This window comes from Trachypithecus francoisi, unplaced genomic scaffold, assembly GCF_009764315.1.
Source record: "Trachypithecus francoisi isolate TF-2019V2 unplaced genomic scaffold, Tfra_2.0 Lachesis_group14, whole genome shotgun sequence".
NCBI classification, from domain to species: domain Eukaryota; kingdom Metazoa; phylum Chordata; class Mammalia; order Primates; family Cercopithecidae; genus Trachypithecus; species Trachypithecus francoisi.
This window is the reverse complement of record NW_022681459.1, coordinates 48,328,798-48,456,947: the sequence shown is the minus strand read 5'-3', so window position 1 is coordinate 48,456,947 and position 128,150 is coordinate 48,328,798. Positions and strand designations below refer to the sequence as shown.

Sequence of the window (128,150 nt, the reverse complement as noted above, 5' to 3'; positions counted from 1 at the left end):
ATCTGTCTTTGTCCCTGGCTCCTCTCATTTCACTTCGCAGATTGGATAACAGACCTTGGCAAAGAGTTATGAAGGTGGATTCCATGAAGGCAGCTTTGGGAAGGGAGGAGGGCAGGAGATGAGGGGTCAGCTCTCTGCAGGGAGAGGAGGGGTGGGTGGGAGACATGTTCAGGAGAAAAAGATGTCACAGATATAGTGGTGGGCAGAAAGGAACTTCAGAGAGAGAGAGGTCCTAGGACAGAGGACAGTGGCATGATCATGGCTCACTGAAGCCTTGACTTCTTGGGCTTAGGCGATACTCTGGCCTCAGCCTCCTGAGTAGCTGGGACTACAGGCATACACCACCATGCCCAGCTAATATTTTAAAATTATTTTTGTAGAGATAGGGTCTTCCTATGTTACCCAGGCTGGTCTTGAACTCTGGCCTCAAGTGATCCTCCTGCCTCAGCTTCCCAAAGTGCTGGGATTATAGGTGTGAGTTACTGTGCGCAGCCACTTTTTTATTGGTGGATTTTTTTTTTTTTTTTTTGTGACAGGGTCTGGCTCTGTCACCCAGGCTGGAGTGCAGTGATGCGATATTGGCTTACTGCAACCTCCGCCTCCTGGATTCAAGCCATCCTCCCACCTCAGCCTCCTGAATTGCTGGGACAACAGGTGTACACCACCACACCCAGTGAATTTTTGCATTTTTTGTAGAGATGGGGTTTTGTCATATTGCCCAGGTTGGTCTTGAACTCCTGAGCTCAAAGCTATCTGCCCACCTCGGCCTCCCAAAGTGGGATTACAGGCATGAGTTATTGCACCCAGCCCATTGGTGGAATTTTATCCTAACTGGTTTGCTGACTAGAATGCAGCAACTGGTGTGCTACATAGAATGAATGGTCCGTGGGGTGAGGACAGTTCCCATCAGGTGCTCAGTTAACCAGCATTGTATGTCACTGAGTGCCATAAAGAGAGCCCAGTTCCACCTCCACCCCCTTTTTTCTTTTTTCTTTTCTTTTTTTTTGAGATGGAGTTTTGCTCTTGTTGCCCAGGCTAGAGTGCAATGGCACGATCTTGGCTCACCACAACCTCTGCTTCCCAGGTTCAAGTGATTCTTCTGCCTCAGCCTCTTGAGTAGCTGGGACTATAGGCACATGCCACCATGCCTGGCTAATTTTGTATTTTTAGTAGAGACGGGGTTTCTCCACGTTGATCAGGCTGGTCTTGAACTCCTGACCTCAGGTGATCCGCCCGCCTTGGCCTCCCAAAGTACTAGAATTACAGGCATGAGCCACTGTGCCTGGCCCACCCCTTTTCTTTTAGAGTGAAGGTCTTGTTCTGTTGTCCAGGCTGGAGTGCAGTGGCACGACCATATCTCACTGCAGCCTCCAACTCCTGGGCTCAAGCAGTCCTCCCACCTCAGCCTCTGAATAGCTGGGACTAGAGGCACACACTACCATGCCCAGTTCATTGTAAAATTTTTAGTAGAGAGAAGGGTCTCACTATGTTGCCCAGGTTGGTCTTGAAATCCTGGCCTCTGGGCGCAGTGGCTCACCCCTGTAATCTCAGCACTTTGGGAGGCCGAGGCGGGCAGATCACGAGGTCAGAAGATCGAGACCATCCTGGCTAACATGGTGAAACCCCGTCTCTACTAAAAAAAAATACAAAAAATTAGCCGGGCATGGTGGCAGGCACCTGTAGTCCCAGCTACGCAAGAGGCTGAGGCAGGAGAATGGGGTGAACTCCAGAGGCAGAGCTTGCAGTGAGCAGAGATCGTGCCACTGCACTCCAGCCTGGGTGACAAAGCGAGACTCCATCTCAAAAAAAAAAAAAAAAAGAAAAGAAAAGAAATCCTGGCCTTGGGCCGGGCGCGGTGGCTCAAGCCTGTAATCCCAGCACTTTGGGAGGCCGAGACGGGCGGATCACAAGGTCAGGAGATCGAGACCATCCTGGCTAACACGGTGAAACCCCGTCTCTACTAAAAATACAAAAAAAACTAGCCGGGCGAGGTGGCGGGCGCCTGTAGTCCCAGCTACTCGGGAGGCTGAGGCAGGAGAATGGCGTAAACCCGGGAGGCGGAGCTTGCAGTGAGCTGAGATCTGGCCACTGCACTCCAGTCCCGGCGACAGAGTGAGACTCCGCCTCAAAAAAAAAAAAAAAAAAGAAATCCTGGCCTCAAGTAATCCTCCTGCCTGGGCCTCCCAGTGTGCTGTGATTACATGTGTGAGCCACCGAGCTTGGACCCCATCCCTGCTCTCTTTCTTCCTTTCCTTTCCTTTCCTTTTCCTTCCCTTTCTTTTTCCTTCCCCCCGCCTTTTTTTTTTTTTTTTTTTGACATGGAGTCTCATTCTGTTGTCCAGGCTGGAGTGCAGTGTTATGAGTTCAGCTCACTGCAACCTCCACTTCCTAGGTTCAAGCAATTCTCCTGCCTCAGCCTCCCAAGTAGCTGGGACCATAGGTACCCACCACCACGCCCAGCTGATTTTTGTATTTTTGGTAGAGATGAGGTTTCACCATGTTGTCCAGGCTGGTCTTGAACTCCTGACCTCAGGTGATCCACCCACCTCAGCCTCCCAAAGTGCTGGGATTACAGGAATGAGCTACCCGCCCAGACCCCTGCTCCCTTTCAAGAAGGGTAAATAGATTTAGTTAAGCAAGGAAAAGATTCTGGGATGGAGTGGGTATATGTCCTGGGGAGAGAACTAGGGCCGTAATTGGGGTGACCAAAGGTTCTGGCTTGTCCAGAACTGAGGGGTTTTCTGGGATGGAGGACTTTCAGTGCTAAAACTGAGAAAGTCCAGGATAAACTGGGATATGTGGTCGCCGTAGCTGGGGTGGGATGAGGGCCTTGAGGTTGCCCTTCTAGTCAGTGGCCACACTGTGGTTCATACAGGATGGGGAGGGAGGCACGTATCCCATCTCTCCCAGGCAGGGGTGGAGGCATGCTCTCAGCACCACCCTTTTTCCTGCCCTATTTGGCTGGAGAGAGATGGAAAACCCTTTTTGGAAATGCTAAAACCCACAGGAGGAGGCTGCAGGTCACTCTTCCCTCATTCTCCTCACCTGGGAGGGAGTGTGAGGCTGCCAGGAATGCCGAGGCTTTGGTGAAAGCCTCTTCCCCTAAACCAGCAAGGTCAGCTCCTCCCTGTCCATGGGTCCAGCTTGCTGTGGCCCGACTGCCAAATGCCCTCTACCACATAGCCAACGTGCTACTACTCGGCCTCTGTTGACACAATTCAATGACATGTCACCAAGGTAGCCCATTCCATTGTTAGAAAATTATTCCAGCTAGGCACAGTGGCTCATGCCTTTAATCCCAGCACTTTGGGAAGCTGAGGCAGGTGGATCATTTGAGGTCAGGAGTTCAAGACTGGCCTGGCCAATATGGTGAAACCCCATCTCTACTAAAAATACAAAAATTAGGTGGGTGTGGTAATGCAAGCCTGTAATCCCAGCTACTTGGGAGGCTGAGGCAGGAGAATTGCTTGAGCCTAGAAAGTGGAGGTGTAGCGAGCTGAGATCACGACACTGCACTGCAGCCTGGGCAACAGAGTGAGACTCTGTCTCAAAAAAAAAAAAAAAAGAAAAAAGAAAATTATTCCTTGTACTGAATGAAAGGCTGCCACCGCACAATCGCCACCTGTTTGTTATATTCAACTGTGCTTTCTTCCTGGAAGAGCCCTCACCACATCCCCTTCATTTTTTTTTTTTTTTTTTTTTTTGAGACAGTCTTGCTGTTGCCCAGGCTGAAGTGCAGTGGCACAATCTCCACTCACTGCAACCTCTGCCTCCTAGGTTCAAGCAATTCTCATACTTCAGCCTCCAGAGTAATGGGACCACAGGTGTGTGCTACCATGCCTGGCTAATTTTTTGTATTTTTGGTAGAGATCGGGTTTTGCCATGTTAGCCAGACTGGTCTCAAACTCTTGGCTTCAAGTGATCCACCTGCCTCCCAAAGTGCTAGGATTACAGGCGTGAGCCACCGCGCCCGGCCTCTGGCAGCCCCTTCACATACTGTGTACACGTTGCTTCCTCTGAGTTTCCCCTGGTCCTTCCCTCTCTCCTGGCAGACTCCTACTCATCCTTTGAAGCTCAGGTCCAAGGTCAGGCTGGCAGAGGTGGTCGCTTCCACCATTCCACAGTCAGTCTGCCACACTGGGTTCCTAAGGGAAGAGCTGTTCCCACCACATGACACCATTTACTGTGCCTCCATCAACCCACCTAGGTTTCTCCTGGGTGGCTTTGACTGGGAACTCTGCTAAGATCATACTGACTTTGATATTTTTTTTTTTTTTGAGACAGAGTCTCTCTCTGTCACCCAGGCTGGAGTGCAGTGGCACGATCTCGGCTCACTACAACCTCTGCCTCCCAGGTTTAAGCCATGTTCCTGCCTCGGTCTCTGAAGTAGCTGGGATTACAGGTGTGTGCCACCATGCCCAGCTAATTTTTGTATTTTTATTTTTTATTTTATTTATTTGTTTGTTTTTTTGAGATGGAGTTTTGCTTTTGTTGCACAGGCTGGAGTGCAATGGCACGATCTTGGCTCACTACAACCTCTGCCTCCTGGGTTCAAGTGATTCTCCTGACTCAGACTCCTGAATAGCTGGGATTACAGGCACATGCCACCACACCCGGCTAATTTTTGTATTTTTAGTAGAGATGGGGTTTCATCATATTGATCAGGCTGGTCTCGAACCCCTGGCCTCAGATGATCCCCCTGCCTCGGCCTCCCAAAGTGCTGGGATTACAGGCATGAGCCACTGCGCCCAGCCTAATTTTTGTATTTTTAGTAGAGATGGGGTTTCACCATGTTGGCCAGGCTGGTCTCTAACTCCTGACCTCAGGTGATCCACCCGCCTTGGCCTCCCAAAGTGCTGGGTTTACTGGCGTAAGCCACCACGCCCAGCCTGGTTTATTTATTTAAAAAACTCATAACTCACTACAGCCTGGACCTCCTGCCTCAAGTGATTTTCCTGCCTCATCCTCCTGAGTAGCTGGGACTACAGGCACGTGCTACCATGCTCAGCTAATTTTTTGAATTTTCGTAGATCCTCCTGCCTTGGCCTCCCAAAGTGCTGTGATTACAGGCATAAGCCACCACACCTGATCCTAATCTTATAATTTTTTTTTTTTTTTTTTTTTAATAGAGACTGGGTCTTGCTCTGTTGCCCAGACTAGAGTGCAGTGGTGCAATCATGGCCTGCCCTCCATTCCCCCATGCCAAGCATACCAGGGCAACCACTAGTCAGTGGGTGGACATTCTTTTGGGGAGCTGTCTCTGTCCCTTTGGAAGTGGATAAAACCCCTGCCCCCTGTGGGGTCTGCAAACTCTCCACCCCTGCCAATGTCTGTGATCTGGGGGATTATGGACTGAGAAGGGATTAGTTCAGAGGGCGGGTAAAAGAGCTGGACAGGGCAGAAAGAGGCCCCAGGATTTTCAGGCAGAGAAGTCAAAGGGGGATGAAAAGGGGAAAGGAGATGGTGGAGATAAAGTGTCTGCAGCTGACAGTCTTGTCCCCGTCTTCACTTGTAAGGAAGCTTGTTTCTTTGATGGTGATAAACCTGGCCTGTGAATGCCCTTCCCCAGAGAATGCACCACACAGGAGCACATAATGTTGTATACAGTTTCAGGGGGCTTACTGATGCAACCCCCTTTGCAGAAATTTTAACAGTGAGAAAATTATGACAGTGAAAGTGATCTGACCTAACTGACTTCATTTTGCTTTTAACCCCCAAACTGTCCTTGTTCATTCCTGGGCAAAGGCCAAATTTACAATCTTTTTGTTTGTTTATATGTTTGTTTTTTGAGACAGAGTTTTGCTCTTGTTGCCCAGGCTGGAGTGCAGTGGTGCAATCTCGGCTTACTGCAACCTCTGCCTCCAGGGTTCAAGAGATTCTCCTGCCTCAGCCTCCTGAGTTACTGGATTACAGGTGCCCGCCACCATGCCTGGCTGTTTTTGTATTTTTAGTAGAGACGAGGTTTCACCCTGTTGGCCAGGCTGCTCTTGAACTCCTGACCTAAACTCCTGACCCACCGGCCTCAGCCTCCCAAAGTGCTGGGATTACAGGCATGAGCCACCATGCCCGGCCGCAAATTTATAGTTTTTATAGTTTAACTTTGAAACAAAGATAATAGCGCTCTCCCAGAATAAACCCCTTTCTTGCCTGGGGACCAGACTGCCTTTGTAAGACTAACAAATTAGCCACGAGATTAGAAATTGCGGTTCAGAAGTCATGCAGGTAGTGGCCACAGATTCTAAACCTCCCCAATTGCTCCTAGGGATAACATCACTACTGTAAAACTGAAGATTGGTGCTCAAGATATTTTTCCGATCCTGCACTCAATGGATCTGCAGGCGACACACAGATTAAGAAACCGGATAGGCCGGGCGCGGTGGCTCAAGCCTGTAATCCCAGCCCTTTGGGAGGCCGAGACGGGCGGATCACGAGGTCAGGAGATCGAGACCATCCTGGCTAACACGGTGAAACCCCGTCTCTACTAAAAAATACAAAAAACTAGCCGGGCGAGGTGGCGGGCGCCTGTAGTCCCAGCTACTCGGGAGGCTGAGGCAGGAGAATGGCTGAGATCCAGCCACTGCACTCCAGCCTGGGCGGCAGAGCGAGACTCCGAGTCTCCGTCTCAAAAAAAAAAAAAAAAAGAAACCGGATCATCTGGTCTTGTGGCCCCCACCCAGAGATCCACTTAGTACAAGAGGACAGCTTCCACTCCCTATGATGGCATCTCCGACCTGACCAATCAACACTCTCCACTTTCTGGCCCCTACCCACCAAATTATCCTTAATAAAACCCAGTCTCCGAATTTTCAGGTAGACTGATTTGAGTAATAATAAAACTCCGGTCTCCCATTCAGTCGGCTCTGCATGAATTAAACTCTTATTGCAATTCCCCTGTCTTGATAAATCGCTCTGTCTGGGAAAAATGAAACGGGCAAAATGAACCCATGGGGAGGTTACACTGACCCTCTGCTGCACATCCCGGACAGCCGTGTTAAGAACCCTTGGTATTATTGTTCCACGCTCCCATTTTACCTAGGCGGATCCTGAGGCCCAGAGTGGACAAAGGGCTTGCCAAGGTCGCAGAGCGCGCAGAGGATTAGAACCCTGACTTCCGTCAAGCACCTGCGGAGTTGGAGACGCCCACGGGCAACGCCCACCTGGCCGGGTGAGTGGAGGGGGCGGGCGAGTCGGAGGGGTGGAGTTTATTCGCGCCCCGCCTCCTTCACCCAGGCTTGGGGGCGGGGCCTTCCTGCAACCTTCGCGGCTCCAACATGGCTCCGCGGCTATGCAGCATCTCTGTGGCGGCGCGGCGGCTGCTGGGGGGCCCGGGGCCCCGCGCTGGGGACGTTACGGCTGCAGCTGCGGCGCGGTGAGAGCCGGGCCAGACAGGGACAGAAGCGCGCAGGGTGGGGTGCACGGGCGGGGGCCAGGGACTGGGCCGGGGGGGAGGGGCAGAGACTCCTCGCTTGAAATCTGGGGGTTAGAGGCGGGGCAGGATCAAGGCCTAGGGAAGGGTCTGGGCAAAGAATGGGGGAGGCTAGAAAGGAATGGGTAGGGTCTTGGTCCTGGTTGGGACCGGGCTGTGATGGGGACCTGATGAAAGATGGTGAGAAGGGCAGGTACTGGGCCCTGGAGACTGGGAGAGGGCAGAAGACAGGAGGAGTGGCCCATTCCCAGGCGTAGCTTATGATTTAACACCCACTGAAGGCTTCTGGTAGAGTCAGCTCCTCCGTCGGGAAGTTCTGTGGGAAAGAGATGATGGCAGGGGAGCAGTGGGGGATCCCTAGGGGCCATGGCTGCACAGACCCTTTGTTCCCCCACCTCAAACTGTACAGGTGGGGAAACGGACGCCCGAGAGGGAATGGGAGTTGTCCAAGGTCACCCTCCCTGCTGTGCCATGGCATAACCAGATCTGGGACCCAGGTCTGCCAATGCGCCATGCACTTTGCACCCAACTGGTGGCCTCCTGGGAGTGGGAGTCTGGCTGGGCCATGTGCTCTCAGCCTGGGCTCTTGTTTGGTCCCTGCTGTGGGCTGAGCTAGGGATTGGCCTCCCTGACCGGCCCTGGGCAGCCCCTCGCTCCTTGGTCCCCACAGCCCTGTACTTCCCCCATCTGCATATATCACCAAGCACAGTTATGACTTGGTGCTTGTCTGTCTCTCGCTAGACCCTGATCTCATTTTTCTCTGTTTCCCCAGACTCCCACCCTCAGAGGGCTCAGGATTGTGTATGGTCAAGGAATATTTACCACAGAAGTGAGGCCACCTGTTCCCCTTCCCCCAACCTGTGAAAAGGAAGCAAGCATCCCTCCTGCCCTGCAGCCCAGGAATGAAGCTGCAAAGTTCTGTTAGCCTGCCATGAGATGTTACAGCACAGAGCAGTGGGGCTTTTGGACAGCTGGGAAAGGAGTGGCATAAGCTTCCCACCCAGACTGCCCAATAATTAGGAAGAAAGCTGACACCGTGGGAAGAGCCTAGAGTTTGCCTGGCACTAACAAATCTAACTGAATTTCTAGGTGGGGTGACCTCAGGACTCTAAACCTCGGGTTCCTCATCTGTAAAATGGGAGTAATCAGACAGGAAGTATCTCATAGGGTTGTTGAGGACTAAAGATGCCGTGGTTGGTCGGGTATGGTGGCTCACACCTGTAATTACAGCACTTTGGGAGGCCGAGGTGGGCGGATCACTTGAGGTCAGCAGTTCAAGACCAGCCTGGCAACACTGTGAGATCCTGTTTCTATAAAAAGTACAAAAATGGCCGTGCACGGTGGTTCATGTCTGTACTCCCAGCACTTTGGGAGGCCAAGGTGGGTGGATCACGAGGTCAGGAGATCAAGACCATCCTGGCTAACACGGTGAAACCCCGTCTCTACTAAAAATACAAAAAATTAGCCGGGCGCAGTGGCGGGTGCCTGTAGTCCCAGCTACTCAGGAGGCTGAGGCAGGAGAATGGTGTGAACCCGGGAGGCGGAGCTTGCAATGATCTGGGATCGTGCCACTGCACTCCAGCCTCCAGCCTGGGTGACAAGAAGAGAGACTCCGTCTCAAAAAAAAAAAAAAAAAAAATTCACCATGTTGGTGAAACCCTGTCTCTACTAAAAATACAAACAATTAGCTGGGCGTGATGGCTCACACCTGTAATCCCAGCTACTAGGAAGGCTGAGGCAGGAGAATCAATTGAACCCAGGAGACGGAGGTTGCAGTGAGCTGAGATCGTGCTACTGCACTCCAGCCTGGGTGACAGAGTAAGACTCTGTCTAAAACAAAAAAGATACCATGGTTGTGAAGTGTCTGGCACTTGAGGAACATGCAGCAAGTGTTGCTCTTTGCCCCTAGCCTATGTTACAAGCCATTTCTGCATGAGACCCACATAATATTGAGGCTCAAAGGGCTCTGGGAAGATCATCTTTTATGAGCCCTTTGTTTTCCAGATGAAAACATCAAGGTTGGGGAAGGGACAGAATGGATTGGTGGTAAAACCATTTGTGTGGCAAACACCCAGAGGCCATAAAAGGAGCACGGGTCTTAGAGTAAGCCTGCTGCCCCTCACTTAGTAATCCTGGATGAGTTGCTGAACCTCTGTCAGCCTCAGTTTCCTTTTCTGGAAAGTGGCAATGGTGATCCCTGCTTGGTGTTTTTGGCAGGATTGCTGTGAAGACACTTGGATTAATATTTATCAAGTCCCTCAAGGACCATCTTGCAGTTACTTATGCCTTAATTCCACATTGGATACCTGAGAACACTCCGTCCTGCTGCCCTCAGGCTGCCCCACATCTCTCTGGAGTCACTAGTAGGGCCAGCAGCAGCCTTTCTGGCCTGTGAGGTTTGGGGGCAATGAGGCTGCTGGGGTGGGGATGGAGTGTGGGTTTTTAAATCAAATGGACCTGGGCCAGGCACCATGGCTCACGCCTATAATCCCAACACTTTGGTAGGTCAGGTGGGAGAATTGCTTGAACCCAGGTGTTTGAGACCAGCCTGGGCAACATGGCAAGATCCTGTCTCTATAAAAAATACAAACGTTTGGCTGGGCACAGTGGCGTACATCTGTCACTTTGGGAGGCTGAGGTGGACGGATCACCTGAGGCCAGGAGTTCAAGACCAACCTGGCCAACATGGTGAAACCCCATCTCTACTAAAAACACAAAAATTAGCAAGGCCAGAGCTGGTGGCTCCCACCTGTAATCCCAGCACTTTGGGAGTCCCAGGCAGACAGATCACGAGGTCAGGTGTTCAAGACCAGCCTGGCCAACATGGTAAAACCCCATCTCTATTAAAAATACAAAAATTAGCTGGGCGTGGTGGTATGCATCTGTAATCCCAGCTACTCGGGAGGCTGAGGCAGGAGAATCGCTTAAACCAGGGAGGTGGAGGTTGCAGTGAGCTGAGATCACGCCACTGTACTCCAGCCTGAGTGACAGAGCAAGACTCTGTCTCGAAAAAAAAAAAAAAAGCCATGGTGGCATCTGCCTGTATTCCCAGCTACTCAGGAGGCTGAAGCAGGAGAATCGCTAGAACTGGGGAGCCGGAGGTTGCAGTGAGCCAAGATCGCGCCACTGCACTCCAGCCTGAGCAACACAGGGAGACTCCGTATCAGGGGAAAAAAAGAAAAAAAAAAAAGGCTGGGCACGGTGGCTCAAACCTGTAATGCCAGCACTTTGGGAGGCCGAGGCGGGTGGATCACCTGAGGTCAGGAATTTGAGACCAGCCTGGCCAACGTGGTGAAACCCTGTCTCTACTAAAAACACAAAAATTAGCCAGGCATGGTAGCAGATGCCTGTAATCCCAGCTACTCAGGAGGCTGAGACAGGGGAATCACTTGAACCCTGGGGGCGGAGGTTGCAGTGAGCTGAGATCGCACCATTGCACTCCAGCCTGGGGAACAAGAGCTAGACTTCGTCTCAAGAAAAAAAGGAAATTAACTGGACATGGTGACACATGCCTATCCCAACTACTCTGGAGGCTGATGCAGGAGAATTGCTTGAACCTGGGAGGGGGAGGTTGCAGTGAGCTGAGATTGTGCCATTGCACTCCAGCCTGGGCAACAGAGTAAGACTCCGTCTCAAACAACAACAAAAATTAGTCAGGCATGGTGGTGCACACCTGTGGTCTCAGCTACTTGGGAGGATCATTTGCGTCTGGGAGATAGAGGATGCAGTGAGCCTTGATTGTGTCACTGCACTCCAGCCTGGGTGACAGAGTGAGACCCTGTCTCGAAAAAAGAAAAAAAAAAATAGAAGAAAAAAGAAAGATGAAGCTAACCTAGCACCAGGACCTGGGTTTGTCCAGAGCTTGTGCTCGTAAGCACTAGTTCTGCTGTTGGTGTTAAGGATGGAAAGGACCCCCCGATCCCTGAGTGAAGTCACTCTGGGTCAAGGTCTACCATTTCTTTCATACTTTCCAGCTTTCATCATTTTCATGCAAGAATGTCTTAGCTCCTCCTTTGTTCATTTCTCAAACTTGGACTGCGTTCTCACCATGTTCCCAGCACTGCTTCAAGCATAGGGGATACAGCAGGGATGCAACAGAACAGACAAGGATTCTGTCCTGCTAGGGCTGCTTCCAGTTTAGAGATGACAATAAACAAAGCACATAATAAGCCAAAAAGTATAGTTTTTTTTAATTTTTAATAAATAAAAAATGTTTTAAAAATTTATTAAAATAGGTCTCAAACTCCTGGGTTCGGCTGGGCATGGTGGATCACGCCTGTAATCCCAGCACTTTGGGAGGCCAAGGCAGGCGGATCACTTGAGGTCAGGAGTTTGAGACCAGCCTGACCAACATGGTGAAACCCTGTCTCTACTAAAACATACAAAAGTTAGCCAGGTGTGGTAGCACGCACTTGTAGTCTCAGCTACTCGGGAGGCTGAGGCAGGAGAATCGCTTGAACCCAGGAGGTGGAGGTTGCAGTGAGCTGAGATTGTGCCACTGCACTCCAGCCTGGGCAACGGAGTGAAACTCCATCTCAAAAAAATACAACGGTGGCTCAAGCCTGTAATCCCAGCACTTTGGGAGGCCGAGACGGGCGGATCACGAGGTCAGGAGTTCGAGACCATCCTGGCTAATACGGTGAAACCCCGTCTCTACTAAAAATACAAAAACTAGCCGGGCGAGGTGGCGGGCGCCTGTAGTCCCAGCTACTCGGGAGGCTGAGGCAGGAGAATGGCGGAAACCCGGGAGGCGGAGCTTGCAGTGAGCTGAGATCTGGCCACTGCACTCCAGTCCGGGCGACAGAGCGAGACTCCGCCTCAAAAAAAAAAAAAAAAAAAAATACAAAAAACAAAAAAAAGGACAAGTGCGGTGGCTCACGCCTATAATCCCAACACTTTGGGAGGCTGAGGCAGGAGGATCACCTGAAGTCAGGAGTTCAAGACCAGCCTGGCCAACATGGTGAAAACTCATCTCTACTAAAAATAAAAATTTAACCGGGTATGGTGGCACACGCCTGTAGTCCCAGCTGCTTGGTAGGCTGAGGCTGGAGAATTGCTTGAACCTGGGAGGCGGAGGTTGCAGTGAGCCGAGATCACGCCACTGCACTCCAGCCTGGGAGACAGACTGAGACTCCATCTCAAAAAACCAAAAACAAACAACAAAAAAAAAACAACCAACTCCTGGGTTCAAGCAATCCTTCCCTCTTGCGAAAGCCTCCCAAAGTGCTGGGATTACAGGTATGAGCCACTGGGCTCATCCTAGTATAGTGTTTTAGAAAGGGCTCTAGAACAAGACGGGAGAGCAGGATGAGAGGGCTTGGGGAGGTTAAGGGTAGGAGAACATTGTAATTTCACTGAGAAAGTGAAATTTGTACTCTTGCAAGTGTGCCCTTGGGGATGCTGGCTTGGAGTTCAAATCCTTCTCTGAGATCTTTGACAAGTCCTTTCTTGGATTTTACCTATAGAAAAGACCTTTAGGGATGGGCTCCACCACCCTGCTCATTTGACAGATGCGGAAACTGAGGCCCACAGGCAGGAAGGATTAGAGAGTGGGAAGAGACGGGAGCCCATCAGAGCTCCTGAAGTTTCCAGCATTCCAGCCCATAATCTCTCTCTTCAGGGCTGGCTACTTGACTGATATTTATCTTGGTCAGTGCTGATGTTAATAAATTACTCAGTCTAGTCCTTTCTAGAGCAAAGGTCTGAGTTGATAAATAGTAGGAGCTGTTCTCACTGCCTGTCTCCCTCCAGGGGAAGCAGCTCCTCTACATTAAAACCAAAGGTCCCTCAGTGCCCAACCTGAGGTGGGGGTTGACTTTCAAGGAAAGAACACTGGGTTGGTTCTTTTTTTTTTTTTTTTTTTTGAGACGGAGTCTCACTGTGTCTCCCAGACTGGAGTGCAGTGGTGCGATCTCGGCTCACTGCAAGCTCCGCCTCCTGGGTTCATGCCATTCTCCTGCTTCAGCCTCCCGAGTAGCTGGGACTACAGGCGCCCGCCACCTCGCCCGGCTAGTTTTTTGTATTTTTAGTAGAGACGGGGTTTCACTGTTAGCCAGGATGGTCTCGATCTCCTGACCTCATGATCCACCCACCTTGGCCTCCCAAAGTGCTGGGATTACAGGCGTGAGCAACCACGCCCGGCCGCTGGGTTGGTTCTTAACTCTGCCCTCTGATTTCCTGTGTGGCCTTGGGCAAGTCCCTTAAACTCCCTGGGCTTCTTTCTGTTTTATCCTGTCGAGAATGGGAATGCCAGTAGTACCAATGCTATAAGATCATTGCATAGAGTCAGTGAGATCGTGCAGTTGAAAAGTGTATCGCAGATCCCTGGCTTAAAGCCTCCCTTATTCTGATCTAAAAACTTCACAGACCACACTACCCGTCTAATGATAATTGTCTTTTTGCTAATGAAGCAAATGCATGTACAATGACCCAGACAGTACATGAATTCAGAAATGCTTAACACACTTTTAAAAATCTTTACAAAAAATTATAATGAATAAAGAAAAATTTAGCCTCCTATTCCTCTTTCCCAGGTAAGCAGTATTAACAGTTTGGGATAAGTCATTTCTCTCTCTCTTTTTTTTTATTCTGAACATGGAGTCTCACTCTGTCACCCAGGCTGGCATGCAGTGGTGCGATCTTGGCTCACTGCAGCCTCTGCCTCAGCCTCTCGAGTAGCTGGGACTACAGGCACACATCACCACTCCTGGCTAATATTTTGTACTTTTTTTAAGTAGAAATGGGGTTTTGCCATGTTGTGCAGGCTAGTCTTGAACTCCTGAGCTCAGGCAATCCGCCTGCCTCGGCCTCCCAAAGTGCTAGGATTACTGGCATAAGCCACCATGCCCAGCCTCTTTTTTTTTGAGTCAGGGTCTGGCTCTGTTGCCCAGTCTGGAGTGCAGTGGCCCGACCTCAGCTCGCTAAAACCTCTGCCTCCTGGGTTCAAGCAATCTTCCCTCCTCAGCCTCCTGAGTAGCTGGGACTACTGGTGTACTTGACCGTACCTGGTTAAATTTTTTTTTTTTTTTTTTGAGAAAGAGTTTCACTCTTGTGTTCCCAGGCTGGACTACAGTGGCCCGATCTCAGCTCGTCGCAACCTCTGCTTCCTGGGTTCAAGTGATCTTCCCACCTCAGCCTCCTGAGTAGCTGGGATTACAGGCACGCGCTACCACGCCTAGCTAATTTTGTATTTTTAGTAGAGGTGGGGTTTCTCCATGTTGGTCAGGCTGGTCTCGAACTCCCGACCTCAGGTGATCTGCCCGCCTTGGCCCCCCAAAGTGTTGGGATTACAGGCATGAGCCACCACACCCAGCAATATTTTATTTATTGCAGAGACAGGGCTTTGGACTCCTGAGCTCAAGCAATCCGCCTGCCTCAGCCTCCCAAAGTGCTGGAATTACAGGCATGAGCCACTATGCCTGGCCCATTTCTCATTTTTCTTTCTTTTCTTTTTTTTTTTTAGAGACGGATGGAGTCTTGCTCTGTCGCCCAGGCTGGAGTGCAGTGGCGCGATCTCGGCTCACTGCAAGCTCCGCCTCCCGGGTTCACGCCATTCTTCTGCCTCAGCCTCCCAAGTAGCTGGGACTACAGGTGCCTGCTACCACGCCTGGCTCATTTTTGTATTTTTAGTAGAGACAGGGTTTCACCATGTTAGCTAGGACGGTCTCAAGTCTCCTGGCCTCATGACCTGCCCGCCTCAGCCTCCCAAAGTGCTGGGATTACAGGCTTGAGCCACTGCGCCCAGCCTCTCATTTTTGTACTTATGCAAACATATCACCACTTTGGCTGGCTGCGATGGCTCATGCTTGTAATCCCAGCACTTTGGGAGGCTGAGGCAGGTGGATCACGAGGTCAAGAGATCGAGACCATCCTGGCCAACATGGTGAAACCCTGTCTCTACTAAAAATGCAAAAATTAACTGGGCGTGGTGGTGCACGCCTGTAGTCCCAGCTACTTGGGAGGCTCAGGCAGGAGAATCACTTGAACCCAGGAGGTTGCAGTAAGTGAAGATCTTACCACTTTACTCCAGCCTGGCAACAGGGCGAGACTCCATCTCAAAAACAAACACAACAAAACAAACATATAACCACTTTAAGATTATTTTTAAAAAAATTTTTTTTTTTTTTTTTTTTTTAGACATGGTCTCTGTCACCCAGGCTGGAGTGCAGTGGCCTGATCATGGCTCATTGTAGCCTTGATTTCCTGGGCTTCATGCGATCCGCCTAAGTCTCTCAAGTGGCTGAGACTACAGGCATGTGTCACCACACCCAGCTAATTATTGTATTATTTTATTTTTTATTTTATTTATTTTTTATTTTTTTGAGACAGAGTCTCGCTCTGTTGTCCAAGCTGGAGTACAGTCGGCTTTGGGCGTGATGCAAGGTGGATTTGGGGTTGATCCTCTTGGCAAGAGGTGGCATTTGTGTGACCCAAGTAGAGGACCTCTTAGAAGGGGGATGAAGTGGAGGCAGGGAGGCTAGAGAGATAAGTGGGAGGTGGGGCTGCCTCTCCTGGCCTCCTGAGGCTCTGCAAAGCTTCAAGAAGCCAACTGGGCAGCTGGAATCTCTGTAGAAAGGAGCTGGCTCCAATAGCATTTCACACTCTGGAGCTGCCATAGGACTCCATGGCCCTGTTCCCAGAAATGTGGGTCACTGGTCTAGGGGAGCAGGTCATCCAAGCAGATGGAATTGCTGGGGCTCCCCCCACCTCCACACGTCCCCCTCAACTCCTCTGTCTTGCAGTTTCTATTCCAAGGACAATGAAGGCAGCTGGTTCCGCTCCCTCTTTGTTCACAAGGTGGATCCCCGGAAAGATGCCCACTCCACCCTGCTGTCCAAGAAGGAAACCAGCAGCCTCTACAAGATCCAGTGTGAGTGGCTGCTGAGCTGACCAAGCTCTGCCCTTTCAGGGGCTCTGGGGGCCTGTGAGGCTCCAGGATGGAGATGGGAGGGTCTGGAATGTCCTCAGCTGTCCTGGGACCCCTGGCCTTGATTTGCTCCCCTCACCCCAAGTTCTTCGCTATGTACACACCCTACCTCACTTCTTGTTCTCTGTCCTCTGTTGCAGTTCACAATGTAAAGCCCGAATACCTGGATGCCTACAACAGCCTCACGTGAGTGTCCTGCATCCATACATCCCAGCTGCTGCTTGGGTGGGGACCACACTCTCAGCAAATCCGCAGAACATCCTCCACCCTGTTCTTTTTTGTAGAAATCCAGGAGATGTAGATATCTTTTATTTCAGCCTTTTTCTTTCTTTCTTTTCTTTTCTTTTTCTTTTTTTTTTTTTTTTGAGATGGAGTTTCGTTCTTGTTGCCGGGCTGGAGTGCAATGGTGCGAGCTCGGCGTACTGCAACCTCTACCTCCCAGGTACAAGCGATTCTCCTGTCTCAGCCTCCCAAGTAGCTCGGATTACAGGTATGCGCCACTAAGCCTGGAAAATTTTTTTGTATTTAGTAGAGACAGGGTTTCACTATGTTAGGCTGGTTGCGAGCTCCTGACCTAAGGTGATCCACCTGCCTTGGCCTCCGAGTGCTGGGATTATAGGCATGAGCCACCGCGCTTGGCCCCTTTTTCTTTCTTTTATTTTTCTTAAAAGAGATGGTCTCTGGGAGGCAGAGGTTGCAGTGAGCCAATATTACGCCATTGCACTCCAGCCTGGGCAACAAGAGCAAAACTCCATCTCACACACATGAAAGAGACATGGGATCTCCCTTTGCTGCCCAGGCTGGTCTCAAACTACTGGGCTCAAACAATCCTCTTGCCTCAGCCTCCCAGTGTTGGGATTACAGGTGTGAGCCTCCATGCCCAGCCAGGATGTAAATTTCAGAGTTGGAAGTCCTGAGGGCCCCTTGCCTAGCTTCTGCATTTTAGAGATGGAGAGTCTGAGGCCCAACCCCAGCGTCTGCAATTTGAACTGAGTTTGAACCCTTATCTCAGAGGCCCTGGTGGCTATGTAAACCTTATCCCTCTCTGCACCCCTCCCACAGGGAGGCTGTGCTGCCCAAGCTGCACCTGGATGAGGACTACCCATGCTCACTCGTGGGCAACTGGAACACGTGGTATGGGGAACAGGACCAGGCAGGTAAGGCGCTCACCTCCCTAGTGCCATTGCTACCTCCCAGCCCTGGCCTCCAGCACCTTTCACACCGGGCCATTCTCCACTCCCTCTCCACAACAGCACCTGGTAGGGCTCTTACTAAAACCTCATCACCTCACTCCTCTGCTCAAATACCTGTCCTGGCTCCCCTGTGCCCTCAAGGTGACCTGTGAAGCCTGTGAGTCCTTCCCGGCCCCACCCCCAGCCTCATGGTGCCAAATCCTCCTTGCCTCGCTGTGCTGTCCCACCCAGGACTCAGTTCCTCAGATTGACAGTTTCATTCTTTAGTTCCAGACTACTGCTCATGCTCTTTCTTCTGCCTTAAATATTACTTCTTCTTTGCCTGCTTTACCTGGATCACCGTCTTTTGTTCTTTTTTTTTTTTTTGAGACTGAGTTTCACTCTTGTTGCTCAGGCTGGAGTGCAGTGGTGCGATCTTGGCTCACTGCAACCTCCGCCTCCCCAGTTTAAGCAATTCTCCTGTCTCAGCCTCCTGAGTAGCTGGGATTACAGGATTGTGCCACCATGCCCAACTAATTTTGTATTTTTAGTAGAGACAGGGTTTCACCATCTTGGTCAGGCTTGTCTTGAACTCCTGACGTCAGGTGATCCACCTGCCTCAGCCTCCCAAAGTGCTGGGATTACAGGCGTGAGCCACCGCGCCCGGCCTTTTTTTTTTTTTCTTTTTTTTTGAGACAGGGTCTCACTCTGTCACCCAGGCTGGCAGGTAGTGGCACAGTCTTGGCTGACTGCAACCTCCACCTCCTGGGTTGAAGAGATTCTCCTGTCTCAGCTTCCCGAGTAGCTGGAATTTCAGGCATGTGCCATCACTCCCAGCTAATTTTGTATTTTTAGTAGAGATGGGGTTTCACCATGTTGGTCAGGCTGGTCTCGAACTTCTGACCTCCGGTGATCCACCCGCCTTGGTCTCCCAAAGTGTTGGGATTACAGGCATAAGCCACCACTCCCGGCCTTTTGTTTTTGAGACAGGGTCTTGCTCTGTCACACAGGCTGGAGTGCAGTGGTATAATCTTGGCTCATTCGAGCTTCAATTTCCCAGGTTCAAGCAATACTCCCACCTCAGCTTCCTGAGTAGCTGGGACTATAGGTGCGCTCCACCATGCTCAGCTACTGTTTTTGTTTCTTGGTAGAGACGGGGTTTCTCCATGTTGCCCAGGCTGGTCTCTAACTCCCAAACTCAAATGATCCTGCCTCCTTGGCCTCCCATAGTGCTGGGATTGCAGACATGAGCCATCGTGCCTGGCCTTTCATTTTTATTCATTTTAAAATTTTCATTATTTATGTATTTATTTTTGAAATCAGGTCTTGTTGCCCAGTAGGGAGTGCAGTGGTGTGATCACAGCTTACATAGCCTTAACCTCCTGAGCTCAAGCAATCCTCCTACCTCAGCCTCCCGAGTAGCTGGGACCACAGGTGCATGCTACAATGTCCAACTAATCTATTTTAAATTTTTTGTAGAGACAGGGTCTCCCTATGTTACCCAGGTTGGTCTCAAACTCCCAGGCTCAAGCAATCTTTCCATCTTGGCCTCCCAAAGTTCTGGGAGTACAGGCATGAGCCACAGTGCCTGGACTATTCACTTTTCTATTTTGGCATAGATGTCACCTCCTCCTGGAAGGCTGCCGAGATTTCCTCCACCTGGGCTGGGTCAGGCACCTTTGCTAGCTCTCCAGGCCTCAGTAATTACCTCCTCATGCCCTGATCATGTACCCCTATAGCTGCCTGTTTAGTTGTCTGTCTCCATATATAGGTGAATCCCCAATATGCAGTACATATTTGTGGAATAAATAGAGGTTCTTCTTGTCTAAGCTGGTGTCTTACAGTCCCAGGGGCACCCCTAGCATGCCCCATCCCACCCTAATAGACACACCAAAGTTGGCACCAGCTATAAGAACCCACACATGAATTTGGCTGACTCACAGCATCTCAGCCACTCAAAGGGACCTCAAATTTAGACCTACACTGTCCAAAATGATAGCCACTAACCACATTTAGCTATTTATTTATTTATTTATTTTGAGATGGAATCTCGCTCTGTACTGTTGCCAAAGCTGGAGTTCAGTGGCACAATCTTGGCTCACTGCAACCTCAAGTTGTTCTTGAACCTCAAGGGTTCAAGTGATTCTCCTGCCTCAGCATCCTGAATAGCTGAGATTACAGGCGCATGTCACCACACCCAGCTAATTTTTGTTTTTTGTTTTTTGTTTTTTTTTGAGACGGAGTCTTGCTCTGTCGCCCAGGCTGGAGTGCAGTGGCATGATCTTGGCTCACTGCAAGCTCCACCTCCTGGGTTCACGCCATTCTCCTGCCTCAGCCTCCCAAGTAGCTGGGACTATAGGCACCCACCACCACGACCGGCTCATTTTTTTGTATTTTTAGTAGAGACGAGGTTTCACTATGTTGGTCAGGCTGGTCTTGAACTCTTGACCTCGTGATCCTCCCACCTCAGCCTCCCAAAGTGCTGGGATTACAGGTGTCAGCCACCGTGCCTGGCCTATTTATTTATTTTTTTGAGACAGCGTATCACTCTGGTTGCCCAGGCTGGAGTGCAGTGGTGTGATCACGGCTCACTGTAGCCTTGACCACCCAGGCTCAGATGATTCTCTCACCTCAGCCTCCCAAGTAGCTGGAACTACAGGTGTGTGCCACCACAGCCAGCTAATTTTTTGTATTTTTAGTAGAGACAGGGTTTCGCTATGTTGCCCAGGCTGGTGTTGAACTCCTGGACTCAAGCAATCCATCAGCCTTGGCCTCCTGGACTACTGGGATTACAGGTGTGAGCCACTGCACTCTGGCCTCACATGTAGCTGTTGAAATTTATATTAGTTAAAATTACATAAAAGTTAAAATTCAATGTGTGCCAAGGTGCTCACCTGTAGTCCTAGCTACTTGGGAGGCTGAAGTGGGAGGATTGCTTGAGCCCAGGAGTTCGAGGCTGTGATTCAATACCATCACACCTGTGAATAGCCACTGCACTCCAGCCTGGGCAACACAGTGAGACCCTGTCTCTAAAGGAGAAAAAATTCAGTACTGAGTATGGTGGCTTATGCTTATAATCCCAGCAGTTTAGGAGGCTGAGGTGAGAAGAACACTTGAGGCCAGGAGTTTGAAACCAGCCTGAGCAACATAATGAGACTTTGCTTCTATAAAAAATATATATATATATTTAAAAAAAAGAAGAAAATATTTTTAAAAAGAAAAAATTCAGTTTCTTTCTTTCTTTCTTTTTTTTTTTTTTGAGAGAGAGTCTCGCTCTGTCGCCGGACTAGAGTGCAGTGGCCGGATCTCAGCTCACTGCAAGCTCCGCCTCCTGGGTTTACGCCATTCTCCTGCCTCAGCCTCCCGAGTAGCTGGGACTACAGGCGCCCGCCACCTCGCCCGGCTGGTTTTTTGTATTCTTTAGTAGAGACGGGGTGTTAGCCAGGATGGTCTCGATCTCCTGACCTTGTGATTCGCCCGTCTCGGCCTCCCAAAGTGCTGGGATTACAGGCTTGAGCCACTGCGCCTGGCCGAAAAAATTCAGTTTCTTAGTCATACTAGCTACATTTCTTTTTTTTTTGAGACGGAGTCTCGCTCTGCCGCCCAGTCTGGAGTGCAGTGGCTGGATCTCAGCTCACTGCAAGCTCTGCCTCCTGGGTTTACGCCATTCTCCTGCCTCAGCCTCCAGAGTAGCTGGGACTACAGGCGCCCGCCACGTCGCCTGGCTAGTTTTTGTATTTTTTATTTTATTTTATTTTATTTTTTATTTTTTTTATTTATTTATTTTTTTTTTTTTTTGAGGCGGAGTCTCGCTCTGTCGCCCGGACTAGAGTGCAGTGGCCGGATCTCAGCTCACTGCAAGCTCCGCCTCCAGGTTTACGCCATTCTCCTGCTCAGCCTCCCGAGTAGCTGGGACTACAGGCGCCCGCCATCTCGCCCGGCTAGTTTTTGTATTTTTAGTAGAGACGGGGTTTCACCGTTTTAGCCAGGATGGTCTCGATCTCCTGACCTCGCGATCCGCCGTCTCGGCCTCCAAAGTGCTGGGATTACAGGCTTGAGCCACCGCGCCCGGCCTGTATTTTTAGTAGAGACGGGGTTTCACCATGTTAGCCAGGATGGTCTCAATCTCCTGACCTCATGATCGCCCGTCTCGGCCTCCCAAAGTTCTGGGATTACAGGCTTAAGCCACCGCACTCGGCCACTAGCTACATTTCAAATGCTTACTCACACACACAGGGCTCATGCAGAAAGTACTTTTGGACAGTACTGGTTTAGACTGTCTGCATAGCACAGCTATAACAGATGGTCCTCTAAACTTCCCTTGAATTCTCCCAACCATGAAGAGCTCACTTGTAAGCCAACCTGTTTCATCCTTTGACAGCCCCGATAATCGTGTGTCTTTGAAAATAATCTGTGACCTACAGATACATAGGTGTATCTCCTTAATCAATTATTTGGTTTTAGTAACAGACATTAACATATTATTTATGTTTTATTTTTATTATTTCTATTTAGAAACAGGGTCTCGCTATATTGCCCAAGCTGGACTTAAACTTCTGGGCTCAAGCAATCCTCCTGAGTAGCTGGGACTATAGGCGTGTGCTATCATGCCCGGCTAGACACTGATATGTGGCTAAGGGAATAAGAGAAAACCAAATTGCCTTCAGTTTCAGCCACTACAGCTTTCCCATTTTAAGCTTGACTTGATCAGCTCCAGCAGTATTCCTTGAATTCTCTTAAGCATTTGCTAGTTGTGAAATGAACTTTGAGGGATGGGATCCTGACTTTTTCTTTTTTTTCTTTTTTGAGACCGAGTCTCACTCTGTTTCCCAGGCTGGAGTGCAGTGGCGTGATCTCAGCTCACTGCAACCTCCACCACCTGGATTCAAGCAAGTTCTTGTGCCTCAGCCTCCCAAGTAGCTGGGACTACAGGCATGAACCACTATGCCTGGCTAATTTTTGTATTTTTAGTAGAGATAGGGTTTCACCATTTTGGCCAGGCTGGTCTTGAGCTCCTGGCCACAGGTGATCGACCCGCCTCAGCCTCCCAAAGTACTGGGATTACAGGCTTAAGCCACTGCCCCTGGCCTATTTTAATTTTTTTTTTATTTTTCTGTTTGGGACAGGGTCTCGCTCCGTCACCCAGTTTGGAGTGCAGTGGCATGATCATAGCTCACTGCAACCTCGAACTTCTGGGCTCAGGCGATCCTCTCACCTCAACTTCTCGAGTAGCTGGGACTACAGACATGCACCACCATGTTGGGCTAGTTGTTTTGTTTTTTGTTTGTTTGTTTTGTAGAGGTGAGGTCTTGCTATGTTGCCCAGGCTGGTCTCAAACTCCTGAGCTCAAGTGACCCTCTCCTGCCTCAACCTCCCAGAGTGTTGGGATTACAGGTCTGAGCCACTGCGCCTGGCTGATCCTGACTTTTTAAAGCATACCCTACATTTTTTGTACCTTGAAGTTCAGTCCCTCACATAGAGTCAGCCAAATCATGTTGAGCTGTACCCTGGGAGTAGGGTTCAGGAATCTACATTTTAATAACTTGTAAGAACCGGCCGGGCGCGGTGGCTCAAGCCTGTAATCCCAGCACTTTGGGAGGCCGAGACGGGCGGATCACGAGGTCAGGAGATCGAGACCATCCTGGCTAACATGGTGAAACCCCGTCTCTACTAAAAAATACAAAAAAACTAGCCGGGCGAGGTGACGAGCGCCTGTAGTCCCAGCTACTCGGGAGGCTGAGGCAGGAGAATGGTATAAACCCGGGAGGCAGAGCTTGCAGTGAGCTGAGATCCGGCCACTGCACTCCAGCCCGGGTGACAGAGCGAAGAAAAAAAAAAAAAAAAAAAAAATCTTGTAAGAACCATTGATCCATCTCCTACAGGGAGCACCATAATTGTTAGACAATTCCTTCTCCTTGGCTGGGTGCGGTGGCTCATGCCTGTGTCCCAGCACTTTGGGAGGCTGAGGCGGGTGAATCATCTGAGGTCAGGAGTTCAAGACCAGCCTGGCTAACATGGTGAAACCCTGTCTCTACTAAAAATACAAAAATTGGCCGGGTGTGGTGGCGGGTGCCTGTAGTCCCAGCTACTCGGGAGGCTGAGGCAAGAGATTGGCTTGAACCTGGGAGGTGGAGCTTGCAGTGAGTTGAGATCGTGCCGCTGCATTCCAGCCTGGGCGACAGAGTGAGACTCTGTCTCAAAACAAAAACAAAAACAAAACAAAACAAAAATACAAAAATTAGCTGGGTGTAGTGGCATGCGCCTGTAATCTCAGCTACTTGGGAGGCCTAGGCAGGACAATCTCTTGAATCCGGGAGGTGGAGGTTGCAGTGAGCTGAGATCGTGTCACTGCACTCCAGCCTGGGCAAAAGAGAAAAAGAAAATCCTTCTTCTTGCCAGCGATATTGTCCTTGTAACTTTTCTCCGTTAATCCATTTTCCACAGGTCAGCATTCCTGGTTTTGGTAGATTTCCATCCATACAGTACTTTTGCCATTTCCTTTGAGAAAGAGGCTTTTAAACCATAGGGTCAGGCCATTTTGCAGATGGGAAAATCAAGGCACAGATGGAATCAAAAAGCAGGTGAAGGTCAGGCTGGGGATGGGGATGGGAAGTTAACAGAGTCTGAGCTTCCAGACCGATGGCAGCCAGCCGCCCTTAGCTTTAGTCTGCCCGTGTGATCCTCTGGGGACCTTCTTCCACTGATTCGCCCAGCCATGCTCACAGGATGGCAAAACTGTTTCCTTTCTTCTCCTCCACAATTAATTAGGTTTCTTTGTTATTGGGAGTTAATTAGTTTCCCAGGGCGGCCAACATACCACAAACTGGGTGGCTTAAAATAACAGAGGTTTATCCTGCCACAGTTCGGAGGCCGGAAGTCACAAATCAAGGTGTTGACAGGGCAGGGCTGTCCTTCTTTCTAAGGCCTTAGGGGAGAACCCTTCCTTGCCTCTTCCAGTTTCTGGGGATTGCTGGAAACTCTTAGTGTTTCTTGGCTTGTAGACTTGTCATTCTAATCTCTGCCTCCCTCGTCACATGCTGTTCTCTCCATGTGTCTCTGTCTTCACACAGTGTTCTTCTGTGTCCAGATCTCCTACTTATAAGGACACTAGTCACTGGACTCAGGGTCCACCCAGTATAATCTCATCTTAGGTTGATTATAGCTACAGAGACCTATTTCCAAATAAGGTCACGTTCTGAGGTTTTGGGTGGACATAAATTTTGAGGGGATGTTGTTCAATTCAGGGCAGATAATATGATTTTCATTTATTTTTATATTTATTTATTTATTTATTTATTTTTTGAGACGGAGTCTTGCTCTGTCACCCAGGCTGGTACAATGGCCCGATCTCGGCTCACTGCAAGCTCCACCTGGCGTGTTCATGCCATTCTCCTGCCTCAGCCTCCCCAGCAGCTGGGACTACAGGTGCCCGCCACCGCGCCTGGCTAATTTTTTTGTATTTTTTGTAGAGACGGGGTTACACCATGTTAGCCAGGATGGTCTTGATCTCCTGACCTAATGATCCACCCGCCCCGGCCTCCCAAAATGTTGGGATTACAGGCATGAGCTACTGCACCCAGCTCCTAATTTTTGTATTTTCAGTAGAGACAGGGTTTCTACTGTTGTTGGCCAGGCTGGTCTTGAATTCCTAACCTCAAGTGATCTGCCTGCCTTGGCCTCCCAAAGTGCTTATGGGCGTGAGTCACTGCACCTAGCCAATAATAGGATTTTTATAAATTCTTTTTTTTTTTTTTTTGAGACACAGAGTCTCGCTCTGTCATCCAGGCTAGAGCGCAATGGCACAATCTTGGCTCACTGCAACCTCTGCCTCCCAGGTTCGAGCGATTGTCCTACCTCAGCCTCCTGAGTAGCTGGGACTACCAGCACGTGCCACTATGCCCAGCTAATTTTTTTGTATTTTTAGTAGAGATGGGGGTTTCACTGTGTTAGCCAGGATGATCTCGATCTCCTGACCTCGTGATCCGCCCTCCTCAGCTTCCCAAAGTGCTGGGATTTCAGGCATGAGCCACCGCGCCAGCCTAGGATTTTTATAAATTCTAACAGTACAAAGAGTTTTCCATGCAAAGTAGGCTTCCCTCCTGCCCGAGGCCCCACAGGCCTCCATGCTGTGTCACCGGGGCATCTACTTCAATCTCTTTTTTTTTGTTGTTGAGATGGAGTCTCGCTCTGTCTCCCAGGCTGGAGTGCAGTGGCCAGATCTCAGCTCACTGCAAGCTCCGCCTCCCGGGTTTACGCCATTCTCCTGCCTCAGCCTCCCAAGTAGCTGGGACTACAGGCGCCCGCCACCTCGCCCAGCTAGTTTGTTGCATTTTTTTTTTTTTTTTGAGACGGAGTCTCGCTCTGTCACCCAGGCTGGAGTGCAGTGGCCGGATCTCAGCTCACTGCAAGCTCCGCCTCCTGGGTTCACGCCATTCTCCTGCCTCAGCCTCCCGAGTAGCTGGGACTACAGGTGCCCGCCACCTCGCCCGGCTAGTTTTTTGTATTTTTTTTTTTTTTTAGTAGAGACGGGGTTTCACTGTGTTAGCCAGGATGGTCTCGATCTCCTGACCTCGTGATCTGCCTGTCTCGGCCTCCCAAAGTGCTGGGATTACAGGCTTGAGCCACCGCGCCCGGCCTGCATTTTTTTTTTTTTTTAGTAGAGATGGGGTTTCACTGTGTTAGGATGGTCTCGATCTCCTGACCTCGTGATCCGCCCGTCTCGGCCTCCCAAAGTGCTGGGATTACAGGCTTGAGTCACTGCGCCCGGCCAATCTCTTTTTTTTTGAGACGGAGTTTCGCTCTTGTTGCCCAGGCTGGAGTGTAATGTTGTGGTCTTGGCTCACCACCACCTCTGCCTCCTGGGTTCAAGTGATTCTCCTGCCTCAGCCTCCCAAGTAGCTGGGATTCCAGGCATGCACCACCACACTCTGCTAATTTTATATTTTTAGTAGAGACGGGGTTTCTCCATGTTGGTCAGGCTGGTCTCAAACTCCTGACCTCAGGTGATCCAGCTGCCCGGGCCTCCCAAAATGCTGGGATTACAGGCGTGAGCCACTGCCCTGGTCTACTGTTAATCTCTTAAATCGCCATTAAGAGATGATGCATAAATTAGCATCTCTGGATGTCCTTGCCCCCTCAACACATGAGGTAGCATACCACACAAGCTCTTCTGTTCCTTGGTTCCTTTTTTCAATTCACTGTCTTGAAATGCTCCATATCAGCCCATCAGTTCTCCCTGTCCTTTTGTCCAGTTGCCCCTCCAAGGCCTGGTGGTCTTCCTTATGCATGCCACTGCTTCCAGGGTACAGGACACATCTGATCTTGTTGCTATTTAAGGAAGGTGGGGTGGGAATATTATTCCCATTTTCAAGATGAGAACATGGAGGCGTAGAGCCGTCCAAGGCTACTGGGCAGAGCTGGAGCTCAAATCCAGGTCTCCTAGACTTGTGTCTGGGATCATCCTCTCCCCAGCATGGTCTTCCACCAAGGCAGAGGGAACTCAGAGAGTCTTGCTGCTACAGGGAAGTAGGCCACCTGCCTCCCCCGTCCCCAACACATATACACTTAGCCAACCTTGGGGAGGTCATCTGCTGGGGGTCCCAGCAGCCCACTGACCTAAACCTCTCACCCCCAACAGTGCATCTGTGGCGATTCTCAGGTGGCTACCCAGCCCTCATGGACTGCATGAACAAGCTCAAAAACAATAAGGTATGTTAGTGTCCACTCAGCACACCTCTCTGGATGTTGGATGCAGCCCAGCCCTGTGCTGGGCTCTCCTCTGCCACCCCATGAGGCACACTGTCAGGATGGAGGACACTTCCTGGTAGCCATGCCTTTACCACTATGCCCACAGGAGTACCTGGAGTTCCGAAGGGAGCGGAGCCAGATGCTGCTGTCCAGGAGAAACCAGTTGCTCCTCGAGTTCAGCTTCTGGAATGAGCCACAGCCCAGATTGGGTCCCAACATCTATGAGCTGAGGACATACAAGCTCAAGGTGCCTCCCTCCGACGGACCCCCTCCTGCCCCCCAACTTCCCTGCTGCAATGCTGCTTTCAGCTGTCCCAATACCTAGACTGGGGCTTCTGGCTTCTCCCTCCCTATGGGCTCAGAGCAGAGTTGTGTGCACATGTGTGCAAACATGCATACCAGGCGTGAGTCAGGGCCTGCAAATGAGGCCAAATGGCCGCTGGAGCTTAGGAGGTGGGGAGACAGGGTAGTTTCCCTTCCTTGCCTGGCTGCGATGCTATGAATCTGAGGTGGGGGCTCATTCCTATCATCCCTTTGGTTCTCTTTCAGCCAGGAACCATGATTGAGTGGGGGAACAACTGGTAAGTGGCAGCACCAGGACTGGGGTTGGGGGGTGGTACCCTGCTCACCTGCCCCACCAAGGCCTCTGGTGGGCCACCTTTTCCAGGGCCGTATCACAGGGAACTCAGTACCCTCTGCCCCTCATGGATCTGGGAGAAGGATCCAACCAGGAGGTGAGGATCTCCTAGAAGATTGTGAGCCCTCTGTTGGTAGAACACCCCGCCATCAGCACTTTCCCTCAGCATCCCGGAGAACCGTGGGTTCCACCTAGGCCCCTACTGTGGGATGTGGCCAAGAAATCAGCCTCAGTACCCTCTGCACCAGCCCTGGCTTCTGCCCCATATTATTCTGCCTTCTCCAGGGCTCGGGCCATCAAGTACCGGCAGGAGAACCAGGAGGCAGTGGGCGGCTTCTTCTCACAGATAGGAGAGCTCTACGTGGTGCACCATCTCTGGGGTAGGTTGAAGACCTTCCAGGAGCCTTTTGTTAGTTCTCTTTCTCTGTCATCATTCTCTGTAGCCAATGGGGTTGCATTAGTGTCCTCATAGAACTTAATGTTCTAGCAGGAGACACTATCTTAGATGTAAAGTCCCAAAAAGATCAATTTCAGATTATTACAAATAATATTTATAGAAAACAGGCAAGGAGGCCAGGTGCAGTGGCTCATGCATGTAATCACAACACTTTGGGAGGCTGAGGCGGGCGGATCACAAGGTCAGGAGATCGAGACCACGGTGAAACCCTGTCTCTACTAAAAATACAAAAAATTAGCCGGGCACGGTGGCAGGCACCTGTAGTCCCAGCTACTCGGGAGGCTGAGGCAGGAGAATGGCCTGAACCCGGGAGGCGGAGCTTGCAGTGAGCCGAGATCGCGCCACTGCACTCCAGCCTGGGCGACAGAGCGAGACTCCCTCTCAAAAAAAAAAAAAAAAAAAACCACAGGGGATCTACATTGGTCTACATAGACAAAGAATGCCTCTCTGAGGGAGTAAAATGTAAGCTGAGAGGTAAAACGTGAGCTGAGAGCTGCAGGATGAGAAGAAGCTCGCTGTGAATTGCTAGGCAAAACCATTCCAAGTGGACAGAGCAGCACGTGCAAAGGCCCTGTGGTAGGGAAAGGCCTTCGGGGTTTTGAGGTATGGCAAGGAGGCCAGTGTGGAGTGAGTAAGGAAGAATGTGGGGAGATGGATCAGGAGAGGGGGAATGAGTTGGGATTTATTGTAAATGCAATGAGAGACTGTTTCAAACAGCAGTGATATGACCTGATTTTTGTTCTAGTATGATTTCTCTGGCTGCTGGCTGCTTTGTTAAGGGTGCTTGGTAGGGGAGCAAGAGAGAAAGCAGACCTTCAGGAGGCCATTACTCTAGTTCAGGCAGGAGGGGATGGGGCAGTGGGATGCTGAGAAGTCCACAGATTCGTTAGTCTAGAGGTGGAACCAACAGGACTTGTGGATGAATTGCCTGTGTGGGGCAAGAGAAGGAGAAGGGCATTCCAGAAGAGCTCCCAGGTTCGTGCTTGACCTACTGTGTGTTGTTTACTGAGTCTGGGAGGTCTAGGGAAGGAGCAAGTCAGTGGAGTCAGGAACGTAATCTTGGCCCTTGGAATTCTTACTTTTTTTTTTTTTGAGACGGAGTCTCACTCTGTCACCTAGGCTGGAGTGCAGTGGTGCAATCTCAGCTCACTGCAACCTCCGCCTCCCAAATTCAAATGATTCTCGTGCCTCATGCTCCTGAGTAGCTGGGATTACAGGCGTGCAGTACCATGCCTGACTAATTTTTGTATTTTTAGTACAGACAGAGTTTCGCCATGTTGGCCAGACTGGCCTTGAACTCCTGGCCTCAAGCAGTCCACCAGCCTTGGCCTCCCAAAGTGCTGGGATTACAGGCGTGAGCCACCACACCCAGCCAGAAGTGTTACATTAAAAATGCTGACACACAAAAGTAGAGATGTTAAGTAGGCAGTAGATGGATATAGGAGTCTGGAGCCCTTGGGAGTGTTTGCGACTAGAAATATAAATGTAGGCAATATTAACATATGTACTGATTGGATGGATTATTAAAGCAGATAGTGTTTGCTAACAGTCCGAGGGAGGCATCTAGGGATGAGGAGACAGCAGGGCAGGGTTTGGGGGGCAGTGGGAAGAGGGCCCTGTGCTGGGTAAGGGATCTAATCCTCTGTGCCTGAGGAATGAGTCTGTGCCTTTCTCACAGCCTATAAAGACCTGCAGTCTCGGGAGGAGACTCGAAACGCTGCCTGGAGGAAGAGAGGCTGGGATGAAAATGTCTACTATACAGGTGAGTGAAGACTTTGGAGGTCTTCTGCTGAGAACCCTGTCTGAGGATGGAATCCCCTCTGCAAGGATATCTAGCCTTTCTTGATTACCTCCAGTGATGGGGAACTCACTTTTAAGACAGTGAGTTAGTGGGTTTCTATCCCAGTGGCACACTCCATAGGATACCAGCAGGCCTAGGTGAGTGCTCTAGGGGATGATAACACAGCCAGGGCCACACCTCTGCCTAGGAGATGTGGATTAGCGAACGCCCAATGTGACCTTGGGCATGGTTCTTCACTTTGCTGAAGTTGTTCCCTCGTCTATAAGATGGTGATAGTGATAGTGCTTCCATCAGAGGGCTGTGAGGGAAGATTCTACAAACTGTTATTTTATATTTTATTTAATTAATTAATTTATTTATTTTTATTTTTTATTTTTTATTTTTGAGACGGAGTCTCGCTCTGTCGCCCAGGCTGGAGTGCAGTGGCGGGATCTCGGCTCACTGCAAGCTCCGCCTCCCGGGTTTACACCATTCTCCTGCCTCAGCCTCCCGAGTAGCTGGGACTACAGGCGCCCGCCATCTCGCCCGGCTAGTTTTTGTATTTTTTAGTAGAGACGGGGTTTCACCGTGTAGACCAGGATGGTCTCGATCTCCTGACCTCGTGATCCACCCATCTCGGCCTCCCAAAGTGCTGGGATTACAGGCTTGAGCCACCGCGCCCGGCCTATTTTATTTATTTTTGAGACAGAGTCTCGCTCTGTCACCCATGCTGGAGTGCAGTCGTGTGATCTTGGCTCACTGTAACCTCCGCCTCCCAGGTTCAAGCCATTCTCCTGCTTTAGCCTCCCAAGTAGCTAGGATTACAGGCATGTGCCACCATGTCCAGCTAATTTTGTCTTTTTAGTAGTGATGGCGTTTTACCATGTTGGCCAAGCTGGTCTTGAACTCCTGACCTCAGGTGATCTGCCTGCCTCGGCCTCCCAAAGTGCTGTGAGTATAGGCATGAGCCACCACACCTGGCCCACAAACTCATTTATGAAAACTGCTTTCCCCAGTGTTTGTCACAAAGGAAGCATGCAGGAAATGTTTTTGAACAAGGTTTTTGTTTTTGTAGAGATGCAGTCTTACCATGTCGTCCAGGCTGGTCTCAAACTCCTAGGCTAAGCAGTCCTCCCACCTCAGCCTTCCAAAGTGCTGGAATTATAGGCATGAGCTACTGTGCCCAGGTTCGAACAAGTTTTTTGCTCAAGGTATTTGCCACTTTGCTAGGAACGCTGAAACCACCTAGAGTCAGTGGGTGTTAATTGAGCCCTCACCGTGTGCTGGGAACTGTGGTAGGAGGTGATTGAGGGGCACATAAATGAACAAGAGCCTGTTCCTGCCACTGAGGAGCTTATAGTGATCACTTACCAAGTGGTATGAGGGAGAATGTGTCTGCTGAAGGAGGTAGCAGGAGCCTTGCTATTCAGTGTGGTCCCAGCTGGGTATGGTGGGAACTGAATCCCACACATTGAAAATTCAGTGGGAACTGAATCCCTCACAACTGAAATCCCAGCACATTGGGAGGCCAAGGCAAGAGGATCACTTGAGGCCAGTAGTTTAAGACCAGCCTGGGCAACATAGGGAGACCCCATCTCTACAAAACATTTTTTAAAAATTAGCAGGACATGATGGTTCCCACCTGTAGTCCCAGCTACTTGGAAGGCTGAGGTGGGAGGATCACTTGAGCCCAGGAGTTTGAGGCTACAGTGAGCCATGATTGTGGCATAGCACTCCAGCGTGGGCAACAGTGAGACCCTATGTCAAAAATAAAAAATAAATAAAAAAAAACCAACAGTGAGACCCTATGTCAAAAATAAAAAATAAAAAAATAAAAAACAGGACAGGCACACTGGCTTACACCTGTAATCCCAGCACCATGTGAGGTCGAGGTGCGTGGATCAGTTGAGGCCAGGAGTTGGAGACTAGTCTGGGCAACATAGTGAAACCCCATCTCTACTAAAAATACAAAAATTAACCAGGCGTGGTAACTCAAGCCTGTAATCCTGGCTACTCCGGAGGCTGAGGCACAAGAATCGCTTGAACCCAGGAGGTGGAGGTCGCATTGAGCTGAGAACCTGCCACTGCACTCTAGCCTGGAAGACAGAGTGAGACCCTGCCTCAAAAAAAAAAAAACAAAAATAAAAAAAAAAACAAAATCAAGTGTGGTCCCAACTGTCAATATTGGCATCCCCTGGGAGCTTGTTAAGAATGAGAAATCTCAGCCGGGTGCAGTGGCTCACGCCTGCATCCCAGCACTTTGGGAGGCCGAGGCGGGCAGATCACCTAAGGTCAGGAGTTCTACACCAGCCTGACCAACATGGAGAAACCCCATCTATACTAAAAATACAAAATTAGCTGGGCATGGTGGCATATGCCTGCAATCCCAGCTACTTGGGAGGCTGAGGCAGGAGAATCGCTTGAACCTGGAAGGTGGAGGTTGCAGTGAGCCGAGATAGTGCCATTACACTCCAGCCTGGCAACAAGGGTGAAATTCCGTCTCAAACAAACGAACAAACAAAGAAGAATGACAAATCTCAGGCTTCCTGCAACCTACCGAATCAGAATCTGCACGTTAACAAGAACTGCCTAGTGATTTGGATGCACATTAAAGTTTGAAAAGCTCTGAGCTGGAGGAAAGAGTCTAACCTCCTGGATGACCTTGAGCTGACCTTCTCTAGGCTGCACCCTCCCCATCTGTAAAACAAGGCAGTTGGGCTAAATCAGTGTTTTTCTTTTTTCTTTTTTTGAGATGGGGTTTCGCTCTCGTTGCCCAGGCTGGACTGCAATGGCCTGATCTTGGCTCACAGCAACCTCTGACTCCCAGGTTCAAGCGATTCTTCTGCCTCAGCCTCCCCAGTAGCTGGGATTACAGGCATGTGCCACTATGCCCGGCTAATTTTGTATTTTTAGTAGAGAGAGGGTTTCTCCATGTTGGTCAGGCTGGTCTCGAACTCCTGACCTCAGGTGATCGGCTTGTCTCAGCCTCCCTAAGTGCTGGGATTATAGGCATGAGCCACCATGCCTGGCCAACAGATAACTATTAAAATTTAAGAAAATGTTATTCTCATCACCACCAAAGTCCTATCTTATCCCATAATTTGAGGGATCTGGTGCTCTTCATGGGCCCTTTCAGGAGGGCAATAGGACATTCCTGTCGCAGCATTTGGGACCTCCTTCTGCCCAAAGGCCAGCATGTTTGGGTGAGGCCAGGGGAGGTTGTTGGCTTGCTTGAGCCCCCTGTGTGACCTCTGCCTTTCTCTCTCCTCAGTCCCCCTGGTGCGACACATGGAGTCTAGGATCATGATCCCCTTGAAGATCTCGCCTCTCCAGTGATGCTGCCTACACCTCCACCTCCTTCCCCTTCTCCCTCAGGCAACCCCGACAGACAGTGGCACTCCCAGTCCTGCTGTCTTGGTTTTGTCTTGGCTCTGGGAGGACTCTGAGGGGCAGTACTCAACTCAGACAAGGGGGAACTGAAGGCTGACAAGTTCTGAGGATTACAGCTCTGCCCGGGCCCTTTCCGCTTTCCCTGCCTGCCTCCTTCTCCCTGCTAGAAGTAGTTTCTAATTTCCCTGAATGAAAGATAGCGCTCTTTTAGGCCTTCTTATATCTTCTAGAATTCCTCATCTCAAGGCCACCAGTCCCCAGTTATCACCCTTGGAAATCCTCCGTTTAGCTTAGTTGCACAAAAGGTAACATGTCCAGTGGCTAGAGGTGGGGTGGGAAGACAGGAGCCCAGGCCAGGCCCTAAGGAATTCCCTGGTCTCCACTGGGCCACCCACTTGCTGGACACCCTGAGCCAAGTCCCTCCTGTTGGAGAAAAGCCTGGAACTGCCAAAAACAAAACAAAACAAAACAAAAACCTCATCACCATGGTCAGGAGGAGGTCCAGACATTCCACCCAGAGAGGCTGGGGAAAGGGATGGAAGCCAGGAAGGATTTAAGGGCAGGAGACAGACACGTAACAGGAACTCAGAAGATAGAACTTAGAATTCAGAACTTGGGTTTCAATTGTAGAATTTGGAATCTGGAATACAGAATTGGGAAGAAGAACAGAGATGACAAAAGACCATTTGAAGAAAGGTTCCTAATACTAGACAGATGGAGAGTGGCTTGGCTGTTTCCCCCTACATATTGGGGTTGAAAACTTAAATGTGTAGTTCCAGTCTTTCTATGCAGAAAGTCTCTCCTGCCCTCCCTCCTTCCTGCAGGCAAATGTACCACCTAGGGCCTGTTCCCTCACCCTGTATTCTGTTTCCCCAGATTGACATTCTGTCAGCTCAACCCTCATTCTGCAGGGCCACCTGGTGTGTGGAGGGGGGGTCAGTGATTCGGGGGGGTCTCCTCAGTGACCCCCATACCTCATCATGAACCCTTGGGTAGCTTGATTCTGCCTCCCAGCCAGGAAAACTTGTGCTGGAGTTGCTGATGGAACCAAGTAAATATTTACTATAAATCGCAGTGTCCTTTCTTCATCTGCAAGGAACTTTAGCAGGTGCCTGAGGCAGGGCACAGTAGAGCTGGTGGGCTTAGTCCCACATGGCAGATCTACCCTCCTGGAGGGTACTGTGTTCTTGAGCTATTCTCAACAGTCAGTACTGGCTGGGCATGGTGGCTCATGCCTATAATCCCAGCACTTTGGGAGTCCGAGGTGGACAGATCACTTGAGTGAGGTCAGGAGTTCAAGACCAGCCTGGGCAACATGGTGAAACCGTGTCTCTACTAAAAATACAAAAATTAGCTGGGCATGGTGGTGCATGCCTGTAATCCCAGCTACTTGGGAGGCTGAGGCAGGACAATTGTTTAAGCCCTGGAGTCAGAGGTTGCAGTGAGCCGAGACTGCACCACTGCACTTCAGCCTGGGCGACAGAGCAAAACTCTGTCTCAAAAAAAAAAAAGCCAGTATTTTCCTTCTTGCTCCAGGGAAGAAGGAACTGGCCCTGTACAACCAGGGATTCAGGACACATGTTACTAGCTCCAGATAAGTAGGATTTACACGAAAAAATCGACCCTATTTGTACCAGGGGGTAGGAAACACTTGAAGCTTTCAAATACTGCATTAGAAGCTTTCAAATATTGCGTTAGAGTTGTGACTCTCTGTCCTGGGCAAGTCAGGTCTAAAATGGAGAAACTGGTGACGCACTCCTCAAAAACCCAAGTGTAAAATGAGGTTAATGCCCTCCCTGACTTGTTGCCTTCACTTGTGTGGCATATTGTGCTGAAAATAATAATTAAGAAGCAACGTTATAGATGCAAATCCTCTAGGGCCCAAATCTTTCCGGCCGCTGCCAAGTTCTTTCGTGTTATCTTGGACATAACACAACATTAATTCAACTACTTCGCGGAGCGCCCACTAGTTGCTGGGCACTGCCTTAGGCCCTCGGACAGTGAACGAAAAACGGATATCTTTGTCTCTTCTTTACCGCCTCACCACGCCCCCACCTCCCTCGGGGGCCTCCGCACTCAGTTTCCGGCCTCCACGCCTCGCTTCCGGTCTGCCGCCCTTTCCTTACTTCCTCTTCTCTATGGTGCGCGGGGCGCCTTTGCTCCGCCTCCGGAAGTGGCTTGCTCCCGGTTCCAGGTTCGCGGAGCTGTGAGGTGAGGAGGGGACTAGGGCAGCGGGGCTGGGATATGGGGCGGGGCCGGGCGCTCCGGGACTGAGGTGCTGATCGCCCAAAGGGCACCCCTGGGCTGGGTCTGACCCGGGTTCTCCTCCCTCACTACCGGCGGTCCCCGGCCCCTCGGCGCTGCGCTGTTACCTCATCCGAAAAGTGTTCCCTGCAGCATCCTCAGGCTTCACGTTGGAGCCTCTTGGTCGTGATAATGTAGCCTGATGGGGGCGGAGGGGGGGGTGGTGGTGATGGTAACAGCTCACGTATAATGTGCTCTTCTGTGTGCCAGGCACTCTACTGTGTTGCCAAAGTCAGGATTTCTCACACTTAAGCCTTTCAGTTCCCATCTTTGTAGGCTTTGCCAGATCAACTTACCGCCTGTACTACCGTTTACTAAAATTTTTAATCCAGTCCAAATTTTTTTTTTTTTTTTTTTTTGCAACGGGGTCTCTGTTGTCAAGACTGAGCGATCATAGCTCACTGCAGCCTGGAACTTTTGGGTTCAAGCCATCCTCCCACCCCAGCCTCCAGAGTAGCTTGGGACCACAGGTGTGCGCCACCACACTAGGCTAATTTTTAAATTTTTTCTGAAAATGGGGTCTCGCTCTGTTTCCCACTCTGGTCTTGAACTCCTGGGCTCAAGCGATTCTTTCGCCTCTGCTTGCCTTGGCTTCCCAAAGTGTTGAGATTACAGGTGTGAGCCCAGTCACTTTTTTTGTTGTTGTTGAGACTGAATCTCGCTCTGTCTCCCAGGCGGGAGTGAAGTGGCCGCGATCTCGGCTCATTGCAACCTCTGCCTCCCGGGTTCAGGTGGTTCTCCTACCTCAGCCTCCTGAGTAGCTGAGCTTACAGGCGCACGCCTCCACACTCGGCTAATTTTTGTATTTTTGGTAGAGACGGGGTTTCACCATTTTGGCCAGGCTGGTCTTGAACTCCTGACCTCAGGTAATCCACCTGCCTCAGCCTCCCAAAGTGCTGGGATTACAGGTGTGAGCCACTGCGCCCAGCCAAGTCACTTTTGAAACTAAAAATTGACTTTGAGAGAAAACTTGAAATCTCTCCACCAGAAATGGAAAGCTGCTTTCTCTTGTTTTATGTAGAAGGTAAAAATTAATATAGTTAATATAATGAAAATAGATCATTATTAAATTCTGGCTAGATTTTGTTGTTTAAGGCTGTGGGATAGAGTTCTTTTGTTACAAAGGAACATTGGTATTCATAGATGTTAAAGACAAACTAGGGAACTTAGATGTTCTCCTTGAAGCAATCAGAAGTTTCAAAAAAGAATTGAAAAGGGATTAACTTTCTCCTTAGGTGTTCAGCATTATTTAAGATCACCTATGCATCATCTGAAACCACAGTCCCAGGTCATCTTCATCACCTTCCCCAGTGGAATGCCTCCTGTGTTAAAATCCACAACAGGCTGGGCGCGGTGGCTCAAGCCTGTAATCCCAGCACTTTGGGAGGCCGAGACGGGCGGATCACGAGGTCAGGAGATCGAGACCATCCTGGCTAACACGGTGAAACCTCGTCTCTACTAAAAAATGCAAAAAACTAGCCGGGCGAGGTGGTGGGCGCCTGTAGTCCCAGCTACTCCGGAGGCTGAGGCAGGAGAATGGCGTGAACCTGGAGGCGGAGCTTGCAGTGAGCAGAGATCCGGCCACTGCACTCCAGCCTGGGCGACAGAGCAAGACTCCGTCTCAAAAAAAAAAAAAAAAAAAGTCCACAACAACCCCTGTGGTAGGGACTGTTATTCTCATTTGATGTGTGAGGAAGCAGACCCAGAGAAAAGTGAAGTGACTTGTCCGGGGACTCATGGCCGTGAAAGAGTAGAATGGAGATTCCAGTTCAGGGCTCTCTGATTTTTACCATGACAAACTATTGGCTGCCTCAAGTCAGGGAGGTGGAAGCTTCAGTGAGTATGATTGTGCCACTGCACTCCAGCTTGGGTGACAGACCAAGATAGATTAAGGTAAAGGGGACAGTGCTGCCCACTTCAGGAGGCTGTGGTGAGGCAACAAGGGAGGATGCTTTGTGACCCTAGAGCCCCATGAAATGTAAGTTCGATACTTTAAATTCTAGAATCAACCTGGGAGTCGATGGCATCACTAGATGAGATGCTGGCAGGACTAGGAGGCGTAACAGTGTAGTTAAGAGCACCAGTATGGCATTGATTGGATAGATCCAGATTTTAGCATAGTAGTCATGTGACCTTGGGCAAGTAATTCCCCTTGAGAGCCTCAGTTTTGTCATCTGTAAAATGGTGGTAGTTCTTATCTGAAAAGTTTGTTATAAGGAGCAAATGAGAACGTACCCATACAGTGCTTAGATCAAGGCCCAGCACACAGTGATCCCAGTAGTACTGGGAGTGCGTTTAAATGCCAGACTGAAGAGTTTGGATACTAATTTATGGAGCACTCTGCAAGACTCGGGGGAAGAGGGTAGAGCTCACAATCTACATGGGAAGACAGGTGAACGATTCATAGAGATAAATTCCCTAACAGTGTACCCAAAGTAGCCAAAAGAGTGCTTTGGGGAGACCTGACAGGCTTCCTAGAGCAGATCAGCTTTGCTTAGTCTTGAAGGATATAGGGAGGAAGATCTTTGCAAGCAGGGGAAAGGACGTGGAGTGTTTGGAGAACTGGGATTGCAGGGTGCAGTTGCAGCCAGGAGCAGAGGTTGGGGACAGTGGGAAGGTCGGTAAGAATGGGAATGCAAGAAATGAAGTTGGGAAGATGGGTTGGGGACAAACCATCAAGGGTCTTTATAACAGGTCAGGGAATATGGATATTCAGTGCATTATGAAGAGCCAGCAAAAGTTTTGAAACAGGAGAGTCATTAATTAGGTTGGTCTTTTTTAAGAAAGAGAATTTAGACAGTATTGTTGGGCAAGACTGTTGAGAGTAGTCCTGTTGAGAGAGAGTAATGTGGAGGGCCTGGAATAGAGTGTTGAGATGGAGAGACACATGGTGCCTGGATAGTTGGGCGAACCCTTGAATGCAGGTCTCTTCTGTGGAGGGTGTGGAGCAGGATTGTGGGTGAAGGCAGGGAAGGGAGAGGTTGAAGAGGATGATTCCGAGATCAGTGGGGGTGGGTGGTGATGCCTTTTTATAAAAGGCGGTGGAGTTTGTTTTGGATGGGCTGAGGGATGTTTCCCTGTTGTATTATAGAGGGTTAAATTGAGGCTTTGAGGGGTTAAATGACTTTCTTGAGTTACCAAGTCTATAAGTGGCCAGAACTGCTAGTTCGGCTTCAGTGTTATGACTCCAGAAGAATCTCAAAAGCTTTCTCTTCTTAACAGGTCTCTGCTGTTTCCTCCTGACATCAAGGAACAACCATGTCATCAGAATCCAGCAAAAAACGGAAGCCCAAAGTCATCCGAAGTGATGGAGCCCCAGCTGAAGGAAAGCGGAATCGATCTGACACTGAGCAGGTGAGATCAGTCAGGGTTGCCATGGCGCTGAGAAATTACATCTCATGGCCAAGCACCTGGCTATGTGTTTACAGCAGCTCGGGGTCGCATCTACCAGGTACAACTTTTTGGTGGCTTCCACTTGATCAGGTGACTGGGATTCCCGTTTCTTCACAAAACCTGAGTGTCCACATCTGGTTTAGCTGCAGCATCTCCAAAACCAACAAGCCTGTATTAGACATGATTAGCACCTGCACAGAGAATGTTTTCCAGTATGATATATGTCTCCAGTTTTCCTGATGGTCAGAAGAAGGCAGTCTATCTGCAGCATGGCACTGGAGCTTCAGATATGTTGAAACCCAGGGTGCGCTGCTGAGACAATACCTGCAAATTCTGTCTCCAAAAAAAAAAGAGTGACTCCACTATGGTATAGCCACACTATGGGATATTATGGAACAGTTAAAAAGAAGGAAGTCAGTATGTGTGGTATGTGTGTAAGGACAAGGAAAGATCTCCAAGAGAAAGTGTTAAGTGTAAGAAGAAAGCCAGAGCATAGCATGTGTGATGTGAACCCTTTATGTTAAAAAATAGAAAAGACTCACCCAAAAGGAGAACTATAAATTTCTATGGGTACCTGTATATGTAAGTAAATAGGAAAGATCTGGAAAGATACACATCAAACTGGTAACAGTGCCTAAATCTTGGGAGGAAGTAGGTGTGGAGGCAGGTGGTCAAGGAGATTTTAAACTTTGAATTTCTTACAAGAATATATTCATGGTCGGGCACGGTGGCTCACACCTGTAATCTCAGCACTTTGGGAGGCTGAGGCAGGCGGATCACGAGGTCAGGAGATCGAGACCATCCTGGCTAACACAGTGAAACCCAGTCTCTACTAAAAATACAAAAAAAAAATTAGCCAGGCGTCATGGTGGGAGCCTGTAGTCCCAGCTACTCAGGAGGCTGAGGCAGGAGACTAGCGTAAACCTGGGAGGTGCAGCTTGCAGTGAGCCGAGATTACACCACTGCACTCCAGCCTAGGGGGGCAGAGCGAGACTCTCTCTCAAAAAAAAAAAAAAAAAGAATATATTCATATATTTTGGCCAGCCGTGGTGGTGCACTCCTGTAATCCCAGCTACTTGGGAGGCTGAAGCAGGAGAATCACTTGAGCCCAGTAGGCAGAGGTTGCCATGAGCCGAGATGACGTCACTGCATTCCAGCCTGGGCAATAGAGCGAGACTTTTGTCTCCAAAAAATATATATATGTATATTCATATATTTCTAATTCGATTCAAAATAATGTTACTGTTACGGCCTGAGAGCTCGTGGTCAGCAGGTTCTTTTCTTCATTTTGTCTGTTTCTCTGTCCTTGAATCTGTCAACTTCCTTTGTGACTTAGCTATTTAAAAAAAAATTTTTTTGAGACAGGGTCTCACTCTGTCACTCATGCCAGAGTACAGTGGCACGATTTTGGCTGACTGCTGACTCCCTCTCCTGGGCTTAAGCGATCCTCCCACCTCAGTCTTCCAAGTAGCTGGGACCACAGCTGTGTGCCACCATGCCCAGCTAATTTTGTATTTTTTGTAAATATGGGGCTTTGCCACGTTGCCCAGGGTGGTCTCAAATGCCTGAGCTTAAGTGGTCTGCCTGCCTTGGCCTCCCAAGGTATTAGGATTATAGGTGTGAGTCACCCCGCACCCAGCTGGAATTCCTCTCTATAGTAGACTGCCATGCAGCCATTTTGATTGAGATCTGTATTTATTGGGATGGTCATATGGTTTGGCCATGTCCCCACTCAAATCTCATCTTGAATTGTATCTCCCAGAATTGCCACGTGTTGTGGGAGGGACATATGAGGAGGTAATTGAGTCATGGGGGCCGGTCTTTCCCATGCTGTTCTTATAGTGAATAAGCCTCACAAGATCTGATGGGCTTATCAGGGGTTTCTGCTTTTGCTTCCTCCTTATTTTTCTCTTGCCGCCGTCATGTAAAAAGTGCTTTTTACCTCTTGCCATGTTTCTGAGGCCTCCCCAGCCATGTGGAACTGTAAGTCCAATTAAACCTCTTTTTGTTCCCAATTTCAGGTGTGTCTATCAGCAGCATGAAAACGAACTAATACAGTAGATTCATACCAGTAGAGTTGGGGGGTTGCTGAAAAGATACCTGAAAATGTGAAAGCAACTTTGGCCCTAAGTAACAGGCAGAGGTTGGAACAGTTTAGAGGGCTCAGAAGAAGACAGGAAAATGTGGGAAAGTTTGGAACCTTCTAGAGACTTGTTGAATGGCTTTGACAAAAATACTGATAATGGACTGGACATGGTGGCTAACGCCTGTAATCCCAGTACTTTGGGACGCTGAGGCAGGTGGATCATGAGGTCAGGAGTTCAAGACCAGCCTGGCTAAGATGGTGAAACCCTGTCTCTATTAAAAATACGAAAAAATTAGCCGGGCATGGTAGTGGGCGCCTGTAATCCCAGCTACTCGGGAGGTTGAGGCAGAGAATTGCTTGAACCAAGGAAGTGGAGGTTGCAGTGAGCCAAGATCATGCCACTGCGCTCCAACCTGAGCGACACGGTGAGACTCCATCCCAAAAAAAAAAAAAAAAGATTGATGATAATATGAACAATAAGGTCCAGCCTGAGGTGATCTCAGATGGAGAGAAGGAACTTGTTGGGAACTGGAGCAAAGGTGACTCTTGTTGTGTTTTAGCAAAGAGACTGGAGACATTTGCCCCTGCTCTAGAGATTTGTGGAACTTTGAACTTGAGAGAGATGATTTAGGGTATCCGGTGGAAGAAATTTCTAAGCAGCAAATCATTCAAAAGGTGACCGGGTTATGCGCAGTGGCTCACGCCTGTAATCCCAGCACTTTGGGAGGCTGAGGTGGGCAGATCACTTGGGGTCAGGAGTTCAAGACTGGCCTGGGCAACATGGTGAAACCCCATCTCTACTAGAAATACAGAAATTAGCCGGGCCTGGTGGCAGGTGCCTGTAATCCCAGCTACCCATGAGCCTGAAGCAGGAGAATTGCCTGAACCTGGAAGGCGGAGGTTGCAGTTAACTGAGATCACGCCGCTGCACTCCAGCGTGGGCGACAAGACTGAGACTCTGTCTCAAAAAAAAATAAAAAATAAAAAAAAAGAAAGAAAAGAAAAACCCGTTCTTTGAGGAGAAATTCAAGTTGGTTTCAGAAATTTGCATAAGTAGCAGGAAGCCTAATGTTAATTTCCAACACCATGGGGAAAATGTCTCTAGGCCTTGTCAGAGACCTTCATGGCAGCCCCTCCCATCGCAGGCCCAGGAGGAAAAAGTGGTTTTGTGGGCCAGTCCCAGGGTCCCTGTGCTGTATGCAGCCTAGGGACTTGGTGCCCTGTGTCCCAGCCACTCTAGGCATGGCTGAAAGGAGCCAATGTAGAGCTTGGGCTATAGCTTCAGAGGGTGGAAGCCCCAAGCTTTGGCAGCTTCCGCGTGGTGTTGAGCCTGTGGGTACACAGAAGTCAAGAATGGAGGTTTGCTCCACCTGGATTTCAGATGTATGGAGACGCCCGGATTCCCAGGCAAAAGTTTGCTGCCGGCACGCTCATGGAGAACCTCTGCTAGGGCAGTGTGGAAGGGAAATGTGGGGTTAGAGCCCACACACAGCGTCCCTACTGAGGCACTGCCTAGTGGAATTGTGAGAAGAGGGCCACCGTCCCTCCAGATCCTAGAATGGTAGATCCACCAACGGCTTGCACCATGCACCTGGAAAAGCTGCAGACACTCAACGCCAGCCCATGAAAGCAGCCAGGAGGGAGGGAGAATGTATCCTGCAAAGCCACAGGGGCAGAGCTGCCCAAGACCATGGGAACCCACCTTTTACATCAGCATGACCTGGATATGAGACTTGGAGTCAAAGGAGATCATTTTGGAGCTTTAAAATTTGACTGCCCCACTGGATTTTGGACTTGCATGGGCCCTGTAACCCCTTTGTTTTGGCCAATTTCTCCCATTTGGAATGGCTGTATTTACCCCCATTGTACCCCCATTGTGTCTAGGAAGTAACTAACTTGCTTTTGATTTTATAGGCTCATAGGTGGAAGGGGCTTGCCTTGTCTCAGATGAGATTTTGGACTGTGGACTTTTGGGTTAATGCTGAAATGAGTTAAGACTTTGGGCGACTGTTGGGAAGGCATGATTGGTTTTGAAATGTGAGGACATGAGATTTGGAGGGGCCAGGGGCGGAATGATATGGTTTGGGATTCAAATCTCAACTTTAATTGTATCTGCCCAGAATTGGCACATGTTGTGGGAGGGACCCAGAGGGAGGTAATTGAATCATGAGAGCCAGTCCTTCTCGTGCTATTCTCATGATAGTGAATAAGTCTCGCGACATCTGATGGGTTTATAAGGGGTTTCTGCTTTTGCTTCCTCCTCATTTTTCTCTTGCTGCCACCACGTAAGAAGTGCCTTTCACCTCCCACCATGATTCTGAGGCCTTCTCAGCTATGTGGAACTGTAAGTCCAATTAAACCTTTTTTTGTTCCCAGTTTCAGGTGTGTCTTTATTGGCAGCATGAAAGTGGACTAATACAGATGGGAAGTTGCACTTAACAGCACAGATGATATGATCCCGTTTTGTTTACAAATAAAATGTTTATTTATCCACAGTCTTCACAGTGGTGTTGTTTCGGACTGAGAGGTGAAATTATAGGCAATTTTTCCGTTTTCTTTTTGATACTACTCTGTATATTCTGAATCTTTGACATCAGGCATGCATTACTCTGCAATCAGAAAGCAAAAGAGGTTTCTATTTTGAAGAGAAGAAAAGCATTTGATTTAAGGACCAGATCTTTTAGAGACTTGATTGGGGCTTCATTGTTACTGTTTTTATCTAACCAGAGATGTCAGCCAAGTGTCCCTGATCCCAACAGGGAGACTTTTACCTCTTGCACACAGAGCCTTTATCCTTACCTCTACAGGAAGGTAAATACTACAGTGAGGAGGCCGAGGTGGATCTGCGGGACCCTGGCAGAGACTATGAGTTATACAAGTACACCTGCCAGGAGCTACAGAGGCTGATGGCCGAGATCCAAGACTTGAAGAGCAGGGGTGGCAAGGATGTGGTAAGAAGGGGGACCACGTGGCCGTGAACCTGGTGGGTATGCATAGATGAGGCTGTTTTTGCACCTACCAGGGCCCTTCCTGATCTTGGTCTTCTGTCCTAGCCATGATCAGGTGACTGGAGCCTCAGGGCTCTCAAAACCTATTAATTTATTGGAACTTCTCATTACCACTCAGTACCAATTACAGTACTGAAAGTACAGGATAATTAATTTTTTCCCTAATTTGATCATTTATCCAATTAATATTTATTAAGTGCCAGGCATTTTGCTAGGTGTTGAGAAATGATGGTACTTATACATTTGCTTGATACAAAGATTTATATGTATAAGTAAATTATAGATACCAAAAATGAAATTATCATTAATAGTAAGTGAATAAATGAGGTTTTAGGGGCAGATAAATTAAACAATGTGACTAAAAACTTGATAGATAAGTTTTTAAAAATCCATTTTTTTTCCAGGAATTGCACATATTCATGCCTATGCTGACAAGTTTTGTTACGATTATTGCATTCAATCTATTGTAGCCAAGCTTTATGGCTATAATTCTGTTATTTTCCATTTAAGTTATCCTGTAATGTTATTTATAGAGGTCAAATTTTATGGCAAGATGTTACTATTGCCGGGATCTCTGCTTAGAATCTGTAGAGACAGATTGTGCCTTCGCTGCCTTTATTCCATCTTCAATTCCTGTTACTGTAGTCCAAGCAGAAATTGCTTTTTTTTTTTGCCTGAGATTCTTAAGCGTTTTCCTTATATAACCATCCCTCTTATTTTCTTCATGACTTTTCTCATGGTTCTGGGCTCCCTCCATTGCCTGTGTTTGGCCCCAGATGAGGATGGGTCAGTGGTGAGGGACGGAAGGAAGCTGAGCGAGCCCCTGTCATCAGTGGGCTTTACTGTTTTCTTTGCTCACAGGCAATCGAAATCGAAGAACGGAGGATTCAGAGCTGTGTGCATTTCATGACTCTAAAGAAGCTTAACCGATTAGCCCACATCAGGTTGAAGAAAGGAAGAGATCAGACCCACGAGGTAGGAGTTAAAAGGTTTAATTAACCTTCCTCCTTTCTCCTCCTCATCCCTTTCTTTTTTTTTGGAGACAGTCTCGTTCTGTCCCCCAGGCTAGAGTCCATTGGCACAATCTCGATCTTGGCTCACCGCATCCTCTGCCTCCCAGCTTCAAGCAGTTCTCCTGCCTCAGCCTCCCAAGTAGCTGGGATTACAGGCGCCTGCCACCACCACCATGCCCGGCTCATTTTTGTAGTTTTTAGTAGAGATGGGGTTTCACCTTGTTGGCCAGGCTTGTCTTGAACTCCTGAGCTCAGGTGATCCACCCGCCTCAGCCTCCCAAAGTGCTGGGATTACAGATGTGAGCCACTGCACCCAGCCCCATCCCCTTCTTTATTCCCTTTACACCTTCTCTTAGTTTGCTGACCCTCTTCTCTGCCCCATCCTGACTTGCCCTGCTCACCTCTGATCTTATCCTCCTTTCAGGCTAAGCAGAAAGTAGATGCCTATCACCTGCAGCTCCAGAACCTGTTGTATGAGGTGATGCATCTACAGAAGGAGATCACCAAATGTTTGGAGTTTAAGTGAGTTCGGGAGGACAGGGCTTTGGCACATGTGGTCTCTCGGTAATTGCTTTTTCCCATGTAGCTCGCTGTAAGTCTGTTTCTTTTTTTTGTTTGTTTTTGAGATGGAGTCTTGCTCTGTCACCCAGTCTGGAGTGCAGTGGCAGAATCTCAGCTCACTGCAACCTCCACCTCCTGGGTTTAAGCGATTCTCCTGCCTCAGCCTCCCACTACAGGCGCCCACCACTACACTTGGCTAATTTTTGTATTTTTAGTAGAGATGGGGTTTTGCCATGTTTGCCAGGCTGGTCTCGAACTCCTGACCTCAGGTGATCCTCCTGCCTTGGCCTCCCAAAGTGCTGGGATTACAGGCATGAGCCACCACGCCTGGCCTAAGTCTCTCTTTAAAAAGAAATCTGATGAGCTTAGAAAACTGTAGGATCAGGCCGGGCGCGGTGGCTCAAGCCTGTAATCCCAGCACTTTGGGAGGCCGAGACGGGTGGATCACAAGGTCAGGAGATCGAGACCATCCTGGCTAACATGGTGAAACTCCGTCTCTACTAAAAAATACAAAAAAAACTAGCCGAGCGAGGTGGCGGGCGCCTGTAGTTCCAGCTACTTGGAAGGCTGAGGCGAGAGAATGGCGTGAACCCGGGAGGCAGTGGAGCTTGCAGTGAGCTGAGATCTGGCCACTGCACTCCAGCCCAGGCGATACAGCGAGACTCCGTCTCAAAAAAAAAAAAAAAAAAAGACAACTATAGGATCTGGGAGAAGGGCAAATTGCAAGGGTGAATGTGGGAGAATTGCAAGCCGTGGTTTCAGGCTGCATAAAGAATCTCAAAAGTCTGACCTTTTTGAGTTTTGAGCTCTGCACTTGGTAAAAAGCAGGTCTCTCTATCAGGGGTCTTTACATTACCAGTTTGATTCCAGGGTACATTGTATGGGAGCAACTCACTTCCAGTCATATGCTTTTAACCTTTTGGCCCAGTTTTCCTTTCTGTAGTCCCAGCATTCATTTTTGCAAATGGATTTTATTCTTTGGAACCTGAATTTCTTGCTGCTTAGCTGCCTTCAGGTGAAGAAACTACAATTTGTCCATGTCCTTCCTCAAAACCAAGCTGAGAAATGAGAAGGGGGAAGGAGTAAACGGGAAGAGAAGGGAAAGTGTTCTCACTTGATCAGACCTGTTTATGCAAACTGAAAGCAGCTTTTATCTCAAACTTGACATGTGCAGGGGTCCCATTAGACATTGGGTCCGGAATATTTTTAATAATCATGATGCTGATTGTTTTGTTTTTGTTTTGTTTTTTTTTTGAGACAGGATCTCACTCCTGTCACCCAGGCTGGTGCAGTGGCATAGTCCTGGCTCACTGCAGCCTTGACTTCCAGCCTCCTGAGTAGCTGGGACTACTGGCGTGCGCCACCACGCCTGGGTAATTTTTTGTATTTTTAGTAGTGATAGGGTTTTGCCATGTTGGGCTAGTCTCAAACTCCTGGTTGCAAATGATCCACCCACCTTGGCCTCCCAAGATGCTAAGATTATAGGTATGAGCCACCACGCCTGGCCTGATGCTGATTTTTTTTTTCTTTTTTTTTTTGTTTTCTAAGACAGAGTCTCGCTCTGTTGCCCAGGTTGGAGTGTGGTGGCGTGATCTTGGCTCGTTGCAACCTCTGCCTCCCGGGTTCAAGCGATTACAGACGTGAGCCACCACAGCTGGCTAATTTTTAGTAAAGACAGGGTTTCACCATGTTGGCCAGGCTGGTCTCAAACTCCTGACCTCAGGTGATCCACCCGTCTTGACCTCCCACAGTGCTGGGATTACAGGCATGAGCTACCGTGCCCATCCCTGATGCTGATTTTTGAGAGGCATCTTTATCTGTTCCACAAAATCATTACCTAGTAAAAGTTAAATATGAATAAAGGTGAAATCTGCATCAGGTCTGTACTTGAGTTAATAATACTGTACCATTGTCAGTTCCTGGTTTTGACAATGTATAATGTGGTTAGATAAGATAGTATCATTAGGGGAACTTGGGTGAAGGATACAGGGAGGAAATAAATTATCAGTATTATTTTTGAAACTTCTTGGAGTCTTAAACTATTTCCAAATTAAAAAGGTATCAAAAACAAAATAATGTGATGCACTGGTCTGTAATCATCATGCAAATGGAAACTGACAAACCCAGAATATAGTGGAACTTACGCCTGTTGGGAGGCAGGCGGCCACATGGAAGGAGCATAGGCCCTGAAGTTACACATCCTGGGTTCAAATCCCAGCTTGGCCACTCCGTAACTGTGGACCTTGGGCAAGCTGCTTACTGATAGAAGCCTCCATCTCAGTCAAATAATGGAGACTAAAACTCCCCGCCTCTTAAGAGTTGTTGTGAGGCTTGAATGAGGTGAGGATGACATATAGTGGGTGCTTATTAATATATGATAGCTGCTATTATTATTACTGTCATCTGACCATAACCTGAGCACTCAACTATGTTAATGCAGCAAAGAGGGTTAGATTTTTTTGAGACGGAGTCTCACTCTGTCACCCAGGCTGGAGTGCAATGGTGCAATCTTGGTTCACTGCGACCTCTGCCTCCTGGGTTCAAGCGATTCTCCTGCCTCACCCTCCCAAGTAGCTGGGATTACAGGCATGCACCACCACGCCTGGCTAATTTTTAGTAGAGATGGGGTTTCACCTTGTTGGTCAGGCTGGTCTCAAACTCCCAACCTTAGGTAATCCACCTGCCTCAGTTTCCCAAAGTGCTGGGATTACAGGAGTGAGCTACTGCGCCTGGCAGAATTTCTTTTCTTTTATAACATGTAAATCACTATGCATGCAACGGTTTAAGCCTCTAGATGTTTTTCCATCCAGTTCGCCCGTGCTGGGTCTTCCTCGTTCCATTCTTACATAGCTAATGTCTTGAACTTAAGTGCAGACCCTTATATTTATTCCTGTTAAATGACATATCTTGGTTTCAACCTGACAGCCTAGGCCCAGGCTGTAGTGTTTTTTTTTTGACTTTTTAGCTATTATCTCTGCTGCTCAGCTTGGAGACATTTGTAAATTTGATAAGAATCCCTTCCAAGACTTTAGCTAATTCCTGGGTAAAAAGGTTGGACAGCATGGGTAAGGATCCTATGGCATGTCAACTACCTTTCTCCACACTGAAACATCTGCTAATGAGCATTTGTGGAGAAGATTGGATTCCAGGATCCTAAGTAGTTGTAGACCAGGGCTAAGCAGGCATATGTTGGGGGTAACTTTGGGCCTGCTTAAACTACAGTTTGGTTTCCTGAGAACGGCAGCATGATGTCATGTTTTTGTCTGTAGGTCAAAGCACGAAGAAATTGATCTGGTCAGTTTAGAGGAGTTTTATAAGGAGGCTCCACCAGATATCAGCAAGGCCGAAGTCACCATGGGAGACCCTCACCAGCAAACACTGGCACGTCTGGACTGGGAGCTGGAGCAGCGGAAAAGGTAGCATTTCCTCCTTCCTGACGTTTTAACCATAAAGTGTCAGTGCTTTGTCATGACCCAGGATAAGGCAGCAAAGCACTGTGGAACTCTCAGAATAGCTTCTTTTTTTGTTGAGACGGAGTCTCGCTCTGTCGCCCAGGCTGGAGTGCAGTGGCCAGATCTCAGCTCACTGCAAGCTCCGCCTCCCGGGTTTACGCCATTCTCTCGCCTCAGCCTCCCCAGTAGCTGGGATTACAGGTGCCCGCCATCTCGCCCGGCTAATTTTTTGTATTTTTTTAGTAGAGACGGGGTTTCACCGTGCTAGCCAGGATGGTCTCGATCTCCTGACCTCGTGATCCGCCCGTCTCGGCCTCCCAAAGTGCTGGGATTACAGGGTTGAGCCACCGCGCCCGGCCTCTCAGAATAGTTTCTAAGACCAAATCCATTTTATGATTAATTCACACTGAATATTTTAAACTTTACCAACTTCATCATGGATGGGGTTGGGGTTATAATTGCTTAAGGGCTTTTTTTTTTTGAGATGGAGTCTCACTCTGTCTCCCAGGCTGGAGTGCAGTGGCGTGACCTCAGTTCACTGCAACCACCACCTCCCGGGTTCAAGTGATTCTCAGTCCTCCACCTCCCAAGGAGCTGGGTGGTAGGTGCACACCACCACGCCCATCTATTTTTTTTTTTTTTTTTGAGACGGAGTCTCGCTCTGTCACCCAGGCTGGAGTGCAGTGGCCGGATCTCAGCTCACTGTAAGCTCCGCCTCCCGGGTTTATGCCATTCTCCTGCCTCAGCCTCCCGAGTAGCTGGGACTACAGGCGCCCACCACCTTGCCTGGCTAGTTTTTGTATTTTTTAGTAGAGATGGGGTTTCACCGGGTTAGTGAGGATAGTCTCGATCTCCTGACCTCGTGATCCGCCCGTCTCAGCCTCCCAAAGTGCTGGGATTACAGGCTTGAGCCACCGCACCCGGCCAATGCCCATCTATTATTTGTATTTTTTTGTAGAGACGGGGTTTTACCATGTTGGCTAGGCTGATCTCGAACTCCTGACCTCAACTGATCTGCCTGCCTTGGCCTCCCAAAGTGCTGGGATTACAGGTGTGAGCCACTGTGCCTGGCCCCCTTTTTTATTTTATTTTTTTAAAGAGATGGCATTTCACTCTTGCTCAGGATGGAGTGCTGTGGCATGATCACGACTCACTTCAGCCTTGACCTCCTGGGCTCAAGCGATCCTTCTGCCTCAGCCTCCCAAGTAGCCAGGACTATGGGTGCCTGCCACCATGCCTGGCTAATATTTTTATTTTTGTAGAGCAGGGGTCTCACTCTGTTACCCAAGCTGGTCTTGAACTCCTGGCTTCAAGTGATTCTCCCACCTTGGCCTCCCCAAGTGCTGGGATTATAGGTGTGAGTTACCATGCCTGATCTCTCTTTGAAATTTTAATGCCGAAGACCTTATCTTTTGTACCATAAATCTAATTCTGTGTTTTGCCTTCCCCCCCTTATCTATAAGTGTATGCCTGTGGCATAAAGCTTTGTAAACATTATTTCAGGAGGTTGTGCAACATTCTAGTGTATATCCTAGTGTATAGAAAAATTCCCAAAATTATTCCCCTATTGGATTTTTGGTTGTTTCCATTTTTTTTTGCTGTCATAAATAATACTTCAAGTCACACTTTCGGTATAAATTTTTCTATACTAATAAAGAGTTTTATTTATTTATTTTTTTGACATGGAGTTTCACTCTTGTCGCCCAGGCTAGAATGCAATGGCGTAATCTCGGCTCACTGCAATCTTTGCTTCCCTGGTTCAACCAATTCTCCTGCCTCTCAGCCTCCCGAGTAGCTGGGAGTACAGGCATGTTCCACCATGCCCAGCTAATTTTTGTATTTTTAGTGGAAGCGGGGTTTCACCATGTTGGCCAAGATGGTCTCTATCTCTTGACCTCATGATTCGCCCGGCCTCCCAAAGTGTTGGGATTACAGGTGTGAGCCATCACGCCCAGCCAATTTTTGTATTTTTAATAAAGACAGGGGTTTCACCATGTTGGCCAGGCTGGTCTCAAACTCCTGACCTCAGGTGATCCACCCGCCTTGGGCTCCCAAAGTGCTGGGATTTTAGGCATGAGCCACTGTGTCTGGCCAGTACTGTGTGTTTTAATCTAAGTCATTCTAAAAATACAGTGGTTTTGTTTTTTTGTTTTTTTTTTCCGTAATGAACTTTTCATGGTTGTATCCTTACCATTCATGGTAACTTTTTCCCCTTTCATATTTGTACAAGAATACTAGGGCTTTTGATTGGCACATTTGTTCTGGTTTTTTGTTGGTGAAGTAGCTGTATACTTGCCTTTTTCTGTTATGGAATGTATTCTCTGTTTTTGGTTCATATTATGAATTTAATAAGCACCAAATCTGGTTCTTTTTTTCTTTTTTTTTTTTGAGATGGAGTCTTGCTCTGTTGCCCAGGCTGGAATGCAGTGGTGTTATCTTGGCTCACTGAAACATCTGCCTCCTGGCTTTAGGCAGTTCTCCTGCCTCAGCCTCCCGAGTAGCTGGGATTACAGGCACATGCCACTGTGCCCGGCTAATTTTTTTAGTAGAGACGGGGTTTCACCATGTTGGCCGGGCTGGTCTCGAACTCTTGACCTCAGGTGATCCGCCTGTCTGGACCTGCAAAGTGTTGGGATTACAGGCGTGAGCCACCGTGCCCGACCGAGTCTGGTTCTTAGGGAATTTGTGTCAGTGTCTTAGCAAATGGGGCTGGCCTATCACTCCGTTGTCCAGTCTACTGATTGTGCTGGGCACAGACTCAGCTGTCACTGCTGCATTCTTGTGGCACTGGTCCAGAATCTATTCCCACCCTGTCCCAACCAGGCCAGTCCATGGGCCTCTTTTGGGTTATATAGCTGCTAAGTCCATGTTTATGAAAGTTTTAGGTCTTACCTTTCAAGCAAGAAAAGGAACAGAAAATGGTATGTGTATCCCCTAGTGGTCTCCAGAGCAGACAGAGCCTCTGGAGAGCAAGAGACATGAATCCAAAGCCCAGCACAGTGTTTGTTCTTGGCTGGATGCCCTTGGGCAAGTTATCTACTTGCCTGAGCCTTGGTTTCCTCCTTTGGGGATAAGAAAAGTCCCCGTCTTCCAGGGTCTTTATAAGGATTAAATGTGATTGTGCTTGTAAAGAACTCACCAAAGTACCTGGCACACATTGAGTGCTGGATAAACATTAGCAGTTAATCATGGCTGCTACCATTAGGTGGAGTCGGACAGTGAACAGGCATGTTGAGGTATCACAGGGGACATCAGGTGACAATGCTCTTTCCTCCCCCAACAGGCTGGCAGAGAAGTACCGAGAGTGCCTATCCAACAAGGAGAAGATTCTCAAGGAGATTGAGGTGAAGAAGGAGTACTTGAGCAGCCTCCAGCCCCGCCTCAATAGCATCATGCAGGTGGGGCCCGCTGGCCTTTTGCTTTGCCTTCACCACTGACCAGGCACTGCCAGACGCCATGTCACCCTTTGAGATTTGCCAGGTCTATTACCCTAAATTAGAATATAGTATAAGGATGGCCTTGTCTGCATCCCTACCCGGTTGGTGTGATAAGCTTGTGTCTGGGAGGAAGAAGTGCTGGCCTCAGGAATATATACACACATTGACCTGGGTGTTTTCATCCAAAGCCTCTTCTGGGTAGCATACTTTCTCAGACTGTGTAAATTTGGTTTGCCCCCTGCATGGCCCCCACTGGCCTCACAGTCTCCAGGCATCTAAACTTGCTTCTTGTGGATGTCTGTTTGATCCCCCTGACTACACTTCAGGGTCAGACTGCTCAACAGATCTTCTTACTCTGAAAAAAACTTTACTCATGAGGAAGAGTCCACACTTTACCTGTAAAATATAATGTCTTTCTGTATAGGTGGCCCACTTTTTGTTTGCTTTGTGAAGCCAGATTTGGTCTAAATCCTTATAATTTTGTGAAGCAAGGTAGATGGCTAATATGAAAGAACTTTGTAAAAGGATCCTAGAGATAAATTTGCTTATTTTCTTAGGATTTGGCAATCTCTATATTTCCTTTCTTAGCTCTAAGTGTGGAAGGAGAGTTGTTGACTGCTTGTGGTGCCTCATGCCTGTAATCCTAGCACTTCGGGTGGCTGAGAGGGGAGGATCACTTGAGCCCAGGAGTTTGAGACCAGCCTGGGCAATATCGGGAGACCTCACCTCTACAAAAAAAAATTAACTGGTCATGGTGGCACGTGCCTGTCGTCCCAGCTACTTGGAAGGCTGAGGCAGGAGGGTCGCTCCAGCCTGGGTGACAGAGCAGAAATTAAAAGTTTTGGTTGTACTTAACCAAAGCTTCTGCATGGTTAAATTTTCTCTTGTTACCTGGAAACTTTCTAAATGGATACGGGTTAAATAATTTCTTGTATGGTACAGCCTTAGAGCTATGATGAAAGTACGGAATCAAACCACTGATACCGAACCACTGACAGAATAACTGAAATATAAAAGAAGATCTGTCATATTATTAAACAAAAAAATGCAAGTTGTAGAACATATAGTATAAGCTCATTTCTATATCTTGGTTTACAAAGTATCTGTAGGGATGTATACATGTAGGAGTTGGGTATATACTTGGAAAAGTCTATATTCATACCGAACCATTAGCAGCTACCTTGAGGACTGGGAACTGGGAGCTTTTGTTTTACAAACTTGAATACCACTTTTTTTTCCCTTTTCCTTACCCACCTTTGCTGCCGCCCCCCATGACTTTAAGATGCTTTTTTTTTTTTTTTGATACAGAGTTGCTTTGTTGCCTAGGCTGGAGTGGAGTGGCGCCATCTCGGCTCACCGCAACTTCTGCCTCCCAGGTTCAAGCGATTCTCCTGCCTCAGCCTCCCGAGTAGCTGGGTTTACAGGTGCCTGCCACCACACCTGGCAAATTTTGTATTTTTAGTAGAGATGGGGTTTCACCATGTTGGCCAGTAGTCTTGAACTCCTGATGTCAGGTGATCCACCTGCCTCGGCCTCCCAAAGTACTGGGATTACAGGCATGAGCCCCCACGTCCGGCCTAAAATGCTTTTTTTTTTTTTTTTTTGAGACAGAGTCTCACTCTGTTGCCTAGGCTGGAGTGCAGTGGTACAGTCTCGGCTCACTGCAAGCTCTGCCTCCGGGGTTCATGCCATTCTTCTGCCTCAGCCTCCCAAGTAGCTGGGACTACAAGTGCCTGCCACCACGCCCAACTAATTTTTTGTTTTGTATTTTTAGTAGATACGGGGTTTCACTATGTTAGCCAGGATGGTCTCGATCTCCTGACCTCGTGATCCGCCTGCCTCAGCCTCTCAAAGTGCTGGGATAACAGGCGTGAGCCACCATGCCCGGCCTAAAATGCTTTTCATTTTACTTTATGTATTGCGCAATTGATCCTCATGCACTGCGCAGAGTCTGCAAACTTGAAACTCAAAGCGATCTAGTTCAGTCTTTCCTGAGTCAAGAAAAAAAAGAAAAAAAAAAAAACAGAAGAAAAGCACACAAATAAAATCTCTGAAACAAAACCTGAATTCATTGCCTAAGGTCTTGAATACAACTTTTAAAAACAATGTACAATGTATTACTTTAAAACAGAATTTTATATACAGAAAAGCATATAACTCGCAAGTATATGGCTCAGTGAATATTCACTAAGAAACACATCTGTGTAACCAGCACCCAAAATCCAAGAGAAAGAATGTTAACAATTTCCTGGAAGCTCCTTTATTCCCCCTCCCAGTCCCTATCTTCCCCCACACCCCAGTAACCATAATCTTGACATGTAACATCATAGGTTCGTTTTGCCTGTTTTTGAACTCTATACAAAGAGAATCATAGTATATACTCCTATATCTGGCTTCTTTTATTCAGCAGTATGTTTTTAAGATTCATCTGAGCTATTATGAGTGCAGGAGTTTGTTTTCACTGATGTTTAGTATTTGGTTGTTTCCAGCTTAGGGCCGTTTGAATAATGCTGCTATGAGCATTCTTATACGTGTGCTTTGGCATACATGTGTACATCTGTCTGTTGAATATATACCCAGGAATGAAATTGCCAGGTCATACAGTATGTTACACATATATTTAGCTTTTGTAGACACTGAAACAGTTTTTTAAAGTGATTGTACCGATTTACAGGAATTCCCACCAGCACCATATGTAAGTTCTAATTGTTCTACATCCTTGTCAACACTTGATACTCTCAGTCTCCTTAATTTTGGCTACTCTGGAGGATCTCATTATAGTTTTAATTTTTATTTCCCTGAGGACTAGTGATGTTGAACACAGCACGTTTTGCCTTTTGGATAACCTCTTGGGATGGGCCTAGGCAAGTCTCTTGCCTGTTTTTCTGTTAGGTTGCCTGGAGATGAGTGTTTTCCCAGATCTTTCCCATTCTGTAACCTCCTGCCTTTTCACTTTGCTAATGGTATCTTTTAATGAGTGCATGTTCCTAATTTTACTAATTATTCTTTTCCTTTATAGTTAGTACTTTTTTTGTGTCTTGTTTAAGAAATCTGTCTATTTAAATCTGTAGTAATCCTAGAAGTGATTTTGTATGTAGTGTAAGTTAAGGGTAAAGAGTCATTTTTTTCTTTCCACATAGGTATTTAGCTGACCATTTATTGAAGACATTCTCTTTGCACTGCTCTGTAGTGCCACTTTTGTCACAAATCAAATATCTTTGTACATGTGGATATGTGTGTAATCTCTGTGTCCATCCTTGCACAGTATCACACCGTCTTATTTACTGTGGCTTTATCAGAAGTCTCGATGCACAGTTGCAACCTAATTCTTCAGGATTGTCTTGGTTATTCTTAGCCCTTTGCATTTACGTATAAGTTTCAGAATGAGGTTGTCTGTTCTTACCTGCTGGGATTTTGATTGGGATTGCACTGAATCAGCAGACCACTTTAGAATAAATTGTTACCTGGACAGTATTTGAGTCTTCCAGGCCACTGACATTCATATGTATCCACTTATTTTAGACTTTTCATGTCTCAGGTTTTTGTGTAGAGGCTTATATGCCTTTCATTTGTTTATTTTTATTTTATTTTATTTTAAGGCAGAATCTTGCTCTCTTGCCCAGGCTGGAGTACAGTGGTACAATCTTGGCTCACTGCAACCTCTGTCTCCCAGGTTCAAGCAATTCTTCTGCCTCAGTCTCCCGAGTAGCTGGGATTACAGGTGCGTGCCACCACACTTGGCCAATTTTTGTATTTTTAGCAGAGATTGGGTTTTACCATGTTGGCCAGGCTGGTCTCAAACTCCTGACCTCAGGTGATCCACCTGCCTTGGCCTCCCAAAGTGCTGGGATTACAGGCATAAGCCACTGTGCCCAACCTGCTTGTTTATTGTTTTTTGTTTGTTTGTTTGTTTGTTTTTTGAGACAGAGTTTTGTTCTTGTTGCCCAGGCTAGAGTGCAATGGCACGATCTCGGCTCACCGCAACCTCTACTTCCTGGGTTTAAGTGATTCTCCTGCCTCAGCCTCCCAAGTAGCTGGGATTACAGGCATATGCTACTACGCCCAGCTAATTTTGTATTTTTTTTAGTAGAGACAGGGTTCTCCATGTCAGTCAGGCTGGTCTCGATCTCCCGACCTCAGGTGATCCTCCTGCCTCAGCCTCCCAAAGTGCTGGGATTATAGGCGTGAGCCACTATGCCCGGCCTGTTTATTCTTATTTGACGTTTTATTGATGGTATTGAAATGGCATCATTTTATAATTTCTTTTTTTTAATTGATTTTTATTTTTTATGGAAATGGCATCTCGTTAAGTTACCCAGGCTGCTCTTGAACTCCTAGCCTCAAGTGATCCTCCTGCCTCAGCCTCCCAAAGTGCTGGGACTATGGGCATGAGCCCTGGTACCCTGACAGTAAGTAAAATAAAACAATTTTATTTTCTTACTGTTTGTTGCTAGTATAAAGAAATATAATTTTGTTTATATTGAGCTTTTATCCACCTATTAGTTCTATTAGTTTATCATGTATCACTTTTATAGACAATGATTTATAGTCACTCAGTAGCCACTTGTTCCTGTGTGGACTGGCTAAAAAAGGAAGAACAAAAATCTGTCTCTTGTGTGCAGGCTTCCCTTCCGGTGCAGGAGTACCTGTTTATGCCATTCGACCAGGCTCATAAGCAGTATGAGACAGCCAGGCACCTGCCGCCTCCCCTCTATGTCCTCTTTGTTCAGGCCACTGCGTATGGGCAGGCCTGTGGTGAGTATGGGGGCTGGGTGAGGACGAGGGGCTGTGGGAGCAGCAGCTGTGGCCAAGTGAATCAGTTGGAAGCAGTACCTGCTAAGGAAATTTCTCAGTCCTGCCCCGAAGCCCTCAGGTGACAGACGCTTTCTTCCCTCTGCATTACCCAGCATGGCTGCTCTGACCAGCTGGCCTAAGGCTGAATTAATACCTGATGGGTATTTCACAATGGGTGGCTTTGAGTCATTCGTGAGCCTGGCTGGACAGCTGTTGGGTGCAGAGCCCAGGCAGCCTATCTGGGCTCCCAGGTGCTCACACCATCAAGGCACGCTTGGCAGTTAGATCAGTGCCTCTTGCTCTGCTTCAGGGTGGGGGTGCCTGGTGAATACAGGTCTCAACCAGCTCTCCCAGGCTTTCACCATGCCTTGAATCAGGCTGCATGTCTTTGTTGTGAATTTCCAGGTTAGATATGTCCTCATTAAGCTTGAGGGCAGCCTATGACTCAGCTAGGGTTTTGAGAAAATTTTGGAGACCCTGCCTTTTGCCCTAATGCAGCTTTCACCCAGCACCTAAATTTTCTCCCCCACCCCACCCCACCACATCAGACAGACATATACTGCACCAGTGCTTGCTTCTCCTCCCACCGTGGGCACCAACACATTACTGTCTCTCTTCTTGTGTCTTCCTCGTCCTTCTGGTCCTCCCCTCCCCTTTGTTCTCCCTCCTGTTTCCATCATCAGCTCATATGAAATCCTCCCAGCCCCCTAGACAGGGTGAGTAATTTTCTTTTCTTTTACGTTTAAAATCGGCCTGTTCCATTCTGATGTTCGTATAGAATGCTAATATTAAATGGCTGAAAAAAATAGTCTGGCGTTTGCCAGTGACTGATGGGAGCAACTAGTTGTTTGGGGTGAAGGGTGGTGATTCACATAGGGTTGCCATAGATAAGGCAGTGGTCAGCCACTTGGGGGAAATTTGCCATCCCTCTTTTGTGTGGCTAGGCAAACCATTTCAGGTTCTTGGGACTATCTGTACCCTTAAAAGTAGAGTTGGAAGGTGGTGGGCTGTCTGACCTCACAGCAGTAGACCCTCAGAGGGGGGTCCCAAGACATCACTCAATAAGGTGTCACAGTCACACCTGGTGTATGCAACAGGCTGTTAGCTCATGTGCTGGAGAGGCCAAGCTTAAATTGAACAGACCTACTCTTGAATCCTGGTTTATCAGCCTTGTGGCTGTGATGTCTAGCTTCTCTGAACCTTAAGTTTCCCATCTAAAAATGGCTATAATAATGTATTACTCCTGTAGGGTTGTTGTGAGGAATAAATTTTTTTTTTTTTCTCTGAGACGGAGTCTCACTCTGTTGCGCAGGCTGGAGTGCAGTGGCATGATCTCGGCTCACTGCAACCTCTGCCTCCCGGGTTCAAGCAGTTCTCCCTGCCTCAGCCTCCCAAGTAGTTGGGGTTACAGGCGCCCACCATTGTTCCCGGCTAATTTTTATATAGTTAGTAGAGACGGATTTCACCATGTTGGCCAGGCTGGTCTCGAACTCCTGACCTCGGGTGATCCACTCTCCTTGGCCTCCCAACCAGGCATGAGCCACCACGCCCAGCCTAAAAATTAATTTTTAATAATTTTATAATTAAAATTACAAGCATCAGCTCATTCAGTCCCCACCACTAATGGGGCAGCTACTATTTTTCTTTTTTTTTTTTTTTTGAGACGGCGTCTCACTCTGTTGCCCAGGCTGCAATGCAGTGGCATGATCTCAGTTCACAGTAACCTCCTGGATTCAAGCAGTTCTCCTCTCTCAGCCTCCCAAGTAGCTGGGATTACAGGCACGTGCCGCCACACACAGCTAATTTTTTATTTTTGGTATAAACGGGATTTTGCCATCTTAGCCAGGCTGGTCTCAAACTCCTGACCTCAGGTGATCCACCTGCCTCAGCCTCCCAAAGTGGTGGGATTACAGGCGTGAGCCGCCGCGCCCGGCAGCTACTATTTTTCAAGTCCCCATTTCATAGATACAGAAACTGAGGCTCAGACAGTGACATAACTTTCCAGGTCATGTGTTTGGGAATTGGTTAGGTGGGGACTCAGGTCTGGGACTAGACTGCAAGATCCAAGTTCCTATTCACTGTCCTACTGCTTCCCGGTTAAGTGAGACAGTGGCAGCCATGTGCTTGGTATAGTGTAGAACGAAGAAAAAACACTTATGTGAGAGTCATTGTTTCTGGGATGTGGACAGGTGTGGATTTCTGGATGAGAACCTCTAAGACAATTGGCAGAGGAGTTCCATGTGGCTTTAGGCCCTCAGTGAATTTCTGTGCTTTGGTGTGCACCAAAAAGGAGAGGCATTCCCTGCTAGTTTCAGGTAATGCTGGTTTAGGAATTTGTACTTAAGTTGTTTGTTCTCAGTAAATGACAGAAAAAAAGACTTAAGTGTCCCACCTTGTTTCCCTTCATCTGGAGCAAGGATTTTTGCCGTTCCACCCTTAGTCAGCAAGGAGCTGGGCAGAAATGGGAGAAATGCAGCCCCAGAGCTGGCCTACTCATGCTGCTTAGCACCTTTCCTCAGCAGCTTTCCTACCAGACTCTTTCTTGCCCCCCAGATAAGACGTTATCTGTGGCAATCGAAGGCAGTGTGGACGAAGCCAAGGCTCTTTTCAAGCCTCCAGACGACTCCCAAGGTAATGTCGTGGTTGGGATTCCTCCCCCAGCGACACCAAGTCACCATCCAAGGGCAGTCCTGGTCTTTGGACCAGCTGGACTGGTTCTGTGTAGTGGGAAGCTTGACTTGAATGTCCTAGCACCTGGGGTAGACAGGAAAGAGAGCTCACTTCCCGGAGTCACAAGGTGCTGCCCGTGGATTTCAGCCCTGCCACTCACTAGCTGACTGACCCTGAGGAAGGTATTTAACATTTCAGAGCCTCAGCTTATTCCTTTGTGAAAACAGATAGTAACACCTCATGTAGGATTGTTATGTGGATTAAATAAGGTAAAGCAAGTAAGGCCTTTAGCATAATTCTCAGCACATAGTACCCCTTCATGCTTCTACTACTATTATTATTATTGTTTATGTTACTATTATTACCACAACCACCACCACCATCACAAGGAGGGGCTTGTGTTCCATCTAAATGACATCAAAAAGCCCTTTGAAAAAAACGGGTTGTACGTCATTCTTGTTTTTTCTTTTTTCTTCACCATGTTTTCTATACTGAATAAGAAGCAGCAAGTTAATTTATTATTTGTTATAGAGAAACTCATTTACAAAAGATAGAGTCAGGGCCCCTTTATGCCATGTGGGTTGGAGTGCTTCAGGGAGCATTTGGAGCCCCCTCACCTCTAGCTGCCTTCTCTCTGGCTGCAGATGACGAGAGTGACTCGGATGCCGAGGAGGAGCAGACCACGGTGAGAACCATTTTCTCTTATGGGGGCATCAAGCAACTGCATGCACTGGGGCATGCTTGTTTGCAGGTGACATCCTCCCTAGAAGCAGAAGAAAGAGGTTTGAAAGAAAAGGCTGCTGGGAGGGGAGTCTGGCAACCCAGCTAGCTGAAGCAGCAGGTGCCAGGCAGTAGGGTTGAGGCCTGGATGGTTGGGAGAGGGAAGGGGAGATTGGTATGACCGATGCTCATCAGCTTGGCACTTTCCTTTGTCCAGAAACGCCGGAGACCCACGCTGGGCGTTCAGTTGGACGACAAACGCAAAGAGATGCTGAAGAGGCACCCACTGTCCGTCATGCTCGACCTGAAGTGCAAAGGTCTGGCTGCACTCACCTTGTTTAGGGGATCTGTAGCACCTAAGAGTTCACCCAGCTGCACATGCAGAGGGTCCAGGAGCCAGACGCCTATTTGCCCAACAAAGGATTCCCATTTCATGTTGCTTTGTCTTTCCTTATTGTTTTGCATGGAATTTGTTTCTTTTTGTTGTTAAGTCATAACCGTAACAACATAGCAACAAAACTCCAGTCACATAAGGCAGAAGCTTGAGAAAACCACACCTCTTTCTGAATCTGGCAAGTCAAATATCTAGAACAAGTTGCAAAAGCATACAGGTTTTGAGTAATAAGACCAACATGTTTAATTTAGTAAATATAAGTAGAACTTTGTATTCTGCAGAGTATATGTTTTGAAGTTGGTTTGTATGAAAAACTATCACATAATAAAATGTTCTAGCAGTATAAGAGCTAACAGTAAAATTTAAGTTTCCCTCTCACCCCAGGTTCCTAGATACTAGTCCTAGGTTTCACCTCCAAGGGCAACCATTATTACAGACTTCTTATATATTTTCCAGAAAGATTCTTTGCACCTAGAAGCTTTTATAGAAACGTATATTTATCCACTTCCCACTTTATTTTTTACACAAATGGAAATAGGCTCTACACACTGGTTGTCTTTTTGCTGGTTGTTTGTTTGTTTGTTTGTTTTTAGAGATAGGGTCTCTTGTCATCCAGGCTGGAGTGCAGTGACATGATCATGGCTCACTACAGCCTCAACCTCCTGGGCTCAATCGATCTTCCCACCTCAGCCTCCCAGGTGGCGGGGGCTACAGGCACGTGCCATCATGCCAGTTAATTTTTGTATTTTTTTTTTTTTTTTTTGAGACGGAGTCTCGCTCTGTCGCCCAGGCTGGAGTGCAGTGGCCAGATCTCAGCTCACTGCAAGCTCCGCCTCCCGGGTTTACGCCATTCTCTCGCCTCAGCCTCCCGAGTAGCTGGGACTACAGGCGCCCGCCATCTCGCCCGGCTAATTTTGTATTTTTTTAGTAGAGACGGGGTTTCACCGTGTTAGCCAGGATGGTCTCGATCTCCTGACCTCGTGATCCGCCCGTCTCGGCCTCCCAAAGTGCTGGGATTACAGGCTTGAGCCACCGCGCCCGGCCAATTTTTGTATTTTTTTTAGAGATAGGGTTTTATCACGTTACCCAGGCTGGTCTTGAACTCCTGGGCTCAAACGATCTTCCTGCCTCAGCCTCCTAAGTAGCTGGGACTGAAGCATGCACCACCGTGGCTGACTTTGAGATAATTTTAGACTCATAGAAGACTTACCAAAATAATATGAGTTCCTATATACTCTTCATTCAGCTTCCCTTAAAGTTACATCTTAATTGTAGATGCTATGATTACCAGTGATCCACACCACTCTTAATTCATTGGTCCAATACTGTTAACTAAATGACAGAATTTTTTTAGTTTCTTCCTTTTTCTTTTTTTTTTTTTTTTTTGAGACGGAGTCTCACTGTGTCGCCCAGGCTGGAGTGCAGTGGCCGGATCTCAGCTCACTGCAAGCTCCGCCTCCCGGGTTTACGCCATTCTCCTGCCTCAGCCTCCCGAGTAGCTGGGACTACAGGCGCCCGCCATCTCGCCCGGCTAGTTTTTTGTATTTTTTAGTAGAGACGGGGTTTCACCGTATTCGCCAGGATGGTCTCGATCTCCTGACCTCGTGATCCGCCCGTCTCGGCCTCCCAAAGTGCTGGGATTACAGGCTTGAGCCACCGCGCCCGGCCTCTTCCTTTTTCAATTAATGTCCTTTTTATGTTCAGGATCCAAGCCAGGGTCTCAAAGTGCATTTAGTTGCCATGCTTCTAAGTCTCCTCCAGGCAGTGACAGTTTCTCAGTCTTTCCTTGTGTTTCATGACCTTGATTAGACTGAGATTATGGATTTTGGGGGAGAATAGCATAGATGAGATCGCTGCTATCATGTCATATCAGGGCTACCTGATATCACTGTCTTATTTCTGCTGATATTGACCTTGATCGCTTGGTTCCCTTTCTATCTTGTATTTGTTAGAAGCTGTGTCACTAAGTCCAGCCCATGCTCAAGGGCAGAGAAATTAAGCCCTACCTCTTGGTGGGAAGAGTAGCAAAGAATTTGTAGGTGCTCTCTTTGCTTCTTTTTATTCACTATATTACTGTCGTGATTTTTTTTTTTTTTCCTTCTTGAGACGGAGTCTTGCTCTGTCGCCCAGGCTGGAGTGCAGTGGCGTCATCTCAGCTCACTGCAAGCTCCGCCTCCTGGGTTCACGCCATTCTCCTGCCTCAGCCTCCTGGGTGGCTGGGACTACAGGCGCCCATCACCATGCCCGGCTAATTTTTTTGTATTTTTAGTAAAGACGGGGTTTCACCTTGTTAGCCAGGATGGTCTCGATCTCCTGACCTCCTGATTCACCCGCCTCAGCCTCCCAAAGTGTTGGAATTACAGGCGTGAGCCACCACACCCGGCCAATTTTGTTTTTATAGCAAATGATTGTGAAAGTCTGTTTGAATTTTTCTGTGATTCTGATTTTCTTTTTTTATTATAATTTCAACTTTTGTTTTCGATTCTGGGGGTACATGTGCCGGTTTGTTGCAGTATTTTGCGTGGTCCTGAGGTTTGGGGTATGAATGATCCGTCACCCAGGTAGTGGGCATAATACCTAGTGGTTAGGTTTTCAACGCGTGACCCCGCTCCCTTGCTACTCCCTATGACTCTGTTGATTCTGCTCTGAGTGTTTGACTCATAAATTCTCTAATCTTCCTCCCCTCCAGATGACAGCGTGCTTCACCTGACTTTCTACTACCTCATGAACCTCAACATCATGACAGTAAAAGCCAAAGTGACAACTGCCACGGAGCTGATCACCCCCATCAGTGCAGGGTACTGGGCAGGCGCTCTGGGCAGTGACATACGGGATGGGGAGGTGGTGAGAGCCTCATTGCAGGGCTGCTCTGGGTTCCTCCCTCTGGCTCTGGAGAGGTCCACGGCTGTGTTGTCTTGTATCCAGATGGACCAGAAGTCCTGACACATTGCTGGTATCTTAGAAAGCATTCTTTAATTTGTGAAGTCCTCTTGCTACACAGAAGATGATAGAAGTGACAACAGCATATTTGCAAATTGAGTAGGTGGGGCAGAGCACCAGCTTTTTGCTACCAGTAAAAAGTGTGTGAATAGAAAATGAGATTTGGCAGAGATTATCAGGTTGACAAAATTTAGGCCACTCTTTCCCTTTACTCTTTCTATCCCAAGGTGCTGGGATTTTTGCTCCCCAGCGCAGCCCAAGCCCATGTCCTTATCTGGGTGGTGGGAGGGCTGTGGCGGGTCCCTGTGAGAGTTTTGAGAAGAGTGAGCAGAAGCACAGTAATGACAGCCATCATCGCCTCCCCAGGAAGGCCCTGATTACGGTGTTCTTTTTTTTTATTTATATTTTTGTTGATACACAGTCTCACTATGTTGCCCAGACTGGAGGACCATGGCATGATCATAGTTCACTGTGGCCTCAAACGTCTGGGCTGTAGTGATCCTCCTACCTCAGCCTCCTGAGTAACTAGGACTACAGGTGCATGCCACCATGCCTGGCTGACTTTCTATTTTTATAGAAATGGGGTCTTGCTGTGTTGCCCAGGGTGGTGTTGAACTCCTGGCCTCGAGCAATCCTCCTGTGTCTGCCTCTCACAGTGCTGGAATTCCAGGCATGAGTCACCGTACCCAGCCCAATCATGACATTCTTCTTCTGCAAACATGGGTGGGAAGAAGGGTCAAGGGGTCCTGAGGGTGAAATCGCTTCCATTCACAAGAGCACTGCCCTGACCTAGTCCTACTGTCAGCCATTGAGGCTTAGGGAGGTATAGCTCTGGTGCCTGGTGGATGGAGCAGGGCTCTTTCCACCCCTTCCAGTTCTCCATGATGATGATGGTGTCTCTTGGGTTTTAGACTCTGCTCTTAGAGTCCACATCCCCTTCAGGCCACAGCAGCTTTGGTTGCTGTGCCTGAGAATGTTGTTGGACACCCCCAGGGGTGCTCTGGATGAAATTGACCCTATTCCCATCTGACCCCAGCAGAGGGAGCCCAGGGCTTGCTTCTGAGCACCCAGTTACACTGTCCAGGGCTCTCAGTTCAGTGAGGAGCTCTAGGGCCCCCAGATCGTGGTAGAGCTCATCATGAACATTCTGCTTGTTCATTTCTCAGGTGCCCTACATGCTAATAACAGGGCTGCAGCCTGGCTTTATTGCATGCTCACCTCCAGCTCTTCACTAAGCTGTTTACCTGGCCTCAGAATCTGTTTCCTCGCTGTGTGGTTGTTAATTGTAATATCCCCTGCCAGGGTGCTTATGAAGAGTCAGGTCAAGTGGTTAGCATAGATGAAGCACTTGGTAAAGGACAGCTGATTTATCATCATTGACTCTTATAACTTTCACAATAACTCTACAAAGTGAGTTAACTGAGGCTCTGGACAGTTAAGGGGTTGCCTCAAGGTCACAGGTAGAGAGTGGAGAATTATGATTCGAAGTCAGCGAGACCTGTGTACCACTGCTGTCATTGGCAGGTGGGCTCTGACCCCCAAACAGGGAGGAGACATAAAAGGAAATGCCACTGAAACTGGGATTAGGTCTTTTAGGCCTTCAGATGTTGTCTAGCTCATCCTTCTATTTTACAAATAGAGAAACTGAGGTCCAGGGAGCATACAACCACTTATTGCAGCATTGGACTTAAAGCCCGAGACTCTGGACTGCCAGCCCAGAAGCCTTTGCTCAAATCCAGGCTGTCTTTGGCCACATGAAGACACCAACCTGGCATACAGTTTTATTGATTTATCTATTAAAACATAAGGATATATTCTCATACTAATTCCTGAATATTGTGTACTATCGTTGTAATTTCCCCGATTTTTTCATACATTTTTTTGGGGAGGGAGGTTTCAGATAAACAATTTTTTTTTTTTTTTTAATAGTTTTGTGTTTTGAGTCTGGATCACGATAAGGCCCATACATTGCCAACGAGCAAAGCTTCTCTCAAGTGTCTTCTAATCAGAATGTCCTGCCATCTTTTTTGTTTTCTCCTAAGATTCACTGTCTTGGGCTTTCCACCATCTTTTTATCTGTTGGAGAAAATGGGTCGTTTGCTCTGTAGGTTCTACCTAGTCTGGATTTTGAGGACTGTGTCCCTGTGGTATCGTTAAATGTGTTCGTCTTTCTCCCTGTATGTTCTTGTGAACAGGAAGTTGGCTTAAAGACGTGATCGGATTATATTTTCGAATTTTTTTTGCGGTGGTGGGTTGGGTAGAGGACAGGACTATATCATAGTTGTTGAATACTTGCATCAAGAAGCAGACGCTCTTTCAATTTTTGTGATGTTACTGTCATTGACAACTGTTGCCTAGATTTGTTAATTCATTAGAGAATTTTAAAAAATTCTACCTGACAGAGTTAATGTTTTTATTTCATTTTATTTATTTATTTATTTATTTATTTAGAGAAGGAATCTCTCTCTGTCGCCCAGGCTGGAGTGCAGTGGTGTGATCTTGGCTCACTACAACCTCCACCTCCCGGGTTCAAATGATTCTCCTGCCTTAGCCTCTCAAGTAGCTGAGATTACAGGCATGCGCCACCATGCCCAGCTGATTTTTGTGTTTTTAGTGGAGATGAGGTTTTGCCATGTTGGCCAGGCTAGTCTTAAGAGTTCATGTTTTGTTTTTTGGTTTTTGTTTTTTTGAGGCGGAGTCTCGCTCTGTCGCCCAGGCCGGAGTGCAGTGGTGCGATCTCAGCTCACTGTAATCTCCACCTCCCGGGTTCAAGCAGTTCTCCTGCCTCAGCCTCCCAAGTAGCTGGAACTACAGGCGTGTGCCACCATGCTGGGCTAATTTTTGTATTTTCAGTAGAGACGGGGTTTCACCATTTTGGCCAGGACGGTCTTGATCTCTTGACCTCGTGATCTCCCCTCCTCGGCCTCCCAAAGTGCTGGAATTACAGGCGTGAGCCACTGCACCCGACCACTAAGGTTTTTGTAATCCCTTATTTTTTATCAAAATTTTATAAGATTTGACTGGTTGAGAAATTTTTTTGTTTTGGTGTTATATTTTTATGACTATAAATAGCCTTTCCTTTTATGTTCATTTTTACCAAGTGCAGTTGTCTTGAGCCACATGTTGCAGATATAAATTTTGCCAAGAAGGTTTGATTCCTTCTTCAGGTTTTGTCAATTAATAACCTTCATCGTGGGCAGTTTTAGTTCTGTTTTATTTATTTACTAATAGATTGATTCAGTCTGTTAGTAATAGACTGAAACGTTTTATTTGTTTTGTAGTCAGTTCTCCATTTGAGGCGGTGAAGGGGGCGAAGACCTTGGGGAACAGGGATACTCAGTGAGACAGAGTAGGGAAGAGCTGGAAGCCTCCACTGCCCCAGCGTGGAGTTCCTGAAGGCATGCTGGGGCCAAAACGCAGGATAGGCACGTGCTGCCCAAGTTGCTCCTGATGGTATTCATGCAAAGATGAGGGAGACCCCCTTTGGTTCAGGGAAAGAATGGGCCTTGTCATCCTTTGTGATAAAATTACTACATTACCCTCCCACATTATCTCTTCTTTGCTTGTCACGTTTAATGACAAACTGTGCCCGAACCATCCCAGGTGGGTGGTAGTAGCATCACTATTTCTGTCCGCTCATAGCGCTGGGTCACCTTGTCTCCAGTGTATGTGATTGTATCTTTTTCTGGGAACGTACAAGGGACCTTTTTCTGTGATTAGCATAAGATGTGGTCAAAGTGAGATAGACATAGCACCAAAGCTGCACACTTGTTCTTTCTGTAGCAGAAAGGAGTCTGTTCTGCTTTTATGAAAATTGAAATGATTTCTATTGCTGGTGTCATGGGACTTTGCTCCCCTGAGGTAAGGCCTTGGGCACCGTATAAATCTTGAAGGGATGAGTTTTTAAAAATTAATGATTAAGAGTACTAGTCTGTTTGATCAGGCAGTATAAACCCACCTCTAGCACTTACTAGCAGTGTGATCTTGAACAAGCCATATCTTTTAGAGCCTTGAGTTTTTCCTCTATAAAATGGAAATGATAATCCTCCCTATAGGGTTGTAAGGATGCAATGACCTCAAGCATATAAAGGGTCTGGCCTGCAGAAAGCTTTCAATAAATGCTGGCATCAGTGAGATGTGGCATTACCATCCTGAAATGCCCAAGCTTATGTTGAAGAAAGATGTTGGCTGCATTCTCACTGTGGACTGTTTTCCCTTTTCTAGTGACTTGCTGTCTCCTGACTCAGTCCTGAGTTGCTTGTATCCTGGGGATCATGGAAAGAAAACTCCGAATCCAGCCAATCAGTATCAGTTTGATAAAGTTGGGTGAGTCAGCAGTTTCCTCTTCTCCTAGCTCTCTACCTCTGAGTTTCTCTGGTGGCTCAAGCTAAATGCTAGAGACCTGTTAGGGCCAGAGGTGACCCAGAGGATAGGAAGGGAATGCTTGTTCTTTCTTGCTTACAAGGCAAAGGGAGATCACAGAAAAGGGTGGAAGGATAAAAACTCGGAAACATGCTAGGTGTGGTGGCTCATGCCTATAATGCCAGCACTTTGAAAGGCCAAGGCGGGTGGATTCCTTGAGCTAAGGAGTTCGAGACCAGCCTGGGCAACATGGCAAAACCCTGTCTCTGCAAGAAATACAAAAATTAGCCAGGCGTGGTGGCAGGCATTTGTAGTCCCAGCTGCTGGGGAGGCTGAGGTAGGAGAATTGCATGAGCCCAGGAGGTTGAGGCTGCAGTGAGCCATGGTCATGCCACTGCGCTCCAGCCTGGGGGCAACAGAGCCAGACCCTGTCTCAAAACAAAAACAAAAAGAAAAACAGAAAACCCCTCTGGAAGCATAATAATACGTGATACAATAAAAATATCTGACGTTTTGATTATCCGAGGATTAATTTTTAAAATATTTTCTAAATTGGTAGACCAATAAAGATATTAGTACACTGCCTTTGTATTTGATATTTGCTTATGAGTTGAGGCTGCAAGAAGAAAAGGAAAAAAGAGGAAAGTGAATATGAGAGAGATGAAATTCACAGTAGGGAACTGACAGAGTGGAAGGGCTCTGCCAGCAGCCTGGCTATAAACATGGGCAAACCTGCAGGACTGGCTGGTCTGTGGGGCATGGGAGGATTGGAGGAGGGCTGTATCCTGGGACCACAGCAGAAATGACTTACAGCACAATTTTGTTTATTTTCTTTTCTGCAGCATCCTGACTTTGAGCGACTATGTACTTGAGCTAGGTCACCCCTACTTGTGGGTACAGAAGCTTGGTGGCCTCCACTTCCCCAAAGAGCAGCCCCAGGTCTGTACACTGATCTCATCTGCTTGGCTGAGGAGCTTACCGCCTCTCTTCCTGTATAGACTCTAGAAAGGCCAGGCCAGGCATGGTGGCTCACACCTATAATCCCTGTACTTTGGGAGGCCGAGGCAGGTGGATCACCTGAGGTCAGGAGTTCAAGACCAGCCTGGCCAACATGATGAAACCGCGTCTCTACTAAAAATACAAAAAAGCTGGGTGTGGTGGCACGTGCCTGTAATCCCAGCTGTTCAGGAGGCTGAGGCAGGAGAATCACTTGAACCAGGGAGGCAGAGGTTGCAGTGAGCCAAGATCAAGCCACTGCACTCCAGCCTGGGCAACAAGAGCAAAACTCTGTCTCAAAAAAAAAAAAAGGCCTGTCATGGCCTTTGGAGTTTTGAACTGGCAGAACATGTCCCATCAGAGCTGTGACCTGTCTTCTGTCCACTCAGGACACTAAAATGTCTTAGACTTATAAGAGTTTAGGTACCTTTTGCCTTTTCTGTGAGCCTAGTAGCCTTCTAGACCCAGGTAGCCTGAGTCCTTGCTCTGGGACTCATGGCTGCAGGCTCTGCTGCCCTTGTTCTTGTGTGCAGGTGCCAAATACGAGGCATGAGCAGAAATCCAGGGGGCCTGGCCCCTTCGCAGAAGCCTGCCTTTCCTCTGGAGTTGGACACAGCTTCTCAAGAATCCAGCATATTGTGTTTTTTCTGCCAGGACTCAGCATCTGGCCTGTCATAACAGATAAACCCTGCCATGTCTAAAGTACCCATCTTGGGGCATGGATAAATCAGGCTGCCGCAGGCAGGCAGGTCCCAGGAGAGAGATGGTGCCCAGAGGAAGGGGTGGGGGAGCACTCGTGTGTGTGTCTCATTGTCACTCACCTCACAGCAAACAGTGATTGCTGACCACTCGCTGAGCGCCAGCCACATGGAGACCACCATGAAACTTCTGAAGACCAGGGTGCAGTCCCGCCTGGCCCTCCACAAACAGTTTGCATCGCTAGGTAAGCTGATGATGGGGCAGTGGTTTAAGAGTCACTCAGATAACACACGGACAACAACTTAGCCTTTCACTTAAAACTTGAATCCTGATGACAAATACAAGACCTGGATTCCTGGATTTACAGAGTGGGCATCTTGGCAGAGCCACTGGGGAGAGCTCCAGGCCTGTCCAAGCAGAGGGCTGAGCTCCCCCTTAGAGCCATCAGTGCTGTCCTGCCTCACAGCGGAGGCACAGAGCCACTGGGTAGCACAGGTTTGTGGATTGGTCAGGGACAACTCATCCTAGGCCATGCATTGCAGATTTTGATGTGCATTCGACACATATTTAATGAGATCCTGATTCATACCTGGCACGGAGCATAGTGCTGGGAGAAGAACTGAGCACAGTGAACCCCTGCCCCTGGCTCTGGCTCACAGCCAGCTTTCTTGAATATGGCTGTCCAGGGAGCGACTCGCATATCCCTTCCCCAAGGCCTACTGACCTGGTGTTCTCCAGGGTGAGGCTGAGCCTATGTTTTCTTCTAAGCTCCCAAGTGATAATGATGAGCCACTGACTTAGGTGGTGGCATTTGGGGGTTTCTTTTAGTTTATTCACTCAGTAAATGGTTGTCACATGCTTACCATGTTCAAGGTACTTACAGTGGCAGGGGGCTGGGGTCAAGATTTTTCTGATCTAAAAGAGTCTCTGGGCCAGGCACGGTGACTCTTGCCTGTAATCACAGCACTTTGGGAGGCCAAGGCAGACAGATCTTTTGAGATCAGGAGTTCAAGACCAGCCTGCCAACATGGTAAAACCCCGTCTCTACTAAAAATACAAAAATTAGCTGGGCATGGTGGCGTGCACCTGTATTCCAGCTACTCAGGAGGCTGAAGCAGGAGAACTGCTTGAACCTGAGAGGTGGAGGCTGCAGTGAGCCAAGATTCCAGCCTGGGCAACAAAGCGAGACTCTGTCTCAAAATAAAAAGTAAAAAAATAAATTAAAAAAACAGTCTCTGTCAGGAAAGGCATTGGGTTTCCAGGACACATCTGGAGACCACTCCTCACCAGTTCTTGGACTCCACATGGCTGCTGATCTCTCCAGAGCACCGAGGTTTGTCCATCAGGCCTCGCTCCCCATCAGCATTGCTGAGTTTGTTTTGTCCCAAGGTTGGGAGCTTGTCATTCTGGACAGCGCTTACTCTGTTGGTGTATTTGCTTATTGAAATGCCAGCAGGAATTTACCCTGGAGCAGGCTCTCTGGCTCTTCTCCCTGACACACAACACTTCAGTTGTTTCCTGCATCAAGGTCAGCTATGAAAATGCAGGCCTCTAGGCTGTTTGATCTAATTAACAGTCAACTGCTGCAGGGTCATCCTCCCTAGTTCTGACTGCAGGGGTTTTTCTTTGGCAGGCTATCATTTGCATTAAAGAGAAAGCACCGTAAGTGCTGGCACTGGATCTGGCCACAAGCACATAGCACTGGGTGAAGGTCAGGTTGACATGCTTGCATTCCTGGCACATGTTGACCTGGGTACTTGAGTGCCAGGTGTACCAGGATAGCTGGCCAGGCCATCTGAGCCCTTCAGAGAGCCCCAGGAGGATGCTAGTTACCCATCTGTGGCACCTGATTTCTACCTGTGACGTCACCTGTCTTGCTCTCTTTTAGAACATGGCATTGTGCCAGTTACCAGTGATTGCCAGTACCTCTTCCCTGCCAAGGTTGTGTCTCGCCTGGTGAAATGGGTGACAATTGCCCATGAGGATTACATGGTAGGTGAAGGAGTGAAAAGTTACTGTCCTGAGGACTACAGGACCATGTCACCTTCCAGCTCCTGCCACCTCGTTGGAAGGGCAGGGGATTTAACTAGAGGAGCCAGCAGTTCACTTCTTGTCTGTGGTACCTCTTCTAGGAGCTGCATTTCACCAAAGACATTGTGGATGCGGGACTGGCTGGGGACACCAATCTCTACTACATGGCACTCATCGAAAGGGGCACAGGTAATTGCTCTGCTTATTACAAGGGTTCTAGACAAAGGGCGCTGCCAAGAATCAGACACTCTCGGGGGTTGCCCAAAGAAAGCAGAAGATCCTGGAGTCCTGCTGCAAGGACTTAACAGATAATCATGATCGTGAGAGCCTGTTCAGCAAGGACTCATTCTGCAACACAGTCACACACATGCTCTGTCTCACTGAACCCTCACTACAGTCCTAGGGGTGGGGCTGTCATTTCCATTCTACTCGGGAGGAAATTCGGGCTTAGTTGCAAGCCCAGTCTGAGCGCTGAGCCTGAGCTCTTTGCTCTTTCCCTCACCGCTCTCGACACCAGACATCTCCTCTTTCTCCCTCTTCATAGCAGGGCTGAGGGGTCACCCTCAGGTTGTAAAGGGCAGGGTCACAGGGCCTCCCTCCCTCTTCTGCAGTCCTTGTTCTCACTTCAGAGGCATCGAAAGCTCTGATTCTTCATACCTCTTATGGCGTCCGACTCTGCCAGGGTTCCCTGCTGAAGTCCTGGGATGCTGTGTTTTGGCTGTTGTGCTGTTGTTCCACCCAAGGTGCAGCAAGTCTGGCACTGCCCGTGGGATCTGACACCCCCAAGACTTGGTGCTGAGCTGAGGAAGTTGTCTGTAGTTCTAAGACAGTTCCAGAACTGTAAGGAAAGTTGAACTCTTTGGTATCAGAGTTTCTGTCCTCACTACCCCACTTGCTTCTCTTTCTATTCTTCATGTCTTCTAAAAAAACATTCTGAAGAAACTGAATTATTTCAGATACGGTTGAGGCCTCCCTATCCCACTTTATTCCCTTTCTCCTAATAGGTGACCACTATTTGGATTTTATGCATTTGCTTTCCATCCTTTCCCCACCACACACTTTTTTTTTTTTTTTTTTGAGACAGAGTCTCGCTCTGTCTGTCGCCCAGGCTGGAGTGCAGTGGCGCAATCTCAGCTCACTGTAAGCTCCACCCTCCGGGTTCACGCCATTCTCCTGCCTCAGCCTCCTGAGTAACTGGGACTACAGTCACCTGCCACCACACTTGGCTAATTTTTTGTATTTTTAGTAGAGACAGGGTTTCACCATGTTAGCCAGGATGGTCTCGATCTCCTGACCTTGTGATCCACCCGCCTCGGCCTCCCACAGTGCTGTGATTATAGGTGTGAGCCACCACGCCTGGCCACAACTTTTTAGTTAATGTTCTGACTGTTAGGGAAGAATTATGTTAACCTCCCCTCTCCTGTCCTCTGTTACTTGAATAACTAGTGGTCAGAGAGTTAAACTCTCCCCTGCAAAAAATAACTAAAAAGAAGTGGCAAACCTATTCCACTTGAGAACATAAATGTCCTCCTGTTGAAAAAGGCAAAGGCTTTCACCAGAGAAAAAATGAATATGTTCAAAAACACAGATATTTTGTTTAATGATTATGAACACAGCTTTGATATCAGCCAGTTCTGGTTAAACTCAGCACTGCTACTTTCCAACTATTTGATGGTAGAGAAGTTTCTGTCAGAGCCCGTTTCTTTATATGTAAAATGGGGATGATGATAATAGTACCTAACTCATAGAATTATTGTTAGGATGAATTAAAAGGTGTCTAGAGGGTTTACCACAGTGCCTGGGATACAGTAAGGACTCTCTACATGTTGGCTAGTATAAAGACTTGTGGGCCGGGCGTGGTGGCTCAAGCCTGTAATCCCAGCACTTTGGGAGGCTGAGATGGGCGGATCACGAGGTCAGGAGATCGAGACCATCCTGGCTAACACTGTGAAACCCCGTCTTTACTAAAAAAACACAAAAAACTAGCCGGGCGTGGTGGTGGGTGCCTGTAGTCCCAGCTACTCGGGAGGCTGAGGCAGGAGAATGGCTTAAACCTGGGAGGCGGAGCTTGCAGTGAGCTGAGATCCAGCCACTGCACTCCAGCCTGGGTGACAGAGCGAGACTCCGTCTCAAAAAAAAAAAAAAAAAAAAAGAATTTTGTGTAACAAAGTATGTAAAAATCAAATGAAAATAGAGAAAATATATTTGATGTAACAGTTGATACACAATATTGTTGAAAAATTAGATAGTAAGCTTTCACATGGAGAATTCCTTAGCTTGCTGGCAAATAAAGAAATGACAATTAAACTTCTATCAAAGTAGCAAATAGAACACATGGTGAAAGCTAAGGTGGACCAGACTCTGGGGAGTCCACAGCTTTGTGGCACAGTAAATATGTCAAAGTCCTTGGAGAGACCAATTATAGGACCTCACATTCTGCAAGCTGGCAATTCTACTTAGGACATTCTAGAACAGTTGGTACCAGAATGTGCTCTGCAGCATTCAGATTAATAGGAGACATCTGAGCTGGCCTCAGGGGTGCAGTGGGGAGGCTGCCATGGCTGGTAAGCTGGGTCTTAGAACTGAGCTTTCCTCCTCTCTCCTCTCTTCCCAGCCAAACTGCAGGCCGCTGTGGTGTTGAACCCTGGCTACTCCTCCATCCCACCTGTTTTCCAGCTCTGTTTGAACTGGAAAGGGGAGAAAACCAACAGCAACGATGACAACATTCGGGTAAGACCCAGCTGGGGATGACGGGAGGAGCAGGTAAAGCTCCCGGGGGAGGTGGCTGTGGCAGAACCCACTGCAGCTGAAGGCTTGGGCACTGCCTTAATTCCCATTACAGAAGGTTGTGCCAGGATTTGCAGAATTTGCTGGAGCTTGTGTGGTGTAATAGAGGAAAGAGCCCAGACCTACTTGCTTACCTTGGGGTTCACAGGTTTCCCCATTTAGAGAGTAAGAACAAATACCTACTTGAAAGGTTATTGGCTTGGGCTCCTATAAAAAAATGTGAATAAGCTGTGAAGCATTATAGAAGCACTGGAATGACATGAGGAATGACATCGTTGCAGCTGTTAATCAGCATTGTAGCTGTTAATCAGCGTTGCAGCTGTTAAGTAGCAGCCTGTGGCAGCTACTAAATCAAATGTGCCATGGAACACGTTTTTAACCAACATCTTCTGATTTAGGTCTTATTTTGAGACTCCTTCCCTACACACCTCTGTTTTCCTGGCTGTGGGCATACGAGGCAGGGAAAGTTATGGGTCAAAATCAGGAAGACCTCATTGCCTTGATGAGGGGGCCTCAGGACAAGCCAGTCTAGCTTGATCTGATGGCCCAGCTCCTGCAGAGGCATCAGCGCTCAGGCCCATCCAGGAATGGAAGGCCGGCCATTGTGGTCTCCCAAACGCAGGAAGGTAGTGCTGAGATGCTGGCTTTCCCACCGCACAGGCCATGGAGGGTGAAGTCAATGTGTGCTACAAGGAGCTGTGTGGCCCTTGGCCCAGCCACCAGCTGTTGACCAACCAGCTGCAGCGGCTGTGTGTGCTGCTGGATGTTTACCTGGAGACCGAGAGCCATGACGACAGTGTGGAGGGGCCCAAGGAATTTCCCCAGGAGAAGATGTGTCTGCGACTCTTCAGGTGAGGGGAGGTCTGAGGCTCTGGTGACTTCTCACAGTGATGTGGGGCAGAGATCAGAGCCACATTTTCTGGGGAGAGCTTGCTTCTTCCTGAAACTTCCCCTTCAAGCCCATGCCTGTCACCCTGGTCTACCTGTTTTTCACCAACACCTCCTGAAGGGGGGTCACCCAACCACATAAACAATGCCAGGTGTAGGCCAAGAGGATTTGGCTGAACTTTATTTTCTGTACTTTCTGTGGAAAACAATAGAGTTTGTTTGCTTTTTGCTGTCCAAATAAGCTTTTTAAACTGTGTGCATGCTCGCCTGTCCCCAGGGAGTCTGCTGTGGTCTTTCTAGGGTACTGTCCTTTCAGTGAGAACCGCAGCTTAGGCAGTCAGGTGGCACAGAAGGAACCAGCCTCGAAGTAAGACAGAGGAGTGCAGATCTGTTTTGCTGCTAACCTTAAAAGGGTCACTTCTGCTTAGCTCTGAGCCCTCCCCCCACTTTTTTTTTCTTTTCTTTTCTTTGAGGCAGGGTCTTACTCTCTTGCCCAGACTGGAGTGCAGCAGCACGATCATAGCCCACTGCAGCCTTGCAGTCTTGACCTCCAGGGCTCAAACGATCCTCCCGCCTCAGCCTCCCTAGTAGCTGGGACCACAGGCATGCACTGCCACACCCAACTAATTTTTAAATGTTTTTATAGAGATGAGGTTTCACCATATTAGCCAGGCTGGTCTCAAACTCCTAGGTTCAAGTGATCAGCTTGCCTCAGCCTCCCAAAGTGCTGGGATTACAGGCGTGAGCCATTGCGCCCGACTGCCATTTTCTGAAGAGTGAAGTGGTGGAAGTAATACCTTTTAGCTCATGATGATTCAGAAGTAATTCATGTAAAGCTTCCTGGCACAAGACTGGGACTTGGAAAATGCCAGCAGTTCCTGACAGCTTGGTACTCAGAGGGTCTGGGCTCATGGCACTTCCAGCTACTTTTCCTTTCTCTTTCGTTTTGGGTCCTTTATTTTCCTTTCATTCCCTAACTCATGTTCTTTTAAGAGTCAGTTTCAAAACTGCAGATTTCACTGGTCAGGCATCCCTTCCCTTCTGAGCGAGGCTGGGGAGGAGCAGTGTTTGGGAAGAAGAGTGATAATCTGTTTCTAATCAGTTTCTAATCAGGACATCCCTCCTTGTTCCCTGTCAGTCTAAACAGTGCCTTACCTCTCCCTCACCTTGTTCTCGGACAGCCAGTTCCAGCCCCTAGAAGCAGTCCCAGCATCCTCTCACCTCATCTGACACCTCCACTGGCCTGGTTCATTGTGTTGTCTCATAATAACGAGTTCCAGCTCTGAGTGGCTGCTGGGAGGTGGAGCTGGTGGCCACCTTCTAGGGCTTGCTCTCCCTAGAGCGCTTGTGTGAGACCTCAGCTCTTCCTACCTGCCCAGCCCACTTTAACACATTTCCAGGGTGGGAACTCACATAGCCGGCATTTATTTCCTCTTCTCCAGTGGTTCCCAAAGGACCCATTTCTTTTTCTTTTTTCTTTTTTTTTTTTTTTTTTTTTTTTTGAGAGGGAGTCTCGCTCTGTCACCCAGGCTGGAGTGCAGTGGCCGGATCTCAGCTCACTGCAAGCTCCGCCTCCCGGGTTTACGCCATTCTCCTGCCTCAGCCTCCCGAGTAGCTGGGACTACAGGCGCCCGCCACCTCGCCCGGCTAGTTTTTTGTATTTTTTTAGTAGAGACGGGGTTTCACCGTGTTCGCCAGGATGGTCTCGATCTCCTGACCTTGTGATCCGCCCGTCTCGGCCTCCCAAAGTGCTTGGATTACAGGCTTGAGCCACCGCGCCCGGCCTTTTCTTTTTTTTTTTTGAGACGGAGTCTCACTCTGTCGCCCAGGCTGGAGTGTAGTAGCATGATCTTGGCTCATTGGAACCTCCGCCTCCCAGCCAAAGGACCCCATTCTTGAAGGGCTTTATTGTGTCTCCAGGCTGAGCTCCTCTGTCCAAATTTCTGGGAAGGTGCTCCTTCAGTGACTCAGATCCAGTTAACTCTATGGCTGGTAGATGTGAGAGGCAAGGCTCTCCGGCCAGGATGCTGAGTGCTGGCATGGGCAGCAAGAGACCTGAGACCAGGAGTTCCACCAGCCTGGCCAACATGGCGAAACCTAAACTAAACCTCAACCTAAAACCAGGCGTGGTGGTGCGTGCCTGTAATCCCAGCTACTTGGGAGGCTGAGGCACGAAAATCCCTTGAACCCAGGAGGCAGGGGTTGCAGTGAGCTGAGATCGTGCCAGTGCACTCCAGCCTGGGCGATACAGAGACTCCGTCTCAAAAAAAAAAAAAAAAAAAGGAACAATCCTAAAAAGTGAGGGTGCCCAAAGCTATGTCCCTGAAGTGCCACTGTCAGTGAGGGCCTTTCCAAGTTTGTGTTCACTCATTAGCAAGCACAAGAAGACATTTTTACGAAAATAGTATCGCACCTTATATGTTGTTCTGCTGTACGCTTTTCTCATAACATTCTGTGTCATATAACTCTGCCTCTTTTTTTTTTTTTTCCCTTGTGTGAATGAACCATAATTTATTTTATCAGCCTGGAAGATGTGTTATTAACTACTCCATTCTCCTATTTCTCTAGGGGTCCCAGCAGGATGAAGCCATTTAAATACAACCATCCTCAGGGATTCTTCAGCCATCGCTGACCTCCCGCCCAGCCTGTTGTTTCCCCCAAGGCCTCACCCTGAGTACTGGGCTTCTGCTTTCTGCTGTGGCCCACATGTGACTCTTGATATTCTCTAAAGACACCAGCCGATTAAAAAGCGTCACCTGACCAGTGGCTTTTGTCTGTGGTTCCTTGCTGGGTGGCTTTGCAGTCTGGAAGGGCAGGTGGGAGCTGTGGCACAGTGTGAAAAAGCATTTGTAGAGAGACTTTTTCTCAGCAGCCAAGAAAAGCAGAGTGGAAAAAGATTCCAGTTCTGCAGAGAGATGCTCACCTCTTGTCTACGCACACCCTATTTCTGCTTTGGGGAGTGAGGTCCTCATGATCTTGGTATTTATTATCCCAGGTTCCTGCTGTTAAGAGGTGGTAGAAGAAGCCAAAGGCAGCAGAGCACAAAAAGCAAAAGCTCTTCCCTCCCCACCCGCTCTTCCCATTATCCCTGTCAGGGTTGCCGATGGACAAATTGTCTCTGATTGTTGGATGTTATAAATGCCTGACAGTGCAGTGTAAACAGAAGACAAATTCAGTTGATCCTTGAACAACTCAGGGGTGAGGGGCACCAACACCCCCTGCCCTGCACATTTGAAAAATCTGTGTATAACTTTTGACTCCCTAAAAACTACTAATAGCCTGCTGTTGACCAGTAATATGCTATTAGTAGTTATTTACTGCTAACATAGTCAGTACATATTTTCAATATATATTTTGTATTTTGTACACTGTATTCTTACAATAGCGTAAACTAGAGGAAAGAAAATGTTATTAGGAAAGTCATAAGGGGGCCTGGGCACAGTGACTCATGTCTGTAATCCCAGCGCTTTGGGAGGCCAAGGCGGGTGGATCACTTGAGGTCAGGAGTTTGAGACCAGCCTGGCCAACATGGTGAAACCCTGTCTCTGCTAAAAACATGAAAATTAGCCAAGCGTGGTGGTGCATGCCTGTAGTCCCAGCTACTCAAGAGGCTGAAGCAGAATTACTTGAACCTTTGAGGCAGAGGTTGCAGTAAGCCAAGATCACGCTACTGTACTTGAGCTTGGGCAACAGAGTAAGACTCCGTCTCAAAAATAAAAAAATAAGAAAGCCATAAGGAAAGAAATATATATCTACTAGTAAGTGGAAGTGGATCACCATAAAGGTCTTCACATCCTGTCTCAGGGTTGAATAGTCTAAGGAAGAGGAGGGGTTGGTCTTGGTGTCTCCAGGATGGCAGAGGCAGAAAAGGTGGAGGAGGAGGAGGGAGAGGCAGGCACCACTGTTATTTTATTGAACAAAATCTGTGTGCAGGGGCTCATGACTGTAATCCTAGTACTTTGGGAGGCTAAGGCGGGAGGATCCCTTGAGGCCAGGAGTTCAGGTCCAGCCTGAACAACGTAGTGAGACCCTGTGTCTACAAAAAATTTAAAAATTAGCCAGGTGTGGTGGTATCCACCAATAGTCCCAGTTACTCAGAAGGCTGAGGTGGGCAGATGACTCGAGTCCAGGAGTTCAAGGTCACAGTGAACTATTCATTGTGCTTGTACTGTACTCTAGCCTGGGAAACAATGCGAGACCCTATCTCTAAAACATTTTTAAAAAAAGAAATCTGCATATAATAGACCCACAGAGTCCAAACTGTTGTTCAGAGATCAACTGTACTTCACAGAGAGTAATTCTAAGTCTTACAGGATTTCATGGAGTTGGCGAGAGTGGTGTTGGAGAATCAGTCACATACAGAGATACAGGACAGTGAGACCAGGTAACATTTGAGGAGAATATATATATTTTTAAATTGAGACAAGGTCTTGCTCTGTTGTCCAGGCTGGAGTGCAGTGGCATGAACACAGCTCACTGCAGCCTCAACCTCTCCTGGACTCAAGTGATCCTCCTGCCTCAGCCTCCCAAGTAGCTGGGACCACAGGCATGTCCATGCCTGGCTAATTTTTAAATTTTTTGTAGAGGCAGGATCCCACTATTTTTCTCAGGCTGGTCTCAAAACTCCTGGGCTCAAATGATCCTCCCACCTAGGCCTGCCAAAGTGCTAGAATTATAGGCATGAGCCACCACGCCTGGCCTGAGTAGAGTCTTCATGGTAATGACAAAAGTGCCTCAAAATATAATGGTTTGATTCTCAAAGGATTAAGAGAAGTCTTGGGAAGATAGGTAACAACCTTTAAAATGTTCATAAAATTACCTCCTTTGTGATACTCCTGCAAGTCAAAGTAAAGGATGGCATAGACTATTCTTGGACAGTTTTGTCAAAAAGTGTATCTTGACCCCCACCATCAGTACTCCATTCTTTTTTCGTTTTAAAAAATAAGATGGGCCGGGCGCAGTGGCTCACACCTGTAATATCAGCACTTTGGGATGCCAGTGGGCAGATCACCTGAGGTCAGGAGTTCAAGACCAGCCTGATCAACATGGTGAAACCCCGTCTACTAAAAATACAAAAATTAGCTGGGCATGGTGGTGCATGCCTGTAATCCCAACTACTCGGGAGGCTGAGGCAGGGGAATTGCTTGAATCCCCAAAGTGGAGGTTGCACTTAGCTGAGATTGTGCCACTGCATTCCAGCCTGGACAACAGAGCAAGACTCCGTCTTGGGGGAAAAAAAAAAGATGTAGAAATGTAAAAATTTTTGAGAATTAGTACGTAGTTGCAGAGATAAAGTTTGCTAACTCCAAGAGGAAACACATTTTATTTTTTGTGATTGTCCTGATGAAACTTTTTATCCCTCCACAACATGCTGTTAAGCTTGGTCCCCATCATAAGCATATTCCCCCAAGTGGACTTTTACTTTTTTTCTTTGGATAATGCAGACCTCCAGTATAAAAGCTATTCCTCCAGGTCTCTCTGCCGATCACTGAGTATCCCAGGGATAAGGATTTGCAGAGGAAGAGCTAAGTAATAAATTGGTACCCCTACCAGGGCCCTTCATTTTACGGATGAAAACCTAAGCCTTGCTGGGCATGGTGGCTCGTGCCTATAATCCAAGCCATTCAGAAAGCTGAGGCAGGAGAATTGCTTGAGCCCAGGAGTTCAAGACCAGCCTGGGTAATATAGTGAGTCCCCATTTGGAAAAAGAAAAGAAACCTGAGCCTAGCAAGGAGAAGAGAATGGTACCTTCAATGGCTGTTAAATCACCACCACTACCGTCAGTCCACATCAGTCGTTTGAATTCCAAAGGCAGGTACTCTCTAGCTCAGAGGTCCTCGAACTTCAGCCCATGTGGGAGTCACCCATCCCAGCACCTGATTAGAAACACAGACACCCAAGTCTCATTCCAAATATTCTGACTCAGTTGACCTGAGATGCGCCAAGGAAGTGTATTTTTTTATTTTTATTTTTTGAGCCTTGCTCTGTCGCCCAGGCTGGAGTGCAATGGCACGACCTCAGCTCACTGCAGCCTCCACCTCCTGGGTTCAAGTGATTCTCCTGCCTCAGCCTCCCAAGAGCTGGGATTACAAGTATGTGGCTAATTTTGTATTTTTAGTAGAGACAGGGTTTCACCGTGTTGGCTAGGCTGGTCTCAAACTCCTGACCTCAGGTGATCCACCTACCTTGGCCTCCCAAAGTGCTGGGATTACAGGCGTGAGCCACCCCACCCAACCAAGAAGTGTATTTTTAACCAAGATCCCCAGGTATAGACTGCCCTGGTCTCTTTATGGAAGACACTGTACTTTCTTCCCTTCCCTTCCCTTCGCTTTCCTCATTTTTCTTGATGACTCTACAGGGCCAGATTCTCTGGGCAGCTCTCTTTCTTCTCCAGTCTTCTGCACCTTGGATAGCAGCATGAGCATCTGGGTGCTTTTTTTTTTTGAGATGGAGTCTCGCTCTGTTGCCCAGGCTGGAGTGCAGTGGCACGATATTGGCTCACTGCAACCTCCGCCTCCCGGGTTCACGCAATTCTCCTGCCTCAGCCTTCTGAGTAGCTGAGATTACAGGCGCCCACCACCATGCCTGGCTAAGTTTTTATATTTTTGGTAGAGATGGGGTTTCACCATGGATGGTCTCAATCTCCTGAGCTCGTGATTCACCTGCCTCGGCCTCCCAAAGTGCTGGGATTACAGGTGTGAGCCACCGCGCCCAGCAAGGTGCTGCTTTCTCTCCACATAGCGAGATCTCCTTGTCTTTTCCCTGACCTACTTGCCTGGGACTTTGTCCCAGGTGGCATCCCCCTGGTCTGTCCACCTTCAGGCCTTGTGTCTCACCGCCTGTGCTGAATAAGATTGAAATAGAGCCTAAAAATAGTTGCTTTAATGGCCCCCGCATGGCAGCCTGCACTTCTTTGTTCTTGGCTGGAAGGCAGCCAAACTGAGTCAGCACAAAAGCTCATCTCCAGAAGCCAGGACAAGATTTCAAAGAGGGCTTGTGAGGGCTGGGAAGAGGCTTTGCTTCTTAGGGGATATCAGAGCCTGTCACCCTCCAGAAGAGATTTTCCCTTTCCAGAGAAGCAGGCTGAACAAAAGAATCCCTTGGCTTTAAGGAGGATTTTCAAACAAGCGAGAAGCCCGGTCAGTCCCTCCCCTGTGGGCTACTTAGCCATTCATGCCAAGGGTGGGCAGATTAGGGGGAGAGGGACTGGCTTGGGAAGACCTAGAAGCTTCCTCCTCAGCTGGAATTGTCCATGGACTTTTGGCAGATTATATTCTGGGGCATATCGCAGACCGCAGCCCATCTGTTGCTCTCTTGTACCTGGGACTCAGCCTGTGTTGCTCGCCTTTGTTTCTTTTTTCTTTTTTTTCCTTGACAATGTTTTTAAAACTTTTTTTTTTCTTTTGTAGAGACAAGGTCTCACTATGCTGCTCAGGCTAGTCTTGAACTCCTGGCCTCAAGCAATCTTCCCACCTCGGCCTCCCAAAGTGCTAGGATTACAGGCGTGAACCCACCATGTCAGGCCTGTTCCTTGCCTTTTTAAAGCTGCCATCCACATTCCTGATTTATCGGCGTCTTCTAGTCTCTCCCTTATTTTCTTCCCAGCTTACCCCTTACTATTTTCTTTGCAAATAACTCCACAGACCCTTTTCATGAACTTAAGGGTGTTCTTGCTGATCACTCCGCAAAGCTAAGCAAAACCCTATCCCTAGGAGGGAGCAGGGCTGCCAGACTTCCAAAGGAACTTCGTCCCTGTCAGTGTAGCCGACTCTCCTTTCTATGGCGTTCAGTGGTGTCTCTGATGAGAATAGGCATTAAGCATCTATTTTGGGTCAGGCCCTGTACTAATCACACTTTTACATTCACTGTCCTATTTAAATGCAACTTAGTGTGTAAGTATTTTGCCTCCTTGGTTAAATTTATCCCTAGGTATTTTATTCTTTTTGATACTATTATAAATAGAATTGTTTGTTTAATTTCCTTTTTCTGATTGTTCATTGGTGAGTAGACGTACAATTGTTCTTTGTGTGCTGACTTTGCCCCCTGCTGCTTTACTGAATTCATTTATTAACTCTAGTAATTAAAAAAAACTTTTCTGCCAGTCTGGGCAATATAGTGAAGCCCTGTCTATACAAAAATAAGATTTAAAAACTAGCCAGGTGTAGTGGCACATAATTGTAGTCCCAGCTACTCAAGAGGCTAAGGCAGGAAGTTCACATGAGCCCAGAAGTTAGAGGCTACAGTGAGCTATGATCACACAACTTCACTCCAGTCTTGGGGACAAAGTGAGACCTTGTCTCAAAATAAATAAATAAATAAATAAATAGTTTATTGTGGATTATTTGGGATTTTCTATATATGTGATAATGTCATCTGCAAATAGACATAGTTCTATTTCTTCCTTTCCAATTTGGATGCCTTTTCTTTTTCTTGCCTAATTTCTCTGGCTAGGACTGCCAGTACTGTGTTGAATACAATTGTGAAAGTGGGCATCTCTGTCTTGTTCCTGATCTTAGGGGAAAAGCTTTCAGCCTTTCACCATTGGTTTTTTGTTTTTTGTTTTAGATACAGGGTTTTGCTCTGTCACCCAGGCTGGAGTGCAGTGGTGCAATCAGAGCTTACTGCAGCCTTGAACTCCAGGGCTCAAGAGATTCTCCTACCTCAGCCTCCCACATACCTGGGAATACAGGTGCGAGCCACTGTGCCCAGCTCCCCTTCATTCTTTAAGGTAGTGTATTACATTAATCGATTTTCTTTTCTTTTCCTTTTTCTTTTTTTTTTTTTTTTGAGACAGACTCTCACTCTGTCACTCAAGCTGGAGTGCAATGGTGCAGTCTTGGCTCACTGCAACCTCTGCCTCCCAGGTTCAAGTGATTCTCCTGCTTCAGCCTCCTGAGTAACTGGGACTACAAGTACTCGCCCCACCATGCCTGGCAAATTTTTGCTTTTTTTTTTTTAAGTAGAGATGGGGTTTTACCATGCTGCCCAGGCTGGTCTCAAACTCCTAATCTCAAGTGAACCTCTCGCCTCGGCCTCCCAAGGTGCGGGGATTACAGGCATGAGCCACCATGTCCAGCCTGTATTTATTTATTTATTTATTTTTGAGACAGAGTTTCTCTCTTGTTGTCCAGGCTGGAGTGTAATGGTGTGACCTCGGCTCACTGCAACCTCCACCTCCTGGGTTCAAGCGATTCTCCTGCCTCAGCCTCCCAAGTAGCTGGGATTACAGGCACGTGCCACCACACTTGGCTAATTTTTGTATTTTTAATAGAGACAGGGTTTCACCATGTTGGCCAGGCTGGTCTCGAACTCCTGAGCTTGTGATCTGCCTACCTCGGCCTCCCAAAGTGCTGAGATTACAGGCATGAGCCACCGCCCCTGCTCTGATCTTTTAAATATGGTGTTGGATCAGATTTACCTAGTACTTTGTTGGCGATTTTTGCATCTGTATTTATAAAATATATTGATCTATAGTTTTCTTGTGATGTCTTTTTCTGGCTCTGGTATTCGGGTAACACACAGGCCTCATAGAATGAGTTAAGGAAGTGTTTCCTCCAAGTTTTTGGAAGCCTTTGAGAAGGACTGGTATAAATTTTCCTCTAAATGTTTGGTAGATTTCACCAGTGAAGCCATCTGGACCTGAACTTTTCTTTGTGGGTAGTTTTAAAATTAGTACCTTAATCTCTTTATTTATGATAGATCTATTCAGATTTTATTATTTTTCTTTTATTTATTTATTTATTTTGAGACAGAGTCTCGCTCTGTCACCCAGGCTGGAGCGCAGTGGTGCAATCTCGGTTCACTGGAAGCTCCACCTCCCAGGTTCATGCCATTCTCCTGCCTCAGCCTCCCAAGTAGCTGGGACTACAGGGGCCCACCACCACACCCAGCTATTTTTTTTTTGTATTTTTAGTAGAGACGGGGTTTCACCATGTTAGCCAGGATGGTCTCAGTCTCCTGACCTCGTGATCCACCCACCTCGGCCTCCCAAAGTGCTAGGATTACAGGTGTAAGCCACTGTGCCCGGCCTATTTATTTATTTTTGAGATGGAGTCTTGCTCTGTCACCCAGACTGGAAGAAGGCAGTGGTGTGTTCTCGGCTCACTGCAACCTCCGCCTCCCGGGTTCAAGCAATTCTCCTGCCTCAGCCTCCTGAGTAGCTGGGATTACAGACGTGTGCCACCACGCCTGGGTAATTTTTGTATTTTTTTAGTAGAGACAAGGGTTTCACCACGTTAGCCAGGCTGGTCTCGAACTCCCGACCTGAGGTGATCCACCTGCTTCGGCCTCTCAAAGTTCTGGGATTACAGGCATGAGCCACCGCACCTGGCCAGATTTTCTCACTTGTCTTGAGTCAGTTTCAGTAGTTTTTATATTTCTAGGAATGTATGCATTTAATCTAAATTATTGAATCAGTAGACATACAGTTGTTCACAGTATTGCCTTATAATTCCTTTTATTTCTGTAAGGTTGGCATTAATGCCTTCTCTTTTATTCTTGATTTTAGTAATTTGAGTCTTCTTTTATCTTAGTCAGTCTAGCTAAAGGTTTGTCAATTTTGTTGGTCTTTTTTTTTTTTTTGAGACGGAGTCTCACTCTGTCCCCCAGGCTGGAGTGCAGTGGCGCAATCTCGGCTCACTGCAAGCTCCGCCTCCCGGTTCAAGCAATTCTCCTGCCTCAGCCTCCAGAGTAGCTGGGACTACAGGCGCCCACCACCACGCCCGGCTAAGTTTTCGTATTTTTAGTAGAGACGGGGTTTCACCGTGTTAGCCAGGATGGTCTCGATCTCCTGACCTCGTGATCCGTCCACCTCGGCCTCCAAAGTGCTAGGATTACAGGTGTAAGCCACTGTGCCCGGCCTATTTATTTATTTTTGAGATGGAGTCTTGCTCTGTCACCCAGACTGGAAGAAGGCAGTGGTGTGTTCTCGGCTCACTGCAACCTCCGCCTCCCGGGTTCAAGCAATTCTCCTGCCTCAGCCTCCTGAGTAGCTGGGATTACAGACGTGTGCCACCACGCCTGGGTAATTTTTGTATTTTTTTAGTAGAGACAAGGGTTTCACCACGTTAGCCAGGCTGGTCTCGAACTCCCGACCTGAGGTGATCCACCTGCTTCGGCCTCTCAAAGTTCTGGGATTACAGGCATGAGCCACCGCACCTGGCCAGATTTTCTCACTTGTCTTGAGTCAGTTTCAGTAGTTTTTATATTTCTAGGAATGTATGCATTTAATCTAAATTATTGAATCAGTAGACATACAGTTGTTCACAGTATTGCCTTATAATTCCTTTTATTTCTGTAAGGTTGGCATTAATGCCTTCTCTTTTATTCTTGATTTTAGTAATTTGAGTCTTCTTTTATCTTAGTCAGTCTAGCTAAAGGTTTGTCAATTTTGTTGGTCTTTTTTTTTTTTTTGAGACGGAGTCTCACTCTGTCCCCCAGGCTGGAGTGCAGTGGCGCAATCTCGGCTCACTGCAAGCTCCGCCTCCCGGGTTCATGCCATTCTCCTGCCTCAGCCTCCAGAGTAGCTGGGACTACAGGCGCCCACCACCACGCCCGGCTAAGTTTTCGTATTTTTAGTAGAGACGGGTTTCACCGTGTTAGCCAGGATGGTCTCGATCTCCTGACCTCGTGATCCGTCCACCTCGGCCTCCCAAAGTGCTGGGATTACAGGCGTGAGCCACCACCCCCGGCCCTTTGTTGGTCTTTTTAAGACCTTTTATTTTCATTATTGTTATTTTTTTTGAGACAGAGTTTCACACTTGTCGTCCAGGCTGGAGTGCAATGGCGCAATCTTGGCTCACTGCAACCTCCGCCTCCCGGGTTCAAACAATTCTCTTGCCTCAGCCTCCCAAGTAGCTGGGATTACAGGTGCTTGTCACCATGATTGGCTAATTTTTGTATTTTTAGTAGAGGTGGAGTTTCAGCATGTTGACCAGGCTGGTCTCAAACTCCTGACCTCAGGTGATCCGCCCTCCTCGGCCTCCCAAAGTGCTGGGATTACAGGTGTGAGCCACCATGTCCGCCAAGACCTAACTTTTAATTTCACTGATTTTCTCTGTCATTTTTATATTCTCTATTTCATTAATTTCCACTCTAATCTTTCTTTGGGTTTACTTTGCTCTTCTTTTTTCAATGTCTTAAGGTAGAAATTTAGGTTACTGATTTGAGGTCATTCTTCTTTTTCTTTCTTTCTTTCTTTAGAGACAGGATCTTGCTCTGTCACCCAGGTTGGAGTGCAGTGGTACAATCATAGCTCACTGCAGTCTTGAACTCCTGGGCTCAGGCAACCCTCCTGCCTCAGCCTCCCAAGTAGCTGGGACTACAGGCACACGCCACTGTTCCTGGTTAATTTTTTAATTTTTGTTTTGTAGTGACGGGGTCTCACTATGTTCCCCAAGCTGGTCTAGAACTCCTGGGCTGAAGTGATCCTCCAGCCTCAGCCTCCCAAAGTGCTGGGATTACAGGCATGAGCCACAGTGCCTGGCCTCATTCATCTTTTTAAATGTAGACATTTGCAACTTTAAATTTCCCTCTAAGCATTGTTTTAGTTGCATACCATAAGTTTTCATATGTTATGTCTTGATTTTCATTCATCTAAAAATATTCTGATTTCCCATCTGATTTCATCTTTGACCCATTGGTTATTTAGGAATGTTTGGTTTTCAACATATTTGTGACTTTCCCAGATTAGTTATTAACTTTTAGTTTTACTCTAGTGTAAGAGAAGCTTAGTTACATCTATTTCTGTGTAACAAATTACCCAAGAACTTGGTGACTTCAAACAACAAACATTTATTATTATCCAGGCACAGCTTAGCTGGGTGGCTGTTCCTTAAAGCCTCTCATAAGGCTTCAATCAGGGTGTTGGATGGGGCTGCAGTCTCATTTGATGGCTCAACTGGGGAAGATCTGCTTCCATTCTCATTCGTGTGGTTATTAGTAGAATTCAGTTTCTTCTTGAATTTAGGACCTCAGTTCCTTACTGGCTATTGGCCAAAGGGTTCCTTCAGTTTCTTACCATGTAGGCCTCTCCTTAGGGCAACTCACAACATGGTAGCTGGCTTCCATCAGAGTGAGAGCAAACAAAACAGAAGCCAGAATCTTCTTGTAAACTACTCATGGAAATGACATTCTACCACTTTGCCATATACTAGTCATTAGAACGAATTACTAAATCAGGCCTACATTGAAGGGGAGGGTATTACAAAAGAGCAAAAATAACAGGAGGTGGGAATTGTTGGGAACCATTTTATGTTATTAATTTTTTTTTTTTTTTTTTAAGACAGAGTCTTGCTCTGTCGCCCAGGTTGGAGTGCAGTGGCCAGATCTCAGCTCACTACAAGCTCCACTTCCCGGGTTTATGCCGTTCTCCTGCCTCAGCCTCCCAAGTAGCTGGGACTACAGGCGCCCGCCACCTTGCCCGGCTAGTTTTTTGTATTTTTAGTAGAGACGGGGTTTCACTGTGTTAGCCAGGATGGTCTCGATCTCCTGACCTCGTGATCCACCTCTCTTGGCCTCCCAAAGTGCTGGGATTACAGGCTTGAGCCACCACGCCCGGCCTATTTAATTTTTAATTTATCTCTTAGAGACAGAGTTTTACTGTCACTCAGGCTGGAGTACAGTGGTAGCAATCATAGCTCACTGTAACCTTGAACTCCTGGGCTCAAGCAATCCTTCTGCCTCAGCCTCCCAAGTAGCTACAACTACAGGCTTGCACCACTATGCCCAGTAGTTAGTTTTTGTTTTGTTTTGTTTTGGTTAAATTTTTGGTAGACAGGGGCTTTGGTGTCCAGGCTGGATTCAAACTCCTGGCCTCACACAATCCTCCTGCCTCAGCTTCCCAAAGTGCTTGGATTACAGGCACTTGGCCATTGGAGCCATTATAGAGGAAGCCTATCACAAAAGCCAATATTGAGGAAAACAGACCTGACAGCCAAGAAGTGACTGAGTCCAGTGACTTCACTTCAGCCCTTGAATGTTGCCATTAGGTTTTGTCACATGCAATATTCTGACATGTGCTAGAATGGCTGCCCAAACATTAGGGGGAACAATTCGTCCCCATTTGCCCAGGACTTCCCTAGTTTTAACACTAAAAGTCCTATACCTTGGGAAATTCCTATATCCCAGGTGAATTGGAACAGCTGACACCTGACATAGCAGTCATTTGATGACCAAAATTAAACCAATGCAGCTTGCTCCGGACTCTGTGGCATGGTACTACAGAAAACATGGACTCTGGAGTTAAGGTTTGGGTTCAAATTCTAGCACTATCATTTACTAGCTGTGTGGCTCTGGGCAACTCACCTCACCTGTTTTCTCACCATTAAAATAGGCATCAGAATCTCTGGGTTGAAAAATGCCCATATGGATTGGAGAGAATTTATGTAAAAACATGATTATCTCTGCCATGCTTCATGGCTCACACCTGTAATCCCAGCACTTTGGGAGGCTGAGGTGGGTGGATCACCTGAGGTCAGCCTGGCCAACATGGTGAAACCCCATCTCTACTAAAAATACAAAAATTAGCCAGGCATGGTGGCAGGCACCTGTAGTCCCAGCTACTTGGGAGGCTGAGGCAGGAGAACTGCTTGATCCCAGGAGGCGGAGGTTGCAGTGAGCCAAGATCGTGCCACTGCATTCCAGCCTGGGTGACAGAGCAAGACCATCTCAAAACAAAAACAAAAACAAAGCATGGTTATCTCAACAAATGGTACTTGTCATCATTATAAGTATTTTGAGGTTCTCAACCAACTGTAACTTTTTTCAGATAAGACACATGGGAATTTCCTGGGTCTTAGATCCCAGTTGGATATTCAGATGCCGTACTATGTGCCAGGCAGGGCCTGTGGAGGTCTGTCTGATTTCCCTAGGGAAGAGATGCTCAGAAAATTAATGCTTAGGTTTTCATAGAGTCCTTGGGCATGTTTGATAATGAAGAGCCAATCAATCAAAGCCATTTCTCTCTCTCTTTCTTTGTTTTTTGGAGAAAAGTTCTCACCCTTTCACACAGACTGGAGTGCAGTGTGATCATAGTTCACTACAGCCTTGAACTCCTGGGTTAAAACAATCCTCCCACCTCAGCCCCCTAGTAGCTGGGACCACAGGCGTGTGCTCCATACCCAGCTAATTTTATTATTATTTTATTTTTTCTCTATCACCCCAGCTAGAGGGCACTGGCGCAATCTCAGCTCACCGCAACCTCTTCCTCCCAGGTTCAAGTGATTCTCGTACCTCAGCCTCCTGAGTAGCTGGGATTACAGGCGCCCGCCACCACACCCAATTAGTTTGTTTTTTTTGTTTTGTTTTGTTTTTTGAGATGGAGTCTTTCTCTACCACCCAGGCTGGAGTGCAGGTGACACAATCTTGGCTCACTGTAATCTCTGCCCTTCTCGGTTCAAGCGATTCTCCTGCCTCAGCCTCCCAAGTAGCTGGGATTACAGACGTGCACCACCACATCCAGCTAATTTTTTTTTTTTTTTTTTTTTAGTAGAGATGGGGTTTCACCATGTTGGCCAGGCTGGTCTCAAACTCCTGACCTCAAGTGATCCGCCTGCCTTGGCCTCCCAAAGTGCTGGGATTATAGGCGTGAGCCACCACAACTAGCCAATTTTTGTATTTTCAGTAAAGATGGGGTTTCACCATGTTGGCCAGGCTGGTTTCGAACTCCTAACCTCAAGTGATTCGCCCGCCTTGTTCTCCCAAAGTGCTGGGATTACAGAACAAAGCCACCATGCCCAGCCCCAGCTAATTAAAAAAAAAAAAAAAACTTTTAAGATGTGGGGTCTACGTTGCCTAGGCTGATCTCAAACTCCTGGGCTCAAGTGATCCTCCCACTTTGGCCTCCTAAAGTGTTGGGCTCATTGGCATGAGCCATCATGTCCTGCTGGAGTGTTTTTTTTTTTGTTTTTTGTTTTTTGTTTTGAGACAGAGTCTTGCTGTGTCGCCAGGCTGGAGTGCAGTGGCACGATCTTAGCTCACTGCAAGCTCCACCTCCAGGGTTTAAGCAATTCTCCTGCCTCAGCCTCCCGAGTAGCTGGGACTACAGGCATGTGCTATCATGTCCAGCTAATTTTTGTATTTTCAGTAGAGATAGGGTTTCACCATGTTGGCCAGGCTGGTCTTGAACTCCTGACCTTGTGATCTGCCCGCCCTGGCCTCCCAAAGTGCTGGGATTACAGGTGTGAGCCACCACACCTAGGTAAGTGTGCATTTTTTAATTATTATTTTTTGAGACGGAGTCTTGCTCTCTCGCCCAGGCTGGAGTGCAGTGGCACGATCTCCCCTCACTGCAAGCTCCGCCTCCCAGGCTCACACCATTCTCCTGCCTCAGCCTTCCAAGTAGCTGGGACTACAGGTGCCCTCCACCACGCCCGGCTAATTTTTTGTATTTTTAGTAGAGACGGGGTTTCACCGTGTTACCAGGATCGCTCCTGACCTCGTGATCCACTCGCCTCAGCCTCCCAAAGTGCTGGAATTACAGACATGAGCCACCGCGCCCGGCCAAGCTTGCATTTTCATAATGCTCCCAGGTGATGCTGCTGAAGGCAGTCCACAGTCCACACCAAGAACCCACATACCAGGTCACCTGTACAGGTCATAAAAATGAAGCCCATAGCACACTGCCTGGCACATGGTTTGTGCCCAGGAAACAGCACTAGAGAGACCATGCAAGTCGCTCTAGACCCACGAGGGAACTGATGCTTGCTCAGTCCCATGCAGTCTTAGGTGTCCCATCCAGACCTCCCCTTCCCTGCCCCCAGCCTTCCCATGGGAAGAGAGTAAGTAACAGCGGCAACATTTTCATTTTATAAGCACTTGGTTTTATTGCACAGAAGCAATTGAAAGTGGACTCCAGTGGAAAGTGCGCCCTGGCATAATTCAGTGGCCAGTGCCCGGCCCCACCTGGACCGCTCTTCCAGAATAGAGAGCTCTGGGCAAGGGCTTGACCACTCCTTTGGAAAACAGAAGGCATTTGGGAATAGGTTAAGACATCTCAAGCATAATATGTTTCTAACTGCTCATTCATTATTGCGGTCATCTGTCAGTTGCACATAGAGGCAATAAATGCACTTATTTGGAAAGGAGGGGGCAGTTTTATAGTCAAGTGTTTACGTGTGGCATTCGGCATGTATCACATTCAGCTACATAAGCTATCATAACATAATTGTCCATCGCCTGGGGAGGGCGTGGGGGCAGGGGCCTGGGAGTGCCCTCTCTTGCTAACATATTGCTAACAAATTCCTGTTTGAAGGAGGCCCCGTCATCAAAGCAGTTTCTTCTTACATAAAGAGAAAAAGTGAAAATTGTGTTAATCCGATCCTTGAGCTCTGGGACTCTTCTGAGTTTCTTTGGCTGTTCCGGATGTTCCTTTCTCCCTGCCTTACTTCCCCTTGGCGGCCTTGTCTTCTGTGGCCTTCTCCGGAGGCCTGCTATCTTTTTGGTCTGTGCTGGAGGATTTTTCAGCCTTTCCCGCCTTAGGCTTGCTAGGCTCCTTTGAGAGGGTCTTGTCATCCTCCTTGGCTTTGGCCTCTGTCTTGGGTTTCTCCTCAGGCTTCTTGGCCTTCTCCTCCTTGGTGTCTTTTTTCTCCGGTGCTGCTGCTGCCTCCTCCTTCTCTGCTGGTTTGCTGGGTTCCTTGGCCTTGGCATCATCTGGTTCCTTCTTGGGCACCTCTGTCTTCTCTTTGGGTTTAGCATCTTCCTTCACCTCCACCTTGGCAGGAGCCTCCTTCTCTGGGGTGGCGGCTTTTTTCTTATCTTCAGCCTCTTCCTTCTTGGCTTCAACTTTGGATTCTTTGGGCTTTTCGACAGCAGGTTCCTTCTTCTCCACCTTGGGCTTTGGAGCCTCCTTCTTGGGTGCCTCCTCTTTCTTGCTGTCCTTCTTCTCCTCCGTTTTTGGCGTGGCAGGGGCTTTCTCTTCCTCCGCCTTCTTTGGGGACTCTTTGACTTTCACCTCCTGGGGCTTCTCCTCCTTCACTGGGGACTTCACCTCTTCCTTCTTTGGGATCTCTTTCTCAGGGGCCTTGGCATCCTCCTTCAGGGGAGACTTTGCCTTCCCTGGGGACTTGACCTCCTCCTTGACAGGGCTTTTGGCCTTTTCAGGGGATTTGTCTGCAGGGGACCTTGCTTCCTCCTTCGCTGGCGTCTTGGCTTCTGGAGATTTCACATCAAGAGTCTTGGCCTTCTCGGGGGACTTCGCTTCCTCCTTCACTGGGGACTTGGCCTTCTCAGGGGACTTGGCCTTCTCGGGGGACTTCGCTTCCTCCTTCACTGGGGACTTGGCCTTCTCGGGGGACTTCGCTTCCTCCTTCACTGGGGACTTGGCCTTCTCTGGGGACTTCGCTTCTTCCTTCTCTGGGGACTTGGCCTTCTCGGGGGACTTCGCTTCCTCCTTCACTGGGGACTTGGCCTTCTCGGGGGACTTCGCTTCCTCCTTCGTTGGGGACTTGGCCTTCTCGGGGGACTTCGCTTCCTCCTTCGTTGGGGACTTGGCCTTCTCGGGGGACTTCGCTTCCTCCTTCGTTGGGGACTTGGCCTTCTCGGGGGACTTCGCTTCCTCCTTCGTTGGGGACTTGGCCTTCTCGGGGGACTTCGCTTCCTCCTTCATTGGGGACTTGGCCTTCTCAGGGGACTTGGCCTCAGCCGGTGACTTTGCTTCTTCCTTCACTGGGGACTTGGCCTTCTCTGGAGACTTGGCCTCAGCCGGTGACTTTGCCTCTTCCTTTGCTGGGGACTTGGCCTTCTCAGGGGACTTGACCTCAGCTGGAGATTTTGCTTCCTCCTTCTCTGGAGACTTGGCCTCAGCCGGTGACTTTGCCTCTTCCTTTGCTGGAGACTTGGCCTTCTCGGGGGACTTGACCTCGGCTGGGGATTTTGCTTCCTCCTTCTCTGGGGACTTGGCCTCAGCCGGTGACTTTGTCTCTTCCTTTACTGGTGACTTGACTTCCTTCTCTGGGGATGCAGCCTCTTCTGCTGGGGGAGACTTTGCTTCTTCTTCTCCCCCTTCTGCCTCCTCCTCTTCACCCCCTTCTTCCTCCTTGCCCTCCTCCTCTTTGGCCTCTTTCTCCTCTTCTTCAGTCACTTCTTCAGTTACTTGGGTCTCCTCTGTCTGTTCCTCCACAATCACAGTTTCTTTCTCAGACTTCTCCACCACTTTGACCTTCTCTTCGCTTTTGACCTTTATGTGAGTGGACACAGCAGGAATTTTGGGGAGTCCTTCAGGAAGCGAGAAAGGAATTGGGCCAAAGCCAATCCGACACTCTTCACCTTCCAGGAGTTTTCTGCAGGATGGATAATGGAACACATTACTATACACTCAGAGCAAATTCAGTATTTGGGTTCTTCCTAGACTATCCTGAAGGTCACTGACACTGAATGATACGGATTTTGGTGGAACAGGAATGTGAAGGGTGGACATTATGAGCCTGGAGAAAGTCACTTGGCAAATCATTCCAGTGACCACCCAGAATATGTAACCCAGTGGACTGGGTTTTTTTTCTTTTGTGAGACAGGGTCTCGCTCTATTGCCCAGGCTTAAGCAACTGGTCTTCTTCAATACAGCTAAGCCTGAAACTTTTGAAATAAAACAACTTTTGCCCCATAAAAAAGGCCCTCAAGAGAAAGCTCCTGAATAAATTTAACAAAGGTTAAATTTATTGTACCTCAAACTAAAATATTATTCAAGAGAATCCTGGGAGCCTGAGCAAACAATTCCACTTTTTTCTCTTTTTGAGATGGAGTCTCGCTCTGTCGCCTAGGCTGGAGTCCAGTGGCACAATCTTAGCTCACTACAACCTCTGCCTCCAAGATTCAAGCAATTCTCCTGTCTCAGCCTCCTGAATAGCTGGGAGTAGAGGCACACGCCACCACGCCCAGTTAATTTTTGTATTTTTAGTAGAGACGGGGTTTCACAATATTGGTCAGGCTGGTCTCAAACTCCTGACCTCAGGTGATCCACCCGCCTCAGCCTCCCAAAGTGCTGGGATTACAGGTGTGAGCCACCACGCCTAACCACAATTCCACTTTCATAAATTTGGGTTTAAGAGGTCTTAGAATGCTCCCATTTGAATTGCAAGTGTCTCTCGTCACCCTGTATTACCATATTTTGAGTGTCAGGAATAGGGTAGAGGCTGCAGTTTCCCCTCTTGGCTTTGCTCCTCACTAGATGGGTGACCTTGGCCAAGACACACAAACTCTTTGAGCCTCAATTTCCTCATTGGAAAAAGAGGGTCATTAGAGTCCCTACATCAGAGGGTTGTTTCAGTGAGACAACGAACGGAAAAGACTTGGCAGAGTGCCTGTCTCAGAGTAAGTGTGGGGGTTACCCCTCAGACTAGTGCTTCCCAAATTTAGCAGCACACAGATGACTGGGGATCTTATCAAAATGCAGATTCTGATTCAGCAGGTCTGGGGAGGGGCTGAGAGTCTGTCTTTTGTTGTTGTTGTTGTTTTTGAGACAGTGTCTCATTCTGTGATGACAGGCTGGAGTGCAGTGGCATGATCATAGCTCACTGAAACCTCCAACTCCCGGGCTCAGGTGATCCTCCCACGTCAGCCTCCCGAGCAGCTGAGACTAAAGGCATGTGCCACCATGCCCAACTATCTTTTTTTTTTTTGTATTTTTTGTAGAAATGGGGTTTTGCCATGCTGCCCAGCTTGGCCTCAAACTCCTGAACTGAAACAATCTGTCTGCCTTGGCCTTCCAAAGTGCTGGATTACAGACATGAGCCACCACACTCGACTGACAGACTACCTTTCTGATAAGCTCTTGAATGACGCCAGTTCCGCTGGTTCATGTGCCATGCTTTGAGTAGCAAGATTACAGACTACAGCCAAGAAGTAGGAAGCCACGGGTCACCAGTCAGAACTGGGACAAGTCCTTGGGGATCAGTCCTGCTCCTTAGCCCTGGCTCCCCCAGGTCTTATTCCTGAGACTGGCTTTCTCAAGACTGCCATTGACTAAGGATTCCCTCTGTGGCAGCCCAGTGGTACCTGTGCTTCCTGGATTAGCTTGGGAATGGGATTAGCTCATCTTCCTGACAACCCTATGACATGGGTGGTCTTATTATCATCTCCATTTTATTTCCCCAAGAAGTGAATGCTTGCAGAGCTAAGAAACTCTCAAGGACAGAGTTTTAAAGCTCCTTGACAACTCAAGCACCTCTTTTCCCTCCAAAGCAGGCCTCTGGCTGGCTGGATTTGGGGAGGGGATAAGGAACTTCCACCTTCTAAATCATTTCAGAATGAAAGTAAGTCACTCTCAAGACTCATTGGCTGGGCGCAGTGGCTCACGCCTGTAATCCCAGCACTTTGGGAGGCCAAGGTGGGCAGATCACCTGAGATCAGGAGTTTGAGACCAGCCTGGCCAACACAGTGAAACCCGGTCTCTACTAAAGGATACAAAAAATAGCTGGGTGTGTTGGCGGGTGCCTGTAATCCCAGCTACTTGGGAGGCTGAGGCAGGAGAATCACTTGAACCCAGGAGACAGAGGTTGCAGTGAGCTGAGCTAATGCTGCTGCACTCCAGCCTGGGCAACAGAGTGAGATTCCATCTCAAAAAAAAAAAAGACTCATGTATCTCACAAAGTAAGAGTGGCTGCCAGGGGCTGAAGGAAGGAGAGAATGATAATGATGGCTTCTTGGATATGGAGTTTCAGCTTGGGATGATGAAAACAGTTCTTGAGACAGTGGTTATGGCTGCACAGTAATGTGAAAGTACTTAATATCACTGAACTGTCTACTTAACATGGTTAAATGGGGCTGTGCATAGTGGCTCACACCTATAATCCCAGGACTTTGGGAGGCTGAGGTGGGCAGATGGCTTGAGTCCAGGAGTTCAAGACCAGCCTGGCTAACATGGTGAAACCCCTTTTCTACTAAAAAAAAAAACAAAAATTAGCTAGGTGTGGTGGCAGGCACCTGTAATCCCAGCTACTTGGGAGGCTGAGGCAGGAGAATCACTTGAACCCAGGAGACAGAGGTTGCAGTGAGCTGAGCTAATGCTGCTGCACTCCAGCCTGGGCAACAGAGTGAGATTCCATCTCAAAAAAAAAAAAGACTCATGTATCTCACAAAGTAAGAGTGGCTGCCAGGGGCTGAAGGAAGGAGAGAATGATAATGATGGCTTCTTGGATATGGAGTTTCAGCTTGGAATGATGAAAACAGTTCTTGAGACAGTGGTTATGGCTGCACAGTAATGTGAAAGTACTTAATATCACTGAACTGTCTACTTAACATGGTTAAATGGGGCTGTGCATAGTGGCTCACACCTATAATCCCAGGACTTTGGGAGGCTGAGGTGGGCAGATGGCTTGAGTCCAGGAGTTCAAGACCAGCCTGGCTAACATGGTGAAACCCCTTTTCTACTAAAAAAAAAAACAAAAATTAGCTAGGTGTGGTGGCAGGCACCTGTAATCCCAGCTACTCAGGAGGCTGAGGCACAGGAATCGCTTGAACCCAGGAGGGAGAGGTTGCAGTGGGCAGAGATCGCACCACTGTACTCCAGCCTGGGCAACACAGTAAGTCTGTCTCAAAAAAATAAATAAAATATAAAATAAATAAATTGGTTCAATGGTAAATTGTATGTTTTATCTATTTTGCCACAATTTAAAAAGAGTCTTGTCCCTAAGACAGGTAGGCTGCCTAAATGGGGTCTTGCAACCCAAGGCTTAGCGTCTCATAGGAACACAAGGTTTCTCCACCATGTGACGGCCCCTGTGCGTCTCACCTGTAAGCGGCTATCTCTATATCCAGAGCCATCTTGACATTGAGCAGGTCTTGGTATTCTCGCAGCTGGGCTGCCATCTCCCACTTGGTGTTCCTCAGCTCAGTGTCCAGCTGCTGAATGGCTTCCTGGAAAGGAGAGGTGACACACATCACATGCCAGCCAGTGTCTGGTCCTCAGTACCAGGGAAGCTGCAGCGGGCTGTGCAACCCCAGAGTAGGCCCATCCAGCCAGGCTCACTGGGGCCAGGGCCAACCCCAACCCTGCTGGAGCTGTTGGGTCCTCATTAGTGGACATGGAACAATCTGGAGCAAAAATTCTGCTGTATAATGACCTCAGCCTGGGGAAGGTCTGAAATGAAATTCATCAGACGTCAACAGTTGTTCCTGTTTGTTTGGCTGATAGGATAATGGGAGAACTTTTAGAGATCTTGAGCTTAGAAAGTGCTCAGTGAGGACAGGAGGGGTGGCTCATGCCTGCATTCTCAACACTTTGGGAAGCCGAGGAGGGCGGATCACTTGAGGTCAGGAGTTCAAGACTAGCCTGGCCAACATGGTGAAACCCTGTCTCTACTGAAAATACAAAAATTAGCCGGATGTGGTGGCATACGTCTGTAGTCCCAGCTACTTGGGAGGCTGAGACAGAAGAATCGCTTGAACCCAGGAGGCGGAGGTTACAGTGAGCCGAGATCGCACCACTGTACTCCAGCCTGGAAGACATAGCGAGACTCTGGTGGTTCACGCCTGTAATTCCAGCATTTTGGTAGGCTGAGGCAGGAGGATCGCTTCAGCTCAGGAGTTTGAGACCAGCCTGGGCAACACAGTGAGACCTCATTTCTACAAAACAATTAAATAATTAGCTGGACATGGTGATGTGCACCTGTAGTCCCAGCTACTCAGGAGGCTGAGGCTCGAGAATCTCGAGTCCAGGAGGCAGAGGTTGCAGTGAGCTGAGATCATGCCACTGCCCTCCAGCCTGGGCAACAGAGTGAGACTCCATCTCAAAACAAATACATAAAGAAATAAAAGTCTATCTCTTTAATCTTTCCAGCTCTGCAAAACAGGCTTTTTTTTTTTTTTTTCATTGCTGGAAAGGAATTCAGATTCAGAGAATTAGATAACTTTCCTAGGGTCACGCAGCTGGAAAGTGCTGGTATGTCTGACTCCAAGGGCCACAATCTTAACCACTACAATCCTACTCAGTGAGGGACAGTAACTTGTCCAGGGTTACCCAATCAAGTAAGGCAGTCTGGCTGTCTGCCTTGCCCCTGCCCACCTGGTAGGATGCTATGTCGGCCTGATGACGGTCCTCCAGCTCAGAGCGCTGCCTCTCCAGTGAGTCCTTGGTGCTTTTCAGTGCCTCCAGCTCTGTGGTCCTGGCCTGCAGCTGACGCCGGTACTCAGTTATCTCCTCCTGCGCTGAGCGCATGGCGTCTGTGTTCACCTTGGCTGCCTCCGACAGTCGGTCCAGCCTCACTGGGGGAGAAGGTAGCAGGGCACAGGGTTAGACACACCTGGATTTGGGTTCTAATGCCCAGATTTTTGTTTTTTGAGACGGAGTCTGTTGCTCAGGCCAGAGTGCAGTGGTGCAATCTCGGCTCACTGCCAGCTCCGCCTCCTGGGTTCAAGCGATTCTCCTGCCTCAGTCTCCCGAGTAACGGGATTACAGGCACCCGCCACTATGCCCAGCTAATTTTTTGTATTTTTAGTAGACATGGGGTTTTGCCACGTTGGCCAGGCTAGTCTTGAACTCCTGACCTCATGATTCACCTGCCTCGGCCTCCCAAAGTGCTGGGATTACAGGCGTGAGCCACCGCGCCCGGCCTAATGCCCAGATTTTGAAGGTGATACACGTGGATATACCTACTGCGTGTGCCAGGCACCATCGTGGATGCTTGACTCACTCTGTCCTGTGAGGTAAAGGCAAGTGACTACTCCCCAAGGCCACCCAGCTAGTGAGTGGCAGAGCTGGGACTCAAATCCCCAAAGATCAGGCTCTGTCTCCCGCAATGTGGGATCCAAAAACCCTGCAGGACAGAGGAAACCCTGGTCCAGCTCCCTGGCAAGGGCCTGGCAGTGCTGGGGGTTCAGATGTTATACCTGGCCCATGGGGCTTAACACTGAGCTGGAGGCTGGAGGCTGGAGGCTTGTGGCGAGAGGCAGAAGGGTACCGTGAGCAATCAGGTCACCTTGTAGCCATGGTCCCTTCCTTACAGGTTTCTGCGCAGAGTCCAAGGTCATTGCAGAGCCCGTGGCCTGGGTGCCAACCCCCCTGTCCCTTTCTCCACCTAGTTGCACACTGTCCCTGAGCATTGGTAGCCACACCCCAGCCTCTGCCAGCAACCAGTTCCTGGTTCCCAGGAAACCTTCCAGGGGCAGTGGAGGTCTGGAGACTGGTCTTTAGCTCATGAAAGTGAACGTCCTGAATCCCCAGATAGTGGCACCCAGGATATGAGTCTTGGGGAGGGAGGAAGGAAGGAAGCCAGCTGAGTGGGCCAGTAAAATTCTGGGACGTCTGTCCCTATGACTGGCAAACCCAAAAGAGGTTTGCGCAGGGAGGGGCCTTGCTGCGGAGATGGAGGAGGGGATGGTTCTGCTCTGCAGAGGAGTGGAAAAGGAACAGAAAAAGCTATGCATCCAAATCCCAGTTTTCCTGGCTTTCCCTGCTAGTGCTGGCAAAGACTTAGAAACCATCCAGGTGGTTGGGGATTCTCAATTATTGTCAATCACAGATGCTTTTGGAAAATCACTGAAGCCTCTGCCCTCTCTCCCAAAAACGACGCAAAGTTTTTAGACAGTTTCGTGAGAGATCACGAAACTCCCCGAATTAAGCAGCCCAGCTGATCTACCTCCCTCTTTCAACTCAAAAATAAAACCAGAGAGAGCAAGTGTTGGTCAAGGTCACCCTGCAGCTGCTGGGCACAGCTTCAAGGCAGCGCAATCTAGCTGACTCAGGGCTGCAAGGAGTTGGGGGAGGGGCAGACTTGGGAGGCTCCCAGCTCTCCTAAAGGAGAAAGGGGACATTAAAACATGAACGGGTCCACGAGCCACCTCGGCCACAGGCAGCAATTGATTGTGGTAATGGTTCCCCCTAGGAAGAAAAGACGCGAAAAGGCCCTGCCACACCCCACGTGGAAGATTAAGGTAGGGACGTTAAGCACTGAGCACGGAGTGGGGAGGAGCCTGGTAGGGGAGAGAGGAATAGGGTTCCTTGCAGGGTGCAGGAGAAGGGGTGGCAGCATTGGCGGGGAAGCCTTGCTACTTAGAAGGGCTAAGAGTCTCCAGCACGTGCAGACCAGAATCCTGCATTACTTTTTCCCTATAGATGACATTTGTTTTGTTCTCGACTGGGGAGCGACATCACAGTGGGGTTGCCTAAGCTTGGGGTAGAGAGCAGCGGGGGGCCCAGAGTTTAAGTACAGCTCTGAAGAACCTGGAAAGGGGGAACCGAAGGACAATCCAGAGTTGAGTACGTCCCACAAGAGACCCAGAGTAAAACCGCGATTTAACTAGGGGCATGCACTTTGCAGAGGGAAGGTGAGCAGCACCCCCTTGGGTCACACCGCCCAGAAGCTCGCTGCGGGGTCAGCGGGGGCGCCCCTCCCCCCCACCCGCGGGCCTGCGCACCTCGGAACCACTCCTCGGACTGTAGCGTGCTCTGCACCGCGTGGCCTTCAAGTTGCGCGCGGATCTCGCGCAGCGCCGACGTCACGTCGCACTTGAGGGCGTCGCGCGTCTCGGCCTGCACCTGCGCCTGCGCGGCGCTGGAGCCCTGGATCTGGCCAAGCAGCTCTCCCACCTCCTCCTGGTGGTGGCGCCGCAGGTAGCCGCACTCCTCCTGCAGCGCCTGCGCCTTCTTCTGCAGTTCCACGCGCGCCGCCTCGGCCTCCTGCGCGAAGCGCGCGAGCGCGCGGGCCGCCGCCTCGGCCTCCTCTCGCTGCCGGGCCTCGTCGTCGAGGCGCTGGCGCACGTGCGCGATATCCTCGAGCAGGTGCTCCTGCTCCAGGCGTAGTTGACCGCGCGCTGCGCCCAGACGCAGCACCGCGCCGCGCATCTCGCGGACCTCGCGCTCATACAGCTCGCCCATAGCAGAGCGGCCCGCCTGCTGCTGCCGCAACGCCGCCGCCTCGCCCTCCAGGCTGCGGTTGTGCGCCTCCAGCTGCCGCACCTTGTCGATGTACCCCGCGAAGCGGTCGTTCAGCACCTGCAGCTGCTCCTTCTCACTGCGCGCTGTGGCCGCCGCCACCACGCAGCCCTCCGGCCCGTTGCTCAGCGTGTCCAGCGAGTCGGTGCTCGAGGCGGCGCCTGCGCCGCGGAAGCGGCTGGGCGAGGCGGATACGGAGCTCACGGACGTCCGTGTCCACGAGTGGAAGCCGCTGGAGGAGCCGGCGGCGGAGCGCGTCCCGCCTGCGCCGCCCTTTCGGGCCAGCGCGTAGTGGAGGCTGCCGCCGCCGTGCAGCGGCGCGAACGGGGCGCCCAGCAGCGCGTCCGCGCCGCCGAAGCTCATCATGACCGGAGCAGGTGCGCGGGGCCGGGACGGGGCTGGAGGCACTGCGGCAGCACCAGGGCGCCGGCCCTTTTATAGCCGCCGCGGCCGGGTCCAACCCCTTGGCAGTGAGGGGGTGGGGAGGAGGGCCCCGCCCTCTCCGCTTCCTCCCCTGCGGCCCCCGGCTGACCGGCTCAGCCGCAGTGAGAGGGGCGGGGCAGGGGACCGAGGAGGGAAGGGGAATCGACGCTGCGTCAGCGGAGACCCCGGAGTTCGGGGAAGCGGGCAGAGGACTCCCGGAGTGGGCCAGTGAGGACCCCCGGGTATGAGTCGGAAGAGCCTGAGAGTGTGTTCGGAATAACAAAGGGGACTTGAAACAGGGAGAGGACAAGGAGAAACCTGATGGGAATAGGGGCAGGATGCCCTCGGGATGGAGCACTGGAAGATTGCAGTCATTAGGATGACGGGATCCCTGTATGAGAGAGGACACGAGGCTTTCCAAGTAGTTAAGAGAGGCTCTCAGGATAGGGGGTGCAGAGACTGTGCAGCCAGCCCCGGAATAGAGGAGGGAGCAAGACAGTACTGAATGGGAGCGTGGACGCTCCATAGAACGGAGACAGGAGACCCCTGACCCGGGGAAGTACAGTGTTCTCCTAACATCTAGAGGACCCACTTGGAGAGCGCTCAGGAAACTCCGCGGCCAGCCCTGGAATCGATGAAGGGGGACCTGGAGTTGGGGAGAATACCAAGACTACCCTCAATGGGGGTATGGGAGACACTGCAGAGGATGGAGAGAGGGAACCCCAGATGGGTGAGGTTGGGAGGGGGCAAAGCATTCTATAAAATGTCTGCAGTGGCCCCCGAGAGAGGAGACAGGACACCCTGCTGCCAGCCCCAGTAAAGGGGACGGACCTTCAGTGAAGCAGGCAGAGGGTCCCCTGAATAGGCAGGAGGAAGCTGGGCTGAGTTTGAGGGGCAGATAACCCACAGTGGGGGTACCGTAGCGGGGCTTGGGCATGAAATTGAGAGAGCTGGCGCCTGTGTGGGGTGGGGGGAAATGATGGGTGTCACCCGAGCCAGGTTCTGCACACTGGGGTCAGCTAAGCGGTTTGCTAGTCGAGTGACCTTGGACCAGCTGTATTCTCCCACCCTTGTTTTTCCATCTGTACAACGAAGGGGTCTTGCCCAGAGACAAGCTCCAACTCCTGACCCCCGACTGCCCCAGGAAGTTCCACTTTGAAGGGTCTCTGGCTGAATCTGGGGAACCCACATCTTGCTGTTCTCTCACCACTATGAAGTCCTCTTTTCTCCCTCCCCCTCCCCATCTTCTCAGCCTCAACTTGTTCTCTGTTCCCCTGCCCCCGTAACAGACAAGCAGGCGCCTGAGTCGGCATCCCTTCTCGCTTCCAGGGAAGTGGTGGGATGCTTTCCGGGTACAAAAATCCCTCACCCCAATAGGATGTCAGGTAGAAAAAGGGGTCCCCAGGATTTAGGGGCCTCTGCAACGGCTGTGACATTTGGTTCTTTATTGGTTTTGGCTCATGTGTTATGCCTTGGGAATGGGGGTGGCGCTGCGGCTGGCGCTTCAGCACCGGGGACAGGGCCTGCTCTTTGTTGGGCGTGGGGGGGGAAGAGATTAACCTCTGCTTTTACTTTAGGGGAGGGAAGGGAGGCACGGAGTGCTCAGGGGACCCGAGAGGGGAGGCGAGTGATCCAGCAGGGTCACACAGTGAGCCAGGGACCCCTCCTTGGACTTCCTGTCAGGGGTCCAGTTCCCTGTTTTCTGGGCTGTTCCCCTCCTGCATAGGGACCCCTGCGAAAGGACCCCTGGGGATGCCGGGAGCCCTGAGGCCCCCTTGAGAGTTTGTAGACTCTTACTTCCACTCTGAATCTCCCCCAGACGGTTATCTCAGCCCCCACTACACCCCCACTTTACCCGAGTTCTCCTGCTCCAGGATCCCCAGGACAGAACAGACAGATCCCCCAGGAAAGACCTCTGCCAGTTCCTTTCTCTTTGCTCTCTGTCTCCTTCCAAGGCCCCTGGTTCTAAGCAGACCCTCAGAGCTGGGAAAGTGATGGCGCTGTCCCTTTAACCATGTTTTACTGGAAGGAGAGTGCGCTGGGAGGAGGGAAGAGGGGGAGGGAGTTTCTGGTTTTGCATGAAGAAGCAGAAGATGATGAAGCATTTTTTTCCCCCATCTAAAGATCCAGTCATGCTCCAGTTTGCAGGGGGCAACGGGCTGGTTGCAGGTGGTTCTGGGAGAATGGAGGTGAGTAGCTGGTCTGAGGTCCCTGAGAAAGGCATGGGGAGGGGGTGTTGGGCAGGACTCCCTTGCTCTCAGATGGCTCCCCATTTATTTGTCATTCTACTTGGAATTTTGCCATTGGAGCCTTGTTCCTCTGGGTCTTTTCGGTCTGCAGAATGCTGATACATTCTCTGGATGTGAGAAGGCTCACAAGCAGCTGACAGCAAGGAGGACTAGGGATTTGGGATAAAAAGGGGGCTCCAAGAGGGATTGTTTTGAGGCCAGGGGGCTACAACCGTCAGATTGAAGCTGCCTATGTAGTCCAAGAAGCCCCAAGCATGACTCTTGTGGCTGGAAAAAATGGCATGAGGGCTCGAGCCCTGAGGTCAGTTCCCCCAAAGGACCCTTCAGTCTCACCTCCAGAAAGCCATCCCTGGCTGCCTTCACCCCCACATTTAGTTAATTGTGCCCTCCTGGTTGTTCACGTGGTTCCCGGGGCTCATCTCTGACGCTGCTTTCACCGCTGTGTGTTGTGTGAATGAATCAATGAATGAATAAGTTCCGTCTATTCTCTAGCCAAACTTGTGGTCTAGAGGGGCTGTGAATGGTTCTGCCCTGAGTTCTTGGGGCTTGAATTGCTTTCACCTTCCTCCCTGGGATTCTTACCATTTGGAAGTGAGTAGAATAATATATTCATCTATCTATCCGTCTGTCCGTCCATCCATCCACAGTTCTTGGAGTATATCTTCCCAGAGCCTGGACTTGGCAGTGAGCATTGTGAATCTCCCAAAGGCAAGTAGAGTGTGCTGAGTTTTGCAAAATTCCTGCCCTTGGGCCCTTCTTGTCCCCATGTGTCTCCCAGACAAGGGTCCAGTGGCTCACAGTGAAGGACACACTGAGATTTGGGTCTCAGCCCCTGCTGTCCCTGGGCTTTTGTGGACCCCAAGGCTGGTGCTCTTCAGGAACATACATGCAGGGTGAAGGATAAAGCAGTAAGCGTTGAAACAGCCACCAGCCTCGCTGTTACTCACTGTTCACTAGGCAGGGATCGTTGTCCCTATTTTATAGGCAAGTAGACTGAGGCCCTAGTGAGGAAGTGGGTTGCCTGAGTTGACTCAGTGGCACAGCAGAGGCCAGTGTCTCAACTCGTCCAGACCTGAGCTGGCACAGGACGCACAGGGTGGGGACTTGTTTCTCTTGCACAGTAGCGGCCAACATGGTCTGAGGGTAGAGGATTGAGAGACCATCAGAGAGGGGATGAGCAGCTTTCTGGGGCTGGGGTTGGGGTCTGGCCTCTGACCGATCACCCATCTGTGAGTCTCTGTGGCCCATAACCCAACACCAGCATAGCCTGCATGTGAGAACCCGCTTCCCGGCCCGGGTACCCTCTGACACTGTGTCACCTCTGTGGGAGCTACATGTGACCACTGTTTGGGATGCAGATGCTAAATTCCTCGTTCTCTTTTGCTGCTTGTTTTTTCTCCATAGGACTTGACCTTTTCTGACAGGCTACTATGTGTCTTACCTTCTCCACTAAAATAGAACTTCATCGGGACAGGGATTTTTGTTTGTTTTATTCACTGCTGACTTCTCCAGTGCTTGGAATATTGTCTGGCCTACGGTGGGTGCATAGCAAATAGTTTCAGGATGTCTGCGAGGCTCTACCTGAGAGGCCCATGATCACCCAGACATTTTAGCACTAGGCATCTGGACAGTTCCAGGCCCAGGGAGGCTGCCCACAGGGTGACTGGAGAAGGAGGTCTTGAAAGTGTGGCCCCCATCCTGGGGCCTGAAGCCTCCCAGCCCGAGCTGTGTGGTCCACTTTGCTGAGGCTCAAACGTTGCCGGCTCTATTGCCTGCAGACTCACGCTGCTCCTGCACTGCCTGTTCCTTTTTATGTTCAGCAATTCCTTTTAGAAAGCACTGAGCCTTTCTTCCTGTTTCCTTTGCCCATGAATGTCCATCATGCCCCACATTCTCCGTCTCTCCTCTTGCCCCTCCTTTCTCCACTGCATTCCCTTCCCCCTCTTCCTTCTCCCTCTGTTATATCCCTCCCTCTTTCCCCCCAATTTCTCCTCTTTATTCCCTTCCTTTTCCTTTTTCTTCCTCTCCCTCGTTTTTTTTCCTGTCCCTCCTTAGAGATGCTCTCTTTTTGCTGCGTTTGAATCTGATTTATAATAAAAGGGCGTCAGTCTCCCCACGCCTACTCCCTTTAGGACACAGAAAACAAAAAACTAAACTGTGTGCAATTTTGCATAAGCCTCCGCCTCCTGGCTTCCACCCACAGCCTTAACCCCCAGGGACCAGCCGCCGCTGACGCAGGCCTGCAGCAGGTCTGCCTGCCCGCCTGCCCATCTGCCACCCTCGGAGTGTACCAGGTGGGAAGCTGGATTCTACCCAAAGGCCAGGAACTGGTGGATGGGGTCACAGGTCGGCCCTATCTCCCCTGCTCTAGTTCCTGTTGTGGGAGACTATGGATGAATGATTCTTGGGCTGTGATTCCCAAGACGGAGAGTGAGATGGTTCGTTGCACTTTCATCTAGTAACTGAGTGGGGCTTGCCAAGTTACAAGTGCCCCAGGGCTGTCATTACTCTTCTTACCTAGAGCAAGAGGCTAAGTAGCAATGGGAATGAAGGCTGTCATCTCAGGAAAGAAGGAGATGCCTGGCCTCTCTTATTCTTGCAATCCTATGAAATAGATACCATTACTATCCCCATGTCATGGTTTGAGAAATGAAGGCTCAGAGAGGCTGGTCATGGTAGCTTATGCCTGTAATCCCAGCACTTTGGAAGGCCAAGGTGGGAGGATCACTTGAGCCCAGGAGCTTGAGACCAGCTTAGGCAACATAGCAAGACTCTATCTCAATTAATAATAAATAAATAAGTTTGTAAGAAAATGATGGCTCAGATTGAATAACTTGCCCCAGGTTATACATCTGAAAAGTGGTGGAGCTGGGATTTGAACTCAGGTCTTATGGGCTGTGCAGCAGGAATACTGAACTACAAGACTGTACATCTCGCATTCAAGGCAGGCCCAACTGGACCCGGCACTTTCCTGATTCCATCACAGCTGGCCAGGGGCTTGCTCTTGGGGTTTCTTCTGCTGCCTTGGTGGAAGCAAGGGGGCTTGAAAATGGGCTCAATCAAAACTTGTTTCTTTTCCCCCAGGGTTTTATATTCTCTCTGGGTTGTCTTGAGGGAAGGAGGTTTCCCAGGCAGCATAGTCAGGAAGTTAAAATAATGACCAGCTCAGCTTTCTGAATGATCCTGACTGAGGAGATAGATGAGTAGAAAGAAGCGATGAAGGCCGGGCGCGGTGGCTCAAGCCTGTAATCCCAGCTCTTTGGGAGGCCGAGACGGGCGGATCACGAGGTCAGGAGATCGAGACCATCCTGGCTAACATGGTGAAACCCCATCTCTACTAAAAAATACAAAAAACTAGCCGGGCGAGGTGGCAGCGCCTGTAGTCCCAGCTACTCGGGAGGCTGAGGCAGGAGAATGGCAGGAACCCGGGAGGCGGAGCTTGCAGTGAGCTGAGATCCGGCCACTGCACTCCAGCCTGGGCGACAGAGCGAGACTCCGTCTCAAAAAAAAAAAAAAAAAAAAAGAAGCGATGGGACAGTGATTGGTGTTCACAATGTAAATCTTTTTTTTTTTTTTTTCAAAGTCTTGCTCTGTCGCCCAGGCTGGAGTGCAGTGGCGCAATCTCAGCTCACTGCAACCTCCACCTCCCAAGTTCAAGTGATTCTCGTGCCTCAGTCTCCTGAGTAGCTGGAATTACAGGCATGCACCACATGCCTGGCTAATTTTTGCATTTTTAGTAGAGATGGGGTTTTGCCATCTTGGCCAGCCTGGTCTGGTCTTGAACTCCTGGCCTCAAGTGATCCACTCGCCTCAGCCTCCCAAAGTGCTGGGATGACTAATGTGAGCTACTGCACCTGGGTTCACAGTGTAAATCTTGAGTGATGGAGAAAACAGCTTTGTCATCCTTTACATGGTGGGCACGTGCCTGCTGTGCTCCACGTACATACGTGGCGTCTGCAACAACGCTGTCAGCTGTGCAAGGTCACTGTCCTCTACAGAGTAGAACATCAACACTGAGAAAGAACGTGACCTGCCAAGGCCACAGAGCAAGGTGGTGGAGGGGCTGTGGGTCACTTCTAGGCTTTGTCCAGCACCTTGCACCTCCTCCCAGTATCCATATTGGCTCTCAGGAAAAAAATAAAAAAAGGTTTCAGTGTTGTTTCATCTCTTTATTCTGGGGGAGAAGGAGGAGGGGCCCATACTACATTTTAGAGAAAGATTCATCCCAGAGTTTAAATTGGGATGTTGGGGGCCAAGCGCGGTGGCTCACGCCTGTAATCCCAGCACTTTGGGAGGCCAAGGCAGGTGGATCACCTGAGGTCGTGAGTTCAAGACACCTGGACGACATAGTGAAAGCCCATCTCTACTAAAACTACAAACATGAGCCGGCTGTGGTGGAGCGCGCCTGGAATCCCAGCTACTTGGGAGGCTGAGGCAGGAGAATCACTTGAACTGAGGAGGCGGAGGTTGCAGTGAGCTGAGATCGTGCCATTGTGCTCCAGCCTGGGTGACAGAGCAAGACTGTCTCGGGAAAAAAAACAAACAAAAATGGGATTTTGGGACTTGAGGAAGAATTAACAGTTGGATAAAAGTTCATTCCTGATGGCCAATGTTGGCATTACTGAGCCCTAAAAGAGGCGCCCCCGCAGGCTGGGCACAGTGGCTCTAGCCTGTAATCCCAGCACATTGGGAGGCCAAGGTGGGAGGATCGCTTGAGCCCAGGAGTTTAAGACCAGCGTGGGCAACAAAGTGAGACCCTGTTTCTATAAAACAATTTAAAAATTAGCTGGATGTGGTTGTGTGCATCTGTAGATCCAGCTACCTGGGAGGTTGAACTGGGAGGATCATTGAGCCCAGGAGTTCAAGGCTTCTGTGAACTATAATTGTGCCGTTGCACTCCAGTCTAGGTGACAGAGTGAGACCCTGTCTCTTAAAAAAAAAAAAGAAGAAAAAGAAGCCCCTGCAAGTAGGTACAGCCCCAGGCTTGGTGGACATGAAGCTTGCCCTGCCCAGGGGCAGCTGCACCCTGGCTTCTCTCTCTGCAGTCAGCTGTGTGGGGACATGGAGGACTCGGGGGCAGCCTGGCACTGCCAAAGACAGCAGATGCCAGCATGGGAGAGACATGCCAAGAAAGTTTCTGAAACCTCTGCCTCAGCCCCGAGCCAGGCACTCCCTGTGCATGGAAAACTGCAGGGACCCAGAGTGGACCTGAACCAGGGACATGGCCATACACAGCAGGGAAAGCTCTGCTGGGCACCTGAACTACCTTCTGGCATCTGGGGAGGTTAGCGGCTGCGGGAAGAGGAAGCAGAACTTGAGGTCTTTGCTGTCTGTTAGTGGGAGTTAGTGGAGAAAATGTACTTTCTATTAAACATTTTGCTTCTTTGGTGGTCACCACAGAATTTCATTGCAAATTCCTGGACTCGTCCAGATCATCCAAGTCAGAATCTCTTACAGAGGAGCCTGGGGATGTGCATTCTGAGCCAGTGTCCCTAGAGCAGGAGAACTGACTCTGGATCTGGCCTCGGCGAACTTTCCAGGCTCATTGTTCGAGCTCCTGCTGAGTCTTTCACACAGACTTTTACAAACATAATCTCATTTAGGCTCCACAACTCTATCTGTTTAGTATTTTGAGATGGAGTCTCGCTGGAGTACAGTGGCGCAATCTCGGCTCACTGCAACCTCTGCCTCCCAGGTTCAAGAGATCCTCCTGCCTCAGCTTTCTGAGTAGCTGGGACTACAGGCACGTGCCAGCATGCCCAGATAATTTTTTTTTTTTTTTTTTTTGTATTTTCAGTAGAGGCAGGGTTTCACCGTGTTAACCAGGAATGTCTCGATCTCCTGACCTTGTGATCCACCCGCCTCGGCCTCCCAATGTGCCAGGATTACAGGTGTGAGCCACCGTGCACGGCCCTAGGCTCTGCAACTCTAAGAAGCTTTGGCGAGTAAACAGGCCTGAAGAGTTGAAATAATTTGCCAAGCACAGAACCAGGATTCAAAACTTTGCAGTCTGGCTCTAGAATGCCACCCTGTCCCACCTCAAGACTGGCCCTCTCCTGGGAATGCCTTTCTCCCTCATCCTTCATGTCCTTTTCTCTGTGGAGCCATGTGCCCTGCCCATAAGTGCCTGTCCTGGGATCCAGGGGATGACATGTACTGGAGTCCCTGGTGCCCATGCCTTCTGACCCCTCCTAGACCATGAGCTGAGGGGACAGAGAGTGGCTCTTGCACCTGGGTGGCTCAGGATGTGTACAGTGGGTGAACAAATGGGGGGACATTTGAGGCCCAGACAGAAGGACACAGAATGCTCCCTGGTGGCAGCTTAGGAGGGGGCAGGGCTGGACAGAGGGGGCAGTTGTGTCCTTCACTACCTTAACCTCTTCTGTCTGGGCCCACCTCCATGAAATTATTCATTCTGCAACATTCTCTTGCACCCTGGCTTTCTCTCTGAAATCCTTTCTCCGCCCCAATATTCACTCCCCGGCTCTTCAGGTCACTCCTCTTAATCCTCGAGACATTCCAGGTTACCTGCTTCCTCAGGAGCTTTGCTAACCCCAAGGTTGTGATAACTGCTTCCTTTAGGCTCCCACAGTTGCTCGTTCTAACCCCAACACGGCATTTGAAGGGCTATCTATTTCTCTCCTAACTGGACTGGTAGGAGCTTTATAAGGGCAAGAGCCATCTCTTACTTAATGTTGTATTCCTAGGGTATGGTACCAGATTATTAGTAAAGCTTGTTGAATGAATAAATGCCATTCAGCGGTAACTTCCCATAGATGTTACTCCATGTTATTCATGTCATTATAATCCATCTTGGGCTGCATTTCACAAGCCAGCATTGAAGAAAGCTGGGCTCAGAGGGCCTTAGAGACCATCAGAGGTACAGATGAGGAAACTGAGGCCCAAGAGGTCAGTGGCAGGCCTGACTCTCACTGCCTCGCCTCTGGTTCTGCAGCTGGAGGTCCGTGAGGACAGGAACTGGGACTTGGACGTCATTTTCTGGCTTGGCAGGGCGCTTTGCCCGTGATCAGAGACATTGCCCTTTATTAGGTGCTTATAAGGTGCCAGGCCCTTTGTGGTTTTCCACGTTTGCATATCCACAGGGAAGGAAGGTGCAATTATCCCCATTTACAGATCAACAAACAGGTGTAGGGAGGTTAAGTAATTTGATTATTTATCAGTGTCTTCTGGTTCCTTTCACAAATTTATCTGGGTCCTACTGTAGCCTCACAAGATTTGTCATCAACCCGACTTTTGGCGGCACAGTGGCTCACACCTCTAATCCCAGCACTTTGGGAGGCCAAGAGAGAGGATCGCTTGAGCCCAAGAGCTTGAGACCAGCCCAGGCAACACAGAGAAACATCATTTCTACAAAAAAAAAAATTAACCGGGTGTGGTGGCGCCCCTGTGGCCCCAGCTACTCAGGAGGCTGAGGTGGGAGGAGCGCTTAATCCCGGGAAGGCGGAGGTTGCAGTGAGCCGAGATCACGTCACTGCACTCCAGCCTCGGCAACAGAGGGAGACCCTGTCACAAACAAACACTTTCCAGAGGGGGAAACCGAGGCTCTGGGACTAGAGAACCGGTTTCTCTGCCTGGGCATACTAGGCTGGCTCTGCACTTGATAGAATCGCGCCAGCAACAGCGCCCCCTGCAGGCGGCTGCGGGCACGCCTGCGTCACCGCCATCCCCGCCCCTCCGCAGTGGGAACGCCCGAATGCTTCATCCGGCCTCCGAAAATTGACGAGCGCTCCTCCAAAGGCCGTGGCTCAGGGAAGCAGGGCGCGCCGCCTTCAGCCCCGCCTTGGTCGCCGCGGCGTCGCATCATTGGCATCCCCAGGGGCTGCGGAAAGGTACCCGTGGCGTTGGCCGCCGTGGCTTCCCTCGTCGTAACAGCCTGGGGGCAGCAGTGCTCAAAGAACTCAAGGGGTGGGGCTCAGGTAGGGGCATGGCAGGTGCTCTTCCTAGGGGCGAGATCCTGGGACGGGATCATCCCAGAAGGACCCAGCCACAAGCAAGGACACCGGTGCATCAAGTCCTGGCGCCTGTGTGTCCGTGGGCAGCGCCCTTCTCCTCCTCCCCAGACATTGGTCCTGGCACCTGTGTGTCCCTGCGCAGCAGCCTCTTCCTCCTCCCCAGACCTCAATTTCTGCGCGAGTAAAATGGGGACCCTTCCAAGACACTTATATGAATGCAAAAATCGGGATTTCGTCCAGCATGCTCAGAATTCTCGCCCCTACACCGGCACCTGAGAAATCAGAGCTAGGTCAGACGAGCCGGTGTGGATGTACTGGGAGCTCCTTCCCTTGCTGCGTCAGCACTCTTGAGACTGGAGAGCCCTGGAGGTTGGGGACCGGTCACTTCCTGGTGGACCAGACTCCCTGCAGTCTGGGATGGTGACAGACATGAGATATGGCTGTGGAAGTAACTGGTAACCGTAGTAGCCCACATTTATTGAGCACTGACTATGTGCCTGGCTTTGTGTGAAGGCCAGTCACATGCGTTATTTCCCCCTCCCACAGCCCTGTGTGGTAAGTACTGTTATTCTGTCCCCAATTTACTGATGAGGCATTTGAGGCCCAGAGTTGCTGGGCAGTAACCAATCCAAAGTCACCCTGCTGACAAGTGGCTGAAGCAGTAGTCCCCAGTCTTATCCACTATACTGTACTGAGAAAGGTCTGACCTGGAAGGCAGAATGGCAGAGGGGGAAATGGCAAGGCTCTAGCAGTATTAATAATAGATACCATGCATTGAGCACCCACTGAGTGCTGGGTGCTGGCCCAAGGGCATTTCATGTATCGTTTCTCCTCCTGACAGTGAACCCTATTCTGTAGATTTTATTTCCATTTCAAAGGTGAAGCTCAGAGAAGTCACTTTATATGCCTTAGGACATATATAGTGAAAACTAACTTTGGGATTCATGGATGGTGCATTCTGCCTGCCTGTATGTCACTCTTAGGCATATTCCTTTCCTCTCTGGGTCAAGCTTCCTCCTACTGTGAAATGAGAGGCTTGGACTGGGAGACTTGGAATGTTCTTTCCCGAGCCGATGTTGTTTGATTTTAGGGAGTTTTGACAGGAATGTCAGGAGAACGGGATTTGAGGATTACATTTGTTCCTAATTAACTATAATTTAGGCACACTTTAGCCAAGTCCCTGCATCTCTGGGCTTCAGTTTCCCCATTAGTAAAAGGTGGAGACTAGACCAGGCATGGTGGCTCATGCCTGTAATCCCAGAACTTTGGGAGGCGGAGGAGGGAGGATTGCTTGAAGCCAGGAGTTTGAGTCCAGCCTGGGCAACAAAGCAAGACCCTGTCTCTACAATAAAAAATTTTAAAAGTTCAAATTAGCCCGGTGCAGTGGCTCACGCTTACAGTCCCAGCTACTTGGGGAGCTGAGGTGGGAGAATCACTTAAGCCCAGGAGTTTGAGGCTGCAGTGAGCTATAATCATGCCACTGCGTTCCAGCCTGGGCAACAGAGCGAGGCCCCATCTCTAAAAAGAAAATGGGCTGGGCACAGTGACTCACACCTGTAATCCTAACACTTTGGGTGGCTGAGGTGGGAGGATCACTTGATCCCAGGAGTTTGAGGCCAGTCTGGGCAACATGGCAAAACCCTGTCTCTACAAAAAATACAAAAAACTGGCTAGGCATGGTGACATGTACCTGTGGTCCCAGCTATCTGGGAGGTGGAGGCAGAAGGATCACCTGAGCCCAGGAGGTTAAGACTGCAATGATCTGTGATCACGCCACAGCCTTGGCAACAGAGTAAGACCCTGTCTCAAAAAAAAAAAAAAAATTACAGAGACTAGACATTTCCAATCATCAGAGTGCCTTCTGGCTTGAATATTTTATGACTGCAGATGAAGAGACAACCCGAGGGTCAGCAAACTGCATCCTCTGAGAAAGTCTAATGAACATAACTCTTCTACCTTACTCAGAACGTCCCTGGCACAAGTTTCCAAGGATAGACCCCCTGCATGGGTGAAGGGGAGCAGCTGCTTTCGAGCAATCAGCAGTAACTGCCTGGGGAGGCTTACTCCCCTAATAGTTCAGAAGTCACCTCCGAGGTGAGACGGACCCACAGCTGAACGCCAACACTTCCAATTCTCAGTAAGGCATCTCAGGCAAGTGACCTTTCCTTTCTGTATCTCAGTTTCCCCTGTATAAGATGGGGTGCTGGCTGGGCATGGTGGCTCACACCTGTAATCCCAGCACTTTGGGAGGCTGAGGCGGGCAGATCACCTGAGGTCAGGAGTTAAAGACCAGCCTAGCCAACATGGTAAAACCCCATGTCTACTAAAAATACAAAAATTAGTTGGGTGTGGTGGCAGGCATCTGTAGTCCCAGCTACTCAGGAGGCTAAGGCAGGAATCGCTTGGACCGGGGAGGCGGAGTTGCAGTGAGCCGAGATTGCTCCACTGCGCTCCAGCCTGGGCGACAGAGCAAGACTGTCTCAAAACAAAAACAAACAAAAGGATGCTAATGGTACCAGCTTCATCTGGGATTTGGTGAGAAAACATGAGGTAGGGGAGGGGAGAAACTAATACCATTTTTTTGGCCTTGAAAATTCTCGGTAAACACAACTTTTACTAGTTGTGTCTGCAGCAGCAGTCTGGGCACTGGGAGAGTTCCTAAGCCTTGGACCCTGCCCATCCTCTGTGCCCTAAGATGGTTTTAGGGGAGGAGAGGTAGGATCCTGCTGAGTCAGCGGAGGATCCAGAGTTAGGACTCAGGCAGCCCCCACCCCTGAGGCTGCTGGCACCAGCTGCTGGCCTAAAGTGGCATTAATGGACATTCTAGCATGTCCCTAGCTGGCAGCAGCTCCTGGGGAGGGGCAGCAACCGCTGAGAATAGGGGAGGCAGAGGAATGGTGTTGGGACTCCTGCAGGGTGTGCCGGGGACTATGGCTAAGTGCATCCTCATGGCTCCAGATGAGTTAACTGAAGTGTGTGCCATGCTTTGGACTTTTACAGGTGCATTTGCATGAGTCGTGTCCTCAGGACAGGGTTGAGTGGCATGGCACAGGGTTCTCAACGTGCAGTACAGGGATTTGACTCCTGCGGACCTGTACAAGGGATCAGGAACCCCCCAAACTGTGCAGGATTGTGTGGGTGATTCTCCAGAAGCATAAGACCCCAAAATGTCGAAAGAGTTCTTGATTTAGGAGTCAGAAGACCTAACTAGACCCCATCCCCATTTCTCCCTTCCACCCTTCTTTTCTTTCTTTCTTTCCTTTCCCTTTCCCTTTCCTTTCCCTTTTTTGTTTTAGAGACAGAGACTTGCTGTGTTGCCCAGGCTGGAGTGCAGTGGTACAATCTCAGCTCACTACAGCCTTGACCTCCTGGGCTCAAGCGATCCACCCACTTCATCCTCAGCCTCCCGAGTAGCTGGGACTACAGGTGCACACCACTATGCCTGGCTAATTTTGTTGTTTTATACGTATATATATATATTTTTTTTTTTATTTTTTTGTGGAGACACCCCATCTCACCATGTTGCCTGGCTGGTCTCGAACTCCCAGGCTCATGCAGTTCTCCTACCTTGGTCTCTCAAAGTGCTGAGATTCCAGTTGTGAGCCACTGCACCTGGCCCCTCCCTCCTTCTGTCTCATCCATTCAGCAGACGTTTCCTAAGATGTGCTTCAGGCTCCACCCTCCATTGGGAATACAGCCATGAAGAAGACAGGCTCCCAGCACCCTAGCAAGTTTGGGGCCAATTTTGTGAGAACTGATAGAGGCGGCAAGTCCAGTGGTTGTGAGAGCTTCAGACTGGGGTTCCTGACCCAGCATGTGGCGGAGGGCAAGTTGGGAGTCAGCAGGGGAGTCCTGGCTCCATGCCTGGCGCCTTGGGTAGGCCACTAGCCTTGCTGAGCCTCAGTTTAACCCCCTGTCCCTGATGGGACCACTTCACAGGATGGGGTGAGTGTGGAGGAGATGAGGTCCTGGTGGAGCCTCCTCAAAAGGGGTGTGGCCGTGTGTCGGCTACCGTGGAGCCAGGACTCCACCCTGGCACCCAGGCTCACAGCACAGTGCTCCCTGTGCGTCCTTGGAGTTGGAGCGTTTCCCGTTTGAAACAGGCCGGGGGAAGAGCAGTGGTGAGGAAGTCAGAGATGTGGCCCTGGGCCCCAGGGCTCCACCTGGTCTCGCTGGCCAACCCCAGACACCTTACCCAGGGCCTTAGGTTCCCACCTGCACACACAGGAGGCCAGGCTGCCCGATCTGTGGGCAAATGTGTATGAGCATCAGGGGTACCGAGAAAGGTGAGCCACCAGGGAGAGCCTCCCAAAGGAGGTGACATAGCTGCAGCCTGAAGGATTGAGAGCAGGAGCAGGGTAAGAACTGGATGGGTTCCCTGGTCCTGGAGTGTTCCTGGTAGAACCTCTGGGGGTGAGGCAGAAATATGGGGATGGGGCCATGGGCTCGGGGAGGAGAGAAGGAGGGTCAGGGAGCGCTGCCCCTTTGCGCCAAGGCTCTCTTAACCGGTGACAGAGAACAGGCCCTTGGGGTCAGGAAGGCCTCAGTTTGAATCCTTTTTGGCATTGCTTCATTAAGGACGCCTAGGTAAGGGTTTCAGCTGTCTCAGCCTCATTACTTCCATCTGGGAAATGGGTGATAATCACACCCCATTCAAAAGGTTGTTGGCTATTATATGACTTTATTTATATGAAATATCCAGAATAGGCAAATCTGTAGAGACAGAAAATAGATTAGTGGCTATCTAAACCTGAGAGGATGAGGGACTTGGGGAGTGATAGCTAAAGAGTATGAGGTTTCTTTTTGGGGTGATGAAGATATTCTTCTTTTTTTTTTTTTTTGAGACAGAGTTTCACTCTGTCACTCAGACTGGAGTGCAGTGGTACAATCTTGGTTCACTGCAGCCTCTGCCTCCCAGGTTCAAGCAATTCTCCTGCCTCAGCCTCCCGAAGTAGCTTGGACTACAGGCATATGCCAACATTTCCGTCTAATTTTGTATTTTTAGTAGAGACAGAGTTTCACCACGTTGGCCAGGCTGGTCTTGAACTCCTGACCTCAAGTGATCCGTCTACTTTGGCCTCCCAAAGCACTCACAGGTGTGAGCCACCGCACCCAGCCTGGGGTGATAAAAATGTTCTAAAATTGATTGTGATGGTTGCACAACTCCATAAACATGGCAGTGTATGCTTTCAATGGTTGTATGGGATGTGAATTCTCTCTCAATAAAGCTGTTACTGAAAAACCAAGGGGTTCAGATGAGATGTTCCATGCTCCCTAAATGTTGGCTGTCACTGGTGTTATTTACTCCTGGCAGCTCTTCCAGCTCTCCTCCAGAGAGGGCTGATAGGTTCTGGAGAAGGGGAAGGGACCTGGGCCCCTACTAGCTGGCTGGGGGCCCCAAGCAAGCTACATAACCTCCCTGAGCCTCAGTTTTCTCATCTGTGAAATGGGGGGGATTTTCCAGGCCTTGGTCACCTCTTTGGACACTGTGCTGCTCAGATCAGACCATGGGCTTTGCTCAGGTGTAGAGAATGGTGGTGGGGGGATTGGATGCTCTCTCCGTCTGCACCCAGCGGGGCTGACTTCACATATCCACTCATTGTTGGGTACCAAGTGTGGTTTGTGTGCACGGCAACACGCAGGGGATAGAGGAGGGACTGCAAGAGCCTGTGCCGCAGCCCGCCTGGAGTTCAGAGCCCTGGACAAGGGACACGCAAGGGTTTGCCAGGGCTGATTGGAGCAAAAATAACCCCTCGCTGTGCAGGCCATCACTTCATCACTCTGGCCCTTGGTTACCTCATCTGTGAAAAGGGGAATAAATGGTACCTCCCTGCTAGGGTAATGCTGAGCCTCACAGTGGCTGGCATAGTGTCTACACTAAATACACAGGAACCATTGTCGTCACTACTGCTGTCATTAATATGATCAGCCATCAGGGGCCTTTTGTCCCCTCCCCTGACTAACCTGTCACACTGTGAATTATGTCAGGGCCAGCTCTCCTGTCCGTGTCCCTGCCCCAGAGCATTAACCAACTCCCAAGGTGGAGCCTGGATGCTCCCTTTTCAGACCCAGCCCATGCACCCAAAGAAGCTCTTGGCTCCTCAGTGAGGCTCGGGGCCCCTTTCCCTACCCCCGTTTCTTCAGGCCCAGCTGCAGAAGGCATGACCCTCTGGCCAGCCCGAGACTGAAGCCTCCCTCCTGTCCCGTCCTCTCCTTCCACCCGGCTGCAGCGTAAGGTCAACAGGCCACATCCAGCCAGCCTTTCTGGGCATTCTGCTCTCACTGCGGCTAGAGCCAGTTGAGCCCGACTCAGCATCTCCTCCCACATTCTTCCCCCTGCAGGGCTGCAGCAGGGCTGGGGACCCGGCCTGGGCCTCCACAGCCTCTGCAGCAACCCTGTCACTGTGGTGGGCGAAAGGCCCAGAACGGGGGCAGGCATCCCTGCTGGATGCTAGTCACTGCTCCTGACCAGCAGCCGCAGTGCCTGATTTATGGCTGCCTTTGGGCTCTCTCCAGCAAAACTGCTTGCAAACCACTCCTGGCCTGTTCTTTTCTGGGTCCTGGTTTGCAGTCGGGTTGTCTCAGGCCACAGCCTGCAGCCCCACCCCACCACACCCCCAGTCCCCAACCACCGGGTGCCTGGGACATCAGGGCAGGTTGTGCCTTAAGAAGAAGGACAAAGTTCCATCCCAGCCCTGCCATAGGTGCACTGGGTGGCCTAAAGTGGCTTATAGAACCTCTCTGGGCCTCAGGTTTCCTGTTTGCACATTGAATGATCTTGAAGGTATCCTCACTGATATCCATGCTTCTGAGTTTCCTTCACATTGCCCCACCACCTCCCAAGTCTTTTGCCTTGGAACTGAGTCTTTTTTTTTTTTTTTGAGATGGCATCTCACTTTGTCGCGTAGGCTGGAGTGCAGTAGCGCAATCTTTGCTCACTACAACCTCTGCCTCCCGGGTTCAAGAGATTGTCCTGCCTCAGCCTCCCAAGTAGCTGGGATTATAGGCGTGCACCACCATGCCTGGCTGATTTTTGTATTTTTAGTAGAGAGGGGGTTTCGCCATGTTGGCCAGGCTGGTCTTGAACTCCTCACCTCAAGTAATCTGCCCACCTCAGCCTCCCAAAGTGCTGGGATTATAGGCGTGAATTACCGGTCTGACCTGGAACTGGGTCTTCCATGTGTCTGAATGGAGACCCCAGCAACCAGGCCAGGCGAGCAAGAAAGAACTACGCCTGGGTGGTTGATGGTTGCTGGAGACACCCATCTTTGGAGCCCCACAGCCTTGGGCAGGACCGCTGGCTTTTTCCAGGCCAGTCCCTTGCCTCCCTGAGCCGCATCCATAAAATAGGGAGTGTCGGACCTGATTTATTGCAGGCGGATCACTGTGCTAGACACAGCTTGAGCAGGTGACAGTAAATACGTGTCTCTTTTCCCAGCATCCTCAAGCCTGCTTCCCAGGGGCTACCAAGTCCAGGCCACTGCAGACAGTGGGAGCATGGCTGTGGGTGGGCATTTTGTGACCAACATGGGGGTGGGGGTGTTGGTCATCACTGTGCCTCCAGGTCATCTGTCTGATCCATGAGCAGGAAGCAGGGAGGCCACAGTGGGCCCAACACTGGGTGTTTACAAGGAGGGCGTGGAACTGTCAAGAGCTTGGTGGCCTAGTTGGTCATGTGTTCATCCATTCAGACATACTTAGTCAGCATCTTCTTCTTTTTTTTTTTTTTTTTTGAGATGGAGTTTCACTCTTGTCACCCAGGCTGGATCTCAGCTCACTGTAACCTCTGCCTCCTGGATTCAAGCGATTCTCCTGCCTCAGCCTCCCCAGTAGCTGGGATTACAGGCATGTGCCACCATGCCCTGCTCATTTTGTATTTTTAGTAGAGATGGGGTTTCACCATGTTGGCCAGGCTGGTCTTGAACTCCTGACCTTAGGTGAACCACCTACCTCAGCCTCCAAAGTGTTGGGATTATAGGCGTGAGCCACCGCACCTAGCCTAGCCAGCATCTTCCTGATGGCCACTCTGCACCTGGGTCTGCAGAGGACAGTTCTAAGCACCTTACATGCATTAACTTGCTTTTGTCCTCAGGACAACCCTACAGGGTAAGCAGTGGTCACATCATTTTTGCTCAAGGTCACACAGCTGATAAATGGTAGAATCAGAGTCTGAGGCCGGGCCATCCTGTCAAGCCCACGACAGACACCTTTCCTCAGCTTCACACTGCCCTCAGCACCAGCCTGCTTCCTGCTCCATCTGGAAACACCATTGCATCCCCACTCTGGCCTTCACTCTTGCTGCTCACCGCACCCCCGTTTCCTGACTCCCTTCCTCCTCTGACTAAACAACAAACTGATAGTCAGCCTGCAAGACTCAGCTGTATGGCTGAGCGCAATGGCTCATATCTGTAATCCCAGCATTTTAGGAGCCCGAGGTGGGAGGATCAGTTGAGGTCAGGGGTTCAAGACCAGCCCGGGCAACATGATTGAAACCCTGTCTCTACAAAAAATATGAAAATTAGCCGGGTGTGGTGGTGAGTGTCTATAGTCCCAGCTACTCAGGAGGGTGAGGCAGGAGGATCACTTGAGCCTGGGAGGTCAGGCTGTAGTGAGCTGAGATTGCACCAGTGTACTCCAGCCTGGGCAGCCACAGTGAAACCCTGTATTGAAAAATAAAAAAAATAGGCCGGGCGCGGTGGCTCAAGCCTGTAATCCCAGCACTTTGGGAGGCCGAGACGGGCGGATCACAAGGTCAGGAGATCGAGACCATCCTGGCTAACACGGTGAAACCCCGTCTCTACTAAAAAATATAAAAAACTAGCCGGGCGAGGTGGTGGGTGCCTGTAGTCCCAGCTACTCGGGAGGCTAAGGCAGGAGAATGGCGTGAACCCGGGAGGTGGAGCTTGCAGTGAGCTGAGATCCGGCCACTGCACTCTAGCCTGGGCGACAGAGCGAGACTCCGTCTCAAAAAAAAAAAAAAAAAAAAAGAAAAATAAAAAAAATAGGCCGGGCGCGGTGGCTCAAGCCTGTAATCCCAGCACTTTGGGAGGCCGAGACGGCGGATCACAAGGTCAGGAGATCGAGACCATCCTGGCTAACACGGTGAAACCCCGTCTCTACTAAAAAATATAAAAAACTAGCCGGGCGAGGTGGTGGGTGCCTGTAGTCCCAGCTACTCGGGAGGCTGAGGCAGGAGAATGGCGTGAACCCGGGAGGTGGAGCTTGCAGTGAGCTGAGATCCGGCCACTGCACTCTAGCCTGGGCGACAGAGCGAGACTCCGTCTCAAAAAAAAAAAAAAAAAAAGAAAAATAAAAAAAATAAAAAGACTCAGCTGTGGCATCACCTCCTCCAGGATGCCTTCCTTGATGCCCTTCCTGTCCCAGGCTGGGTTAGGCTCCTCCATTGGCCTCTCTCAGTTTCCCCTGTCCGGCACTCATCCCTCTTGTTGCAAGCATCTGTTCATGTGTTTACCTCCTCTACCAGACTGTGAGCCCCTCGTCCTCACCTTGACACCCACTGTGCCTGGCACCATTTGTGGTACAGAGGAGAACACTGGGGAATTTTGAAGGGCCAAACGTTTTGGTTTTTTTTTTGAGATGGAGTTTCGCTCTTGTTGCTCAGGCTGGAGTGCAATGGCAAGATCTCAGCTCACCACAACCTCCGCCTCCCAGGTTCAAGCGATTCTCCCACCTCAGCCTCCCAAGTAGCTGGGATTATAGGCATGTGCCACCACAACCAGCTAATTTTGTAGTTTTAATAGAGACAAGGTTTCTCCATATTGGTCAGGCTGGTCTCAAACTCCCGACCTCAAGTGATCCACCCGCCTCAGCCTCCTAAAGCGCTGGGATTACAGGAGTGAGCCACAGTGCCCGGTCTTTCTTCTTTTCTTTTTTTTTTTTTTTTTTAAACAGAGTCTTGCTCTGTTGCCCAGGCTGGAGTGGCATGATCTTGGCTCACTGCAACCTCTGCCTCCTGAGTTCAAGCAGTTCCCCCACCTCAGCCTCCTGAGTAGTTGGGATCATAGATGTGTGCCAGCATGCCCAGCTAATTTTTTATATTTTTAGTAGAGACAGTGTTTTGCCATGTTGGCCAGGCTGGTCTCAAACTCCTGGCCTCAAGTGATCTGTCTGCCTCAGCCTCCCAAAGTGCTAGGATTATAGGTAGGAGCCACCATGCCTGGCCAGATGACCAAATCTTGATCGTTCATAACCTTGTGAATAGTTGACAAGTTCTAGTATCTCTGTTTCACAGAGGAGGAAACTGAGGCACAGAAAGGTGACATGATCTTCGCAACTCACAGAGCTAGTGGTGACAGAGCTGGCATTTGTTGGAATGGCCTCCATTTCAGAACAAGATCCTAAAGGGTTTACCAAACCAGGGCTTACATTTTTTGAATTATTTTATTTATTTATTTTATTTTATTTTTTATTTTTGAGACGGAGTCTTGCTCTGCCACCCAGGCTGGAGTGCAGTGGCCGGCTCTCAGCTCACTGCAAGCTCCGCCTCCCAGGTTCACGCCATTCTCCTGTGTCAGCCTCCCGAGTAGCTGGGACTACAGGCGCCCGCCTCGTCGCCCGGCTAGTTTTTTGTATTTTTTAGTAGAGACGGGGTTTCACCGTGTTAGCCAGGATGGTCTCGATCTCCTGACCTCGTGATCCGCCTGTCTCGGCCTCCCAAAGTGCTGGGATTACAGGCTTGAGCCACCGCGCCTGGCCTTTTGAATTATTTATTAATTCAAAAGTCTGAAGGCGCAAAGGGTAGACAGTGAAAAATCTCCCTTCTCTTCTGTCCCCAGCTACCCAAATCCTCCTAGGGAAGCAGCTGGTGATCTGATCCTCAGGCATCTTTCTCAGCAGTGTGTGTGTTCCCAGATAAACCCAGCATGTGTTACTCAGAACCAGGTTTAAACCCAGGCCTGTGGGGTGCCCATCTCACCCGGGGTTGCTCAGGACTTGGGATAGGGCCCACCATGTCCTGGCAAAGATATTAGGCCACCAGAGGCCTCCATCCCCCCAACCTGGGTCCCCTCCCTGTCCCAGGTCCCCTCCCACTGCTCCTGTGCCTCCTCAGCAGAGCTGCCTGCCTGCCTCTGCTCTCCAGGCTGCAGCAGAGGCTGGAGCTCAGGCCTACAGCCCCGCAGGGCTACGATGGTGAAGGGCTGCTTTGGGCTGAGGGGGCCTCCCTTCAGCACAGTCTGAAACTTGCTTTATTATTCCTCACAGAAGGGGCCCAATGTGGGGAAACAACCCCAGCAAAGGCAGGGGCCAGCGTGAGGAGGCCCTGGGAGGCGGGGCACACAGGGCACATCAAGGCAGGCCGGGCGGGGATGCTGGCTCCACCCCTTCCTGCTGGGAACCAAGTGGGCATAATAGCTCCTGAGCAGCCTCTTTTCTCTGAAGATTAGGAGACAGTACCTGGAATTGCTTGGAGAATGCAGTAAGCGCTCGAGAAGCGGTGACTGGAGTGTTATAGTTAGGGAGGCTCCGGGCCTTTCCACCACCCTAGACTTCCCTGTGACCCCTGAAAAGCAGACACAAGACCCTTGGAGCCTGTGCACAGGCCTCTGACCTAGTCCCTTCCCCTGTGTGCATAAATATTAGGGGGATTGTTGTTGTTACTCTTTTTTTTTTTTTTTTTTTTTTTTGCTTGAGAGGGAATTTCACTCTCATCGCCCAGGTTAAGGTGCAATGGCAAGATCTCGTCTCACTGCAACTTCCGCCTCCCAGGTTAAGCGATTCTCCTGCCTCAGCCTCCTGAGTAGCTGGGATTACAGGCATGTGCCACCACGCCCAGCTATTTTTTTTTTTTTTGGTATTTTTCATAGAGATGGTGTTTCACTGTGTTAGCCAGGATGGTTTTGATCTCCCGACCTCAGGTGATCCACCCACCTTAGCCTCCCAAAGTGCTGGGATTACAGGCGTGAGCCACTGTGCTTGGCCCTGTTGTTGTTACTCTTATTGGTGTCCAGTTTTGTGATGTCCAATAGGAAGCCAGGACTCCCGCCTCCACCCTGTTCCCCAGGGTAGCTTTGGTGGAGGGCAGGGCAGCAGTGAATATGTGCACAGGTTTGGAGGGTGGGGAGGAGGCTACCAGGAGGCTGGGTGGGGCACAGACAGAGCACAGGGCTGGGAACCAGGCCTTTGGGGTTCACCTCTTACATAGGAGCCCTGGGCATGCCTGAGCCCAGCTCCCTCCTCTGAGAAATTAGGGCGATCATCCCTCTCCCCATTAACCTCATGGGATTTGGGATACTCAGGGGAGAGAATGCATGAGAGGGTGTTTGCCTTGAACTCCTGGCCTCAAGTGATCCTCCTGCTTCAGCCTCTCGAACTGTGAGGATTACTGGGATTACAGGTGTGAGCTACTGCACCTGGCTAGGAGTCTTTGCCATCTGCAAATCAGAGGTGGCAAGCAGATATCCATAGGTCTGCAGAACCACAGAGAACATTAAAGGGATTTGATTTGGAAATAGTAGTAATGATTGTGTGATATTTTGAATATAATTAATACCTCTGGCCTGTACATCATTTACATTTTTTTTTTTTTTTTTTTTTGAGACAGGGTCTTCCTCTGTAGCTCAGGCTGGCATGCAGTGGCATAATCTCGGCTCATGGCAACCTCTGCCTCCCGGGCTCAAGTAATTCTCCTGCCTTAGCCTCCCGAGTAGCTAGGATCACAGGCATGCACCACCATACCCGGCTAATTTTTGTATTTTTAGTAGAGACGAGGTTTTGCCATGTTGGCCAGGCTGGTCTCGAACTCCTGACGTCAAGTGATGCACATGCGTTGGCCTCCCAAAGTGCTGGGATTACAGACATGAGCCACCATGTCCAGCCTTACACAGCCATTTTAAATATATTAAAAAAAAAAAAAAAGAGGATTTGAATTTGTTGCCCTATCAGTCAGAAAAACAGAACCCACTTTAGGGGGTCCAGCAGGGGAAATTTTGAAAAGCCAAACAGGAGGCTGGGCAGAGGTCGGTTACCCAACCCATGGCCTGGGACCACAGAGGTCTGTCTGGAGGAAACTGGAAGTTTGGAGAAGACACAGCCACTGCCCAAAGGCTGGAAAAACCTGGGCCTCTTCCACCTGCCAGTTTCCCTTCAGTGCCTCCCATTGGCTGGACCTAATCAATGCCGGTTTGCAAAGGAGCTTGGGAAATGTAGTTTGCAGGGGTTAGTTCCCCCACCTTTCCATATGATGAGCAGAGGAGGGACAGCAAATGGATGTAAAATCATACAGCAGGCAGGGTGTGGTGGCTCATGCCTGAAATCCCAGCACTTTGGGAGGCCAAGGTGGGAAGATCACTTGAGGCCAGGAGTTTGAGACCAGCCTGGGCAATATAACAAGACCCTCGTCTCTGCAAAAAAATTTTTAAAAATTAGTCAGTCTTGGTGGCACACAGCTGTAATCCCAGCTGCTACGAGGCTGAAATGGAGAATGGTTTGAGCCCAGAATTTGAAGCTTCAGTGAGCTATGATCACACCACTGCACTCCAGCCTGGGCGACAGAGCAAGACCCTGTCTCTAAAAAAAAGAAAAAACATCATATGGAAAATGAGGGTTATAGTTGTCAACATGAAATGAAATGACTGGGCGATTTAGCATAAAAATCTGGATTAATAGACTCTCCTGAAACACCAAAGAAAGGCTCCACTCCCTTGAGTCCACCATCTTAGCCTAGTTTTGCTGTGTACATTGTCCTTGGGGAGCCCTGCTGAGGAGTCCTGAGAAACCTACAGGGTGAGGGGCATGAGAGGACCCCATGTCTTTCAGGGTGGGATCAGAGGAGGAGAAGCCATGAGGACCCTGAGGCAGGTGGCCTGAGCAGGCAGGGCCAGGGAATCCAGTGGGGCCGTCAGTTTCTAGAGAGAGCACACTTGGGGTCTGGAACTGTGGGTACCTTCCTATTGTAGCTTTTGTGCGTGTGTGTGTGTGTATGTGTGTGTGTGAGACAGAGTCTCGCACTGTCACCCAGGCTGGAGTGCAGTGGTGCAATCTCAGCTCACTGCAACCTTCGCCTCCCAAGTTCAGGCAGTTCTTTGCTTCAGCTTCCCGAGTAGCTGGGACTACGGGCACCCGCCACCACTCCTGGCTAATTTTTGTATTTTTAGTAGAGACAGGGTTTCACTATCTTGGCCAGGCTGGTCTTGAACTCCTTAACCTCGTGATCCACCCGCCTCAGCCTCCCAAAGTGCTGAGATTACAGGCGTGAGCCTCTGTGCCTATTATAGCTTTTAGAGACTATCTGGTCTTACACAACTATGAGGGTTGTGTTTGTTCATTTTAGTTATCTTTCTGACACTGTCAGGCCCTGTGTTCTAAATTTTCTAGGAAGTCCCAAAGTGTAAACTGATAACAGATTATCCTGGAGGAAGAGGTGGGGCAGCCTGGAGTTTTCCTCTGGACATCCTGAGAGGGATACTGAAGCACTCAGGAGGGGTCTCAGACCTGCCCAAGCTCATACATGCAGTTTGAGAAGAGCTGCGCTTAGACCACAGGCCTCTTGGCTCCTGGGAAGCTGAGAGCATCGACTCTGGAGTTCGTCAAGACGGGCAAGTCCCAACCGCAG

The 128,150-nt window shown here is 49.2% G+C and overlaps 3 protein-coding genes across 12 annotated transcripts; 2 read left to right on the top strand and 1 right to left on the bottom strand.

Annotated features, from left to right (window-relative positions):
* Positions 1-7,015: 7,015 nt before the first annotated feature.
* Positions 7,016-34,604, top strand: NIPSNAP1 (nipsnap homolog 1). Of its 2 annotated transcripts, XM_033233157.1 has the most exons (11): positions 7,222-7,369; positions 8,199-8,255; positions 16,168-16,295; positions 16,493-16,538; positions 17,415-17,509; positions 27,162-27,232; positions 27,378-27,518; positions 27,821-27,852; positions 28,194-28,288; positions 30,044-30,127; positions 33,417-34,604. In XM_033233157.1, the coding sequence occupies exons 1-11, from the start codon at positions 7,272-7,274 to the stop codon at positions 33,479-33,481; spliced, it is 912 nt and encodes a 303-aa protein (XP_033089048.1). In that variant the 5' UTR covers positions 7,222-7,271; the 3' UTR covers positions 33,482-34,604. The 2 variants fall into 2 exon arrangements, with proteins under 2 accessions (XP_033089049.1, XP_033089048.1); XM_033233158.1 differs by lacking the exon at positions 8,199-8,255 and having other exon boundaries at positions 7,016-7,369.
* Positions 34,605-35,647: 1,043 nt separating this feature from the next.
* THOC5 (THO complex 5) lies at positions 35,648-78,989 on the top strand. Of its 4 annotated transcripts, XM_033233154.1 has the most exons (23): positions 35,730-35,746; positions 37,075-37,171; positions 37,482-37,500; positions 39,062-39,193; positions 44,126-44,269; positions 45,188-45,301; positions 45,764-45,861; positions 49,170-49,316; positions 52,636-52,750; positions 57,412-57,544; positions 58,267-58,299; positions 60,137-60,214; positions 60,898-60,938; positions 61,191-61,290; positions 64,057-64,165; positions 68,532-68,633; positions 69,512-69,608; positions 70,494-70,608; positions 72,253-72,356; positions 72,497-72,584; positions 75,010-75,125; positions 75,843-76,033; positions 78,639-78,989. In XM_033233154.1, the coding sequence occupies exons 4-23, from the start codon at positions 39,098-39,100 to the stop codon at positions 78,700-78,702; spliced, it is 2,085 nt and encodes a 694-aa protein (XP_033089045.1). In that variant the 5' UTR covers positions 35,730-35,746; positions 37,075-37,171; positions 37,482-37,500; positions 39,062-39,097; the 3' UTR covers positions 78,703-78,989. The 4 variants fall into 4 exon arrangements, with proteins under 4 accessions (XP_033089043.1, XP_033089047.1, XP_033089045.1 ...); XM_033233152.1 differs by lacking the exons at positions 37,075-37,171; positions 37,482-37,500 and having other exon boundaries at positions 35,648-35,746; XM_033233155.1 differs by lacking the exons at positions 35,730-35,746; positions 37,075-37,171; positions 37,482-37,500 and adding an exon at positions 37,526-37,675.
* A 13,878-nt stretch (positions 78,990-92,867) lies between these two features.
* On the bottom strand, positions 92,868-103,367 carry NEFH (neurofilament heavy). Of its 6 annotated transcripts, none has more exons than XM_033233148.1 (5): positions 102,417-103,367; positions 100,066-100,265; positions 98,794-98,918; positions 94,309-95,347; positions 92,868-94,248 (listed from the first exon to the last, which is right to left on the bottom strand). In XM_033233148.1, the coding sequence occupies exons 1-5, from the start codon at positions 103,297-103,299 to the stop codon at positions 93,451-93,453; spliced, it is 3,045 nt and encodes a 1,014-aa protein (XP_033089039.1). In that variant the 5' UTR covers positions 103,300-103,367; the 3' UTR covers positions 92,868-93,450. The 6 variants fall into 6 exon arrangements, with proteins under 6 accessions (XP_033089039.1, XP_033089040.1, XP_033089042.1 ...); XM_033233149.1 differs by having other exon boundaries at positions 92,868-94,290; positions 94,351-95,347; XM_033233151.1 differs by having other exon boundaries at positions 92,868-94,476; positions 94,687-95,347.
* Between the last annotated feature and the right edge of the window lie 24,783 nt (positions 103,368-128,150).

Coding starts and splice junctions, on each gene's coding strand:
- NIPSNAP1 (XM_033233157.1), top strand. CDS start 7,272: ATGGCTCCGCGGCTATGCAGCATCTCTGTGGCGGCGCGGCGGCTGCTG. Junction 16,539..17,414: donor GATGCCTACAACAGCCTCAC/GTGAGTGTCCTG, acceptor CCCCTCCCACAG/GGAGGCTGTGCTGCCCAAGC. Junction 17,510..27,161: donor TGGGGAACAGGACCAGGCAG/GTAAGGCGCTCA, acceptor CACCCCCAACAG/TGCATCTGTGGCGATTCTCA.
- THOC5 (XM_033233152.1), top strand. CDS start 39,098: ATGTCATCAGAATCCAGCAAAAAACGGAAGCCCAAAGTCATCCGAAGT. Junction 45,862..49,169: donor ACCAAATGTTTGGAGTTTAA/GTGAGTTCGGGA, acceptor TTTTGTCTGTAG/GTCAAAGCACGAAGAAATTG. Junction 60,939..61,190: donor CCGAGGAGGAGCAGACCACG/GTGAGAACCATT, acceptor TCCTTTGTCCAG/AAACGCCGGAGACCCACGCT.
- NEFH (XM_033233146.1), bottom strand. CDS start 103,299: ATGATGAGCTTCGGCGGCGCGGACGCGCTGCTGGGCGCCCCGTTCGCG. Junction 98,919..100,065: donor CCGACATAGCATCCTACCAG/GTGGGCAGGGGC, acceptor TCTCCTTTCCAG/GAAGCCATTCAGCAGCTGGA. Junction 95,348..98,793: donor ATAGAGATAGCCGCTTACAG/GTGAGACGCACA, acceptor TCCATCCTGCAG/AAAACTCCTGGAAGGTGAAG.